The 111,724-nt window shown below is 39.9% G+C and overlaps 1 long non-coding RNA gene across 1 annotated transcript; it reads left to right on the top strand.

Annotated features, from left to right (window-relative positions):
* The first annotated feature begins 608 nt into the window (after window positions 1–608).
* LOC110203490 (uncharacterized) lies at window positions 609–66,266 on the top strand. Its single transcript, XR_002322977.2, has 4 exons — window positions 609–830; window positions 45,569–45,715; window positions 52,274–52,367; window positions 63,058–66,266. It is a non-coding gene; the product is annotated as an uncharacterized LOC110203490 (long non-coding RNA).
* Window positions 66,267–111,724: the final 45,458 nt, after the last annotated feature.

Raw genomic sequence — 111,724 nt, forward strand, 5'->3', positions numbered from 1 at the left:
GCAATCCTGTTGTTATGCCAAGCTGAGGACACAGCCTGTTTGTTAGGCCTTAGCTCTGGAAAACAGGGCATCTCCAAATTATTTTGACAGGTTTCTTGCTGTGTTCCAGGGTATCATCCCATACCACCTTCTCAAGGGAAGGCCCTTCTCCACTCAGAGAGCATTTGGGCTTTTACAACCCTCTTACAAAGAAACACACGTGTGAACACTAACAGAAAAGAAATAAAATGGGACTCTGTGTGTGTGCGCTGGCCTGCATCTGTGACCCTGTGACCATCTATGTGTATGTATGTGTGTGTGTGTGTGCGTGTGTGTGTGTGGTGTGTGTGAACAGGAAACCGAGCTTATATGTAGGTTTGACTCTGCTTGTGAGTGTCTGAACCCTGTGAGTATGGGAAGGTGTGTGAGAGACTGTCCCAGTGTGGGTGACTGTTGCACATCCCGCCCCCCCAACCCCCCCCATCAGTCCCAGCGTCCGTGAGCGCGCGCCCGTGTGACTGCGCCCTGGAGGACGCGTGTGCTCAGGAGAGAGAGCCTGGGCGGCAGTGTCAGAGAGGTGGGAGTCGGGGTGGAGGTGGGGGTGGGGAGGGGGGCGTGGAGGAGGCAAGGAGGGGCAGCCCAGCCTAGCGCAGCTCCTCCCTGCGCATTGCAGACAGCCTTTGTCTCCTCCCCTCTTCTCCCAGGCTCTCATCCTCGGGCCTCTGGACATCTGCCTGCGAAGGACCCAAGGACCGGCTCGCGTGATTCCCAGACGCCGGCTCCCGGCCCCTACTGCAGGAAGGGCCTCTAGCCTTTGCTCCCCGCCCTCCCCGGCTTCCAAGCCTCGACCAGTAAGTGGGGAAAGGAGGGAGGAAGGGAGGCAGGAGCGCGGCAGCCCGTACCTGCCCGAGGGCTCTTGGCCTCTTCTGGCCCCTGGGAGGAGGCACCCCTGGGCCAGGACCTAGGACCCGGGGAGGGGGGGCGGGCGGTCGCCCAGTTTTCTCCTTCCTGCGGAGGAGACGCGGGGGCTGGGGAAGGGGATCTCTTGGGGGGGTAGGGGCGGGGCTCGGCCCCTTCTCCTCTCCCGCCCTTCCCACGCCCGCTAGGGGGAGTGGGCACACATGCCCTGGGGGTTCTCTGGTGTTGGGTGAGCGCTTTCTTGGCTGGGAGCTGGACTTGGGTGCTCCATGCAGCCCCGAGGGAGGAGCTATGGAAGGAGGGGTGCGACCCCCCCAGGCTGAGGCTCGGCGTTCCCTCGCTTGAGGCCCGGGGTGGGGGCCAGGGGGTAGAAGGAGAGGGAGAGTGGGGGCGCACGCGCGCACGCGTGTGTGTGTGTGTGTGTGTGTGTGTGTGTGTGTGTGTGTGTGTGTGTGTATGTGTATGTGTGTGTGTTTATGCGCGCGCACAGGCGCTTGAGGGAGGAGCTGGGAGCTGAGCAGGACAGTCTGGACCGGTAGAGGAGAGAAGAGCTAGGTTGTAAGCTGCCAGCTATCGGCCACGACCCCCCACCGGCACCCCCACCCCTCCACCTGTCCCTATGCCATCCTCTCTCCAGGCCCTGCTGCAATTTGGTGCCTGAAATAATAGCGTCGAAAATTCAGAGAGGTCCAGTGGTCTCACCCTTCCTTTGTCAGATGAGACAGCTGAGGCCCAGAGCAGTCAAGGATGTGCCTCACAAGTGGTAGGCAGCAGAAGCAGACATTGGAACCCAGGTCTTGGGCCCCCTCGGTGTGTTGTTCCCTTTGTTGAGGTCTAAGAGGTTGAGACCCCTCAAAGACCAAAGTACAAGACGGGGTCGTCTGGAATGAATTCAGAAACACAAGCAATCTTTAAGTCAAGATGCAAAACATTTATTATTACTTTTTTCAGTGGGCAAAATTCTTAAGGAACTTGGAGAGACTGAGGATGGAGCTAGGGTTTATATGGAAAAGAGCATGGGAAAGGAATGCCAGGGACACTGATGAGGTAATCTAAAGTTCCAGGTGTCTTTGGGGGCTGTGGATGAGAAAGTGCAGGGTGTATACCGGTCAGGGAGGGAGATGACAGAGGTATGGATCTTGGGAGTCTGACAGGAGGGAGAGTCCTTGGGCTGGGCAAGGCACCCCTCTCCCTCTGTCTTGATAAGAGAATGTTCTGCAACAAGGGAAAGCTTTCTTACAAGATAGGAACTTACTAAGGAATTGGGAGGCTTCCAGACACATGATCTGAGGGCTGGGGCCTGAGCAGCCCAGCTCTGTGTAGCTGTACTAGGGAGAGAGATAAGGGTCATGCTGAGGCCCATGCATGAATAACTGCTAGGCACAGTGTCCTTGGGCTGGGGAGGAGTTGTCAGAGATAGTGTTTCTGAGACTAGGGAGAAATTGGGGTCCAAGTACAAGCACAAGCACCCAAGTACCCCATCATTCCCCCCCTTAAACAGATGGGACCTAAAATCTTTTGGGGTGAGGGATGAAGGTCATAGCTTCTGAAACTGCTTCCTGCTGAGGTTGGGCGTAGAGCTGTCCCTGCTGCCTGGGGTCCCTCTGTTCAAGGGGTTGGTTCTTTAGCTAGAGTCCTGAGCTTGGCCGATGCCAGGTCCAAGGGATGGTGAGCTGTGGTCCCTAGACAGAGGTTGGTACCCAGCCTGAGCAGTCATCTGGAAGTGGAGGATACTGAGCCTAGAGGAGACAAATCTGACAGGAAGATTAAGGCAGACAAGGGCCAAAAAGAAGTAAAAGGAATATAATCAGGAGTGGAACAAGAATAGGAGTTAATAAAGAGAGAAGCCAGGATCCCCAAGAAGAGGATGACCTTGGTGTACTAAAGGTTTCATGGATTTCTCGCATGCAATTAGCTTTTTCTAGTATACTTTCAGTAGGGAGCTCCACCTGTTGAGAATTGTTAACATACATACAGCAGGAAGTATTAGCCAGGGCACAGACCCCCTAGAAGCAAGTAGATAGTCCAAAGCTATTCGATTATCCAGGACCACATTTGCTAGGGAATCCAGAGATTGTTGAATGTCCTGGAGGCTATAAGCTGTATCATTTGCTAATTGGTGGATGGTTTCAGTCAGGTTTGAAAGAATGAACTCGTATTGCAAATGTCTGTACCAAGGCATGAGATACTCTGTTCCATTTTTAAGGTACCAGAGAACATTGTCCCAGAATCCACACTTCACTCTTGTTAGAGTGGAGGTACTGGGTGTAGTAATATTGAAAATAGCCACAGGAGGTGCCAAAAATCCAAGGGAACACACACCACAATCCTTATAAGGTGTTAAACACCGGGTGGCCACAACAGTAGTCCTGAGGTCCTGCCAAGTAGTGGCATTTCGCTTTACTTCTTCACCAGAGTCCTCACTACCTGGCCCACCCATCCCACAAAGGAAGGAGTATCCCGTAGGGGCACAGATGGGGCCTTTCTGTAAAAGGTTCTGAGCATAGGGAGAGCCTACCAGGAGAGTGGCAGGAGGGATGCGGTCATAGGTGCAAGTAGGGAGTGTTCCCTCAAAACAGGTGGTACAGCTTGCAGAGGTAAAATTCCAGGGACACCCATCACTGTAGACATCCTTACAGGTGGTACAAGTCAAAAGTCCAGCAGAGACATTTACAATCCCCCCCTTGACAGGAGTCTTTACCTGTACAGTGGCTGTAGAGCTTGTCCCCCAAGCAAGGGAATAATTCCCCGTTGAGAGACAGGGCATTGAGATAGAAAAATTTGCCCATAAAGGAGTGGCCAGTACAAAAGGGGTGGCAAAGACCTCTGAGGTGATTATATCAGGGAGGGGCGCTCTTGCAAAAACTGCCTCTGGTCGGAAATGAGGATTGCCCTGTGGGTGTGGGTGGCATACCCAGCAGTCTTGGGCTCCTCCTTTGCCTACTGAATTCCCCAGTTTAACTAAGGAGTTGTCATCCCACTTGTGAAAACCAGGGGAGCTTGAGGCATCAGTCAGAAGGAGGAAGAGAACTATTGCTATCATTGTTAGCACAGAGGAAATGGTTCCAGGCAGGGGAGAGAAAACAATTGCTTTGAAGGAAATAAAAGATAACTACAATAAGGCTAAAACATAGGAGGAGAAAAGCGCATATTACTTCACTTCTTTCCATCCACCTGTGTATTAGAAAGGACTGGGGTCCTTTGAAACAGCAGTTTAAGATCGTCTATGGGTTCACAGGAATACTCCGGAGACCCTGTGGGGGAAGCAAGAGGTGACACTGGTTTAATTCTAGAATTATGAGTCCAGCTAGGGAGACCTTCAAGTTTTACTGCAGTTGGGGTGGTAAGGATGACTCGACAGGGTCCCTTCCAAGTGACATCTAGCTGTTCTCCCTTCTGGGCCTTCCAGGACTTTAAGTATACCCAGTCTTCAGGTTGTACAGTAGCAGGACATTCTGCATCATCACCTGGAGGTTTAGGAAGGTACTTGTTAGCATATTCTGACAAAGCATTCCTGACTGCTCCTAACTGAGTTGCAAATTGAGTGACCAAATGTTGTTCTGGGTCTGTCAGGATGTCAGATGTCAGGAAAAGCCTCCCATACTGAAGGTCAAAGGGGCTCAGTTTAATGTTTTCCCAGGGTGTAATGTGGACTCTGAGCAGTCCAGTTGGGAGGTTTGTCACCCAATCCTCAGGAGTCTCCAGGCACAGCTTAGTTAGGACTCGCTTGAGGGTGTGATTCATTTTCTCCACTTTCCCTGAGGATTGTGGATGCCAGGCAGAATGAAGGTGATAGGTAATTTGAAGTGCCTCTGCCCCAGCCTGAGTTATTTGTGAAATGAAGGCCGGGCCATTGTCACTCTGTAGAGAGCTAGGCAGGCTAAACCAAGGAATAATTTCCTTTAATAAGCACTTTGATACCTCTTGAGCCTTTTCTGTTCTACAGGGAAAGGCTTCTACCCAGTTTGTAAAGGTGTCAGCAAAAACCAAAAGCAATTTGAATCCCCTGCATGGGGGCATATGTATAAAATCTATTTGCCAGTCTTCACCTGGATGGGTACCCCTCCTCTGAACAGGTTTTAAAAGAGGAGGTGGTCTGATTGCCCCCTCAGGATTCCCTGGGGCACAAGTTGGGTAGGCTTGGCAGACTTGCCGAATGGTCTCCCCCGGCTTGTGACCTGTGAAAATGAGCTTTATTAGGGACTGAAGGGCATTCCTCCCCAAATGTATGGCCTGGTATAAGCCAGACAGCAGTTTCCACTGGCTCTCCTCAGGGATAAGGAGTTGGCCTGTGGGTGTCTGAAACCACCCAGAGGAGGTGAGGGTCTGTTCTTGGGGACTATAGGAAGGATTATAGGAGTCACGGACCTGTGGGAGTAATGGTGCCATCATAGTTAGTTGGCGGGCAGCATCCTTTGCTGCCACATCTGCCAGGCTATTCTCCACAGCTTGATCTGTATCTCCTTTCTGATGGCCCCTGCAAAATACAACAGCCACCTCCTGTGGTTTCTGAACAGCCTGGAGAAGTTGTAAAATCTCCTGGGTGTGTTTAATGGGAGAATTCTTTGCTGTAAGGTACCCCTTTCTTTCCATATTGCCCCACAAGCATGTAAGACATGGAAGGCATATTTAGAATCAGTAAAAACATTTGTTCTTTTATTTTCCCCCAATTCTAGGGCCCTAGTGAGTGCTATTAGCTCTGCCTTCTGGGCAGAGGTCCCAGGGGGCAGAGGCTTAGCTTCTGTGGTACAGTGTAGGCTGACTACTGCATACCCTGCCCTCCTCACCCCTTGTTCTAAGAAACTGGAGCCATCAGTATACCATTCTTCATCTGGATTAGGAAGGGGACGTCTTTAAGATCAGGGTGACTGATTTTAGATTTGATCTGGGCCCTACCTCTGGGAATGAGTTTGCTCCTGAGGGAGTCAGTCACAAACATAGTTTGAAGAGTATTCACTTGCTTCCACACCTACCCCTTTGCTGGGGCCTGAAGAAACTCTCAGACACTGATGAGTCTTCACAGACCCTTTTCTTTCTGTCTTTCAGGCATGATTTGGATCCTAGAAAGCCTTTCTGGGAAGGATTAGGCCCAATATGGAAACCAACCACTTCGCTATTCTCTATCTCCTTGGCCAGGGGAAACCCACAGGCCAGGGAACTGGAGACAAAGTTAAGTGCGAGTGACTATGGGAAGGAGCATGTGGATGGTTGGTGGCCCTGCTACATGCAACTAGTTTCCTGGTTTTTTTTTTGCCTCCCCTCTTTCATTTCATTTGATTTCATTCACTTAGTCCTTGATTTACCTCAGGCTTCATGATCCTTAGAGCTGAAACTATAGGTTTTTTGAGAGGCTATCTCTTTATAAGGCCCTTATCAGATGAGCGGCCAAGGTTAATCAGGGAAATGGAGTCTAACATCTGAATAGGAGCCCTAGATTTCTGGCCCATAGCCAGTTCTCTGGACACTGCACTTCCAAAAAAATAATTAATTAATTAATTCTTAGTTTTCAGCATTCACTTCCACAAGATTTTGAGTTCCAAATTTTCTCCCCATCTTTTCCCTCCCCTCACCCCAAGATGCCATGCATTCTGAATATCCCTTCCCCCAATCTGCCCTCCCATCTATCACCCCACCCTCTTCTCTTATCCCCGTCCCCTTCTATTTTCCTGTAGGGCAGGATAGATTTCTATACCCCTTTGCCTGTATATCTTATTTTCCAGTTGCATGTAAAAACAATTTTTAACATTTGTTTTTAAAGCTTTGGGTTCCAAATTCTCTCCCTCCCTCCCCACCCACCCTCATTGAGAAGGCAAGCAATTCAAAATAGGTTACACATGTGCAGTCATGCAAAACACTTCCATAATAGTCATATTGTGAAAGACTAACTATATTTCCCTCTATCCTATCTCCCATTTATTCTGTTCTCTCCTTTGAACCTGTCTCTGTCCCCTGCTTCTGATTACCCACTCCCCCACTCTAACCTCCCTTCTATCATTCTCCCCTCTTATCCCCTTCCCCCTAATTTTCCTGTAGGGTAAGATAGATTTCCATGTGTGTATGTTATTCCCTCCTTAAACCAAATTAGATGACAGTATAGTTCACTCTTTCCCCCTCACCTCCCCGCTTTTTCTTGCCTCTTTTATGTGAGATAATTTACCCCATTCCATTCTACCTCTCCCTTTCTCCTTCTCCCAGTACATTCCTCTCTCACCTCTTAATTTTATTTTTTAGATATCATCCGTTCATATTCATTCACCCTGTGCCCTCTGTCTACATATATATATATATTCCCTCCAACTACCCTAATATTGAGAAAGGTCTCATGAGGTACAAATATCTTTCCATGCAGGAATGTGAACAGTTCAACTTTAATAAGTCCCTTATGATTTCTCTTTCCTGTTTACCTTTTCGTGCTTCTCTTGATTTGAAAGTCAAATTTTCTCTTCATCTCTGGTCTTTTCATCAAGAATGCTTGAAAGTTCTCCATTTCACTGAATATACATTTTTTTCCCCTGAAGGATTATACTCAGTTTTGCTGGGTAGATGATTCTTGATTTTAATCCTAGCTCCTCTGACCTCAGGAATATCATCTTTGAAGCCCTCTGATCCCTTAATGTAGAAGCTGCTAAAATCTTGTGTTATCCTGATTGTGTTTTCACAATACTTGAATTGTTTCTTTCTGGCACTTGTAATATTTTTTCTTTGACCTGGGAACTCTGGAATTTGGCCATAATATTCCTAGGAGTTTATCTTTTGGGATCTTTTTCAGGAGGTGATGGGTGGGTTCTTTCAATTTCTGTTTTACTCTCTGGTTCTAGAACATCAGGGCAGTTTTCCTTGACAATTCCTTGAAAGATGATGTCTAGGTCCTTTTTTTGATCTTGGCTTTCAGGTAGTCCAATAATTTTTAAATGATCTCTCCTTTATCTATTTTCCAGGTTAGTTGTTTTTCCAGTGAGATACTTCACATTCTCTTCCATTTTTTCATTCTTGTGGTTTTGTTTTATAATTTCTTGATTTCTCAAAGAGTCGTTAGCTTCCATTTGCTCCATTCTAATTTTTAAGGAAGTATTTTCTTCAGTGAGCTTTTGGACTTCCCTTTCCATTTGGCCAATTCTGCTTTTGAAGGCAATCTTCTCCCCATTGGCTTTTTGGACCTCTTTTGACATTTGGGTTAGGCTATTTTTTAAGGTGTTATTTTTTTGAGTCTCCTTTAGCAAGCTGTTGACTTGTTTTTCATGATTTTCTTTCATCACTCTCATTTCTCTTCCCAGTTTTTCCTTTACTTCTCTTACTTGATTTTCAAAATCCTTTTTGAGCTCTTCCATGGCCTGAGACCAATTCATATTTTTCTTGGAGGCTTTGGATATAGAAGCTTTGACTTTGTTGTCTTCTTCTGGTTGTATGTTTTGATCTTCTTTGTCACTAAAGTAAGATTCTATATTCTGAGTTTTTTTTTTTCCATTATCTGCTCATCTACCCAGCCAATTACTTGATTTTTTTTAACTCTTTGTCAAGTTAGGGCTCTGCTTGCAGTGTGGATGATGTACTGCCCCAGGCTTCAGGGCTTTTGTGTAGCTGTCTTCTAGGATCCTGTAAGTTTTCAGTTCTTTCAAGGTGGTATGATCAAAGGATAATGTTTGCTCCTTTCCTGGCCTGGGCTTTGGTCTATGAGTGACCACAAGCATTTTTTCTACCTTGGAACTTTGAGGAGGATTACCTCTTTACCATCACCACCAGCTCCATCACACCAGCTCTCCTTCTTGCCCCAGGGGTGCCTCCCAGGACTGTGAGCCACATTCAAGCACAGGTAAAGCAGGAGAATCCTGCCTCAGCATCAGCAAAGACATCCTTGCAGTCCTCCTCTGATCAGCTGCTCAATTTCCTTCACCCCCCCCGCCCCCGTCTGTGGGCCAAGAGATGCTAGAGTCGTGTTCCTGTGTCACCTAGGTCTGACAGACCTTTCCCACTGACCTTCTAAGTTGTCTTTGGTGTTTGTGGGTTAAAACCTCTGGAAACCACCACAGCTGCCAGTGATTCTGTCCTGAGGCCTGCTCTGGGTTAGCTGTGGCTCCATCTTTGCTTGCGTGCCCATGCTGAACTGTGCTCCTCTCCCAGCCTTGTGCAGTAGACCTTTCCTATCAACCGTCCAGGTTGTCTTGCATTGGAAATTTGTTTCACTCTGTGTTTTTGTGGGTTCTGTTGCTCTAGAATTTGTTTAGAGTCATGTTTTACAATTTGGAGGGGTTTGGGGGAGAGTTCAAGCAAGTCACTGGTTTTACTCCGCCATCTTGGCTGTGCCCTGGACATTACATTTATATCACAGGCATATTATTGTTTTTTTGCTTCTTCTTACCTTTTTATTTCCTTCAATGGAGACAGCATGAGCATTGCATGAGATATCATAGGCGAAGGTCATTTGTTAGGGCCACTGAGGCAGTGAGGTATTTCATCTCTTAGCCTGTGTATCTGTTATGGTTAGCATTATTTCCGCTCTTACTGTTACTAGGACAATTACTATGAAATTTCTGCAAAATCCTTCTTGGTGACAACTTCCACATTGCACTCAATACTGTTGCCTTTGAAAAGGAAGTTTCTATAATTCATTACTTTGAAGGAACTTATGGAGGTTGGGTGTGAGGGGGCAGCCATGGCATCCCTTAAAGTGTGCATCTTGATGGACTATTATCCTTATCCACTTCTCACTGAATTTTTAGTGTTTATGCAGAGTGATGATAATGACAATCAGTATGTTTATATATTATTTGTTCATTTGATTACCACAGTAAAACTGGTAGATAAGTACCTAAGGTACTTGCCGAAGACCAAACGAGTAGAGAATGACAGAGGTTTGCTAGGGACTACCATGTCTTCTGACCCCAGGGTCACACCTCTATCCACTGCATTTAGTTTGGCCACATATTTTTTTTTTGTAATGTGTTTTTTAAATACCTTAAACTACTATTTATTGAATGGAGGCACCATGAATAGAGATTGCATATGTCAAAGTATGTAAAAGGTCTGATCTAGTTTCCTGGACCATCCAGTCAGTCCATTACTGTCTCACTTTGCCTGAGTATCACTTGATGTTATCATTATTTCTGCCCTTGTTTTTTTGTAGGTCTATTATTCTGAAGATTTTTATCAGTCTCCCTCTAGTGGACTAATTTCGTATTGAAATTGCCGTTCTTGCTTTTGACAAGTAAGTTGAACTAATTCAGTAAAAACAAAACAAAACAAAACAAACAAACAAAAAAAACCAAACCAAAACTTTGGTAGTTTTGGTGTTGGGAGATAATCATCACATCCTTTGAGGAATACTTCTTGATGATTTGATTGAATTATTCAACTCCATAAGATTCTGATGAATTATTTGAAGTGTTGATGCAAATGATGATGATGATCATGATAAGAAATATAATAACATTAACAATAAAATTATTATTATCCTGATACTTTCTTCTGTACATATTTTATCTCATTTGACTATGACAGCAAAATTGGCAACTAGGCAAACCTGCCCAAGACCAAATGGGAAGTGTTAACCAAAAGTCATAACTACACAAGACATGGGTAGTAACTTGATTTATTACAACAGAAAGGCACAGATGATGAGATTCAGGGGTGCTGACATGTTTCAGGGGTGCTTGGACCCCCAAAATGTCAGGGTACAAGGCAGAGTTGCCTGGAGTGAATTCATATCCTCAAATAGCCCTCTAGTCAAGTGGCAAAGTTTATTGTGACACCAATAGAAGTGGGCAAGGGTTGTTAGGGAACCTGCAACCTGATAGGAGTGATATTAAAGCTTATATGGAAAAGGGAGAGTGAAAGGATGCCAACTATGCTAATTAGGTGATGCAGAGCAGGATTAAGGAGTGGTCAGCATATGCAAGTAGTCTGGGTGCTAGGCTGCTAGAATGTATGGGAAAACTCTGGGGGTTAACAGAGATGACTTTGTTGACAGGACAAGATAGAAGGGTTGCCAGAGCATGGTCCTTGGGCTGGCACCAGAGACAGGATCATTGGGTAGGCACCCTGAGATAGCTTCTATGTGGAGGAATTGTAGGGTCAATGCTATCTATGACAAGGAGAGAATTTTCTCATGGGGCGGGAAGGGATGGTTACCTAGATATGGTCTTAGGGCTTTTTGGGGTGTTGGTCCCACCACCCCATCATTCCCTCCTGAAACAAATGGGATCCAAAATCTTTTGGGGCAAGAGGCGAGGGTCTCGGCTTCTGAAACTGCTTCCTGCTGGCAGGAGCTGAACCTGCCTTGCTGGGTCCCGGGGAGGAGGTTGACTGGAACTGAGCATAAGCTGTTACATCCAGGGAGATGATGGGTAGATATGAGCTGGTACCTACTGTTCACTACTGACTGTAGGTGAATGGCCTGTAGTCTGGAAGACACAAATCTGACAGGCAAGTTCAATATCCAGAGTCCGAATATAAAGAGAGTTAAAAGTGATGTCAGAATGGGGGAAAACAAAGAAAGAAATCAAGAGCCTCACTAGAATAATTTCCATTTCACATACAGTATCATCTGATCATGTTACTTTCTCAAAAGTTTCCACTCTGATTCCAATTCCTTTAGATTAGATGCTATTGGGGAAGTAACAATACTTGCAGGTAGAAGTTTTTTATTCCTTGGTTATACAAATACATTTGCTTATAAAAGGCTGACTTTACTCCAATTATAATAAAAAGATTTGGGAAGATACTTAAGTGATTAATTCCAAAATGGTACATATCAGTAAGTTGCTTATAATAAAACATATTTGCAGCACAGGACACACAGTACAGACAGGTGTTATTTCCACATAAGCAATAAACTTGAATGAAATTGACTTTTCCATTAATGTACACTGAATTCTTTTTTCCAAACCAAAGATATTTCTGATTCAGTTTCAGTAATTAATAGAATAGTAGCCGGGTCCTTCAATCAGTTGTACCAATACCCAATTACTAAGTCGTTTAGGATATAGAAAAGAATATTATTTTAGGCTGAATAGCTCATATCTTAAACACAATTTATTATAGTAGCTCAGACATATCTTAGCTTTAGTCTGTGGGCCAGGGATTTAATCTTTTCACACGACTATGCAGGCAGGCAGATGCCAAGCCCAAGTACTAATTCACCCAGTTGTTTGGGATATGTAATGACCACACATTCAAGATGAAAACAGCAAGATCTCATGTACTTGCACTGTGCTTATATTTTTTTCTAATCTCTTGCTCTGATTGTAGAAATTTGCTATGAAAGGAAAAATCAGGGACATGAATTATACCAAATATGACAAGATAAAACATCCTCAGCTCTGTTTGAATTCAGATCCACCCATGCAGTATCAATTTCACTTCATAGCCAGACTAAAGAATAGCCAGATGGGAAACATTCCTTTTCAAAGGAACACAAAGGGGAAACTGAGCCAGGAGGATCCCACCTTAGGCAGAGGCTAAGGTTGTCCTCATGTTTTTTCCCAGATGCAGACCTCTACCTGTATCACATTCTCTCTGAGTAGCTTGTGGCATCTCTCTCAGATGGTGGATCATTGACTATTGATTATTGATGGATTATTATGATCCATCAGGCAACTATGCAGTCCCAAGAGGTTTTACCTCAAACAGCAAGTCTCACTAATCACAGCTTAGGGCTAGATACAGTTATTTTTATTCTTATGGAGTTGCAATAAGCAATAAAAATTTATGAGGACTCACATCTCGAATTTAAATTTGTCCTGGTGCAAAAGCCAGTTGTTAGAGATCACTTACATATGCTTGCAAATACTGAGCAAGCCAAGTTCATTGTTTAGGAACTCCATAACCCAAACAAGCTCTTTTCCATGGTTGGTTGATGACCTTGCCCACACAATTATCAGTTTTAGGTTTTAGCATTAAAACAATAACTTTTCAGTTCATACTTTAGTAACGTTTAAGTTTTGAAAAGTTACTTGACATAACTGATATAAAAGTTTACCAATTTGAAACAATATTATGTACTTGAAACTTGAAATAAAACCCATTACCAGTGAGGTGACTTCAATCTTGTTGAATGCATTTGCAAATTACTTTACACAGAAAATTGGGACCTCATCATTAACGTGTTGAAACTACAACTTTAGAAGAGTGGGCTTACCAAATGCAGAGGCTGGCTGGCTTCTTACCTCATACTGCCTTGATCCATCCCCCTCTGCTCTCTCCTCATGGCTGCAGATGCTGCTGAGGCTGAGGCTGCTTGAAGCTGCTGGGGGGGCAGACTAAACCTGGATGATACTTCCAGGCTTTCTGGGCGGGCTGCAGGGTCCCAGGGGCCTAGGGCCATTCCCGGTGGCCTGTCCCTCTGTAGCTTCTCTTCCTCCCTCCTCCTTTCTTTCACCAGGTGGGAGGGAGTGAATTCGAAGGTGGAGAGGGGTGCCCCTGATTCCGTACCATTCTCCAGCACTCTCTTCTCTCAGGAGAGAGGGGTTAACAGGGAAACATGAAGCTGTTTGCAAGTCCTGAAATAAGATGCTTTCTTGACCCAGGGGAAGAAAGTGGGGAAAAGTAGTGATCAGAATTGTGAGGTGTTTCAAAACTCCTTAATTATCAATCTTAAAACTTCCAGAATCTGCTAAGATGTTTTTAGCTGTTCTAACTTTTAGTGGTAGCCTCAGCCTGTTCATATCTGGGACCACAGGGAAAGAATCTGAAGATTTCTTTGAATTTGTACTCAAAGAGACTTCACTTCTACATCTACCCCTTTAAAACTCTAGGCATTGAACTTGCCAGACAGGAGAGTTGGGACCTTGGGAAAAAAGATCCAGTTGGTGCTTCATCCCTTCTCCTTGATACTGGAGAGCTCAAGGCTTCACTTTTAAGGTATCTCTTTTTAAGATCTTGGAGGCCAAATTTGTTCCCATATTGAAGGAGATTGCCTAGTGGGAATCTCAGTACACAAAAACTTTTCTTTGTATGTGAGGCAGGAAATGGTCAATCTGTCTCTCTTTGATCTGAGGAGGAAAGGTTCCCCTCTTTTTTTTTTCTATCTGTCTCTGTACATTCAAACCTTGGCCAGAGTTCAAATGGAGAAAGAGAGACAGAGAGAGAAGATTTTTACCAACAACATTTTTCTTTCCAAGAAAAGTCCAGGGGCAGCTAAAGCTCTGGCCTTGGAGTCAGGAGGACCTGAGTTCAAATCCAGCCTCAGACACTGAATGCTCACTAGTGTGACCCTGGGCAAGTCACTTAACCCCAATTGTCTCACTTAAAAAAAAAAAGTCCAGCTACAGCCTTTAAAAGTTCCTCTTGCTAGCTGGCTGCATTTTAAACCTTTAAACCTTATGGGGTATGAGATTACACACAGACATTCACTCACCCCACACAGAGACACAAACAGAACAGATACAGACAGGGTGATACAGATAATGATGGGGAAAGTCCAAAAGCTCAGAGAGGCTTGTCAGAAATCCCCTGTACCAATGAGACAATTTTCCTTGGTCCTCTAGATCATATTGAGGTCAGGCACAGTGTGTTCCTTTTTAAGGTCTTGCTTTTTTTAGTGTTGTACCTGGGGGCAAATCCCAGGGAAGTCCCACTTCCAGTGATCGAGGGACTAGGGGGGTCCGGGCTGAGGAGGTTCTGCCAGGCACGGGTGTGAGGACAGCTAAAGAGAAACTGGAAGAGAAGGCTTAGGAGGCCAGTGAACAGGAGATTGGCCCATTTCTTTGCTGGTAAGCATGTGAAAACCAAAAAGCACCGGTAGTTGCTCAATTCTCCAGTGTCCCAGAGAAATGAGAAAAGTAGGCATACGCTTCCAGATAGGACATCTCTTATGTTGTAGAAGGTGTGCTCAACTCTGAGACAGCCTCAAATCATCTGACTAGGCCACAGCCTGAGAGGTGTTAGGCTTGAAAGCACCTCCAAGCTTTCCTAGGTGCTTGAGAGCGACCCCCAACTGCAGAGTGAAAGGGACAGAGAGAGAGGAGGCTTATACCTTCTTATCTTGACTGAACAAGGGCTTGAGAGTCAGGCAGTTCCCCATACAGACAGAATTGTAGCAGTTATGCCTTATACCAAGAAACCTGTCTTACAGACAGAGCTTTGTATACTTATGGCATACAGCAAAAAAAGGGATATCTCATAGAGGGAGTGGGAATGGCATGGGAGCAGGAGAGGAGTAGTAGGAGAAAGGGAACAAGAGGGAGTAGGAGGACTTGGGAACATTGGACCATGGAGGGAGGATGTTCTGCTTATCAGAAACAGTCCCAGCTGCACAAATAGTTTATTAGTCTGGGTAGACTGGCCAAAACCAGGCTTGTAGCTGACTTAGCTTCAAGGGCACTGAAAGTTTAATAGAGTTCAGTTGCAAAACATCACTGTTATGTTAGTTTAAGGGGCTTCATCTCTGGAAAATAGGCCAACTCAAAAAAACAAGTTCAGGGGACCCTCCACAGAAGAAGCTGACAAAAGTTCTATTGTGACTGCCATGTCTTAACAAGCCTCTTTCCACTGCTTTTCTGTGCCCATACCTGGGTCTAGTTTGCATAATTCATTTCTTTTTTTTTTTTTGAGGCATTTGGGGTCAAGTGACTTGCCCAGGATCACACAGCTAGTAAGTGTCTGAAGCCAGATTTGAACTCAGGTCCTCCTGACTCCAGGGCTGGTGCTCTGTCCACTGTGCCACCTAGCTGCTCCTATAATTCATTTCTTAGAAAAAACCGTCTGGAGCTTCCATGTGCAGGAGTGGTCGGTGTGACCTCTGAGGAATACCTCCTGATGGCCTGATTGAAGAATTCTATTCCACCCTTCTGTCATGTATAATTCTAAGACTTGGTGCTAAATGATGATGATTATAACAATGATCATATATTTGTTTATACATTATTCTTTACATTTTTTATCTCATTTGAGCACCATAGCAAAATTGGCAGGTAGGTACCTAAGGGTAACTAAAGAGGTAGAGAATTGAGAAAGAAACAAAGAGATTGCGAATACCATTTTTTCTCATTCCAGTGTCAGGCCTTTATCCACTTTTTTTCATTTACTCATATTGTAGTCTTTTGGGGGTGGGTCATATTTTTAAAACATTCTTTCAATCTAGCATTTATCAGATTTAGGCAACATGAGCAGATACTACTTTTGACCAAGAATGTAACAGAGCTTGCCTAGTTTCCTAGGCCACTCAGAAAATCATTTGCAGTTACTCTTTGCCTCTGCATCACAGGATATTAATGTCATTTTTGTACTCATTTTTAATAAGACTATCACTCTGATTTTAGCAGTCTTCCTTTTGTCGATTTTATTTCATATTGTAATCATCATTGCTGTCTTTGACAAGTTTGCATAATTCATTAAAAAAAAAACTTAGGGAGTTTGTATTTGGAGAGACAGAATAGGTGAACCTTGAAGAATGTCTCATGATGGTTTGATTAAATTGTTCCACCCCTCATCTGTTATTTAAAATGTTCTAGTTTGTGATGATTTTGTTGATGATCTTTATAATAATAGTGATCAAAAATTTTTTCTTACTCACTATTCTGTAATATTTTAAATCATTTGGCCACTATAGAAAAACTAGCCTGTAGATACCTAAGTGTAACTGCCCAAGACCAAATAGATCAAGAGTGATAATGTTTTGATTAGGACCATTGTGTAAATATGGTTCAGGGCTTCCTTCAGTGAGTGATTACTTTCAGTCATGAATTTTTAATTTTCTTAAACTAGCATTTATTCAATAAAGGAAGCATCAGTGGAGATTGATGGTGGCATAGTCGTAGGCCTGGCCTAGTTTCCCCAGCCACCAGGGCAGTCTTTTGCTGCTTTTATTTCTTTTGTCCATCTGTCTATGTTAACGTTATTTCTGCACTTGTTTTTTGCAGTTCTATTACAGTGAAGATTTTAGCATTCTCCCTTCTGTCAATAAATTTCGTATTGCAATATCATTGTTATCCTTGACATGTAAGTTGGCTTAAATAATTTCTTCCAAAAAACTTATGGAGTTTGAGTGTGCAAAAGCAGTCAGTGAGACCCTTGAGGCCTCCTGATCATCCTATTAAGTTACTCTGTTTCTCCCCTTGCTGATCTGTTATTTGAAATAAAAGTACAAAATGATGAAAGTGTATTACCTGAAGATTTTAGCAGTCTCCCAACTGTGGACAAATTTCATATTTCAACAGTCAGTGTTACTTTAGAAAACCTTATTCTGTTCATTTTATAAGTAATTTATTGAGGTTGGGAGTGGGAGGCAGTGTGTCTCATGATGCTGGATTGAATTATTCTGCTGTACTCCTAACTGATCTATTAAGTGCCAACGCAAAAAAAATAATCATTATGATAATGATAAATATCCTTCTATATTATTCTGTACATTATTGTTCAGTCATTCAGTAATATCTGATTCTTCATGACAATGGGCCATACTATGCCAGGCCCTTCTATCCCCAAATCGGGGTCTTTTCCAGTGAGTCCCATCTTCTTATTATGTGGCCAGAGTATTTAAGCTTCACCTTCAGTATTTGACCTTCCAGTGAATAGCCTGAATTAATTTCTTTAAGTATTGACTGATTTCATCTCTTTTCTATCCAAAAGACTCTCAAAAGTCTTCTCCAGCACCACAATTTGAAAGCATCAATTCTGTGGTTCTCAGCTTTCCTTATAGTCCAGCTCTCACAGCCATACATTGCTACTGGAAAAACCATACCTTTGATCATATGGACCTTTGTCACAAAGTGATGTCTTTGCTTTTTAGTCTGCCATCTACATTTGCCATAGCTTTCCTTCTAAGGAGCAAGTGTTTTTTAATTTCGTGGCTGCAGTTGCTGTCTGCAGTGATCTTTGAGCCCAAGAATATTAAATCTAACATTACTCCCACTTCTTTTCTATTTACCAGGAAGTTAAGGGACCAATTGCCAAGATCTTTAGTTTTTTGATGTTAAGCTTCAAGCTTAACAAGTTTCCATACTCTCCTCTTTCACTCTCATCAAGAGACTTTTTAATTCCTCTTTACCCAGAGTGGTATTGTCTGCATACCTGAGATTGTTGATATTTCTCTTGGCAATCTTAATTCCAGTTTTTGATTCATCCAGCCTGGCATTTCACATGATGTACTCTGCATATAAGTTAAATAAGTAGATAGATAGATAGATAAATAAAATGACAATATTGTTGTACTCCTTTTACAATCTTAAACCAATCAGTTGTTCAGTGTTCGGTTCTAACTCTTGCTTCTTGGCCTGTACAGAGGTTCCTCAAGACACAGGTTAAGAATGAAAACGGTCTGACAGTGATTGTCCCATGTTCAGCACCCAGGGCCAAGTCTTGGTGTATGCATTTAGTTTGCTTGTTCATGTTGGACAAGAAAGAGAGATCCAGAGGTACAAAAACAAGTTGGGGGACTTTCTGTATAATTGAGTCACTTCTGCCAAGTTGGGCTTGGTCACTGTGACTAGAATAACAAGGGTAGAGGGCCTCTAGTTAAGTTCTTATGATTAAAGCAAGTGAGCTCACAATTTGCAGCTCACAGCTCTGGGGTGTAATATGCAGAACTTATAATCACTACCCCTATGGAATAATGTCAAACTGATTAATACTTACTGGAATAAAGTAGGGGTCCAAATGAATTATTTCTCACATTCCCTGTCCCCCCACCTTTGATCCATAGAAAGACTGGGGTCTTTCTTTGGATCATTGCAGTCTAAATACATGGAGGGCAGTCCTCTATGGGCGACCCAAAACCAGAAGGAGGAAGTCCCCTTACTGAGGTGCATAGGTGACATCAGAGAAGGGGGAAATGGGCATAACTTATAACATACAGATTATGTTCCATTTAATTAAACACTAACTCATAATATACTAAATATACAATAAATGTCTGAGTTGACTCTCTCACCAACCAAGAACCATGAGAGACAAGTACCTCCTAACAAAACATGTCATACAAGATATGAAAATTGGGGGACCATAGGACATTTGGTCAAGGGCAGCAACGCAAGGATTGTCTGCCCTACATACAAGTTCTGGAAATCTTTTGAGTTTGTGAAAACAATTGTGTCAATTTTGATAAACAGCCACCCTTTTATGGTAATGAGAGGCAACATTGGTTTTTTTTTTTAATATAAATTTATTTATTTTTAGTTTTCAACATTTACTTCCACAAGATTTTGAATTCCAAATTTTCACCCCATCTTGCCCCTCCCCCCACCCCAAGATGGCATGCATTCTGAATACCCCTTCTTCTAGTCTGCTGTCCCTTCTATCTCTCCCCCCCACCTTTTCTTATCCCCTTCCCCTTTTATTTTCATGTAGGGCGGGATAGATTTCTGTACCTCATTTCCTGTATTTCTTATTTCCCTGTTGCATGTGGAAACATTTCTTTTTAAACATGTGTTTTTAAAATTTTGGTTTCCAAATTTTCTCCCTTCCTCCCACCCCACCCACCCTCATTGAAAAGGCAAGCAACTCAATACAGGCCATACATGTGCAGTTATGCAAAACACTTCCATAGTAGACATGTTGTAAAAAAATAACTCTATTTCCCTCAATCCTATCCTGTCCCCCCCATTTATTCTCCTCTTTCTTTTGACTGTGTCCCTTCTCTGAAGTACTTCCTTCTGATTACCCCTTTCCTAGTGTGCCCTTCTCTGTCATCCCCCTGCTCTCTTGTCCCCTTCTCCCCCTATTTTCCTGTAGGGTAAGACAGATTTCCATACCCAATTGAGTGTGTATATTATTCCCTCCTTAAGCCAAATCCTATGAGAATAAAATTCCCTTATTTTCTCTCACCGTCCCCTGTTTCCCCTCCACTGTAAGAACCTTTTCTTGTCTGTTTTGTGTGAGATAATGTACCCCATTCTACCTCTCCCTTTCTCCTTCTCCTAGTATAATCCTCTCTCATCCCTTAATTTTATTCTCCAGATATCACCCCTTCATCTTCAACTCACCCTGTGCCATCTATCTATCTATCTATCTATCTATCTATCTATCTATCTATCTATCTGTCTGTCTGTCTGTCTGTCTGTCTGTCTGTCTATCTATATATCTATCTATCTATCTATCCATACACAATTTTTTCCCCTCCCACTACCCTAATACTGACAAAGGTCTCATGAGTTATAAATATCATCTTTCCATGCAGGAATGTAAACAGTTCAGCCTTAATAAGTCTCTTATGATTTCTCTTTCCTGTTTACCTCTTCATGTTCTGCTTGAGTCTTGTATTTGAAAGTCAAATTTTCTATTCAGCTTTGGTCTTTTCATCAGGAATGCTTGAAAGTCCTTTATTTCACTGAATAACCATTTTTTCCCCTGAAGGATTATACTCAGTTTTGCTGGGTAGGTGATTCTTGGTTGTAATCCTATCTCCTTTGCCCTCCAGAATATTATATTCCATGCCCTGCGGTCCCTTAATGTAGAAACTGCTAAATCTTGTGTTATCCTGATTGTGTTTCCACCATACTTGAATTGTTTCTTTCTGTCTGCTTGCAATATTTTCTCCTTGACCTGGGAACTCTGGAATTTGGCTACAATATTCCTAGGACTTTTCCTTTGGGGATCTCTTTCAGGGGGAGATTGGTGGATTCTTTCAATTTCTATTTTGCCCTCTGGTTCTAAAATATCAGGGCAGTTTTCCTTGATAATTTCTTGAAAGATGATGTCTAGGCTCTTTTTTTGATCATGGCTTTCAGATAGTCTAATACTTTTTAAATTCTCTCTCCTGGATCTGTTTTGCAGGTCAGTTGTTTTTCCAATGAGATATTTCACATTGTTTTCTAATTTTTCATTCTTTTGGAGTTGTTCTACTACTGTGTCTTGATTTCTCATAAAGTCACTATCTTCCAATTGCTCTATTCTAATTTTTAAGGAAGTATTTTCTTCACTAAGCTTTTGGACTTCCTTTTCCATTTGGCTAATTTTTCTTTTTAGGGCATTCTTCTCCTCATTGGCTTTTTGGACCTCTTTTGCCATTTGGGTTAAGCTATTTTTTAAGGTGTTATTTTCTTCAGTATTTTTTTGGGTCTCCTTTAGCAAGCTGTTGACTTGTTTTTCATGATTTTCTTGCATCACTTTCATTTCTCTTCCCAGTTTTTCCTCTGCTTCTCAAAATCCCTTTTGAGCTCTTCCAAGGCCTGGAATGGATTCATGTTTTTCTTGGAGGCTTTGGATGTGGGAGCTTTGATTTTGTTGTCTTCTACTGGTTGTATGTTTTTTTTTTTTAAGGCAATTGGGGTTAAGTGACTTGCCCAGGGTCACACAGCTAGTAAGTGTCAAGTATTTGGTCTAAGGCCGGATTTTGAGCTCAGGTCCTCCTGACTTCAGGGCCAGTGCTCTATCCACTGTGCTACCTAGCTGCCCCTTTGTTGTATGTTTTGATCTTTTTTGTCACCAAAGTAAGATAATATAGTCTGACTCTTTTTGAGAGGTTTGTTCATGATCTTGGCCAACTCCTTGAGTTTTAAACTCTTTGTTAAGGTAAGAGTCTGCTTCCAATGTGGAGAATGTACTGTCCCGAGCTTCGGCGGTTTGTACAGCTGTATTCAGAGGTACTTGTAGGGACCTGTAAATTTTCAGTTCTTCCAAGGTGGTATGATAAGGGTCGAGGTGTTTCCTATTTTCCTGGCTTGTGCTCTGGTCTTTGAGTGACTGGCCACAAGCACTCTTTTCTCTCTTGGAACTGTGAGGAGGGTTTGCTCTGTACAGCCACTACAAGCTCCACCACACAAGTGCTCCTCCTCACCCCAGGACTGCCACCCAGAACTGTGACCCAGATCCAAGCACGGGCAAAGCAAGAGATTCCTCCCTCAGCACCAGCAAAGAGATCCCTTCAGTCCCTCTCTGATCAGCCACTTGATTCCCCCTCAGTCTGTGGGCTGGAAGCTCCAGACGCAGCCACCACCCCAGCGCTGCGCTCTGCACTCTGGAACTGGCTCTGACGTAGCTCCTCTCTCACTGCAAAAACAGACTTTTCCCACTGACCTTCTAAGTTGTCTTTGGCGTTCGTGGATTGAGGAGTCTGGAAACTGCCACAGCTGCCTGCAATTCATTCCTCTGAGACCTGTTCCAGGTTGGCTGTTGCCTGGGTTCCCATGCCAAACTGAGCTCCTCTCCCTGCCTGTCTTGGGCTGGAAATTTGTTTTACTCTGTCTTTTTGTGGGTTCTGCTGCTTTAGAATTTGTTTAGAGCCGTTTTTTTTTTAAATGGATATTTGGAGGGGTTTGGGGGAGAGCTCAAGCGAGTCACTGTTTTCAAGCCATCATCTTGGCTCCGCCCCTGAGAGGCAACATTCTTTCAGCCAATGCAAAAAGATTTAGATGGCTTTAGCATAGGGTGTGGAGGAAAATAAGAAACTAATTGAGTTCCACGAACAAAGGAATTATCAGTCATTGCTGTTGGTGGTAGAGCAAAAGCCAAAGTAGGAGACAGAAAAGGAGGATTTGAGGTTCCAGTCACTGCAGGCTCAGGAACAGGTGGATTAGGAATCATTTGTGGTAGGGATGATGATGATGAAGGTGTTGTGCTTACTTGTCCCATCTCATACAGTTGTCCAATTTCTGAAGTTCTGATCTCTGATGCAAATCCTGTGGTCCTCTGGAGATCTCTTGGGAATACTAGAATGAGTGGGGCTTCAGAACAGCTTCTAGTGGATTTGCTTGTCCAGTTCAGGTCACCTGTAGAGATTCCCTTCTACGTTAAAAGTCTCTGACCAAATAGATCTTAATACAATTGTAGTTTGCTATAACAGTGACCAGGTCAGGTAGTGAGACTTAGCTCAAACCTTAATATCACTAATATGAGCATTACTAGACCAGAATTTATATTTTTAGGTTGGCAAATTCAAATAACTTAAAAATTAGAAAATTCTGAACTCAAATTTCATATTTGACATATATAATTACCTAATATTATTATAACTATTTGTTAAAATTAACTGAAAAATTATCACTCTAGCTATTTTCTTTTAGCTGCTCATCCTTCCCCAGGGAGGATGAGATTTTTCTAGTGAATTATTAACAGAATACTTTTTTTTTTTTTACCATGATGACCCCTGACATGCAAGTAAATTCATTTAAAAGTTGCCAAAATAATTGCAGTTGTCAGGAAAAGTTCTGGAATGGAATGCATAAATACATTGAACAGTCAATTTCAAGACAGTACAGATTGAGTAAATTGTTTATAATAAAACATGTTTGCCTTTCAGGACATACTTAACATTCAGTTGGTAATAAACCCAAATAAAATTGGTTTTCTCCATTTTGGTAACACAAGATAGTGTAACATTCTTTTTTTCAAACTGAACCTTAAGATGTTTGTTTTAGGCTTAATAATTAATAAGACAACAGTGTGGTCCCTCCCATAAACTGTACCATCCATACCCAGTTATCATCACACTAATTTTAGGAAGGACTAAAAGTTTAAGCTAAATAGCTCAAATCATGTACTCATATCTTATTATAATGCTTCAGATGTGCTCTAGTATTAACCTATGAAATGAGGATTTAATATTGTATTTATGCTGATAACCTGCAATGATTATAGAAATTTGCCACAGAAAGAAAATAGGGACATTATACAGTAAGGGAAAAATGCTTCCCTAACTTCATGTCAATTCCAGGCTAGAGTTATATAGATGGGCAATTTTATTGAGCCAGACTTAAAAGGCGGAATATTTTCCATTTAAGAGAAAATATCATACAGGGTAAATCAAGGCAGGAGAAGCCTACCTCAGTCCATGACAAGAGTCATTCTTCCAGCCTTCCCCATGGGGACTCCACCTGTAATTCATTCAAGTCAACCCTACAGGGTTACTGGCATCATGGATCATTGGCCTACTAGGATTCCTTGATGATCATACCTGAAATTAGACTCAGAATAATATTAATTACAGTCCCATGATGTCTAACAGCAAGTTTCAGTAATCATAGCTTCATAGCTTTGGGTGGATTTAGTTATTAAGGATCACATATCCTTGATGTAGATGAAAAAAAGTTCAAGGTATTTAATTTTATATTTCTAAAACGAGCCATGTTCTCAGGTTAGCTTTGAAGGGATGTCTTCCTTCTAGATCTAGTTCATAACATAAACTCAATGTAAAATAGAGCTATAAGAATCATCATTATATTAAGAACTCATAATTCACCTGAAACTTCAGAGAATTTCAATTGTTGCATCGTGAGGGTCTAAATTGGAAAATGAGTCTTTCTCTTAACATTCTAAGATAGATATTTCAAACTTTCTTATATGTAAAATTCACTGTGACATCTCCCACTAATCATATTATCATAATGAAAGAATGTTATAGGATGATTTCTTGTAAACTAAATAAACCACTTTAATTTAAAGCTTTAATTTCTTCATCTGAAAATTGCCTGTTCATATCCTTTGACCATTTATCAATTGGGGAATGACTTATATTGTTATAAATTTGATTCACTTCTATATATATCATAGAAATGAGGCCTGTATCGGAAACATTGGCAGTAAAAATTGTTTCCCCAGCTTTCTGCTTCCTGTTGGTTGCATTGGTTTTGCTTATGCAAAAACTTTTTTAACTTAATGTAATCAAAGTTATACATTTTGCATTTCATAATGTTCACTATCTCTTATTTGGACATAAATTCTTCCGTTCTCCATAGATCTGATAGGTAAACAATTCTTTGCTCTCCTGTTTTGCTTATGGTATCACCTTTTATGTCCACATCATGTACTCATTTGGACCTTATCTTTGTTTAGCATGTGAGATGTTAGTCTATGTCTAGTTTCAGCCACACTATTTTCCAGTTTTCCCAGCAGTTTTTGTCAGATAATGAATTCTTACCCCAAAGGCTGGAGTCTTTGGGTTTTTCAAAGAGATTACTATAGTCATTAACTATGTCTTGTGTACCTAACTTATTCCGCTGATCCACCACTCTATTTCTTAGCCAGTACCAAATAGTTTTGGTGATTACTGCTTTATAATACAGTTTTATATCTGGTATGGGTAGGCCATCTTCTCTTGCATTTCTTTTGGTTAATTCCATTGATATACTTGAACTTTTGTTCTTCCAGATGAATTTTGTTGTGATTTTTTCTAGCTCTGTAAAATAATTTTTTGTTAGTTTGATTGGTATAGCACTGAATAAGTAAATTAATTCAAGTAGAACTGTCATTTTTATTATGTTAGCTCTGTCAACCCATGAGCAATTGATATTTTTCCAATTATTTGTATCTGACTTTATTTGTGTGAAAAGTGTTTTGTAATTATGTTCATACAATTCCTGGGTTTGTCTTGGCAGATAGCCTCCTAAGTACTTTATATTCTATACAGTTATTTTAAATGGAATTTCTCTTTCTATCTCTTTCTGATGGGCTTTGTTGGTAATATGCAGAAATGTCAATAATTTATGTAAGTTTATTTTATATCCTACAACTTTGCTGAAGTTGTTAATTGTTTCAAGTAGTTTTTTAGTTGATTCTCTAGGATTCTGTCAGTATACCATCATATCATCTGCAAAGAATGATAGCTTTTTTTCCTCATTGCCTATTCTAATTCCTTCAATTTCTTTTTCTTCTCCTATTGTTAAAGCTAACATTTCTAGTGCAATATTGAATGTTGGTGTTGATAATGGGCATTCTTGTTTCACTCCTGATCTTATTGGAAATACATTTAGCTTATCCCCATTATAGACAATGCTTGCTCATGGTTTTAGATAGATAACTGCTTATCATTTTAAGGAAAACTCCTTTTATTCCTATGCTCTCTAGTGTTTTTAATAGGAATGGGTATTGTATTTTGTCAAAAGCTTTCTTCTGCATCATTGAGATAATCATATGATTTCTGTTAGTTTTGTTATTGACATAGTCAATTATGCTGATAGTTTTCTTAATGTTGAACCAGCCCTACATTCCTGGTATAAATCCAACCTGGTCATAGTGTATTATCCTTGTGATAAATTGATGTAAATTGATGGCTTGTTCAATTTCCTTTTCTAAAATGGGGTTAAGCATTTTATTTCCTCTTCTAGTAATCTGGGCAATTTATATTTTTGTAAATATTCATCCCTTTCACTTAGATTGTCAGATTTATTGGCATACAGTTGGGAAAAATAGCTCTTAATGGTGGCTTTAATTTTCCATTCGTTGGTGGAAAATTCACCTTTTTCATTTTTTATTTTCTTCTTTCTTTTTTCTAGTCAAATTAACCAAAGGTTTGTGTATTTTATTCATTTTTGCATAAAACCAGCTCTTAGGTTTTTTTTTTTATTAGTTGAATAGTTTCTTTAGTTTCAATTTTATGAATCTGTCTGTTGATTTTCAGAATTTCTAATTTGGTATTTAATTGGAAATTTTGAATTTATTCTTTAGCTTTTTTAGTTCCATGCCCAATTTATTGATCTCCTCTTTCTCTATTTTATTCACGTAAGCATTTAGAGATATAAAATTTCCCCTAAGAACTGTTTTGGCTGCATCCCATAAGTTTTGGTATGTTGTCTCATTATTGTCATTCTCTCTGATGAAATTAATTATTGTTTCTATGATTTGTTGTTTGACCCACTCATTGTTTAGGATTGGATTATTTGGTTTCCAATTAGCTTTTAGTCTGTCTTTCCATGGCCCTTTATTACACATTAGCTTTATTACATCATGGTCTGAAAAAAGATACCTTTAATATTTCTGCCCTTCTGCATTTGACTGTGAGGTTTTTATGCCCTAAATACCTGGTCAGTTTTGGGTCGATGCCATGTATTGCTGAGAAAACGGTGTATTCCTTTCTATCCCCATTCAGTTTTCTCCAGAGTTCAACAATATCTAACTTTTCTAAAATTCTATTTACCTCATTAACTTCTTTCTTGCTTATTTTGTGATTAGATTTATCTAGTTATGAGAGGGGAGGTTGAAGTCTTCCACTAGTATAATTTTGCTGTCTATTTCTTCCTGTAACTTACTTAACTTCTCCAAGAATTTGGATGCTATACCACTTGCTGCATATATGTTTAATACTGATATTGCCTCATTGACTATGGTACCTTTTAACAAGATGTAGTTTCCTTTCTTATCTCTTTTAATTAAATCTATTTTTGCTTTTTCTTTATCTGAGATCAGGATTGCTGCTCCTGCTATTTTTTAACTTCAGCTGAAGTACAATATATTCTTTAAAATTTTTTCCACTTAATAGTATTTTATTTTTTTCCAATTACATGTAAAGATAGCTTTTTCACTTTTATAAGATTTTGAATCCAAAATTTTTTCTCCCTCCCTTGCCTCCCCCCTCCCCAAGAGAGTATGCAATCTGATATAGACTATACATGTACAATCATATTAAATATATTTCTGCATTAGTCATGTTGTGAAAGAAGAATCAGAACAAAACTGAAAAACCACAAGAAAAAAATGAAAAAAGGAGAAAATAATATGCTTCAATCTGCATTGAGAATCCATAGTTCTTTCTCTGGATGTGGATGGCATTTCCATCAGTTGTCTTAGATCATTGTATTGCAGAGAAGAACAAAGTTTATTGGTCATCGCACAATGTTGCTGTTACTGTGTACAATGTTCTCCTGTTTCTGCTCACTTCATTCAGCATCAGTTCATGTAAGTCTTTCCAGGTTTTTCTGAAATCTGCTGGCTCATCATTTCTTATAGCACCATAGTATTCTGTTGCACTCACATACCACAACTTGTTCAGCCATTCCCCAATTGATGGTATCCCCTCAATTTCCAATTCTTTGCCACCACAAAAATACCTGCTATAAATATTTTTGTATATGTGGGTCCTTTTCCCATTTTTTATGATCTCTTTGGGATACAGACCTAGTAGCGGCATTTCTGGTTCAAAGGGTATGCACATTTTTATAGCCCTTTGAGTATGATTCCAAAATGCTCTCCATAATGAAGCATAATATATTCTTCTCCAGCCTTTTGCCTTTACTATGTGTGTATCTCTCTGCTTCAAATCTGTTTCTTATAGACAATATATTGTAAGATTCTGTTTTTTAATCCACCCTGGTATCCACTTCCTTTTTATGGGAGAGTTCATCCCATTCACATTCATAGTTATGATTACTGTGTATTTCTGTCCATCCTCTTTCTCCTCCTTCTAACTGCCTTAATAGAAATGCCATTCTGAGGAGTCACAAGTATTATTGTAAATGAACAGTTTTTGTTTGACTGATTCTTGATGTCCTATAGAGTCATTAGCTTCCATTTGCCCAATTTTAATTTCTAAGAAATTATTTTCTTCTGTTAGCTTTTGTACTTCCTTTTGCATTTGGCAGGTTCTACTTTTTAAGGAGTTGTTCTTTTCAGTGGCTTTTTTTCCATTCAGCCAGTCATACATTTTTTTAATATAAATTTATTTATTTTTAGTTTTCAACATTTACTTCCACAAGATTTTGAGTTCTAAATATTCTCCCCCCATCTTGTCCCTCCCCCCACCCCAAGATGGCATGCATTCTGAATACACCTTCCCTTAGTCTGCCCTCTCTTCTTTTTTGTTTTGTTTTGTTTTGTTTGTTTCTTTTCTTTTTTTTTGGTTGGTCAGTGGGGTTAAGTGACTTGCCCAGGGTCATACAGCTAGTAAGTGTTATGTGTCTGAGGCTGGATTTGAACTTAGGTCCTCCTGTGCTCTATCCACTGCACCACCTAGCGGCCCCTCTGCCCTCTCTTCTATCTCTACCCCCACTTCTCTTTCCCTTTCCCCTTCCCCTTCTGTTTTCCTGTGGGGCAGGATAGACTTCTATACCTCATTTCCGGTATTTCTTATTTCCCAGTTGCATGTGAAAACATTTTTTAAAAAAAAAACATGTGTTTTTAAAACTTTGGGTTCCAAATTTTCTCCTTTCCTCCCTCTCCATCCACCCTCATTGAAAAGGCAAGCAACTCAATATAGGTTATATGTGTACAGTTATGCAAAACACTTCCATAGTAGACATGTTGTCGAAAACTAACTCTATTTCCCTTAATCCTATCCTGCCCCCCCCATTTACTCTATTCTTTCTTTTGACCCTGTCCCTCCTCCTCAGAATTTACTTCTCATTACCCCCTTTCCCAATCTGCCTTCCTCTCTATCATCCCTCTGCTCTCTTGTCCCCTTCTCCCCCTATTTTCCTGTAGGGTAAGGCAGATTTCCATACCCAATTGAATGTGTATGTTATTCTCTCCTTAAGCCAAATCCTATGAGAATAAGATTCACTCATTCCCTCTCACCTTCCCCCATTTCCCCTCCATTGTAAGAATCTTTTCTTTTCTGTTTTTTTTTTGTGAGATAATTTACCCCATTCTATCTCTCCCTTTCTTCTTCTCCAAGTATAATCCTCCCTCATCCCTTAATTTTATTCTCTGGATATGACCCCTTAAATTTCAACTCACCTTGTGCCCTCTGTCTATCTATCTATCTATCTATCTATCTATCTATCTATCTATATATACACACATATAATTTTTTCCCTCCAACTACCCTAATACTGAGAAAGGTCTCATGAATTACAAATATCATCTTTCCATGCAGGAATGTAAACAGTTCAGCCTTAATAAGTCTCTTATGATTTCTCTTTCCTGTTTACCTCTTCATGTTCCACTTGAGTCTTGTATTTGAAAATCAAATTTTCTATTCAGCTTTGGTCTTTTCATCAGGAATGCTTGAAAATCCTTTATTTCACTGAATGACCATTTTTTCCCCTAAAGGATTATACTCACTTTTGCTGGATAGGTGATTCTTGGTTGTAATCCTATCTCCTTTGCCCTCCAGAATATTATATTCCATGCCCTGCAGTCCCTTAATGTAGAAACTGCTAAATCTTGTGTTATCCTGATTGTGTTTCCACCATACTTGAATTGTTTCTTTCTGTCTGCTTGCAATATTTTCTCCTTGGCCTGGGAACTCTGGAATTTGGCTATAATATTCCTAGGAGTTTTTCTTTGGGGATCTCTTTCAGGGGGTGAATGGTGGATTTTTTGAATTTCTATTTTGCCCTCTGGCTCTAAAATATCAGGGCAGTTTTCCTTGATAATTTTTTGAAAGGTGATGTCTAGGCCCTTTTTTTGATCATGGCTTTCAGATAGTCCAATACTTTTTAAATTCTCTCTCCTGTATCTATTTTCCAGGTCAGTTGTTTTTCCAATGAGATATTTCATATTCTCTTATATTTTTTCATTCTTTCAGATTAGTGTTATAGTGCCTTGATTTCTCATATTGTCACTAGTTCTATTCTAATTTTTAAGGAAGTATTTTCTTCAGTAATCTTTTGGACTTCCTTTTCCATTTGGCCAATTTTGCTTTTTAGGATATTCTTGTCCTCATTGGCTTTTTGGAATTCTTTTGCCATTTGGATTAGGCTATTTTTTAAGGTGTTATTTTCTTCAGTATTTTTTTGGGTCTACTTTAGCATCACTCTCAGTTTTTCCTCTACTTCTCTTACTCACTTCTCAAAATCCTTTTTGAGCTCTTCCATGGCCTAGAACCAATTCATATTTTTCTTGGAGGCTTTGAGTATAGGAGCTTTGGCTTCATTGTCTTCTTCTGGTTCTGTGTTTTGATCTTCTTTGTCACCAAAGTAAGATGATATAGTCTGACTCTTTTTGTGCTGCTTGCTCATGATCCCAGCCAATCACTTGAGTTATAAACTCTGTGTTAAGGTAGGAGTCTGTTTACTGTGTGGAGAATGTACTGTCCCAAGCTTTAGGGGTTTTGTGCAGATGTTTTCAGAGATACCTCTAGGGACCTGCAAATTTTCAGTTCTTCAGATCAAGGGCAAGGTGTTTACTCCTCTCCTGGTCTGTGCTCTGGTCTATGAGTGACCACAAGCACTTTTTTCTGTCTTGGAAATGTGAGGAGGATTTACTCTCTATCACCACTACAAGCTCCACCGCACCAGCTCTCCTCCTCGCCCAAGGACCACCACCCAGAACTGTGACTCATATCCAAGCACAGGCAAAGCAAGAGAGTCCTGTACCAGCAGAGAGAACTGTGCAATCCTCATCTATCAGCCACTTGATTCCCCCTCACTCTGTGGGTCAGAAGCTCAGGAGGCAGCCGCTGACCCGGGGCAAAGCTTGGGGAATCTGGCTGGGACCCTGTGCCTCTCTCTCACCACAGAAACAGACCCTTCCCACTGACCTTCTAAGTTGTCTTTGGCATTCGTGGGTTGAGAGTTCTGGAAACTGCCATAGCTGCCCGCGATTTAGCCCTCTGAGGCCTGCTCCAGGTTCGCTGAGGCCTGCCTTGCCTGCACACCCACGTGGAACTGCACTCTGCTCCAGTCCAGCACGATATACCTTTCTGATCAACCATCCAGGTTGTCTTGGGCTGGAAATTTGTTTCACTTTGTCTTTTTCTGGGTTTTGCTCCTTTAGAATTTGTTTAGAGTCATTTTTTATAGGTATTTGGGGGGTTTGGGGGAGAGCTCAAGCAAGTCACTGCCTTTACTCCACCATCTTGGCTCCCATCAAGGTTCTTTTTTGCTTCTTGCTCATTTTTTTTCCCTATTTAGTGACTTTTAAAGTTGAGCACTGCTCTAGGGTGTACAAAGCACACTGTCCCAAGCTTCTCGTATGGGAGGCCAGGGGCCTGGTCCTTGGCTTTGTGCTTTTGGGGCCTCAGGTGCTGGCATCTTGCTCACTGCACTGGGGTGGCCTGGCCTAGTCCCACTTGTTGTTGCCTGATTTCTGGTGCTGGCAATTTGCCCTCTGTTCTGGGGCTGGAAGTCTAACAGCTGGCCTGCTTGTGCTGCTGGTCTCTAGAGCCAGTACTGAGGGGCCTCAGTTGCTGATCTGTGCTGGGGCTAAGAGCCTCCCTCTGGCTTTCCTAGATACCATCTGCACTGGGCTGTGTTCCCCTTTTACCCAAGTGAGACAGACCTTTTCTGAAGTCCTTTTAAGTTATCTTAAGCTGGAAAATTATTTCATTCCTTCTTTTTGTGGGTTTTCTTGCTCCAGGATCCATTTAGAAACTTGATTTAATGTTTTCAAGGGAAGCTTGGAAGAGCTCAGGCAACTTCCTGGTTTCTCTCTACCATCTTGGCTCTGCCCCTCCATTAAGTTACTTTGATGAATGAATTAATCAGACTTACTAATTTAAGGCAACAGATACAATATAAAATTTGTCCAAAAGTGGGAGACTGTTGAAATCTTCAGAGAAATAGTACTATTAAAATTAAGTATAGAAATAATGTTAACATCAAGGAATTTACAAAGAAAGAGAACCAGCAAATGGAAGCCTGTGTGTCTGGAAAAACTGATCCAGACCTCTTATATACTTTGTTACTTGCAATATCTGTTCATACTTACTCCTCCTGAAATGCTCGATTGAAGGAATTAAAAACACATGACCATTAAAAAAACCCCAAGTTATGGTCAGACTAAAGGTAGTGGACAGATGCCAGATACTGGGGTTATAACGCATGGGGCGGGGGGTCTCACTCTCAACTCTTTTACTGTCTATATATTCAGTCTTGGGTGAGTACCATTTGGTAACTAACTACCAGTCTGTGATGGTCAACTAAGATGTAATATGAAGAGAATTATTTATATGGGAGATTGTTATTATCAGCATCACCATCATCATACTTATCATCATCATCATCATAATTATCAATAATAGCATCATCATTATCATCATCATTAGTATTTTGCATGAAGACTTTAAAATGTTAGATCAGTCAGGAGTGGAGCAGAATAACTTAATCAAGCCATCAGGAGGCACATTTTCAGGTTTGGCCTTACTTCCTCCCCATGTCCAACCACTGTAAGCTCCTACAAAAAAATAAATTACTCAAATATACTTTTCTAATGAATGCAATATGAAATTTGTCCATAAGAGAGAGATTGCTCAAATTGTCAGAGAAATAGTGCTATTAAAAATAAGGGCAAAAATAATGTTAACATCAAGGGGTTCACCAAAGAGAGAAAGAGGAAGATAGAGAGGGGGAGAAAGAAGGAGAGGGAAATGGAGAAAGGTGGTAATTGACAGCAGTGATAGCCAGGAAAACTGGCTTGAGCCTGGTATATACATTGCCACTTGTGATCTCTATTTATGCTTCCTAGATTTTATAAATGCCAGCTTGAAGGAAGAAAAACATATGGCTAAAGAAAATAGAACTAGGGGCAGAGCCAAGATGGTGGAGTGAAAGCAGTGACTTGCGTGAGCTCTCCCCCAAGTACCTCCAAATACTCATAAAAAATGGCTCTAAACAAATTCTGAAGCAGCAGAACCCACAAAAAGACAGATTGAAAAAATTTCCAGCCCAAGACAACCTGGATGATCGATCAGAAAGGTGTATTGCGCAGGGCTGGGAGTGGAGCACAGCGTGGCGTAGGCACACAGGCCACAGCAAACCTGGAGCAGGCCTCAGAGGACTGAGTCGCAGGCAACTGTGGAGGTTTCCAGACTCCTCAATCCAGGAATGCCAAAGACAACTTAGAAGGTCAGTGGGAAAAGTCTGTTTCTGCGGTGCTGAGACAGGAAGGTGGGGTCTTGGCTCCACTCCCGAAGAGCATGGCCCTGGGAGGTGCAGCTGCTTCCCGAGCTTCCAGCCCACAGACTGAGGGGGAATCCAGTGGCTGATCAGAGAGGGATTGCAGGGATCTCTTTGCCAGTGCTGAGGCAGGAATCTCTTGCTTTGCCCGTGTTTGGATCTGGGTCACAGTTCTGGGAGGCAGTGCTGGGGTGAGGAGGAGCGCTGGCATGGTGGAGCTTGTAGTGGCTGTGGAGAGGAATCCCTCCTCACAGTTACAGGACAGAAAGGAGTACTTGTGGTCACAGGCCGGGAAAGGAGTAAACACCTCGACCCTTATCATACCACTCTGGAAGAACTGAAAATTTACAGGTCCCTACAAGTATCTCTGAAAACAGCTACACAAACCCCTGAAGCTTGGGACAGTACATTGTCCACATTGGAAGCAGACTCTTATCTTAACAAAGAGTTTAAAACTAAAGTAGTAGGCCTTGATCATGAGCAAGCAGCACAAAAAGAGTCAGACTATATTATCTTACTTTGGTGAAAAAGATCAAAATATACAACCAGAAGACAACAAAGTCAAAGCTCCTACATCCAGAGCCTCCAAGAAAAATATGAATCAGTCCCAGGCCTTGGAAGAGCTCAAAAAGGATTTTGAGAAGCAAGTAAGGGAAGTAGAGGAAAAACTGGAAAGAGAAATGAGAGTGATGCAAGAAAATCATGAAAAACAAGTCAACAGCTTGCTAAAGGAGATCCAAAAAAATACTGAAGAAAATAACACCTTAAAAAATAGCCTAACCCAAATGGCAAAAGAGGTCCAAAAAGCCAATGAGGAGAAAAATGCCCTAAAGAGAAAAACTGGCCAAATGGAAAAGGAAGTCCAAAAGCTTAGTGAAGAAAATATTTCCTTAAAAATTAGAATAGAGCAATTGGAAGATAGTGACTTTATGAGAAATCACGACACAGTAGAACAAATCCAAAAGAATGAAAAATTAGAAAACAATGTGAAATATCTTATTGGAAAAACAACTGACCTGCAAAATAGATCCAGGAGACAGAATTTAAAAATTATTGGACTATCTGAAAGCCATGATAAAAAAAAAAGCCTAGGCGTCATCTTTCAAGAAATTATCAAGGAAAACTGCCCTGGTATATTAGAACCGGAGGGCAAAATAGAAATTGAAAGAATCCACAGATCTCCTCCTGAAAGAGATCCCCACAGGAAAACTCCTAGGAATATTATAGCCAAATTCCAGAGTTCCCAGGTCAAGGAGAAAATATTACAAGCTGCCAGAAGGAAACAATTCAAGTATGGTGGAAACACAATCAGGATAATACAAGATTTAGCAACTTCTACATTAAAGGACCGCAGGGCATGGAATATAATATTCTGGAGGGCAAAGGAGATAGGATTACAACCAAGAATCACCTACCCAGCAAAACTGAGTATAATCCTTCAGGGGAAAAAATGGTCATTCAGTGAAATAGAGGACTTTCAAGCATTCCTGATGAAAAGACCAGAGCTGAATAGAAAATCTGACTTTCAAATACAAGACTCAAGTGGAACATGAAGAGGTAAACAGGAAAGAGAAGTCATAAAAGACTTATTAAGATTGAACTGTTTACCTTCCTGCATGGAAAGATGATATTTGTAACTCATGAGACCTTTCTCAGTATTAGGGTAGTTGGAGGGAAAAAATTATATGTATGTATATAGATAGATAGATAGATAGATAGATAGATAGATAGATAGAGGGCACAGGGTGAGTTGAAGATTAAGGGGTCTTATCTGGAGAGTAAAATTAAGGTATGAGGGAGGATTATACTTGGAGAAGAAGAAAGGGAGAGATAGAATGGGGTAAATTATGTGACAAAAAAACAGAAAAGAAAAGTTCTCACATGGAGGGGAAATGGGGAAGGTGAGAGGGAATGAGTGAATCTTATTCTCATAGGATTTGGCTTAAGGAGGGAATAACATACACATTCAATTGGGTATGGAAATCTGTCTTACCCTACAGGAAAATTGTGGGGGAGAAGGGGACAAGAGAGCAGGGGGATGATAGAGAGGAGGGCAGATTGGCAAAGGGGGTAGTCAGAAGTAAATACTTTTGAGGAGGGACAGGGTGAAAAGAAAGAGTAGAATAAATGGGAGGGCAGGATAGGATTAAGGGAAATAGAGTTAGTTTTTCACAACATGTCTGCTATGGAAGTGTTTTGCATAACTGCACATGTACAACTTATATGGAGTTGCTTGCCTGTTCAATGATGGTGGGTGGGGAGGGAGGAAGGGAGAAAATTTGAAACCTAAAGTTTTAAAAACATATGTTTAAAATTTTTTTTTCCCCATGCTACTGGGAAATAAGAAATATAGGAAATGGGGTACAGAAGTCTATCCTGCCCTGCAGGAAAATAGAAGGGGAAGGGGATAAGAGAAGGAGGGGGGAAGAGATAGAAGAGAAGACAGACTAGGGGAAGGGATATTCAGAATGCATGCCATCTTGGGGTGGGGGGAGGGGTGAGATGGGGTGAAAATTTGGAACTCAAAACCCTTGTGGAAGTAACTGTTGAAAACTAAAAATAAATAAATTTATATTAAAAAAAATAGAACTAGTTGTGGGCAAACTAAATGCAACAGATAGAAAAGTGGCACTGGATTCAAAGCATAAGGCTGTCCCACCCAGAATTTTGTCACTCTTGGTTTGGATGAGTATCTTTACTCCCTGCTCCTCAGTGAGACTAGCCTCCTGGCTGTTCAACCAAGAAGACATTCCACCTTTCAGTTGTGGCCATTTTTCTTGTTGTCCCCTGTACCTACAACACTCTTTCCCTCCTCTTCTCTGACTATTGACCTCCTTGGCTTCCTTTAAATCCCAACTAAAATCCCAATTTCTATAGGAAGCCTTCCTTATCCCACTTAATTCCATCACCTTCCCTCTGTTAATTTTTTCTTATTTATCCTGTGTATAGTTTACTTTGTACATATTTGTTTGTATGTTGTCTTCCCCATTAGATTGTAAGCTCATTGAGGGCAGGAACTGACTTGCTTTTTTTTTTTTGCCTCTTTTGACTCTTGCCAATGCTTAACACAATGCCAATGTAGGAACTTAACAAATGTTTATTAATTGGTTAGATAGCTACCAGCAAGTATTGCTGTGGTTAAAAAATGAGATAAAATATCTACAGAAAGATATATAAGGTCAGTTATTTTGTAATTTCATTATCATTGTCATCATCATCAAAATTTTGCCCAAATATTGAAATTAGAGATCAGTGAAGGTTAGTAGGTCATAATAACTTATTCAGAACATCAAGAGGCAAACCTTCGTGATATCCCTCACCACCTGCCCATAGCAAGCCTCCATAAGTTCCTTCAAAAATGAAATATACAAGCTTACTTTTCAGTGGTAACAATGACTGCTGTAATATGTCATTTGCCCGCAGGAGAGGGACTGAAATCTTCAGAGCAATCGTTCTATTAAAAATAAGTGCAGACATAACGTTAACAATAAGTGATGCACATGAAAAGAGAAGCAGGAAATGATTATTGGAGTAGCCAAGGAAAATGACCCAGGCTTGTTAAATACTTTGCCACTTCCAACCTCTGATCATGCTGCCTCCGTTCCATTAAATGTTAGCTTGTGGGAACTAAAAACACATGTGCAAGAAGAAAAACGAAGGTGTGAGCAGAGTAAATTCAGGGAACAGAGGCTTGGCACTGGAGTCAGGAGATATGATAATCTGGCCTTCACAATGGGTGTCAGGAGGGCTGGGAGGAGGGAGAGAATTTGGAGCACAAGATTTAAAAAAATGTTTAAAAAAAACATGTGGCAATCCCAATCACACTTGGCTCTTGAGTAGATACCCTTAGGTATATAAAACCTGCCAGCTTTGCTGTATTAGTCAAATGAGAAAAAAATATATACAGAGTAATGTATAAGCATATTTATCATCACCACCACCATCATTATCTTTGGCAGAAGCACTTAAAATAATAGATCATTGAGTGGTAGAACAGAATAACTTAATCGGACCATCAGGAGGAGCTCTTCAATATTTTAATAACCACAAAAGAGGAAATATCAAAAATTAGAGGGGAAATCAACAAATTGGAAACAACAGAATTGATAACTAAAAGCTGATTCTTTGAAAAGACTAATAAATTTGATAAAACCTTAGCTAATTTAATTAAAAAGAAGAGAGCAGAAAATCAGATCGATAAAATAGCAAATGAACAAGGTGAATTTTTCACATAGATAAAGATAGATCTAAATAATTGGAGAAATATTAATTACTCACGGGTCAGCTAAACCCATATAATGATAGTTCTACTGAAATAAATTTAGTTGTTCATTGATGTACCAATCAAATTACCATAGAATTATTTTATAGAGCTAGGAAAAATAACAAAATGCATTTGGAAGAATTAAAAATTAATAATGTAAAGGGAATCAATAAAAAAATTAAGAAATGCAGTCTAGCAGTACGATATTTCAAACTATACTACAAAGCAGCAATTTTCAATACAATCTGCTCCTAGATAAGAAATAAAGTGGTTGATCAGTGGAACAGATAAGGTACACAATATACAAGAAGAAAATGACAATAGTAATCTAGGATTTGATAAACCCAGAAAACCAAACTTTGGGGGCAAAAACTCATTATTTGACAAAAAAGACAACTGCTGGGAAAACTGGAAAGCAAGTCTGGAAGAAACTAGACATATCTCACACCATATTCCAAGATAAGGTCAAAATGGGCACATGATCTAGACATAATGATGTTATAAGCATGGGAAAAAAAGATTTATCATATCTATGGATAAGGTAAGAGTTTGTGACCAAACAAGTGATAGAAAGGAATATAGGACATAAAATAGATAATTGTGATTACATTAAATTTTTTTTAGGAAAAAAACCCAAAAAACCCAACCAACCAAACTCCAGTGTAGTCAAAAGTAGAAGGAAAGCAAGAAACTGGAGGAAAAATGTTTACAGCAAATCGATAAATGTCTGATTCTCAAATATAAAGTGAACTGAGTCAAACTTATGAAAGTAAGAACCATTCCCCAATTAATAAATGGTCAGAGGATGTGAATAGGCAGTTTTCAGAAGAAGTAATCAAAGCTCTCGTTAGTCATATGAAAAATTCTTTAAATCACTCATAATTAGAGAAATGTGAACTAAAACAACTTTGAAGTACCACTTCATGGGGCAGCTAGGTGGCGCAGTGGATAGAGCACCAGCCCTGAAGTCAGGAGGACCTGAGTTCAAATCCAGCCCCAGACCAAACACTTAACAGTTACTGGCTGTGTGACCCTGGGCAAGTCACTTAACCCCAATTGCCTAAAAATTTTAAAAACATATAAATAAATGAAGTGCCATTTCACACCTATCAGATTGACTAACGTGATAGAAAAAGAAAATGACAAATGCTGGAGGGGATGTGGAAAATAAGTACACTAAGGGCAGTGTTGGTGGAGTTGTGAACTGGTCCAACCATTCTGGAGAACAATCTGAAATTTTGGGGCATATGCCTTTTGTCCTCAAACCATGAATATACTTTGACATAGTGTTGTTTGGGAGACCAAACCTCAAAATCTGAAATAGCTTTTAGAAAGAAATTTATTAGGTCATTTGATAGAGAAAGAGAGTTGGAAAGGAGTGATTTCTTAAGTCTTTGTCAGCTTACATTATATAGAGTTCAGACAAGGATGTAAGGACATTTGCCTCACATAGGCAATAGGTAATCCCCGAGAGATGAGCATTTTGAGATGGAGATCAACAGATAAGTCAATTTATTTTGGGCAATTCAAAACATGAGCTTTGGGCAGACCCAAAATAAGACCTGAGGGGACCCAAAATAAGCACTGGGTGGGATCTAAGCATTTCTTACAACTATCTAGGTTCCCTGGAGTGCCTCTGAGGTCAGCCTGACCTCTACAGTAAGCTTTTTGGATTAGATAATTTTTAGTCACATAAAGCTAGGTTCAAACAATATTAATAAATTATAAAAGTCCGCACCCAGCAATACTGCTGCTAGGTCTGTATCCCAAATAGAACAAAGAAAAAGGAGAAGGACCCATATTTACAAAAGTATATAGCTCTTTTTGTGTTGGCAAAGAATTGGAAATTGAGGGGATACCCATCATTTATGGAATGGCTGAACAAGTAGTGATATATTATTGTGATGGAGTATTATTGTGGTCTAAGAAATGAAAAAGGGGATGGTTTTAGGAAAACCTGGGAAGGCTTATTTGAACTGGTGCAAAGTGAAGTGAGCAGAACCAAGAGACCATTGTATGTAGTGATAGCAATATTGTAATGATAACAAACTGAAAGACTTTCATCAATACAATGATCTATGACAATTCCAAAGGACTCATGATGAAAAGAGGCAGCTGGGTGGCACAGTGGCTAGAGTGCTGGGCCAGGAGTCAGGAAGACTCATCTCCCTGAGTTCAAATTTGACCTCAAACACTTGTTAGCTGTGTGATCCTGGACAGTTCACTTAATGTTATTTGCCTCAGTTTCCTCAGCTATAAAATGAGCTGGAGAAGAAAATGACAATCCATTTCAGTATCTTTGCCAAGAAAACCCCTCATGGAGTCATGAAGAATTGGACATGACTGAAGATGACAGAACAAAAACAGCATGATGAAAAATGCTATCAATCTCCAGAGAGAGAACTGATGAGCTCTGTGCTGACTGAAGTATGTTTTGTCAGCATCTTTATTTTTCTTGCTTTGTTCTTTGCAAGATTGATAATACAGATATATGTTTTGCATGACTTCACATGTATAATGGGTATCAATGTTCATCTACTCAATAGGTAGGGGAGGTGCTGGAGGGAAAGAAAGAATTTTGGGATTTAAATTTTTTTAAAATTAATGTAAAGAGAAGAAAATTAAAATGGAATTGAAGAAATAAAGGAGAATTAAAAAAAAAAAAGAAAAAAGGTATGGGGAAACTAAATGCAATGGAGAGACCTCTGGCACTGGGGTTAGAGTATATGCCTCCCTCAATGATACCTTTGTTATATGCTACCTTTTATATCTTTGAGTACTTAGTACCAATTCTTCTGTGGTGGTCAAATGAGATATTTAAAGAATAATGTATAAGGACGTTTATTGTCATTGTGACCATTCTTTGGGAAACACACTTAAAATAATAGATTGGTGAAGAATATAACAGGAGGCATGCCTCAACATCTTCCCTGATTGACTCCCTAAAACCAAGTTCTAGAGGTTTTCATTTAAAAATTAATTATGAAAATGTACTTGTCAAAGGTAATAATTATGATTGCAATATGACCTTGGTTTACAAGAGGGAGACAGTTAGATCATCAGAGTAAAAACCAACTAAAAATAAGGGTAGAAAAAAATGATAACTTCCAAGTTAAGCAGAGACAAAGAGAAGCAGCAATTGATTACCTGAGTGGCCCAGACCTGTTACATAGTTTATCACATGAAATCTCTCTTCATGCTGCCTCCATTACTGCCTTGAGGGAATGAGAAACACACGACCAAAACCAAAAAAGGATAAAATCTGGGCAAATTCAATACAGTAAACAATGGTCTTGTACTCAGAGCATAAGACTTGGAAGGCCCAATCAGACCTTTTTCATGCTCTACTTGTTTGGCCTTGGCAAATACCATTAAGTGTTTACCTACAACTTTTGTTGTAGTCGTCAGTTAAAATGAAATATGTACAGAATGATAAGGGAAGATATTTATCATCATCATCATCACCCTCCTTGTCACTATCAGGATTATTTTGTCTTTTTGTCATTCAGTTGTTTCAGTCGTGTCTGACTCTTTGTGACCCCATTTGAAGTTTTCTTGGCAAAGATACTGGAGTGGTTGGTCATTTCCTTTTCCAGTTCATTTTACAGATAAGCAACTGAGGCAAACAGTTAAGTGACTTGCCCAGGGTCACTCAGCTAGTAAGGGTCTGAGGCCAGATGTGAACTCAAGAAGATGTGTCTTTCTGACTCCAGGCCCAGGACTCTATCCACTTTGCCACCTACCTGCCATGTGGCAGCCATAATAGCTGCCACCTATTATTTTGTATTAGCACTTAAAATAATAGAATAGTCAGGAGTGGAGCAGAATAACTTAATCCAGCATCATTATGCACAAAGCTAGGTCGGCCCTAATTATATCCCACACACAAAATCTATAAAAGTTACATTAAAAATGAATCAAACAAAATAACTTTACTGAAGTAACACTGACTGTTGCAATACTAAATCTGCCCACAATTGGGACACTGATAAAATCTTCAGAGAAATGGTGATATTAAAAATGAGGGCAGAAATAAGATTAATCTCAATGGAGTCATAAAGTGAAGTGGCAAATGACTATTTGGATGGTCAGGATAACTGAGCCTAGCCTGTGACATAGTTTACTATTTGGACCTCTCTTCACACTGCCCCCATTCCATAAAAGCTAACTTGATAGAATTACAAACACATGACAATTTTTTTTAAAGATCCTGGAAGGGGCAAATTAAATCCATGGGAAGAGGTTTAGCATTAGGTTCAGAAGATGTGGTGGTCCCAGTCACTCTTTATTTGGTCCCTAAGGTACCCTTAGGTACCTACATGCCAGTTTTGCTATAGTGGTAAAATGATACAAAATATGTATAAAATGACATATAAGAGAATTGATGATTCTTATTCCTCTTATTTTATACCAATACTTCAACGAATAGATCAGTGAGAAGAGTAAATTAACTTAATAGGGGGATCAGGAAGACTTCTTGAGGGTCCCCCAATTGCTTCTGCACACCCAAGTTTCATAAGCTTGTCAGGCAAAAATGATATTCACAAAATGAAATTTGCCTATGAGAGAGACTACTAAATAGGCCTACAGAAAGTACAAAAGAAGTAATATTAACATTGAGGGGTCCAAAAAGAAATAAAAGCAACAAATGACTGCCTGGGTAGCCAGGGAAATTAGGCCACTTACTTTGGCACTACTCATCTCCATTTGTGCTGTCTCCATTCCATTAATGCTAGTTTGAGATTAAAATTAAAAACACACACCTAAAAAGTAGGCCAACATATAGGCAAACTAAATGCAATGGGAGCCCTGGCAATGGGGTTAGAGCACATGGCTGCCTCAATGAGACCTTTTCCTCACACTACCTATTTGATTTTTTGGGCAAGTATCTTAGAGTACTTACCTGCCAGTTCTTCTGTGGTGGTCAAATGAGATAAAATATATAAAGAATAATTTATAAATGCATTTAATGTTATGATCATCATTTGGTAGAAACACTTAAAATAATAGGTGAGCAGTATGATGGAAGAACTTAATTGTTTCATCAGAAGACATGCCTCAATATTTTCTCTAATAAGCTCCCTACAATGAAATATCATTAAGGTTTTTTTTTTGAGACATTCGAGTTAAGTTGACTTGTCCAGGGTCACACAGCTAGTGAGTATCATGTGTCTGAGGCCAGATTTGAACTCTGGTCCTCCTGACTCCAGGGTGGGTGCTCTATCCACGGTGCCACCCAGGTGCTCCCAAGTGTTTTTAATGAATTAGTCAAACTTATTTTTGAGCGAGGCCATGGAAACTGACCCAGACTGTTTCATGCTTTGCTACTTGCAATCTTTTGCTGTTCTGCATCTAATCCATCCCTCACACACTTCAATTAGTTATTTAAAAAAATAATCAGAGGAACCTACTTTTCTAAAGTAATACTAACTATTGCAATATGAAATTTGCCCACCAGAAAACTGAGATTTGAATGATATAATTTGTAATTGTAATTCCAGATTTGATTTGATTGAGCTTGTTCTAAAACTAAATTATAACATGGTCTCATTTAAAGTGTGATATATTCTCTTATTTGGATAATTGTGAGGTCTTACCCTCTATAGGTAGATCATACCTTAATGCAAAATATACCTGATATATGGTATTAAGATGAACTTCATGAATAAGAATTAAAAGTGCAATTATACTATACTGGTCTTTGCAATTAGTATAGAATGCCAATTTGATAGGTGGATGAAGTAATTTTCTATGTAAGATGATTCAGAATACAATAACATGGAATTTTGGTGGATGTGTTCAAAAATAAAAGTTAGCTATGAGTCTTGCCTAGAATCAAACAGTAATTTTTTTTTTAATGATGAATCCTATTGTTGCAATGAGTTCCTGTCATAGGATGCAAGTATGGAAAACCTAAATGTTTTAAATTTTCCTATTCTGAGTTTGTGGTCATTATTTGTTTCAACTTCCTAACCTAAGTGATTGAGAAAAGAAATCCTTACATTAACTAAGGCTGGGCTGCCTTTCCTCTGTCTCTCTCCCCCCCCCCCGCCCCTGCACACCCGGCCTATCCCCAGGCACACAGAGACTACAAGGACACACAGACCATTTTACACCCATTCTTCTCTGCTTTTACAGGAGTACAGCAGTCTTTCACACACTCACACATTCTCCAGTGGGTGAAGCAGTCACTGAGTCCAAGCTACACATACCCTCAGTTTCTTGTTCATTCACACACGTGGACAATCAAAATAATAAACACACAAATACACGGTCACACATTCATAGATGCAGACACATATACATAAAGTCCCAATTTATTCTTTTCTGTTAGTACTCATAGATGCATTTAAAAGGGCTAAACTGGGAAAACCCCAAATGTCTTCTTGTTTTGGGATATAAGAACCTGAAGGGCCATCATTTGACAGAGGGGGAAACTGAAGCCCATCCACAAAGGAGAAGTAATTTGTACAAGGTCTCAAAGTGACTAAGAAGGAGCCTGGTAGTTCACTGGATAATGAATACTGAGCATGAGGTCAGGAAAACCTGAGGTCAAATCTGGCCACAGACATTTAGCAGCTGCATATACAAATGAAAATACAAAAGATTTAGACATGTTCATTGGCAAGGAAATGAAATGAGTAATCTATAACTCCTATTTTCCTCCACTGGGAGGCTGACATAGAAAATGTTAAAAACTTTAAAAGCTGCCACTGTTGAGTAATCATTTCACCTTTTCTCTTCTGCATTGTATGGGCATCTCCCTCTAGGTCTGTGTCCTCAGGCATGTCAGTAGGACATGGATCATTTCTCCTGTAGTTCATCTTTTCCTTTTGGGATAAGACCTTGAAATGCAAGAATCTTAAGGGCCCTCGGAGGTCATGTAGTGTAACCCTGTCATTTGACAGAAGAGGAAACTGAAGCACAGCCCCGCAGGTGGTCATAGCCAACCAAACAGAGCAGGCTTGAGACAGGAGAGTCAGAACACAAACAGAAGTTTCATTAATTTCAGAGTGAGGAAAATGAGGTATGCATACAGAAATCCATCCTCCTAAGAAGGAGGGCTTAACATTCTGGACTAAAGGCAGGTCATATATACACCCTGGGCTGGACCATGACATAATCATTTTAGACTCTGTGGGAGCAGTATTGTGTCAAGTCTTGGGGTCATGCCCACCCTGCTGGGCACAGAACCAGAGGGGGAGCAGGAATGCAGTACCTGTCAGTGATGGTGAACATGTGATAGATGGCGGCCCTGTGAAATAGGGGGAGCTAAAGCCCTCAGTGAACACCTGGTGCAGGTCCAAGCAATCCTGTTGTTATGCCAAGCTGAGGACACAGCCTGTTTGTTAGGCCTTAGCTCTGGAAAACAGGGCATCTCCAAATTATTTTGACAGGTTTCTTGCTGTGTTCCAGGGTATCATCCCATACCACCTTCTCAAGGGAAGGCCCTTCTCCACTCAGAGAGCATTTGGGCTTTTACAACCCTCTTACAAAGAAACACACGTGTGAACACTAACAGAAAAGAAATAAAATGGGACTCTGTGTGTGTGCGCTGGCCTGCATCTGTGACCCTGTGACCATCTATGTGTATGTATGTGTGTGTGTGTGTGCGTGTGTGTGTGTGGTGTGTGTGAACAGGAAACCGAGCTTATATGTAGGTTTGACTCTGCTTGTGAGTGTCTGAACCCTGTGAGTATGGGAAGGTGTGTGAGAGACTGTCCCAGTGTGGGTGACTGTTGCACATCCCCGCCCCCCCAACCCCCCCCATCAGTCCCAGCGTCCGTGAGCGCGCGCCCGTGTGACTGCGCCCTGGAGGACGCGTGTGCTCAGGAGAGAGAGCCTGGGCGGCAGTGTCAGAGAGGTGGGAGTCGGGTGGAGGTGGGGGTGGGGAGGGGGGCGTGGAGGAGGCAAGGAGGGGCAGCCCAGCCTAGCGCAGCTCCTCCCTGCGCATTGCAGACAGCCTTTGTCTCCTCCCCTCTTCTCCCAGGCTCTCATCCTCGGGCCTCTGGACATCTGCCTGCGAAGGACCCAAGGACCGGCTCGCGTGATTCCCAGACGCCGGCTCCCGGCCCCTACTGCAGGAAGGGCCTCTAGCCTTTGCTCCCCGCCCTCCCCGGCTTCCAAGCCTCGACCAGTAAGTGGGGAAAGGAGGGAGGAAGGGAGGCAGGAGCGCGGCAGCCCGTACCTGCCCGAGGGCTCTTGGCCTCTTCTGGCCCCTGGGAGGAGGCACCCCTGGGCCAGGACCTAGGACCCGGGGAGGGGGGGCGGGCGGTCGCCCAGTTTTCTCCTTCCTGCGGAGGAGACGCGGGGGCTGGGGAAGGGGATCTCTTGGGGGGGGTAGGGGCGGGGCTCGGCCCCTTCTCCTCTCCCGCCCTTCCCACGCCCGCTAGGGGGAGTGGGCACACATGCCCTGGGGGTTCTCTGGTGTTGGGTGAGCGCTTTCTTGGCTGGGAGCTGGACTTGGGTGCTCCATGCAGCCCCGAGGGAGGAGCTATGGAAGGAGGGGTGCGACCCCCCCAGGCTGAGGCTCACCTCGGCCCGGGCGTTCCCTCGCTTGAGGCCCGGGGTGGGGGCCAGGGGGTAGAAGGAGAGGGAGAGTGGGGGCGCGCGCGCGCACGTGTGTGTGTGTGTGTGTGTGTGTGTGTGTGTGTGTGTGTGTGTGTATGCGCGCGCACAGGCGCTTGAGGGAGGAGCTGGGAGCTGAGCAGGACAGTCTGGACCGGTAGAGGAGAGAAGAGCCAGGTTGTAAGCTGCCAGCTATTGGCCACGACCCCCCACCGGCACCCCCACCCCTCCACCCGTCCCTATGCCATCCTCTCTCCAGGCCCTGCTGCAATTTGGTGCCTGAAATAATAGCGTCGAAAATTCAGAGAGGTCCAGTGGTCTCACCCTTCCTTTGTCAGATAAGACAACTGAGGCTCAGAGAAGTCAAGGATGTGCCTCACAAGTGGTAGGCAGCAGAAGCAGACATTGGAACCCAGGTCTTGGGCCCCCTCCGTGTGTTGTTCCCTTCAGGTGGGGAGCCAGGAAGGATGTGATATCCAGGACCTCGGACTCCCAAGTCCGGTGTCTTTCCCACTATAGCACACATGCCTCTCTACTGATATCTTCCATGTCCAGAGAGTGCTTCCAATACACATGGACTGGGCTGGACACAACATGGATATGGGAGGAAGCTCCCTCCAGCAATGAAGATCAGTACCTGCTCTTAGAGAGTGCCCAGGAGCATTGAGAGGGTGAGTGACTTGCCCAGGGTGACACAGATAAGAGATGTCAAAGGCAGGACTTGTTCCTGGGTTTCCTCACTCTCAAGATTGGCTCTCTATCCATAGGCCTCCCTCCAGAGATAGGACTTTCTCATAGCACCCCTGTAAGTTAGGTTCTGCAAGTATTATATCACCTCCATTTTCTAAGAAGGCATGAAGGCCCAGAGAAGTGGGCAATGAGAATGATGGAAAACCTGAGACAAGAACCTAGATCTTGATTCCAAGCTTCCCTTGTTCACACCCTGCCTCTCTCTTCTAAAGAGCTCTTTGTTCAGGGGCCATTTGGGCCATCAGACCATTAGAGATGGAAGAGTCATTAAAGCTCACCTAGAGAGTATCCCCATGATTAGAGGCATGGCTGAACAAGTTATGGTATATGAATGTGATGGAATACCATTGTGCTGTAAGAAATGATGAAGGGAGTGGTTCCACAAAAAGTGGAGAAACTTATATGAATTAACACAAAGGGCAGTGAGCAGAACCAGGAAAACAGTGTGCTCAGTAACAGCAAGAATGTAAGGATAATCAGCTGTGAAAGACTTAGCTTCTCAGATCAATACAATGATGCATGACAATTCCAAAAGACTCTGATTGAAAAATGCTGCCCAGCTCCAGATAAAGGTCTCTGAGTACAGAATGAAATACTTTTTATTTTTTTTTCCTTTCTTGCTTTTTGTTTATTTTTGTTCCCTTTTTTTGCATGACTTCATATGTATAATGGGTAATATGGGTTTTATAATTGTCCAGTCTGTAAGAAGAAACACTGAGGCAGAGCTCTGAGCCAATGGCACTTTATTAAAGGGTCATGGTCCCTTCTAATGAAGTGGACTTCAAATCTTCCTGATGATTTGAGATGCCCCCTTCTTCCAGGGCCTTATTTTTATGAGGCTGGGTACAAGATTGGATACTTGAACACCTAGAGGGGCTACACAAAATACAGAATTCCATTCATTGATAGACCTTACTTTGAGGGCCAAACAATGATATATCAGCAAAAAAAAATGGCATGTCACAAGCAGGGTCTTGGGGTGGGTAAATCATGGGGTATGTCCACTGACTAAGGGGTCGTAAGATGGTCACCTGCTCATGGTGGAGAAGAGAAAGTGGTCCCCAGGTACAAAAATAAGTTAGTGGACTTTCCATGTAATTGAATTAACTTCACCTTGCTGAGCTTGGTCACCATAACAAGTGAAAACAAGGGTGGAGGGCCTCTAGTTAGCTTAAGTGTCTTCTGTGTGAGTGCCAGGCACTACTAAATGCTGGGGCACAAATATGAAAAAAGAAAGTAGGTTCTTCCTTCAAGGACCTTAAAGTCTGATGAAAGCTGATAACACATAAAAGGAAATTGAAAAGGAGGGGAAGGGTAGGAAGACTCTGGGGCACGGTCAGCAAAGTCCCAAAGTAGTGCAGCCAGGTGAAAAAGTAGATGTCAGATCTGAGCTCCCTCCTTAAATGGAAGATTTGCAATTCCTGGATAATGGGGTGAGACTGGCATTTCCTGCCTCCACTGGCCCTAGGGAGGAAAGTGATCTGTAATGGCCAGTGTATGCTTTACTGGTATTGTCAGTTTCTTTGAAGTAGATAATGCACTTTAGACTGGATCCCATGTTACTCACCTAGAGTGATTGTGTCCTCACTGGTTTCCCTCATGAAAGGAACACATTTGGGAGCCTGAGACCTGGATTCTAATCCCTAGTTCTGCTGCCTACTACATCTGGGACCTACTACATCTAGGCTCATTACTTGATCTCTCAGCATCTTCATTTTACAAAGGAGGAAACTGAGACTCAGGAATATGAAGTGATTTTGCCAATGTCACATGAGTGGTAAATATTTGGGAGTGGGATTTGATTCTAGGACATCCTGACTGGCCCAAGGTAACACATACTAAGTGTCAGGGCTGGGACCCTCTAGATCCTATTTGGCTGTCCTCTTATCCACCCCATCCCTAACCCATTCTTTCCCCCCTCCCTTTCCTTTGTGCCCTCATGAATCCTTGTTCTAGCATGAACAAACTGTCTGTCACACGAGACTTGTCTCCTCCCTCCAAATCACTTGGTATATGACTTTTATTTACTTATTTGTATACATGCTGTTTCTTTTAAATAGGAAGGAAGCTGTTTGAGGCTAACAACTATTTTGATTTGTCTTGATATGTGGTGTGAGGTGTTAGTCTATACCCAGTTTCTACCAAACTGCTTTCTACTTTCCCCAGCAATTTTTGTCAAATTGTGAGTTCTTGCCCCCAAAGCTAGCATCTTTGGGTTTAGCAAACACTAGATTACTGTGGTCATTTGCTACTACTGTGTGTTGTGCACCTAATCTATTCCACTGATCCTCCAGTCTCTTTCTTAGCCAGTACCAGATTGTTTTCAGGATCACTGCTTTGTAGTATAATTTGAAATGTGGTACTGCTAGGCCACCTTCCTTCAGTTTTTTTTTTCATTGATTCTCTTGATATTCTTGACCTTTTGTTCTTCCAGATTATTTTTTTCTAACTCTATAAAGTAATTCTTGGGTCATTTGATTGGTGTGGCCCTGAATAAGTAAATTAATTTCAGTAGAATTGTCATTTTTATTGTATTGGCTTGGCCTACCCATGAGCAATTAATATTTCTCCAGTTTAGATCTGTCTTTATTTGTGTGAAAAGTGTTTTGAAGTTGTGTTCATAAAATTCTTGGATTTGTCTTACCATATAGACTCCCACGTATTTTATGTTGTCTGTGGTTAGTTTAAATGCCATTTCTCTTTCTGTCTCTTCCTCCTGGCTTTTGTTGGTAGTGTATGGAAATGCTGATAATTTATGTGGATTTATTTTATATCTTACAACTTTGCTAAAATTATTTCAACTAGTTTTTTAGTTGATCCTATAGGGTTTACTAAGTAGGCTATTATATCATCTGCAAAGAGTGATAGCTTGGTTTCTTTGTTGCCTTTTTTCATTCTTTCAATTTATTTTTCTTGTCTTCTTGCTACAGCTAAGCATTTCTAGTACGCTATTGAATAATGGTGGTGATAATGGACATCCTTGCTTCACCTCTGATCTTATTGGGAAGGCTTTTAGTTTATCCCTATTACAGATAATGTTTGCTCTTGGGTTTAGATTGATATTACTTATGATTTGAAGAAAGGTTCCATTTATTCTTATGCTTTCTAGTGTTTTTTTAATAGGAATGGTGGTTGTATTTTGTCAAAAACTTTTTTTGCATCTATTGAGATAATCATGATTTTTGTTGGGTTTGTTATTGAAATGGTCAATTATGCTGATACTTTTCCTAATATCGAACTAGACTTGCTACATTTCTGGTCTAAGTCCCACCTGGTCTTAGTGTATGATCTATGTGATATATGTCTGTCATTTCCTTACTAATACTTTATTTGAAAATTTTTTGCATCCATATTCATTAGGGAAATTGGTCTCCAATTTTATTTCTCTGTTTTTTCTCTCCCCATTTAAGCTATCAAAACTATATTTGTGTCATAAAACGAATTTGATAGGACTCTTTCTTTACCTATTTTTTTTTCAAATAGTTTATATGGGATTGGGCTTGATTGTCCCTTAAATGTTTGGTAGAATTCACTTTCAAATGCATCTGGTCCTGTGGATTTTTTTTTTTAAGGGAGCTCACTGATGTTTTAAAAAATGTGTTGGTTTTCCATATTTTCCTGGTTCTCCAGTTTTTTTTTAATCTCTTATTTCTTCATTTTCACAATAAAAGTGTTTAATGATTTACAAAATAGCAGAATTTGGATGCTATGTCATTTGGTACATGTATGTTTAGTATTGATACTGAAAGCTAACATTGTCTCTGGTAGCTTTTTGCCAAGATGTGGTTTCCCTACTTATCTCTATTAATTGGTTCTATTTTTACTTTTGCTGTCTCTGAGATCATGATTGCTACCTCTATTTTTTCTTTTTTTCACTTCAGCTGAATCATAATGTAGTCTGCACCAGTCCCTTATTTTAAATCTGTGTGTGTCTTTCTGTTTCAAGTGTGTTTGTTGTAAACAACATTTTGTTGCGATTTGGTTTTCCAATCCATTCTGCTATCTGTTTCTTTTTTTGTGGGTGAGTTCATCCCATTCACATTCACAGTTATGATTCTTAACTCTGCATTTCCCTCCATCTTTTTCTTCTGCTTCTCCTTCTCGCTCATTTTTTACCATGTCCCTCCTCAGAAGTCTGTTTTGCTTCTGACCATTCCCTTTTATACTCAACTGGGTGTGTATATAGATTTTTCCTCTTTGAACCAAGTCAGGTGAGAGTGAAGTTCAAGCATTACCTGCCTCCCCACTTCCCCCTTCCCCATAAAAGCTCTTCCTTACATGCCTCTTTTATGTGAAATAATTTTCACCATTCTTCCTCTCTCCTCCCCCTTTCTCACCTATCCACTTTGCTTTTTTTAGATCATCCCAACATCATTGTGTCACTCCTGTGCCCTCTGTCTGTATGGATTCCTTCTAACTGCTCTAATAACAATAAAGTTCTTAGGAGTTACATGCATCATCTTCTTATATAGATAAGAACATAAATGGCTTAATCTTACCAAGTCCCTTATGAGTTCTCTTTCATGTTTACCTTTGTATGCTTCTCTTGACTCTTGTATTTGAAAGTCAGATTTTCTGTTCATCTCTGGTCTTTTCTTCAGGAATGTTTGAAAGCCCTCTATTTCATTAAATATCCATTTTTTGCCCTGAAGAATTCTACTCAGTTTTGTTGAGTAGGTAATTTTTTGTTATAATCTTAGCTCCTTTGCCTTCTAGAATATCATCTTCTAGGCCTACCACTCTTTTAACATTGTAGCTGCTGAGTCTTTTGTGATCCTGACTGAGGCTCCATGATATTGGAGTGATTTCTTTATGGCCCATTGAAGTCATTTTCTTTTTGATTTGGGAGCTTTGGAATTTTGCTATAATATTCCTGAGAGTTTTCATTTTGGGATCTCTTTTAGTACATGATCACTAGAGTCTTTGAATTTCTATTTCACTGTCTGGTTCTAGGATATTGGGACAGTTTTCCTTTATTTTCTTGAAATTTTCTTTGATATTGTGTCACCCTGAGTTTTAGTTGACTCTATTGCTCTAGAATTTGACTCAGGGGCATTATTTTGAAGTTGATGGGAATGTTAGGAGAGTTCAGCCTGTATCCTGCCATCTTGGTTCTGCCCCCAGAACTTCTCAGGACTCCTTTTTCACCTCCTCCTGACAGACGCACACATTGTTCATGTATTATTGGAATTCAATGTTCTTTAAATGTCAAAATTTGCTTGAAAATTCACCTCATCCTTGGGTGTTTTTCCTGTGGCAGTTTACAGGTTTTTCAGTTTCTGTTTCTAAGATATTTACATATTATATTTCCTCTTCTGTTAATCTGAGCAATTTATGTTTTTTTTTAAATATTTCTCCATTTCTGTTTGATTTTCAGTTCTGTTGGAATAGAGTTGAGCAAAATAACACCGAACAGTTGTTTTTATTCTTCTTCATCGATTGTGAATTCACCTTTTAAATTTCTGGTACTGGTAAGTTGTTTTTCTTCTTTCTTAAAAATCAAATTAGCTAATGCCTTAAGTTTCAAATTTTTTAACCTCTCCTTTAATTTTCAGGATTCTTTTTTGGTGTTGAATTGGGAGATTTTAATTTGTTGGTTTTGTGATTGTATTTTACTTATATGCCAGATTCTTTGCTCTACTTTTTATTTTATTGGTGTAACCAATATAAATTTTCACCTAAGTACTTTTATGAGTATATCTCACTAACTTTGATATATTCTGTCATGGTTGTCATTGCCTTTAATGAAGTTATTAATTGCTTCTATCGTTTCTTCTTTGACCCACCCATTCTTATATTTAGGCTATTTACGTTCCAATTAATTTTTAATCTTTGCTTCACAGGCCATTTTCATCGTGTTATGGTCAATAAAAAAAGCATTTAATGGCTTTTCCGCATTTTAGTCAGTCACAAAACATTTTGAAGTGTTTAACTATGTGCCAGTTACTGTGCTGAGCACTAGAGATATAAAAATAAATAAAAAATAGATCCTTCTCTCAAGGACCTCACAATCTAATGAGGGAGAAAAAAGCAAACAAATCTGTTGAAACAAGGTCTATGTGGGATATATAAGAAATAATTAAGAGAGGAAAGAGAGGTTGAGAAAGGCTTCCTGTAGAAGAGGGAATGCTAATTGTTTGTGAGGTTATAAAAGCCAAGTGTAAAGCCCTAATACATGGACAACTCCTGGGAAAATGCCATGCACAGTTGAGAAAAAGGTATATTCCTTGCTAGTCCCATTTAAAATTCCTCAGAGGTCTATTATATCTAAATTTTAAAATGTTTCAGTCATCTCCTCAGCTTTTTTCCTGCTTATTTTCCAGTTCAATTTGTCTTGGTTTGAGAAGGGTAAATGAGATTCTCCCCCTATTATTGTTTTCCTGTCTAGTACCTCCTATAACTCATTTAACTTTTCATTTAACAATTTAGGTACTATTCCTTTGGGTTGCATATATATTCCGTGTTTATATTAAGTCGTTTGTTTTGCTTGTTCATTCTTTGAGCCTACTTCTTCACTTTAGACTTTATGTGAGTGCTGGGCTCTGCATACTTCTGGGGTTATATTGGGCCTAACTTCCCATTCTCTTATCTCCTTCTTCTGCTTTTGCAGCTCAGAGTGGAGCCTGCAAGCCTTTAGTGCTCCTAAAGTGGTGTGATCCATGTAGAGTTGTGTTCACTGCCTTCCTGGTATGAGCTCTTCAAGTTCCTAATCTAGCTAGGCTTGGGTCTCTTCACTTGTGGCCGGTTGGGAGTTTCAGCAGACTGCTGCTGGACTCAGTCCCTGTTAGCTCTCTGGGAGACTCTGCATGTTCAGAGTGACTGAACTGCTGGCTCCCATTTGGTCTTTGACTCCTGCCCTGATTCTTCCTCTGCAGGCAGACAGAGCAGTGACAGCGGTTAAAACTGAGTCACCACTCTGCTCCTGCGATCAGAGCTGCCCTACTGCTTTTCAAGAAGTTCACCACACAGCTAGAGCCCAAGGTCATAACCACTCCTTGCTATCCTGGGCCTGTGACCCAGAGCCAAGTAGTGGGTAAAAGAGCTTCCAGATGGCACTCATTCCTATTTAACCCAGCACTGGTCCAGGGATCCCCTGGGATCTCTTTCTGTCTTAGTGTTTTGTGCCTTGTTACCCTTCTTCAGACCTCTTCCCATCCCTGGGCACTAGGAAGTTCCATGCCTTAGGTCTTCCTGTCCAGATCCCAACTCCAGTGTCTGCAGACCTCTCTGTTTATCTTCCTAAGCGGCTTTGAGCTAGGAAAGTGACTCGCTATGATTTTTTCTTGGCTTTCAAGATGAAATTTGGTCGGGTATACATTTTCTAGATTGTTGTAGATTGGGTGGGCTGAGAGAGCTAGGCAAAAATCTTTCCTCTCACTCCACTATTTTGACTCTGCCTACCACCACTTAGTTTATTTGACTTCTGCTTTTACCTTGTCTCCTTTTGTACTTTTAGAAAGAAATCCCTTCATATTCTCCCAGTTGTGCTTTTGTTGCTGTTGGTAACCCCATAGTTGTCTTTTTCTTTTAATCCCCTGCCCTGGTTATTTCATTATCTACTCCTTTCTCAGTTGCTTTATTTGTGTGCCTTTCTCATATTTCTGTTGTCTGGAGTGTTTCACAAGTAAATGATTTGTCTGGTTCTGATTTTCTTTATAGGAATGTTTCGAATGTCTCTTTTTTATTGAGCATACATTTTTCCCCCATTAAATAGTTAAGCTCAGGTTTGAAGGGCACGTCACATTGGATTGCATGTGGAGTTCCTTTGCTCTTTGAAATGCATTATTATATTCCTTCCTATGGTTTCTGATTAGTGTAGAATATTTTCATGCTATTCAAATTTCATTTCCTTTATATATTGGAGGTTTTTTCCATGGTCACTTGCAGAATTCCTTGTTTGTCATTAATTGTTCAGTTAAATCACTCTGTGTTTTGGAGTTTATAGTTTACTTTTTTTTTTTCCTTTTCTGGAGGTGATCTGTGGATTCTTTCAATTGGCATGTTTTCTGTGTTTAGAATTTCTGCATAGGTTCCATGTATTCTTTCTTGCATGGTCAGAGTTTCTGACTTGTGTGCGTCTGGGATAGTTATATTCCTTAAATTATATTCCTTAATAAAACACATCATGTTGTCATGATCAGTACGTTTTGCTTGTATGGAGATTGTGTTTTCTTTTAACATTATTGCTGTTTGCTTCTCTTTTTCCAGATTGTCCTTCACTTCCTCATATTTGCATTCCCAATCAGCTGTTCTCTGTTGTCATTCTTTGACCAGACTTGTGGCTGTGGAGTTAAGTTTCTCTATTTTGTTGATTATTTCTGTCTTATGCCATCTGAGCTGAGACTTACACCTCTCACTTTTCTGGTCAACAAAATGAGGAAAACCACACGTACACTTTCTCCCTCCCAGGCTTGTCATGCACATTTGCCAATGCTCCGTTGATGGAAAGATGTGAGCTGGTTTCATCGTCATTTTTCCTTGCTCCTCACCTTTGCTGCCATCTTCTGCCTCATGTATGGAAGACAGGATGGTACAAAAAAGCCCTGTCTCTGAGAAGTTCTGTGAAACCTTGCATGTCTTTCTTAGTTTTCAGCTTTGATGGGTCCTAAAATCTTGTTTAATTAGCCTCTTTTCAAAGCATTCTCTGTTCCAGCTCAGCAGGAAATCATAGGTCCCTTTTCTTTACAGGTTAAGGGGACCAGAAGCAGTCAGAATAACTTTGCATGCTTTGAATCAGAGATCAGGACCATTCCATTACATGTCATCCTGCCTTTCTAAACCAATAGTCTGGAGAATTCAAGATGAAACACTGTACATACAATATGAAATGAGCCATACATTGTTGGGCATGGTCAATGTAGTAATTAGATTTATGTGAGTAGGCAAATTAGGTGTGAAGGCTTGCTGGGTTTTTTTTGGCTTGTTTTAAATGCTCAGTTGAAGGTGGTGTCAGTGGGGGAACACATTTGTGAGTGTTTGTAAATGAATAAAAATCGGAATCATTTTATTTTTAAAAATTATATCTAAAAATTGCATGGAGAAGGAAGTGGATGAATAACAGACAGAAGTGGAGGAGAAGGCTACTGGGGATACAGGTCATCATTTTGCATGGGGCAAGAAGGGCACTATAACTTTGAAGTGAATAGTATCATAAGCAATTAGAACCTTAGGTGTCTGGCTGATGTATGGAAGGAGCTATCTACTTGCACAGAATTTGTCCTTTGCCCCAAACTACCTTTTGGATGTTCTCTTGGACACACTGAGTTATTCCATTTCTGCCCTCCCCCTCCCCCCAACTTCCTTCTGCTACCTACTACCTGCTCAACCAGCCTGTCTGCACTGGGAATTTCTCTTCTGTCTAAGCACTACTTACTTACTTATTCATTCAATCATTCATTTATAATCTAAACACTCTTTTGCTCAGGAGTATTGTCTCCAAATTCAGTGAATTTTGTACCATTCTGTTTGAGGAGGGCTGGTTCTAAAGGAGTGGAGAGGACAGAAGGAACAAAGACAGGGAGGGAGGGGCCAAAGCTACCTTATCACCAATTGCTTTGACTTTCAAAGTCTTTATGAAGCCCCTGAGGAGCTTCACCACATTGCTAAATAAAACTACCCCTTCTTCCAGTCTTGTCCTTGGGGTTGCAAGCAGTAGAGTCAAAGCTTTATACGACACCCCTTTCCCTCTCCCCACCCCCCTCCACCCTGCTCCTTTACCCTGAGCAGTTTTCTCCTCTGAACAGTGTAGTAGGTGTCGGAAGAGTGAGACTTCTTATCAGAAAGCCTATCTATCTTTCTATTAGAAAGCAAAACAATCAAGTTTGCAAAGTCTAGGAAGGAATATTTGCAAAGCAAACTAAATGTGAAATAGGCTTCCTGGGCCATATATGGAAAGGACACTTTTCTGATTGTTTGAATGCTGAACCACACTGAGGTAGCTTCTTCTAAAAGACTTCCATCTTTCCTTAAAGAATGCTAGGTTGGATCAAGTGACAGGTTTTGGAAGGGCCTACTCTAGCCCCAAGGATACTGCCTCCAGGTGGCCCCAGTGCTATGAACCACCTCCACCTCCCATCATCAGTTGTTAGTAGTGCTTTCTGCTCTCCAATCCACTTCTACTTATTCCCTATACATCCTCTCTGTACCTATGAATTTTTAGTGTTGTCTTCTCTACTTGGAAAGAAACTACTGGGGGGAAGGGATTCTTTTGGCATTTCTTGGTGTAAGAGTATAGATTGATTGACTCAATTAAAGCAACCCATCCCAATCAGAGTCAATGATAAGATTCTGAGCCTGATACATTATTCATTTGACAACATCTATGGACTATTCACTAGCTTTGACCAAAGTCTAGATACCACGTTCAGGTCTGCCTGTTTAGATTAGCTAAAGGACTTAGTCACACCCTGGGTAGGGGTGGGTGAGGGTCCTGTAGAGTGGAGAAGCCATTCCAGCTAGACCCCTAAGGAAGAATGGAAGGAGAGAAGAGGAGCTGATCTCTAGGCCCATCCCTGGCCTTGGTTTGTGTCTCTTGCTGCTACTACTGCTGCTGCTGCCGCCCTCCTCCTGTAGGACTAGAGAGAACTTAGAAGAGTCTGGGGGATTGACACTACTAATTCAGCATCTGAGTAGCATCCTCAGCATGGCCGATTCCTGTGTCTTCATCTTGAGCCAAGGACAGACTGAATGTGTTGAGCAAAGCAGATTCAGGATCCTCCATAGGAATGCTTCAGGCACTCACTAAGTCAGTCAGTCTCTGCTTAGCTCTGGGGGATATGTGGAAAAGCCAAAGCTCATGGTACCTACCCTCAAGAAATTCAGTTGGGCTAGAAGACGCAGCAGCCAAGCAACCACGTTCATACATCACACATGCATGTGTAGGGTAAATGAAAAGCAACTCCAGGAGAAAGGCAACATCAGAAGGAAGGCCTCAAGAGTGGAGATGGGGTTAGGGGAGGGTAAGTGAGAAAGACCTCTCTTGCAGGATGTATGATTAGCGCTAAATCTTGAATGAAGGAAGCCAAGGAAGCAAAAAGGTCAAGGCAAAGAAGGAGAGTGTTCTAGACATGTTGGGCAGCCAGAGGAAATTCATGGTGTACCTTTCAGCAAAGATCAAGAAGTCAGTGTGTCTCAATCTTAGAGACAGTGGAATGGAATAAAGTCTAAGGAGACTGGAAAGGAAGAAAGGCAGCAGGCTGTGAAGAGCTTCCCAGCCAAAAAGAACATCTTCCATATGATTCTGGAGGTAAGAGGGCATTCAGAGGAGCTTATTCAGGAGGCAAAAGATTAGTCAGATACTGTGCTTTGAGAGGCTGAGTTTGGCACCTTCGTGGAGGATAGAGTGGAATGGAGAGACACTTGAGGCTGGGAGATCCATCAACAGGCCATGGTGCAGTGGGCCAAGCATAAGCCTGGGAGCCATTGGGAACTCCAGGGTGACAGCTCTGAGATGAGATGGAGAGAATAGGATGAGTTGGAGAGTTGTGATGAAGCAAGGCAGGAAAACACTGGATCCCAGAGTGTCTATATGGGCTAGTGAGGAGCTGAGGATGGCACCGAAGTTCCTCATGAATGCATCTTGACTGTCAGTCTCAGTGGCAACTAACTGCATGTGGGAAAGCCCAGGAAGCCAGGCACTGAAAGGGCCATGACTGAAGGGAAACCTGTTCACTGGACCTGCAGCAAGCATTCAAGCCTCCTAGGCAGGAGATTGGCCCAGGACAATAAGAAGACTGCAGTGCAGTATTCCAGCCATGCCCAAGCTTTTACTTTTTTTTTTTTTTGGTGTCATGGATCATCCCTAGAGTTCTTTTGAAGCTTATGGGTCTACTTCTCATGATATTTTGAAATGCATGAGATAAAACACATAGGATGGACAAAAGAAGGCAATTCCATTTCAAGAATAATGTAAATTAATTTATTTTTCCTTTCCAAAATAAAATGTTATTGATGTTTTCTGTTTTTTATGTCATCATACTGATCCCAAGTGTTCTGTCCCAGAGATCCATCCCATATAATACCTGGCATTTTTTAAAGAGAAAAAAAATAGCACCACTGATAGATGCATTGAAAAAATCCAAAAACTTGTGCAATGTATAACACTTGTGGACTTCTCACCTCCACAAAGGGGTAGGTTGGGGTTGTCTTCTCATATCTTTTCATTTGAGTCAGTTTGTTTAGTCACTCCCCAGTCAATGGGTATCTACTTTGTTTCTAGTTCTTAGGTATCACAAAAAATGCTGCTTTAAATTTTTTAAAGTTTATGAAGTTTTTCTTCTTATCAGTTCTTTTCTTGGAGCACAAGCCCAGTAATGATGTTTCTAGTTCAAAGACATTGACATCTTAGTCACTTCATTTGCATAATGCCAAATTGCTTTCCAAAGTAGTTGTAGCATTTCATAGTTCCATAAACAATGCATTAGTGTGCCGGATATCCTTCCACACCCTCCAACATTGACTATTTCCATTTTTTTGTCATCTTTGACAATTTGCAGGGTGTGAGGTGAAACTTCAGGATTGTTTTGATTTGCATTTCTCTTCTTAGTGACTTGAGGCATTTTTCTCCCCATGCAATGGTAGTGGTGAATACTTTCCAATTCTTCTTGTAAGAACTTTTTCAAATCCTTTGATTACATCTATTAGGATTTAGTCATATTTGTATATGTTTACTAGTATATACACACACACACACACACACACATATATATATATATACACACAGACATATATATTCACACATATACATTTATGTATATGTATATATACATCTATATCTATATGTATCTTGAATATCAAACCCTTACCAGAGAAGTTTTATACAAATATTTTTTCCCATTCCATCATTTCCTTTCTTATGTCCTTTCTAGGTACATTAATATTGGCTATGCTGAAGCTTTGCAGTTTCCTATACTCAAGTGAATTAATTATCAGGAATCATTCCAGTAATCAATTTATCTTTTGTAATTACCTCTATCTCACACCACAGGCATGTGATTTGCATGATGTTGATGTATAATAGGTTTATTAGTGCCATCTTAAAACAGATTTGTGAATGCATATCTTAATTTTTTGTTTTTGTTTTTGTTTTTTGCGAGGCAGTTGGGGTTAAGTGACTTCCCCAGAGCCACACAGCTAGTAAGTATCGTGTCTGAGGCCAGATGTGAACTCAGGTCATCCTGAATCCAGGGCCAGTGCTCCATCCACTGTGCCACCTAGCTGCCCTTTTATCTTAAAATTTTTGAGTTTCATTTCTAATATGTTAAATATCCATTGATTTAACCTACATTTAAAAATTTTCCTTGTGTCCTCAGTAATTTTTAAAATTGTAAAGAGGTTTTGGACCACATCTCCTCAGGCTCCTTGAGCCACCAAGTCTGGAAAGCACCCTACAGACAATTGGAATTCCAGAATAACGTCTACATCTCACCACTACCACCACCACCGCCACCACCACCACCACCACCACCACTACCACCACCACCACCTCTGCTCCAATCCCCAGGCTGAACCTTTCAGGCTTCAGCCAGGTGCTGACAATGCCCAGGAGAGGACCCTAAGAAGGAAAATATTCTGACCTTCCTCCGTGTTGGTCAAACTGAAAGGAAGGAGCATCAGGGGAGCCCATGGGCAAGCGGGGAACCATGCTGAACCTAAGTTTCCAGGACAGCTCTCTATCCTCTGTTCAACAACTAGCAGATGCCCAATGTGGAGGATGTTGTTCAGTTGTTTTTCAGTCATGTCCAATTCTTTGTGGCCCCATTTGGAGTTTTCCTGGTAAAGACACTGGAGTAGCTTACCATTTCCTTCTCCCAGCTCGTTTTGGAGATGAGGAAACCAAAGCAAGCAGGGTTAAGTGACTTGCCCAGGGTTACACAGAGAGTATGTATCTGAGGCCAGATTTGAACTCATGTCCTCCTCACTCCAGGCCTGGCACTCTATCCACTGCAGTGCCACCTAACTGCCCAATATGGAGCATACACAACCATTCATCATCACAGGATCAATAATATCATTGTCATAGACGCACCTGTGTCACTCTCACATCTTTATGATCTTTGCCACATTTTCAACACTGTCACCACTGTCTCATCTGCACAATGAGGAACATTTATATCACCACCATTATTTCATCACCATGAATACCACGTTTATATCCCCACTAATGACACTGGCACTTCCCTAGCAAAATCACTTTCAGATCTCTGCAAACACCATTGATGAAGCCCCACCACCATGACTTGAACATCCCCGTCATCACTGTAACATCACTGCAATCACTGTCACGATATCAACAATGTCACAGTCATATACAAACCACTATGACCATCCCTTTTGAATTACTATGATCATGTTCATGTACCTGCCTCCATCACTTTTACATCTCTGCCATCATTATCACATTTTCACCATCAGCACTCTCATATCACCACCACCACATTCACATTCTCATTACCATAACTTTCAAATCCTTGACTTCCTAATCTCACTCTTCACACATACCCAATCAGTTGCCTGGTCTTGTTACTTCTACCATCACAATATCTCTCCTACAAATCCTCTTCTCTCCACTCGCACAGTCACCACCCTGGTTCAGTCATGTCTTCTTGCGGGGACTATTTCAATAGCTTTTTAATTGGTCTTCTTGCTTCAAATCTTTTCCTACACCAGTCCATCTTCCATTCAGCTGCCAAAATGATTTTCACAAAGTGTAGATCTGACCACATCAATCCCCTACCCAACAAATTCTGGTGTCTGCCCATTATCTCCAAGATTATATATAAAATACGCTGTTTGCCATTTAAAGTTCTTCAGAACCTGGTCCATTCCTTCCTTTCCAGTCCTGCTGTACTTTGCTCCTCTCTGAAAACTACTTGCTATTCCTCACTCATGACACCACTTGGTTCCTTTATGCTGGGTGTCCTCCTGAAATTCCTGAAATGCTCTCCCTCCTCACCTCTGCTCTTTAGCTTCCATCACTTGCTTCAGGATTGAACTGATAACCATCTTCTGCAGGAATCCTTTCCTGGCACCCCTTAACTCTTTCCCATCCACTTGAGGTCTCTCTTCTACATCTGCCTTCCTTCTGTTCTCTAAGTATTGATTGTGATAAGCCAAAGTTTCTGGCTTAATCCTCTTAATGCCATTTACTTAAGATGAGCACATCACGTAACATGCTAGAGTCTATAAAATCAAGCTTGAGATATTAGCTACAGCTCTGGTGTTAACAGGCTGGTTTTCCACTTTACCTGATATAAGTCTTCTCCTGCTGACATTGGTTCTTTGATGTGGATACTCTTACTTCCCCTATTGTGCTTTGAAATTCCATTGTAGCCATCCTGCTTATGTGGCCAAAACCTATATAATGTAGCTTAAAACTAATGCTTGGGGCTAACTGACTGATTGCCAAATGTTCCACATGGGTCGTTCTCTGAGTGTAATAAACTGCAGTTTTCTCCTGTATTTACATTGCTGATAGGTCATTGGCAGTAGTTCCTAGACAATGTCCTCCTGGAGAGTTTTGTCACAATATCTCATATACCTCTCTGTTAAATGTTGCTTCTGCCATTGTAAGTCGTAAGGGAAATTGTGAGCACTCTGTGTACCCGGAACATTCTGTGTTTCTTCCTTCAAAAGAGATAATTGTTCCAAAAGGTGGGAGGTCAGCAATGATCTTTGAAGCAATTACTGTTTTTAATACATAGTTAAATCCTCAGATGTGAGTTTGGGAAGGGAAGCCATCATAAAAGTGAAACCCCCTCCATCCATACATCATTGCTGTGTAGATGGGAGATCCATGCCAAAGCTACTCCAGAATTCATCGGTTTGCCAAATTTGACTTTGTAGGCTAATAGGATTTGGCAGCCAGAAGAGTTTGTTCTGCATCTTTCACCATGGTGGGGGAAGTACCACTGGCAGAGAGGAGTTACTTTTATTTTCTAGATGCCTTCTTCCCTGTCCTTCTGGGACTCTGGTAGGATTCCTGTGCACAGGTTATCCTCCATCCCTGGGATGCATTCCATCCTCACCACTGTTTATCACAATTCTTAGTTTCCTCAGAGGACATCTCCTCCATGAGGCCTTTCCTTGTGTCCCCAGGCATTAGAGAAGGGCATCCTCCTCTCAAGTTAACTTGAATTTTCTTTGTATTTTGTACCTCACCAGCCTTAGGTAAGAAGAGGAGCAAGAACTTCCTCTGATCACTTGCCTTCCATTTCCTGCTGTGCGTGCCCCCCTGAAGGAAGGCTGGTGGCTCTGCTTCAGTGCAAGACATCTTACACCTCCTACTGACAGACTGACTCCTGCTGGTGAGAGATTCTCTGTGGAGAGCCTCTGGTGTGAAGAGGAGCAGCATTCCCTTCGACCTCAGCCCTTCCATCTCCTGCTGCACCTGTCCCTTGAGGGAAGAGGAAAGTCAGCAGGGAGTGGGACTTCGAACTCCTGCTGCATCACCTTCTGACTCATCTCCAGCCTTCTGACAGAAGAGAAGCAGTGAAATGGGGCCTCCCATCTGACCATCTGACTGTGTGCCTTCCATTTTCTGCTGTACTTGTCTTTTGCCTGATCTTCAGCCTCCTCTGGGAAGAGGAGTGGTGCCTTCCCTTCAATAATGAACATTCCCACAACTGGTCACACTTTACAGATCCCAGTGATTCTGAACCCCTATAGGTCATCATCCAAACCCCATTCTCCATCCCCCACCACCCGATTCCTTATTTCCATCCCCCTCAACCCTCCCACCCCAAAGTCCCAGCCAAATGCTGCCCCTTCCACTGTGTCCTCTGGAATGCCTGTTCCATAGGCAACAAACTTCCCTTCATTCTAAATCCTCTTCCCCTCCCACTCCATCCATCTTCTAGCTATCACTGAAACCTGGCTGCCCTCTGATGACACAGCATCCCTGGCCACACTTTCAAGTACTGGCTGTACTTTCACTCATTATCCGTGGCTTACTGGTCGAGGCAGAGGAGTTGGAATGCCCCACTGCCACTTCCAGGTTCTCCCTTCCTCCATCTCTCAGCAGCCTCTCCTTTGAGGGTCATGCAGTTGGTCCCTTCCACCTAATCACAATCCTGGTAGCTGTTGTCTACATACCTCCAGGCAACCTCCCTTCCTTGTTCGATGAATTCAGTTATGTCTCACAGTTTTTCTTGCCTCGCCAACTCCTGTTTTCATACTGGTGGACTTCAATGTACCTATTGACTTTTACTCAAAACAGCCTAACCACTCATTCCCCTGACTTACTCCTGCACCTTTTAGCCACCCACAAAGGTGGTCATACCCTTGTCACCCACAAATGTTCAAGAAGTCTGAAATCCCCTTTTTTGACCATAATATATTAGTTTTTTACATCCCTCTTTCCTTATCACACCCTACTTTTCATCCATTCCTATCCCTTAACTCCGCCATTCTTTCCAATCCCATCTCTACTGCACTAGCCATTCTTTTTTCTTCTCTAACCTGACATCTTTGTTAACCAATTCACCTCTACACTGCCCTCTTCAATCACTGGCCCCCCCAAAGTATCCCTGCTTATGCCCATTCAAGCTTCACTTTTGAGTGACTCCCACCATTTACCACTTTCTGACTTTACAGGTACACGCACGCGCGCACACACACACACACACACACACACACACACACACACACACACATACACTGGTGAACAAAGGTAGAAACAATCACAGTCGCTCTGAGTCTGCTATAAATTTATGTTACCCAGTTTTTTGATGATATCCCGTGTACAGAATCAAAATGGACAGGGCATTAAGAGCACCATCTTGTGGCTGACTCAGATATTATACTCTTCTTGTGGCATTGTGTGTCCAAAACATAGTATTAGACTTGGACTCATTTAAAACCTAGATTTACTGGATTGCAACCCATGTGGCACCTAACTCACATTTAACCAATGTGAAGGATGGCAGAATGGAGCAGAAAAGAATGATGGGTTGAAGTAAGTTGTGAACTCCTTCTGTGTCAATATAAATTCAGACTAAATCATCCTCATTAAAATTGCCCATTACAGTCTTACCCCTATGAAAGGTCATCTGACATAGGATTAAGACTTAATAGCAGTGGAGATAGTGTTGAGCGGATTTCAGCCCACAATGTACCTGTTGCCCATCTACAAAAGTAAATATTGAAGGAAATAAATACAGGGAAGAGAAATGATCATTTTAATAGCATTTCTTAAGTTGGCATTAAAATTAGAAAATAAATAACACAAGTTTGACTTGTGGTAACATTTTACTAGCGTTAAATTGGGTATGCAGGCGATTGCTTGTCCAGGAGGGTGAGGGCTTATCAAAACCATTAATGCTGGAGTATTCAAAATCAGATAGTAGGTGAGGCTTACAGCAGTGCTCTAATCATTGTACTCAGTAGTCAAGCTAGGATTCAGATCTGGTGCTTCTGACTCCAATTACAGTGATCTTACCACTGGACCATGTTCTCCATCTTCCTCCATCTGTGGCAATCCATTCTGAACCAATCCATCTCTCTCTCTCTCTCTCTCACTCTCCCCCCGTCTCCCTCCCCCCCGCCCTCCTTTTTTCCTCCCTCCCCTCTCCTTTCAGTCACTACCAATCTTTTCCAATGTATGGTCTACATGTGCTGTCTCAAATTCCCTTTCTACCTACCCATTCCTTAGGTTAGTAAGTGGGTCCGCAGGCTCATAGTCAAAGATTTATGTCTGGAGTGGACCTCAGAACCCATCTAGTTCAATCCCCTTATTTGACAGAGGCTAAAGGAGATGAAGTGATTTGTATGAGATGATGCAGTTTGCAAGTGCCTGAAGCAGGATTTGACACCAGGTCTTCCTGCCTCAAAGATCAGGGGTGTAGCCATGAGATCATACTTTCTCTTATCCCCTCATCTTATTTGGTTACTCTTATCTCTAAGTTCTAAGACAAGTGTAATGGATCGATTTATTTTTGAAATTATAAAAGAAAACTTATTTTCCCCAAATACAGTGTTCCTTGTGGTAAACATTGAATAGATAATTGTTGATCTGACTTAAGTTCTTTTGCTTCCTGCCTACTACATGATAGTCTATCCTGAATGAGTGAATTTCTTTACCCTTTCTTTGCTTTTTGTTGAATTGAGTGATTTGAAAGGATTTTTCCATGATAGCTTACTCTATGACAGATATCAACTGATTGATTAAATAAGAGTCATCATTTCTACACCAAAGATGATGGAAAAGTTCTGTAGGTATTTTGTCGCATAAACAACAGTGTTTATGCCCCGCTGAACCTATGTATGAGAAGTCATAGTTTAACTTAAAAGGAGATCTTGGAATATACTGGGAAGGGGGGAGGGAATGTTCCTTTTGAGGATTAGAAATGATCATTAAAATAATATGAATATGGTATGGGTGATGCCTTTTGACTTGCACGTAAATTGGATTTAAGGGTTAAGGGAGGCAGAGTTGCTTGAAGTCATCAGCCTCACTGTCTTCCAGAGTAATTGGAGCCCAATGGCAAGACAAAAGTCAAGATGACTGGCTATGGCTCTGGATGCAGTGGATGACCTTGGCATCTTTGATGCTTGGCAAAGCTCTAAAGTGCTCCACAGTGCTTACTTCCATGGGCTCATGGCCCATTGAAACAAAATGTTCCTATCTACCTATTCCGCCAGGGAAGTTTGCATATGGTTGAGGTAGATACCCCTCTAACTCACTGATGGGTTTGTGGCCCTTTGGTTACCCTCAGCCTGGGTTAACCCATCCGCTGAGATGGTTTTGCCAGGCTGTGGCCACTGCACATGCTACAGCTTCTTGGAGTCACAAATGAGAGCTGGGTGGCAGGTATATACCAAAGGTGGATGAGCAGCCCTGAAAAGGGCTTGGCAAGCCATCATATCAGAAGTACTAATCCTCCTTGAATACCATATAGACTCCAATGAATATAAGAGAACATTGTGAATATGAGAACATTAAACAGTGAAAGTTTAGTTATACTTGATTCATTTAGCAATTAGCAATCTTACAGCAATCCTTTTGGATACAATACTGATATGCAATACATTCAATGGTGTCAACCCCAAGTTCTTAGGAAAAATTGTCTCTGCTAGAGCCTGATGCAAATATATCATCTTCTCACTCAACCCTACACATCTGAGGACAGGCATAGGCAGGCAGGCAGTTGTCAATAAGCATTTACTAATCCCTTACTCTGTGACAGGCAATGGACTAAGCACTGAGGATGCTTAGCACAAGAAAGGCAAAAGACACCTGTTTTTGAAGAGCTCATAATCTCAGGGTAGAGACAAGCAAACACAAACAAGGTACATAAAGGATCAATTGGACATAATCGACAGAAGGAAGGCACTAGAGTTAAGAGGGACAGGGAGAGGTTTCCTGTAGAAGGTGGGATTTTAGCTGGGGAGTCAGAAATGAGGAAAGAGAACATTTTAGGCAATGGGGGCAGTGAGAGAAAATACCCAGAGTCATGAGATGAAGTGTCTAGTTTGTTGAACAACAAGGAGACCAGTGTCACTGGATTTGCATGGGGTGGGGCTGGGATAAGGTAAGAAGGCTAGAAATGGAAGGGAGGGGCTTTGAATGCTAAACAGGATTTTGTATTTGATCCTGAAGTTTATGGAGCAAGAGTGTGATACAGAGGTATTGCATACAGAAATTAGCATATCAAGTAACATCATAAAAGAGCAAAAGGACAGACTGCCCATAGACCCTGTATCTGGGCTATGATCATTTCGCCAAAAACCTCATTCTACATACAGCTGCTGTGCAGAATGTTCAAACACTGGACCTGAGGATAGCAGGGACATTGCCTTGGACTTCTGATGTTTTGGGTGCAGGGAGTGCTCATGGGAAACAACTCCCTCTAAGTTTTCATCTTCTATAATTGCCAAGAGCACTGAGACATTAAGTGGCTTTTCTAGGCATCAGAAGGACTTGAACCCACATTTTTGTGATCTGGAGGCTGGTGCTTTATTTACTACACCATGCCCCTTCTCCTGCCTGGAACATAGTAGGCACTTGACAAATAGTTTTAATATTTTTACTTAATTTAAGTAGAAAAATGAGACAGTCCCTGGTGCCTGTAGAAATTCGTTAAGAATATTTTTAAACTCTTAGAGAGACAGGAGACACAACCCTACCTCAGTGAGTACTAAAGAGTAAAGGGAAGAGAACAGATGCTGATCTAAGTTGGAAGTCCGACATGCAAGAGAGATGTATTAATAACATATACGAGTAATATACCCCTAAGGATGCATAAATTGTACCAAACCAAAAAGACCTACATTCAGAGAGCTATTATTCTATATGTGTGACTCTAAGTGAGATAAATCCTTGAGGCAAATGTGAACTGAGCCTGAGACAGAACACCCTTGGTGGAGTGGGGTTATTGGTGATCCCATTCTCCGATCTGGGGCTGCCTCTCATACCACTTAGAGGTGGGGTACCACATGCTTAGCATGGTCATGCTCCGTGTAAAGACCCATCCCTCCACTTACGTACAAAAGGAAGGGAAGAAGCCAATCAAGGAAATGACTGAGGGTTTTTTATTTGTCTTGTTTTTGTTTTTTAACTCTATGGCATCTTAATTCAGTGTATCCAAAACTGGACTCCTTATGTCTCCTCCACAATATACCGCTCTTCTGAACTTTCCCATTACTGTCAAGGACACTCCTTCACACACAAAACTTCATATACAAAAATACTTCCCACTTACATGCTTTTGCAAAGCTATCCCCCTATGCCTGGAATATGTTCCATCCTCACCCCTGCCTCTGAGAATTCCTAGTTTCCTCAGTACCACCTCTTACATAAAGCTTTTTTTTTTCTGATTCCATGCCCTCGCTCTTCCCCCTCCCCCTGCCCCATTTAGATTTCTCCTCTCCCTCCCACCATTATCTTGCATTTTATATTTTGTCTATATTTATACTTGGATTTGCTGTGTCCACCAATAAGATATAAGCTCCTGGAAGACAGGGGTTGTTTCATTTTTTTGTCTTTGTAGCCCCAGCACCTGGGACAGGGCCTGACACATATTAGGAGCTTAATAAATACTTTTTTATCCATTAATTGACATTGAAAAACATAGTATGGTATTGTGTTGACATCTAGCAGCTATACTGGATATTGTAGTTTACTGAAATGTTTAGGCTAATATTATATTTTAGTAATATGCTTTTGTGTTCTCCCTTCTCTCCCCACTCCAGAATCACAGAATCTTAGAGCTAGAAAGCATTTTCAAGGCCACTATTCCAACCTAAATGTGAATGCCTTCTGTAGTATCTCCTAACAAGTGGTTAAATTGCTTCAATCAATCAATGAACATTTATGAAGTGCCTACTATGTTCCAGGCACTGTGATAGCACTAGAGATACAAAAAGAGGCAAGAGATAGTCTCTGCCCTCAAGGAGCTTACAATCAAATGGGGGAGACAACATGCAAAGAAATACACACAAAACAAGTTATATGTAGGACAATTAATTAAAAGACGGGAGGCACTAGACTCAGGAGGGGTTGGGGAAGGCTTCTTGTAGAAAGTGGGATTTTAGTTGGAACCTAAAAGAAGCCAGGAGGTCAGTAGTTGGAGTGGAGGAGGGAGAGTGGTCCCGGCATGGAGGACAGCCAGAGAGAATGCCCAGAGCAGAGAGATTGAGGGTCTTGTTTGTGGAAAAGCAAGGAGGCTAGTGTCACTGGACTGAAGAGTGAAATGGAGTAAGATGTAAGAAGACTAGAAAGGTAAGAGGAGGCTACATTATGAAGGGCTTTGAATGCTAAACAGCATTTTGTATTTGATCCAGAGGTGACAGGGAACCACTGAAGTTTACTGAATAGGAGGATGATGTTATTGGATCTGCACTTTAGGAAAATCACTTTGGTGGCTTAGTGGATGATGGATTGGAGTAGGGAGAGACTTAAGGCAGAGAGACCCCCAAACAGCTACTGCAACAGTCCAGGTGTGAGGTGATGATGACCTGCACTGGGGGGGGGTATCAGAGGACAAAGTGGGTATATTTGAGAGATGCTGCAGAGGTGAGATGGACAGGCCTTGGCAAGAGTCAGGGTATGGGGGTGGGGGTAAGAGAGTGAGGAGTCCAGGATGACTCCTAGTTTGTGAGCCTGGAGGATGGTGTTGCCCTCTACAGTAATGGAGAAGGTAAGAGGTTGGGGAAGGGTTTAGGGGGAAAGATAATGAATTCTGTTTGTTTGTACTAAGTTTAAGATGTCTACTATATATCTAGTTCAAGATGTCCGAAATTGGAGATGTGAGATTAGAAGTCAGCAAAGAGATTGGGGCAGGATAGGTAGATCTGAGAATCATCCAAAACAAACAAACAAACAAAACCAAAACAAACAAACAAAAAAAAAAGATTTGAGAATCATCCGCATAAAGATTGTAATTAAATCCATGGGAGCTGATGAGATGTCCAAGTGAAGTAATATAAAGGGAGAAGAGAAGGAGGCCCAGGACAGATACCTACAGTGGGAGGGTGTGACTTGGTGGAAGGTCCAGCAAAGAGACTGAGAAGGAACAGTCAGATAGGTAGGAGAACTAGATGGAAGTGTTGTTCCAAAAACCTGGAGAGAAGAGAACATAAATGAGGAGAAGGTGATAAACAGTGTCAAAGGCTGTAGAGAAGTCAAGGAGAATGAGGAGTGAGAAAAGATCATTGGATTTGGCAACTAAGAGCAGTTTTGGTGGAACAATGGGGTCAGAAGCCAGATTGTAAGAGTTTAAGAAGAGAATAAGAGGAGAGAAAGTGGAGACACCTATTGTAGATGGCCTTTTCAAGGAGTTTAGCTACAAAGGACAAAAGAAATACAGGATGACAGCAGGAATGGAAGAATCAAATGAAGGTTTTTGGGTTTTTTTTTTCAGGACAAGGGAGACTTGGGCATGTTTATAAGCAGCAGGGAATGAATTGATATAGAGACTGAAAATAAGTGAAAGAGTGGGGATGACAGAAGAGGCAATCTGCTGGAGGATACTGGATGGGGCCACTTGAACAAGTAGAGGGGTTAGCCTTAGTAAGGAGTAAGGCCATCTATTCAAGTGAAATGAAAGATGACAGAGTGGCAGACGGCACCTATATGATGTGAAATGAGGAAGAGGGAGAAGAGGAAGCTCATGGTGAATGGCCTCATTTTTTTTTTTTGGTAAAATGTGAGGCAAGATTCTCAGCTGAGAGGAGCCATGGGAAGTTCAAGGAGGGATGAAAAGGTTTGGAAGAACTGCTGGGGAGAATGGAAGAGTGCATTGATAAGGGAGGTACAGTAGGATTGCCTAGCAGCAGTGAGGGCCCAATTGAAGTTGTGTAACATAAATTTGTAGTGGACCCACTCGGAGAACAGTTGTGTGATTTTCTCCACCATCATTCAACAGCATTCAGGCTCAAAGGCAACAAATGGTGGGAATGATCCAAGGCTCGGGCTTGGCTGGGCAAAGACCTCTAATGCCAGGTGACCCATTACCTCCCAAGACAGTCCATTCTACTTTGGGACAGGTTCAAGAATAAAGATGTCATTCTGCACATTGAGACAGAATCTGCCTCTGCAACTTTCACCCTTTGTTCCTAGTTCTTTTCACTAGGGCCAAGTTTAATATTTCCTCTTGACATTCCTAATAATACTGGAAGACTCCTCTATTGTCCCCACCTTAGTCTTCTCCAGGCTAAACATCCCTGATTACTTCAAAAGTTTCTCCTGTGACATAAACTCAAGACCCTTCCCCATTCTGCCTGCCCTCCTCTAGACATTCTACAGCTTATCAATGATTTTAACTTAACTGTAGTACTCAGAACAAGATTCCAAATTCCCCATCTGATATACCAATCCCTTCCATAATATTCCAAATAATTGGTCATGTAGCCTCTATCTGAATGCCAAAAGTGATGAGTAATTCCCCAAGCCAACACACTCGATTTTCAAACAACTTCATGATTAAAAATTTCTTATTTAAATTGAGATAAAATTTTACCACCCCATTGCTTCTAATTTTGCCTGCTGAGAATGAGCAGAACAATTCTAATTCATATTGAAAGGGTATCCCCAAAATCTTAGCAAAGGTTTAAGCTTTAATAATTTATATCTATTAAATAATCAGTTAAATAAATAATTAAATAAAAGCAATCAATTAATTGTTTAAAACTGAACTAAGTTGGGATACCCTGTGTGTGTCTTAGCCCTCCAGAAACCCTGCTTCCTACTTCTGGGAGCTCTCTAGTTCACGTTACTGTTTTCCTATAAGATAGACCTGGTCAGTTGCAGATTTGCACATCTGCCTTCTAAACACCAGGAGTAACTTTCCCACACATTACTTTTCTAATTATTCTGACAGAAACTAGGCTGAGACCAATATCTAACACAAATAGTCATTTTCATATTCTGCTCTACAATTTTGTCAGTAATCAAAGTCAAGTTCATTGGCTTATAGATTAGAGATGCTATTCTCTTCCATTTTTTGAAAATCAAGACTTTTGTTCTTTTCCTGTCCTGTGTTCTCTTTGATTTTTAAGATATCACTGACAGTAACTTAGCCATCACACTTGCCAATTCTTTTATTACCAAAGGGTAAAGTTTGGTCCAGAGAATAACTGACCCCTGTGGACCCTGGTAGCTTCAATAGCATAGCTGTTCTTCCTTCCCTAGCATCCCCCAACTCTGACAGCAGCTCAGACATCGTTCTTGCCAGTGTTTTCAGTATTGAAGGATCTGGTTCACCTGGGCCAGGTGACTTGAATTCATCAAGGATAAGTGGTGTTCTCTTACCATTTTCTCACTTAGGAAATTTGCAAATCCTTATGAAACATTTCTCATCTGTACTTCCCTGTCTAAATGTCACTTTTCTTGGTTGAGAAAACAGAAGAATGCTAACAGTCAAAGAGTAACCTCTCCATCTTCCATATATTTTCCCATTTGTCCTGAGCTGAGCTCTTGGCTTTTCTTTTTACTTTTTCTTTCTTTCTTTGGCCCATAACAGAACCAAGAAGCCTTTTCTTTTTTAACAAATCCTTAACTTTCCTCACCAGTCTTAGCTCATCCTGATCTTTAGGGGGCCTGCCACTGTGCTTTGGTATTTATGGGACAGTGTTAGGAAGAGGACAGAGGACTGGACTTGAAGTAAGGCTAGAGTATATTTGAATGCCACCTAGGATGCTTCCTAACTGTGTGATCATAGCCCAGTCCCTTAACCTCTCTGGGCTTCAGTTTCACTTATAAGATGAAGCTACTAATACCAGTAGTAGCTATCTTTGTGGGTTTTGTGAGGTAATGAACAGAGAACAATTTTTAAACCTTAAAGGGCAATATGCATGCCAGCTACCCTCCTCCCTCTCTCCCTTCCAAGGTTGCCATTTATTGATTGATTGATAGCTTTTTGGTGAGGCAATGGGTATTAAGTGAGTTGCCCGTGGTCACACAGCTAGTAAGTATTAAGTGTCTGAGGACAGATTTGAACTCAGATCCTCCTGACTCCAAGGCTGGAGCTCTATCTACTGCGCCACCTAGCTGCCCCAAGGTTGCTGTTTATGCTTGTAAACCCTCCAGTGTTAGATGTGTACTATTTTGATCATCATTATTCCCTGCTCCCCATCTTTGTTGCCATCCTCTGTCTCCCACATGGAAGGCAATGTGGTGCAAAAAAACCCTATTTATGAGAAGTCCTGTGAGAACTTGCTTGTCTCTCTGAATTTTTAGTTTTGGACAGGTACTAAAATCTTGTCTAATTAGTGTCTTTTCAAAGCATTCTCAGTTACAGCTCAGCAGGAAATCATAGGTTCCTGTTTTTCATAGGTTAAGGGGACCAGAAGCAGTCAGAACAAGTTTGCATGCTCCAAATCAAGGATCAGGACCCTATCATTAGACATTATCATGCCTTTCTAGAAGGAGATTCCGTAGCATCTTCCATGTATGCTAGCATCAGGCAGACAATGCTACACTGGCTCTTTGGAGGGGGCACCCATTGGCCAAAACTACACTAAGGTGATAACAATTGATTAAAACATATTTCCAAACCAGAAGCATGCTCTCCCACAAGTACATACAAAGTCCAGGGAAGGTGGACTCAATCTTAGAGAGTACATGCGGCAAAAGGATATCTCACAAGCTTCTGGTTGCTGTAATTTTTCTGTTTTGTAGGTACCCCTTGAAGTTTACTTTCGAAAGGGTGTAGCTTTCTGCTAGGATCTTTGTAGATACTTTAAAATAATTTTAGAGCAGAAGCTTGTTATTCATTTTTAAGGTCCAAATTCTCTCCTTTCTCCTTCTCTCCTCCCCCACCTAATGAGAAGGCAAGAAAAGCAAAATCTATTTAAAAATATGTATAGTCATGCAAAAACGAATTTCTGCATTAGCCACGTCCCCCTCCCCCCCAAAAAAAGAGCAAGAGAAAGAAAGAGAAAAAATGTGCTTAAATCTACACTCTGAGTTCATCCATCCATCCATCCATTCTCTATCTGGAGATGGATAGCATGTTTTATCATGAGTCTTTGTGAATTGTGGTGTGTTGTTGTGTTGATAAGAGATCCTAAGTCTTTCACAGTTGATTATTTTCACAATGTTGCTGTTACTGTGTAGATTGTTCTCCTGATTCTACTTACTTCACAGTTCATACAGGTCTTTCCAGGTTTTTCTGAAACCATTCATTCCCTTCATCATTTCTTATAGCACAACAATATTTCATCACAATCATATACCACAGTTTGTTCAGATTGATGAGCATTTCCTCAGTGACCACAAGGAGATCCTATAAATAGTTTTATATGTAAAGGTTATTTTCTTCTTTCTTTTATCTCCTTAAGATATAATCCCAGTAACAGTATTGCTGGGTCAAAGGGTATGCACAGATTAATATCCTTAAATTTTTTTTGTTACATTTTAAGTTCCAAATTGTATCCCTCCCTCTTTCCCCACTCTGCAACAGAGAAGGCCAGCAGCACAGTATTCCATCATATTCATATACCACAACTTGTTTAATATTCCCCAATTGATGATCATCCCCTCAATTTCTATATTTTTACCACCATAAAAAGCTGCAATAAATATTTTAGAACTGATAGGTCCTTTCCCTTTTTCCCTGATCACTTTTAGAAACAGAACTAATAGCGGTATTGTTGGGTCAAAGGGTATACATAGTTTTATAACTCTTTGGGAATAATTCCAGATTGCTCTGTAAAATGGGCATTTATTGGTCAAATTGGTCAATTGGGAAATGGCTCATATACTTATACATTTGACAAATTTCTCTATATATTTGACATATGAGGCCTTTACCCAAGAAACTCTATTAAAAAAAAAAACTTCCCCTAGTTTTCTCCTTTCTGTCTAATCTTGGCTACATTGGTTTTGTTTGTACAAAACCTTTTTAATTTAATGTAATCAAAATTATCCATTTTATATCTCACAATGCTCTCTGTCTCTTGTTTATTCATAGTTTTTTCTCCTATCCATAAGTCTGATAGGTAATATGTTCCATCTTCTTCTAATTTTCTTAGGCTATTTCCTTTTATATCTAGGTCATGCATCCATTTTGACCTTTTACTTGACAAATGGTCTAAGATATTGATCTATACTCCAACTTCTGCCAGACTGCTTTCCAGTTTTCCCAACAGTTTTTACCAAATAGTGAATTCTTCTCGCAAAAGTTTAAATCCTTACATTTGTCAAACACAAAGTTTCTATAATCATTTACTGCTGTGTGTCATATATCTACTCTGTTCCTTTGATCCACCTTTCTATCTCTTGGCCAGTGCCAGATAGTTTTGATAATTACTGCCTTGTAATATAGTTTAAGACCTGGTACTGCTAAGCAACCTTCCTTTACATTTTTTCTCATTAATTCCTTTGATATTCTTGACCTTTTGTTCTTCCAAATGAATTTGTTGTTATTTTTTCCAACTCAATAAAATAATTGCTTTTGTGATTTAATTGGAATGACATTGAATAATTAAATAGGTAGATAATTAGGTAGAATTGTCATTTTTATTATATTGGCTCTGTACACCCATGAATAATTAATACTTCTCCAATTATTTAAATATGACTTTATTTGTATAAAAAGTATTTTATAATTATGTTCATGTAGTTCCTGGGTTTGTCTTGGCAGGTATACTTCCAGGTATTTTATGCTGTCTACAGTTATCTTAAATGGGGTATCTCTTGCTATCTCTTCTTGCAGGGTTTTGTTGGTGATATATAGAAATGCTAATGATTTATGTGGCTTTATTTTATATCCTGCTACTTTGCTAAAATAATTAATTGTTTCAACTAACTTTTTAGTTGAATCTCTCAGATTTCCCAAGTATAGCATATATCATCTGCAAAAAGGGATAGCTTTATTACTTCACTGCCCATTCTGATTCCTCTAGTTTTTTTTCTTTCCTTATTGCTATTGCTAGCATTTCTAACACAATTTTTAATAATATTGGTAATAATGGGCGTCCTTGTTTCACTCCTGATATTACTGGAAAGGTTTCTAGCTTATCCGCACAATGCTTGCTGATGGTTTTAGGCAGCTTCTTCTTATCATTTTAAGGAAGAATCCATTTATACTAATGCTTTCAAGTGTTTTTAATAGGAATGAGTATCAAATTTTGTCAAAAGCTTTTCCTGCATCTATAGAAATAATCATATAATTTTTGTTATTGATATAATAAATTATATTAATAGTTTTCCTTATGTTAAACCATCCCTGCATTCCTAGTATAAATTCCACTTGGTCACAATGTACAATCTTTCTAATATATTATTGTAGTCTCCCAGATAGTATTTTATTTAGGATATTTGCATCCATATTCATTAGTGAAATTGGTCTATAATTTTGTTAATAGCCTTTTGAGTACCATTCCAAATTACTTTCTTTTTTATTTTTTTTAATTTTTTTTTGATTTTTAACATGTGTTTCTAAAACTTTGTGTTCCAAATTTTCTCCCTTTCTCCCTCCCCACCCACCCTCATTGAAAAGGCAAGCATCTTGATACAGGTTATAGAGGTGAAGTCATGCAAAACACTTCCATAGTAGTCATGTGAAAAACTAAGCGTATTTCTCTTCATCCTATACAACTCCCCATTTATTCTATTCTCTCTTTTGACCCTGTCCCTCCTCAGAAGTGTTTGCTTTTGTTGATCCCCTCCCCCAATCTACCCTCCCCTCTATCAACCCCCTGCTCTTTTATCCCCTTCCCCCCTTATTTTCCTGTAGGGTAAGATAGATTTCCATACTCCAATGTGTATGTTATTCCCTCCTTCAGCCAAATCCCATGAGAATAAGATTCACTCATTCCCTCTCACCTTCCCCCATTTCCCCTCCACTGCCTTTTCTTGTCTGTTTCATGTGAGATAATTTACCCCATTCTACTTCTCCCTTTCTCCTTCTCCCAGTATAATCCTGTCTCACCCTTTAATTTTATTTTCCAGATATCACCCCTTCATCTTCAACTCATCCTGTGACCTCTATCTGTCTATCTATACATACATAAAATTGTTTCCCTCCTACTACCCTAATACTGACAAAGGACTCATGAGTTACAAATATTGTCTTTCCCTGCAGGAATGTAAACAGTTCAAACTTAATAAGTCTCTTATGATTTCTCTTTCCTGTTTACCTTTTCCATGTTTCACTTGAGTCTTGTATTTGAAAGCCAAATTTTATATTCAGCTCTGGTCTTTTCCTCAGCAATACTTGAAAGTCCCCTATTTCACTGAATGACCATTTCTTTACCCTGAAGGATTATACTCACTTTTGCTGGGTAGGTGATTCTTGGTTGTAATCCTATCTCCTTTGCCCTCCGGAATATCATACTCCATGCCCTCTGGACCCTTAATGTAGAAGCTGCTAACTCTTGTGTCATCCTGATTGTGTTTCCACAACACTTGAATTGTTTCTTTCTGGCAGTTTGTAATATTTTCTTCTGGACCTGAGAATTCTGGAATTTGGCTATAATATTCCTAGGAGTTTTCCTTTGGGGATCTCTTTCAGGAGGTGAATGGTGGATTCTTTCAATTTCTATTTTGCCCTCTGGTTCTAAAATGTCAGGGCAGTTTTCCTTGATAATTTCTTGAAAGATGATGTCCAGGCTCTTTTTTTGATCATGGCTTTCAGATAGTCCAATAATTTTTAAATTATGTCTCCTGGATCTATTTTACAGGAGAGTTGTTTTCCGATGAGATATTTCACATTCTCTTCTATTTTTTCATTCTTTTGGATTAGTTTTACAGTGCCTTGATTTCTCATAAAGTAACTAGCTTCCAACTGCTCCATTCTAATTTTTAATGAAGTATTTTCATCAGTAAACTTTTGGACTTCCTTTTCCATTTGGCCAATTTTGCTTTTTAGGGCATTCTTCTCCTCATTGGCTTTTTGGACCTCTTTTGCCATTTGGGTTAGGCTATTTTTTAAGGTGTTATTTTCTTCAGTGTTTTTTAGGGTCTCCTTTAGCATAACTCTCAGTTTTTCCTCTACTTCTCTTACTTGCTTCTCAAAATCTTTTTTTAGCTCTTCCATGGCCTGGGACCAATTCATATTTTTCTTGGAAGCTTTGAATGTAGGAGCTTTGGCTTTGTTGTCTTCTTCTGGTTGTATGTTTTGATCTTCTTTGTCACCAAAGTAAGATAAAAAGCCTGACTTCTTTTGTGCTGCTTGCTCATGATCCCAGCCAATTTGAGTTATAAATTCTTTATTAAAGTAGGAGTCTGTTTCCAGTGTGGAGAATGTACTATCCCAAGCTTCAGGGGTTTTGTGCAGCTGTTATCAGAGATACTTCTAGGGACCTGTAAATTTTCAGTTCTTCCAAGGTGGTATGATAAGGGGCGAGTTGTTTACTCCTTTCCTGGCCTGTGCTCTGGTCTATGAGTGACCACAAGCACTCTTTTCTGTCTTGGAACTGTGAGGAGAGTTTTCTCTTTACAGCCACTACAAGCTCCACCATGGCAGCACTTCTCCTTGCCCCAGGACTGCCACCCAGAGCTATGACCCAGATCCAAGCATGGGCAAAGCAGGAGAATCTTGCACCAGCAGAGAGATCCTTGCAATCTCCCTCTGATCAGCTACTTGCTTGTCCCTCAGTCTGTGGGCTGGAAGCGCAGGAGGCAGCCACCACCCCGGGGCCAAGCTTGGGGAATGGGGCTGGAACCCCACTGTTCTTCTCTCTCAGCACTGCAGAAACAGACTTTTCCCACTGACCTTCTAAGTTGTCTTTGACGTTTGTGGGTTGAGAAGTCTGGAAACCACCACTGCCCGTGATTCAGTCCTCCAAGGCCTGCTCCAGGTTCACTGTGGCCTGTATGCCCATGCTGAACTGTGTTCCTCTCCCAGCCCAGTGCGATATGCCTTTCTGATCAACCATCCAGGTTGTCTTGGCCTGGAAATTTGTTTCACTCTGTGTTTTTGTGGGTTCTGCTGCTTTAGAATTTCTTTAGAGCCATTTTTAATAGATATTTGGAGGGGTTTGGGGGAGAGCTCAAGCAAGTCACTGCTTTTACTCTGCCATCCAAATTATTTTAAAAAATGGTGGGGCTAGTTAATGGCTCCACCAATACTACATTACCTTTTTCCCTACATCTCCTCCAGAATTTGTGATTTTTCTTTTCTGTCATCTTAGGCCACATGATGTTGTGAAGTGGTACCTCAGAGTTGTTTTTATTTGCATTTCTCCAATTATTAGTGATTTAGAGTATTTTAAATATGAGTATAGATTGATAGCTTGGATTTCTTCCTCTGAAAATTGCTTATTCATATGCATTGACCATTGATGAATGGCTTAGATTTTGGTAAGTATGTCTCATTCAGCTCCTTTTATATTTTAGACATGAGGCCTTTGTCAGGAAGACTTGCTACAAAGACCCTCCATTTTCCTGCTTTCCTTCTGTTTTTAGGTAGTTTGATTTTGTTTAGGGGAAAAAAACCCTTTTTATTTTATGTAATTAAAATTATCCATCTTACTCTTGTGAACCTCTTTATCTCTTGTTTGCTCATGAACTCTTCCCCTATCCATAGACCTGACAGGTAATTTCTTCTGCCCTTCACTAATTTGCTTGTGCTATCAACTTTTATGTCTAAATCATGTACCCACTGTGAATTTATCTTAGTATGTGGTGTGACATCTGTACCTGGTTTCTGCAAGGCTAATTTCCAGTTTTCCCAATAGTTTTTCTCAAGTAGTGATTCCTTTCCCTAATAGCTGGGATCTTTGGGTTTATCAAAGACTATTTACTTGTGTATATTGTGTACCTAATGTGTACCAATGGTTAACCTCACTATTTCTTACCCACTATCAAGTTGTTTTGATGATTACAGCTTCATGGTATAGTCTGAGATCTGGTATTGCTAGGCTACCTTCTTTGGTATTTGTTTTTCATTGATTACCTTAATGCTTTTGACATCTTGTTCTTCCAGGTGAATTTTTTAATGATGTTTTTTGTAGCTCTGTCTAGTCATTCTTTGGTAGTTTGGTTGGTATGGCTCTGAATTAATTAATTTAGACAGTATTATTATTTTTATTATGTTGGCTCAGTCTACCCACAAGCAGTTAATATTTCTCTCATTGTTTAAATCTGTCTTAATTTGTGTGAAGTGGTTTATAATTGTGTTCATGTAGCTCCTATGTGTATCTTGGAAGATAGACTCTCAAATATTTTATCTTGTCTGCAGTTATTTTAACTAGAATTTCTCTTTCTATCTCTCTGTGCTAGATTTTGTTGGCAATATACCAAAATGCCAATGACTTGTATGAGTTTATTTTATATATTGCAACTTTGCTGAAGTTGTTCATTGTTTCAATTTTTTTTTTAGTTGACCCTCTAGGGTTATTTAGGTATTGCATCTTCTGCAAAGAGTGATAATTTTGTTTTCTCTTATTCCATGCTTATTCCTTCTGTTTCTTTTTTTGTCTTATATATTAATTTTGAATTGATAGAACAGAATATTAAATAGCAATAGTGATAATGGATATTCTTGATTCACCCCTGATCTTATTGAAAAGGCTTCTAGCTTAGCCCCTTACAGATTGTTTTTTGTTTTAGATCTGATTTTTATTGCTTTTGTTGTTGATACGGTCAATTATGCTTATAATTTTACTAATACTGAAGCAGACCTGTATTCTTGGTATAGATCTCACCTGGTCATAGTGTATGATTTTTGTGACATAGTGCCAGAGTCTCCTTGCTAGCATTTTATTTATTTTATTTTATTTTATTTTATTTTATTTTATTTTATTTTATTTTATTTTACTTTATTTGTTCATTCATTCATTCATTCATTTATTCATTCATTCATTTATTTGCCTACTTATCTATTTATTTATTTATATGTGTATGTATGTATGTATATATATATATATATATATTTATATATATATATATATATATATTTATTTGTTCATCTATTTATTTTTTTTTTTGAGGCAACTGGGGTTAAGTGACTTGTCCAGGGTCACACAGGTAGTAAGTGTCAAGTGTCTGAGGCCAGATTTGAACTCAGGTCTTCCTGACTGCAGGGTCAGTGCTCTATCCACTGTGGCATCTAGCTGCCCCGTAGCATTTTATTTAAACTTTTTGCAACAATATTCATTAGGGAAATTGATCTATAGTTTTCTTTCTCTATTTTGACTCTCCCTCATTTAGGTATCAAGACCATATTTGTGTTATAAAAGGAATTTGGCAGGACTCCTTTCCCTCTTTTTTCACACAGTTTATGTAGTGTTGGAATTCATTGTTCTTTAAATAGTTGGTAGAATTTGCATTATTTTTTGTTTGTTTCATTTTGTTCTTCCTCCCTGTGGGAGTTCATTTTTGGCTCCTTCAGTTTCCATTTCTCAGATAGGGTTATTTGAGTTATGTTATTTTTTTTTTGTGCTGTTAAATAGCCCTATTTTTTTGTAAATATGCATCAATTTAATTTAGATTGTCAGTTTTATTGATATTTAGTTGAGCAAAATGACTCCTAATAATTGCTTTTATTTCTTCTTCATTGGTTTTGAATTCATCTTTTTTCCTTTTTTGGTACCGGTAATTTGGTTTTCTTCTTTAAAAGAAAAATAAAATAAACTAATGTCTTATCTATTCCATTTTTTTTAGTAGCTCCTAATTTTATTTATTAGCTTAGTGATTTTTGTTTTACTTTCAGTTTTGTTAACCTATCTTTTGATTTTCGGGGTTTCTATTTTGTTTAGTTAGAAGTTTTTAATTGGTTCATTTTCTACTTTTTTTAGTTGTTTGACCAATTCAGTAATCTACTCTTTTTCTCTTTTACTGACATAAGGATTTAGACATATACATTTTCTCCAGTACTTTTCTGATTGCATCCCATTGTCTCATTGTTGTCATTATCTGTAATGAAATTATTAATTGTTTCTATGACATTTTTCTTTGGCCCATTCTTTTTATAAGGATTAGGTTATTTAGTTTCCAATTTTTTTTCAGAATAAGTGTCAACTTGATTTTTTTCCCAATTTATTTCTTAACCTAATTAATTTTTTGCATTTAATTTTATGTCAGTTTTTTTCTAAATTACATGTTAACAAAAATTTTAACTTTTTTTTTAAATGTTGAGTTCCAAATTCTCTCACTCCCCCTTCCTTAAGAAGGCAGATGATTTGATATCGATTATGCATGTGCAGCCAGTCATACAAAACTTTTTATATTAGCCAAAAGAATATGCAGACCAAAAGACCAAAAATGCTAAAAAAAAAAAAGTTTTTTTTAAAAGTATGCTTCAATTTGCATTCAGAATCCGATGCTACAATGGCATATTGAATGTAATTTTTTATCTTATTATGATCAGGAAAGGCTGAATTTAATATTTCTGCCTTTCTTCATTTGTTTGTGAGGTTTTGATACAATAATACATTCAATTTTTGTGAAGATGCCACACACAACTGACAATAGGTATATTTGATATTCTCCAGAGATCTATCAAATCTAACTTTTCTAAAATTCTATTCATATCCTTAAATTCTTTCTTGTTTATTTTTATGCTTAGATTTATCTAGGCTGATAAGTTGTAAATTAAGGTGCTTCACTACTGTAGTTTTGCTATCTATTACTCCTGTAGTTTATTTAACTATTCCTTTAGGAATTTGGATGCTATGCCATTTAGCTTACATATTTTTAGCATTGATATTAACTTATTGTCTATGGTACTTTTTAGCAAAATGTAGTTTCCTTGTTTATCACTTTTCATTGGATATGTTTTTGCTTTTGCTTTTTTTGAGATCATGATTAATACCCCTGCCTTTTTAACTTCAGCTGAATCATAATAGAATTTGCCTCTGCCCCTTATTTTAAGTCTGTGTGTATCTTTCTGTTTCAAGTGTATTTCTTGTGAATAATGTATTGAGGATTCTGGTTTCTAATTAATTCTGCTATGTTCTTTTCTTTTATGAGTGAGTTCATCAAATTCATATTCACATTCAGTCATGACTACTACATATTTCCCTAGATTCTGTTCTCTTATACTTACCCTCTTTTTTACCTTGTCCTCTCATAAAAAGTCTCTTTTGCCTTTGGTGCCTGGCTCATTTAATCTTTTTGTTCAGTTGTTTCAGTCATATTCAACTCTTTGTGACCTCATTTGGGGTTTTCTTGCCAAAGATACTAGAGTGATTTGCCATTTCCTTCTCTAGCTCATTTTACACAGAAGGAAATGAGGCAAAAAGGGTTAAGTGACTTGCCCAGGGTAACACAGCTAGTAAGTGTAAGTAAGATTTGAAGTCAGGAAGAGGAATCTTCCAGACTTCAGGCCTGGTACTTTATCCACTGAGCCACCCAGCTGCCCTTCACTTAACCGACCCTCCTTTTTTTCCCCCTCCCCTTTCTCTTGATCCCTTTCCCTCCTATTTCCCTATTGGGTAAGATGAATTTTGGAGCCAACTCTGTGTGTGTGTGTGTGTGTGTGTGTGTGTGTGTGTGTGTGTGTGTGCATGCATGTGTGTATTTATTCCTTGAACCTGGTCAGATGAGAATGAAGTTCAAGTGTTATTTAGTCCTTCCCACTTTCCCCTCCATTGTATAAAATCTTCTTTGTGTGTCCCCCTTTTCCTTTCCCTTCCCTCCCTCCCCCAGCGTGTTTCTCTTCTACACCCTTTCATTCTGTTTTTAAGATCATCTAAACCTAGGCTCTCTGCCTAATTGTTGTCATTCATTCATTCAGTTGTGTCTGACTCTTCATGACCTCATGACCTTCTATCCTCCATTATCTCTGTAGTCTGTGCAAACTCATGTCTGTTGCTTTTGTGACATTTTAACAGCATCATCTTTTAGAATTTTAAATAGTTCAGCTGAAATTCCATCACCTCCACTAGCCCTATGGTTAGTAATGCCTCCTAAGGCCCACTGGACCTCATTCTCCAGGATGTCTGGCTCTAGATCAGTAACCACACCATTGTGATTATCAGTGATATTAAGATCTTTCTTTTATAGTTCTTCTGTGTATTCTTTTTATTTTTAAAAATATTTTACTCTTATTCGTTCTTTGTAAAACAGTCCCCTGGGTACTGAAAATGAAATCTATTTCTTTTTTTCAACATTCATTGTTATAAGATTTTGAATTCCAAATTTTTCTCCTTCCCTCCCCTTCCCCCTCCCCAAGACCACAAGCAATCTGATATAGGTTATACATGTACAATCATGTTAAACATATTTCCATATTAGTCATGTTGTGAAAGAAGAATCACAACAAAAGAAAAAAAACACAAGAAAGAAAAACAACCAAAAAAAAAAATGAAAATAGTATGCCTCGATCTGCATTCATACTCCATAGTTCTTTCCCTGGATGTGGATAGCATTTTTCATCATGAGTCTTTTGGAGTGGTCTTGGATAACTGTATTGCTGAGGAAAGCTAAGTCTGTCATAGTTGATCATAGCACAGTGCTGCTGTTACTGTGTATGATATTCTCCTGGTTCTGCTCACTTGACTCAACATCAGTTGATGTAAGTCTTTCCAGGTTTTTTCTGAAATCATCCTGCTTGTTATTTCTTATAGCACAATAGTATTCCATGAAAATTATATACCATAACTTGTTCAGCCATTTCCCAATTGATGGGCATCCCTTCAATTTCCAATTCTTGGCCACCACAAAAAGAGCTGCTACAAATATTTTTGTATATTTAGGTCCTTTCCCCTTTTTTATGATATCTTTGGGAAACAGACTTAGTAGTGGTATTGCTGGATCAAAAGGTATGCACAGTTGTATAGCCTTTGGGCATAGTTCCAGACTGCTCTCCAGAATGTTTGGATCAGTTCACAACTCCACCAACAATACATTAGTGTTCCAATTTTCCCACATCTTCTTCAACATTTATCATTTTCCTTTTCTGTCATATTAGCCAACCTGATAGGTATGAGGTGGTATCTCAAAGTTATTTTAACTTACATTTCTCTAATCAATAGTTATTTTGAGCATTTTTTCATGTGACTATAGATGGCTTTAATTTCTTCATCTGGAAACTGCCTGTTCATATCCTTTGACCATTTATCAATTGGGGAATGACTTGTAGTCTTATGAATTTGACTTAATTCTCTATATATTTTAGAAATGAGGCCCTTATCAGAGACACTGGTTGTAAAAATTCTTGCCTAGTTTTCTGCTTCTCTCTTAATCTTGGTTGCATTGGCTTTGTTTGTGCAAAAACTTCAATTTAATGTAATCAAAATTATCCATTTTGCATTTCATAATGTTATCTATCTCTTGTTTGGTCATAAATTTTTCTGTTCTCCATAAATCTGACAGGTAAACTATTCCTTTCTCTCCCAGTTGCTTATAGTAGCAACCTTTATATCCAAATCGTGTACTCATGTTGACTTTATTTTGGTATACAATATAAGATTTTGCTCTATATCTAGTTTCTGACATACTCTTTTCCAGTTTTACCCGCAGTTTTTGTCAAATAGTGAGTTCTTATCCCATAATCTGGGGTCTTTTTTTTTTTATCAAACAGTAGATTACTATAGTCATTGACTACTGTGTCTTGTGTACCTAACCTATTCCACTGATCCATCACTCCATTTCTTAACTAGTACCAAATAGTTTTGATGATTACCACTTCATAATATAGTTTTAGATCTGGTATGGCTTCTTTTGTGCATTCTTGCTGCCTCTTCTTAATCTTTTCTATTTCTTCTAAGTCCCTACCATTTTTGTCTTTTATCATGCCTATTTTTGCATGAAACTTTCCCTTGATATCTTCAATTTTCTCTAATCTCTTATATTTCCCATTCTATTGTTTTCTTTTATTTCTTTGCATTGCTAATTGAAGAAAACCCTCTCATCTGTCCTTGCTATTCTGTAGAATTTTGCATTCAGCTGAGTATATCTTTCCCTTTCTCCTTTCCCCTTCACTCTCCTTTCCACAGCTATTTGCAGTCTCATCAGACAGCCATTTTGCTTTCTTGCTCTTCTTTTTCTTTGGAATGTTTCTGTTGCTGCCTTCTATGCAATATTGCAGACTTCTTTTCACAGTTCTTCAGGCACTCTATCATATCTAATCCCTTAAATCTATTCATCACCTGCACTTCATATTCACAATGGATGGTCATACCCATGTCGTCTCATGGTTTTCCCTACTTTTTTCAATTTAAGTCTGAATTTTGCAATAAGAAGCTCATGATCTGAACCACAGTCAGTTCCAGGTCTTGTTTTGACTGACTGTATAGACCTTCTCCACCTTTGTCTGTAAAGTACATAATCAATCTGATTTCAATGTTGACCATCTGGTGATGTTCATGTGTAGAATTGCCCTTTGGGGTTGTTGAAAAAGAGTGTCTATTATGACAAAACTCAGCCTCTGCCCTGCTTTATTTTGTGCTCCAAGGCCAAAATTGCCTATTATCTTTTGATTTCCTACTTTAGCATTCTAATCCCCTATGATAAATGTGGTCATTTTGGGTTGTTATTTCTAGAAAATGTTGTGGGTCTATGTAGTACTGATCAATTTTGACCTCTTCATCATCAGTGGCTGGAGCATAGACTCATATTACTGTGATGTTGAGCAGTTTGCCCTAAATTTCAACAGATATCATTTGGTCATTTTTGATATTATACCCCAGTACTGTTTTTTCACCCTTTTTATTGGCTATGAGGGCTACAACATTTCTTCTAAGGGATTTGTGCCCACAGAAGTATATGTAATGATCACTTGAATTACATTCACATCTTCCTATCCATTTAAGTTTACTAATACCAAAGATGTCACTGTTTAAACTTTCCATCTCCAGTTTGATCACATCCAGTTTACCTTGGTTGATAGGTCTTACATTCCAGGTTCCTATGTAATATTGATCTTTGCAGCATTCCTGTCATCACCAGACACATCGACAGCTGACTTTCCTTTCAGTTTTGGCCCAGCTGTTTCATTCTTTCTGGAGCTACTTGCAGTCATCCTCCACTCTTCCCCAGTAATATATTGGACATCTTCTTACCTGAGGGGCTCATCTTCTGATTTCACATCTTTTATCATTTTAATACTCTTCATGTGGTTTTCTTGGCAAAGATACTGGCATGGTTTGCCATTCCCTTCTCCAGTGGAACATTTTTTAATCTGAACTCTCCACTATAACCTGTCTATCTTGGGTGTATGGCATTCCTCGTGGTTTCATTAATCTATACAAACTCTTCTGCCATGACAAGGCAGTGGTCCAGGAGGGGTCTGCCTAATTATACTCCCTCTAAAATCCCTAGAGATGATAAAGTTCTGAGGGATTATAAGGATCTTCTCTCCATATAAGAATGCAAACAGTTTAGCCTTGTTTAGTTCCTCTTGATTTCTTATTTATATTTATGGTTTTTTTTTTGTTTTTTCTTGAGTCCTGAGTTTGAATGTCAAATTTTCTGTTAAGCTGTGGTCTTTTAAACAGAAATGCTTAAAGATCTTTTATTTCATTAAATATTCATTTTCCTCAGTATGATTACATTCAATTTTTCTGGGTAGGTTATTCTTGGCTACAATCCTAGATCCCTTGCCTTCTGAAGTATCATATTCCAAGCCATTCCCTCCTTTGCATGATTGCTGCTAAATCTTATGTGATCCTGATTATGTATTCTCAGTATTGACTTTTTCTTTTGAGCTGCTTGAAATATATTTTTTTTCCTTCGCCTGAAAGTTCTAGATTTTGGCTATAACGTTCCTGAGAGTTTTCATTTTGGAGCTTCTTTCAGGAGGTGACTGATAGATTTTTTTCAATTTCTACTTTGCCTTCTGGTTCTAAGGTATCTGGGAAGTTTCCTTTATAATTTCTTGAAAAATCGTGTCTAGGCTTAATCAATTTTCCAGGTCAATTATTTTTCCTATGAAACATTTCACATTTGTTTTCATTTTTTTTTCAATCTTTTGCCTGAATTTTCTTATTTCTTGATGTCTCATGGAGCCATTAGCTATCATTTTGCCAATTCAGATTTTAAGGAGTTGTTTTCTTCAGTAAAGTTTTGTACAGGTTTTTAAATCACTTTTACAAAGCTGTGAACTCCCTTTTCATAACTATCCTACATAACTCTTATTTCTTTCCCTACTTTCTTCTACTCTTCTTATTGGGTTTTAAAAATAATTATCAAACTCTTTCTGTCTTTCTTCAACCCTTCTGAGAGTTCTTGTTGGGTTTCTGTCCAATCTTCATTTTTCTTTGAGGCTTTGCTTGTAGAGGTTTAAGGGTCATTGCCTTTTTTATACGTTTCTGTAATAACTATTCAAAGCCAGAGATTAGATGGACAGAGACACTTAAAAATATGTTTTATATCTTGAGAGTAGGTATTATTTCTTTCATTGTATTATATTAATGTTGCTAGTGCCTAGAACAGTGCTTGCAGCATACAAGGTGATTAATAAATGTGTGTTGATTGATTGATTTGGTTTGGACTGGAAGGTATAGCTTTGGTTTTTGGAATGCATAGCTCCAGTTGTTAGAACCAAGTGGTTCTAACTTATCCTAAGAATGACTAACTTTCTGGCCACTGTATAGCAATGTTGCTACACTCAAAAGAAGGCTATCAAACTCCCTTGCTGAAGATTCTATAACTCCAATTCTGGAACTGGTGTTCCATCAATCATCCACTTTAAGGAATGATTATGCTAATACAGAACCTAAAGATATTAATGATCTAAGTAACAGCCCTCATTTCTCCAGGTTTTTGGCTTTTCTTTACTTTCGTTGCTGTGAGAAAAAGCTTATTATTGCCCTTTTTGGTATCATAGATCTCTGGGGAGTTCTGTTGAGGCCAAGGGTTCCCTTCACAGAATAATGTTGTGAAATACATCAAGTAAAATACACAGGATTAAGAAAGGTAAACAATTCAATTATGAGAAAGATGTAAGTTATTTTCCCAGCCAAATTCCAGGATCCTCTAGATCCAGGGGATCTCACATGCCCTCCTCCAAAAATGACCAGGCAATTTAGAAAGAGAATGTCTAGGCTAACTCTCTAGCCAAGTCTTCTCTTTTTCACATGCTCAGGGAGAAGAATGACTTCTCTCACATCTTCATCAGCTTCTTTTAGCCAGTGGTGAAGACCTTGTTCTGTTGGAAAAGCAGACCTAGTTTTGCTCAAGGTGATCTTTACCTGGCTCCCATTCTTGGCATAAGCCACATGGCCAAAGCGAGATAGGGAGGGGAAATGATTTCCTTCTCCTCAGTACAATTGCAAGATGAACTAAAGCTTACCTACTACTTCTACAGCAGACTGCCAATTGATTGTAGAGAAACTTTTTTGGGCTAAGGCCTTTGATTCTGAGTTCTTGCAGGCCACTGGGTAGGAACTTAGCCTTTAGGGAGTTTGAATAAAAAAGACAGGGGACCAATGCCAGGAAGCTCTCTTCTGTCCAAAAGCAGATCATCTGCAAGTCCAGAGGAAAAAACCTGTGCCTGCAGGTAGTGTCTTCTGGCTCCGGGACAAAAAGACAACAATGGGCATGAAACCCTGTGGCTAGTCACACAATGGGGAGGACCATTCTGGAGGGATGTGACAAAGGCTCTGCTGTCACTGAGAGATGTCTTCTTCCCTAAGCTTTGGAGCAGCTACTTGTCCTTGTTCTTTATGGTCCCTCACCTGCCAGTCAGTCAGTCAATGAGAGACCAAACATTTAAATAAGCTCTTAAATATTTCCTGACACAAGTAAGGAATGTTGTGAGATGTACACACTGGTACCCAAAATGCCTGTAATAGATGATATACACATGGTTACCCCTGAAGATTCTAGTATTCTCCACTGACCACACAGTGACATTTCCTAAGCTCCAACACATATAAGTCTTCACAAACCACAAAGGAGTTTCCAAATAAATTATGAAGGCCCAGCATATCCTGTCCTGAAAGAATGGGACAAGGGCCTTGGGCAGGCATACCTTCCCTTCTTTGGCTAGAATTCTAGATGGCCAATTATCTTCAGATTCGTTAGGTTATACAATGGATGTTCTAGGCTCATCTACATTCCACTTGCTCATTTTTTTCCTTTGCCCAAGTTCCCAGCCATCAAGCATACTCTGGCCTTGGACCCACATAATCCCAGCACATGAGAGAGAAAAAGTACTGGCCTGGGCTGGTGATTATTTTCACAGCTGGGATATCTTTGGAACCTACCAAAGGCCTCTGACACCTCAATGGTCTCTGCATGTTGGCTTTCAAGCCTCTCAAGCTCTCCCTTCTGTTCCTCTTTCTTCATTCCTCACATAGTACCCGCCTACCCATGACAAGGGGTACAGGCCCTCACTCCCTTTGGCCTTAGCCTACTAAATGGCCTCCAGGGATCTAGTCCCATCCACTCAAGGCCCTGGATGAAGCCTACATTGATGGATTCATTTTTCTCAAGCACAACTCTGATCGGTGATTTCTCTGTTCAAAAGCCTTCAATGGTCTACCATCGTCTAGGCTAAAGTTCACACTCTTTCACCTAATCTTCTAGGCCTTCCACATTCTATCTCTGGCATACCTTTTCTGTCTTGTGTCTCATAACTCCCTCCTGTTCATGTAGTCCTTGCACTAGACTGCTGGTCTTTTCCTGACAGCAGCCTGCCCTTTCTGCTTGTAATGCCCTCTGCCTTTCTTCTCCAGCGAGGCCCTGCTCAGTTGTCAGATCTTCTATGGTATCTTCCCTTAGCCTCCTCCCCTCAAATGATCCCCTTCCTCTTACCTCTCAGTGTTTTTGTTCATTCCCTCCCCCTATGTATGGCTTATAGGAGTGTGATGGGGCAATCAAGTGAGTGTTCCCTACCTCCTCCATTTGTGGCACCCTTTTTGTCATGTATTCTGCCTGATATAACCCTAATCCTAATTCCTACTCTGTCATTGAAGGGATTGGTTGTTGGGAATGGCTCAACATTCCCAACAGGAGCAGGTGACCATTACTTAAAATTTCCCTATCTTAATTAGAAACTACTTCTTTTTACTCCTTCCATTGTCCTGAAAATGTGGCTGGGGACTCCCTCTCTCTAGGATTTTCTGTAATGGATAGGTGCCTTCCTCTTCCCCTCTCTACCCCATGGCAGAAATGGCAACATTTTGCCTGTGGCCAGATGAGCTGGTGCTAGTCCAGGTGAATCTAAGTCTTGTGACTGCTCTTGGCTACTCTTTCTGTTACGTTTCTTTACCAGATCATAGGTGATTGGACAGCAATCCTGAGATGTATGCTTCTAGTAGCAGAGTCAACATGATGAGTTTTAGGGGTCAATACCTCCTAGGGCCTTCAGTTAGAGCTGTCTGCACCATGGGTTGTGCCCCTATTAGCTACCATAGCCCTTCTTGAAGGAAAAAGATGACCAATAGGAAGAGGATCTCATGCCTGGCCCAACATGCCAGAACACATGGACCTGTATGGAAGTGTTCATACAATGCAGAACAGAGATAAAGGTGAACTATCTATACAAGAGTAGCAGTTAAGTGCTTCAGGTTTTATGTATATATTTTACATATCAGCCTCCCAGGAGAGGAGAATAGGAGTTATGGGTTACTCTTTCTAGTTTAAGTCATGTCGGTGAACACTTTTGTATTTTTGGCATTGGCTAGATTGGCTAAAAAGCCAGTATATTAGTGTTGGCTTTTTATTTTAAGTATTCCTTGTGAGTGGAGGAAATAGCCATTCTTTACTTGGTCTATGTTGTATATTGGATTGTATCCAATACTCTTTTGAGGAGACCTTAGACATCAGATATCTAGGTGGCACAGTGGATAGAACACCAGGCCTAGAGTCAGGAAGACTCATCTTCCTGAGTTCAAATCCAGACTCAGACATTTACTAGCTGAGTAATGCTGGGCAAGTAACTTAATCCTATTTGCCTCAGTTCTCATATGTCAAATGAGCTGGAGAAGGAAATGGCAAACCATGCCAGTATCTTTGCCAAGAAAAAGCCAAATGGGGTCACAAAGAGGCAGACATGACTGAAAAATGGCTGAACTGAACTGAAGTAGACATTGTCCAAGACTGATCTCTCAGGGATTCTCCTAGGTCTAGGAATGTAAAGAGCCAGAGAGGATAGGAAATAGAAGCCAACCCCGCATTTGAGGGTCCAGGCCTATCTGTATGTGATTCCAGAAGTAGGGATTCCTTTAGTGAGAGGGGGCAAGTGCATCAGCTGCTTTGGGCTCAACAACCCTATTATGTTATTGCATGTGACCCTCTGTCATACTAGACTTTAGATTCCTTAAGGACAGGGAGAAAATATATATTTTTTTAATTTAAATTCAATTGTATTTTATTTTTAGGTCCAAATTCTCTCCCTCCCACTTCCCCTATTTCCATGCCCCAACTCCTTGAAAAGGAAAGAAAAACAAAATCCATTGCAAATATGTAGTCATGCAAAACAAATTCCTTCTCTGGCCTTGAGGAGAAGAAGAAGAAGAAGGAGAAGGAGAAGGAGAAGGAGGAGGAGAAGAAGGAGAAGGAGAAGGAGAAGAAGAAGGAGGAGGAGAAGAAGGAGAAGGGAAAGGAGGAAGAGGAGGAGGAGGAAGAAGAAGAAGAAGAAGAAGAAGAAGAAGAAGAAGAAGAGGAAGAAAAGGAGAAAGAAATATAATAACAGCAAATATAGCACAAAATGGAGTCAGTTATGTTTTCCTCATAATCCACTTTTGACAAAGTCATCTTCTGATATGTGAACTCCCCTTATCTTTCCTTGGAACCACCATCCTATGATTCTCACTCTCCCTCAGTCCCCATATTGTCAGTTTCTAAGTCTTACAACTCTCTCCAATTCATCCTCCACTCAGTTGACAAAGGTATATTCCTAAAGCAGAGGTTCCATAATATCATCCCCCAGATCAGGAGACTCCAGTGGCTCCCTTATATGTCTAGGAGAGGGATTCACATAACCCAGAGTCCATGAATGTGTTTTAAAAAAAAAAACATTCAATAACTATATTTCAAAATAATTTTTCATTTGTAGTCCTGTTTACTTTATTTTATGCATTCTAAAACATTATTCTGAGAAGAGGTTCACACACACACACACACACACACACACACAACCAAAGGAGCCCATGACAAGAAAGTTTAAGAATCCTTGTACATTTAAATCAACTTGTTGTCTTAAGACAACCTATATCTATAGATGTATACACATACATACATACATAGATATATGTATGTATATGTATAATTCTTCATGTACTCAACAGTACAGCCAAACTGACCTTCTTGTTGCTCTTCACACCTAACACTTCATTTACCATGTATGTACCTTTGCGCAGGTTATTCCCCATCCCTGAAATGTATTCCAGGCTCACCTCAGTTAATCTTCAGCTCAGAATTCCTAATTTCCTTCAAAGGTCAGCTCATATGAAACCTCCTACCTGTGGTCTTTCTTGATCTCCTTAGCTGTTAGAGAGAAATGCCCCCACTCAATTAACTTATGTTTTCTTAATATATTTTGCATATTGATATATAAATGCACATTATCTCTAGCAATTGGATGTATGCTCCTTGAAAGCAAAGACTGTTTCATGTTTGTATCCCCAGAACATAGCATAAAACCTGGAATGCAATAGGAGTTTAATAAACGCTTTTTGATCAATTAACTGTGATTTTAAAACATAGCATCTATTGTGTCCAGAATGAGAACTTGATGACCCACTTTTCATGAGCCATCATGTGTCCAAACCAAAGTACTATACTTTATCTAATTTTGGAACCTTGATTTACTGAATTGTAATGATATAACACTTAACCTACATTTAACCAATAAGAAGGGAGGTATAAGGAAGCCAAAAAGGAATGATGGATTTATAAAGCGAAGTAAATTATGAATTCCTTCAATGTCAATAGGAATTCAGATATTAAATTCTTAGCCATGTAAAAGGCTATCTGACACAAGATTAGACTCAATAGCAGTAGAGAGAGTATGAAAGCTGATTTCAGCTTCCAGTGTATCCATTGCTCATCTACAAAAGCAAGTCTTGGGGAAAATAAATACAGTAGAAACAACTGATCAATTTAACAGTGATTCTTAATTTTGAAGGAAAATATAAAATAAATATTACAAGTTTGATTAAGACTTTTATCAGTGTTAAATTAGGTCTGCAGGTGAGTGCTGCAGGTGCCCAATGCTTATAAAAATATTAACCTTGGAGTGTTCTGAATTCTTTGGCTTCCTGTCTATTACATGATACTCTATCCTGAATAAATGAATTCCTTTACCCTCACTTTGCTTTTTGTTGAAATGAGAGATTTGAAAGGATTTCCATGACAGCTTACTCAATGACACATATAATCAGGTTAAATAAAGGCCATCATTTCTGCACCAAAGATGATGGACAGAAAGGTTCTGTAAGTATCCTGTCATGTAAACAATTTATAAATAATGTTTATGCCCTGTTGAACCTATTAATGAAAAGTCATGGTTTAAGAGATGGTCTTGGAATACACTGGGGAAGTGGGAGAGCTTGCTCATTTTGAGGGTCAGAAAAGGTATACAAATAAAACAATATGATAATAATAGAACATTAAACAGTAAAAGTTTATCATTGGTTCAATTAGCATCTTACAGATGGTTCCTCTCTTCTCTTGGCTACAATATCTGTATCTAATGATACTCAGGGGGACTACTGTGACATGGCAGCATATCACTGATATTCTTGGAAAAAATTCTGTCTGCCAGAGTTTAGCACAAATGTACTTCTTCCTTCTGACCCAGCCCCACATATCTGAGGTTGGGCCTAGACATTAGGGTACCAAGTAATATAAAAGAGCAAGATGACAGACTGTTTATAAAACCTGGGTCCAGGATAATCATTTCCCAGGAAAAAAATATTCATATGACTCCTGTGCTGTGTAAACAGAATAAGGAAGAACAGGGGTCAAAATACCATTGAGTGTCAGTTTCCCAGTTTCAAAACCCCACAAAATCATTGATAGTGAATCCACTATGCTTAGAAAAGGGCTGATAGAGGGCAGCTAGGTGGCACAGTGGATACAGCACTGGTTCTAGAGTCAGGAGGACCTGAGTTCAAATCTGGCCTCAGACCAAACACTTGACACTTACTAACTATGTGACCCTGAGCAAGTCACTTAATCCCAATTGCCTTAAAAAACAAAAACTTAAAAAAAAAAAACAACAGAAAAGGGTTGATGTAAATTTCACCACAGTGTTATTTTCTAATGTTAATTCTTTGGATAGAGACACCTTGATGGAGGGTCACTGTCCAAAGAAAATTTCACAGTGGCTGTAGGGTCGAAGATCCAAATATTTTAGAATATGCATGAGTCAGAGAAGAAACAAAATCACTGAGCCATTTGTATCCATGAAGGTGCTGGGACAATGAGGAAAGATGTTGTTAGATTCAAAACATTTATGGAAATGCTGAGTAGATTATGGACAAAGTCTGAGTTTGATGTTTCTTGTTTATTAGTTTGTATATCAGTTCACTTTTGAAGAAAATGCCACTTGGTGAGCACCTACTGACTGCTCAGCCTAGTGCTAGGCTCTGGGGAGAGGTGGGGAGGATGCAGAAGAAGGTGAACAGCTCTCCCAGACCTGTGGTGACTGAACGGGGCTCCTAGAACCAGGTGGACTTGCTCTCTTCTTCTTTCATTTTCCCTCGCCTTTGTGTCAGTGAAGACTACTTCACTGAATTAGAAAGTGCTTTTTAAAAATGATACTTAATATGATGACATAAATTGGTAGAGCTCAGAAAGTATAAGCAGAGACTGGCAAGGGGTCATTGTGGTACTATGATTTCGTAGGCAGTAGATTTGGAGTCAGAGGTTGTGGCTTAAAATCCTACCTCTGTCACTTACTGCCTATGATATACCTCACCCCCCCAAAGTTACTTAACTTCTCTTGGCTTGAGTTTCCTCCTCTTCAGAATGAGGCCCTTGGCGACCAAGTAAGCAACAAGATAGGAGACTAGAAGGTTAAAAAAAACACACCAAAAACCCTAAGAACTTACACTCACTGACCTTGAGCCCTCTCAGTACCATTCTCCAATCTCCCTTACTATGAGTAGTAGGGCTGCACTAGAAAACTCAAAGACACATTATAACCTAACCCTGTATTGTGGTCCCACCATCCCTCTTTCCAGTGCTGTGGAGACCCCATATGAAAGCTCCAGAAGTTTGCTCAGGCCTTGATAGCCAGCTTGGCTACAACCCCTCAGGAGTGAAAACCTGCCAGATTCTATAACCCAGAAACACCAGTGCTGCAAAGTTCAGAACTGGCAGTGCTGGGAAAAACAGTGCTGGGACAAAGAACTGAGGAACAGTAAAGTCAGCAAGACAGGACACCATGCATGGCAGGGGGTGGGGGTGGGGGAGCTGTGCAGCATTCCACAAAGTCTGAGGAAAAGAGCACAGCATCCAGCTTGGTCCATTTCTGACCCTATGTGAATTGAAAAGGAGATTGAGATGATTTGAGATCCAGCTCCCAATCCACAATCAAAGAGGAGGGAGTCAGGCAGTAGGTGATAAGGAAAATAAGGGGAAAGGCAGGAGACTAAAAGCAATAAAGATTTCAGGGAGAAGAAAATTCAAAGACCTTAAATATAATGATAAATCAGCAAGAAAAACAGTAACAATAGAAGGAAATATAACCTTTAGATCTAGTAAATGAGTTCAGCCATACTTGCTTCCATCCTTGCTTGTCCTATCTCCCTAACAAATTCTTCTAGGTGCCAGGGAGTCTGCTAACTCAGGTCTATAACCAAGGTCTGCAATATGCTGATGAGTCCCATAAAATAATTAACATTCCTTAATGGTCAGAAAGAGGCAGTCACTAGCCTCACCTGAGTATACTGGCTTGTTTTCTTTAAAATAACCAGTCATGTTGTCCCCACAACCACAATGCTGTCTACCCTGTAACTAATCATGTTGTCTTCCCCATCTTCCCAACTCTGTATGCCCCAAAACTATGTAAAGGCTAGCCAACTAATAAATTGATCATACTCTGACCATTGTCTCTCAGTTTACCTTAATTTTCAAATGTAACAATGTTCAATAAAAAGAGTTTGAATTTTTTTAGAAACAAATAAGAACTGAAGAGATCATTTGCCTCTTCAACACCCTACACAACAATAATGTAAAAGGAATGAATAAATGCAGAAGGCAAGAATAATAACAGCAACAGAGTAACAGCAGAGAGACAAGTAAGAGACTTCTTTCTAAAAGTATACAAGGAGACATGCATGAAGGCCAAAATCTGGTAGAGTTAACAGTAAAGAAGTGGACAGGAGGCATTATGGACCAATCTTGTGACACAAGCAATGCTTCTTTTGGGGGACTACATTACATTGTGGAAGGGTACATAAAGGATTGTGGAAGCAGAAAAGGGGGATAGAGAGGAATGAGTGATGTAGCAGGGTCAAACTATAGATGGATAGATAGACACATAGATAGATAGATACACAGATGGATAGATAAACATACACACAGATGAATAGATAGAAGCAGAGTAAGATGGATGGATATACAGATACATAAATGGAGAGATAGACACATAGATGGATAGACAGATAGGTAAACATAGATGAATATACCTAGATGGATGGATAAACAGAAGATACATACATTGATAGATCTATAGATACATACATTGAAAGATCAACAGATAGCTTCTAGATATGACATCCATGTCATTTAATATAATTCATGACTCAGCCAGAAATTATGTTAAATAGTCTGTGTGTATTATTCTCTTTCACATAGTCTAAGATCCAGACATATTTGATAGAAAAATAATTAATGATAGGTAGATAGATAGACAGACAGACAGAATATAGAATTAGGGCATTTATTGAGTGCTAAATAGGTGCCAGGTGCTATAGTAAGTGCTGATTACAAAATACAAGCAAGTAAACCAATCCCCACCCTAAGAGAGGTGAGGAAAAAAACATGACTCAGAGATCTTGAAAGAAGGAAGGGAAGGAATGGTTTATAGCTGGGGTCTAAGAAGGGAATTGAAGGCTTGGTTCCAGGCAATTTAAAGATTCTAAGCTCAGCTATTAGAGCATGTCTTTCAGGTTGTGGCCATAGGTGAAGCTATCCCAGATAGTAAGAGGGAAGTTCAAAAAAGGGATGAGTTTCAGGGGAACGTTGACAAATTCTCTTCTGAACATGTGCATATGCTGAGTTCAAGATGTCCATTTTAAAATAGCAGGCAGCCATATCTCCCTTCCTCAACTTCTTCCCTTCTCTAAGAAAGTGGAGGAGTGGTTCCTAGATTGTAGTATGCCTCTGTTGAGCAAATATTGTGGTGGTGCCCTCCTAACCATAGTATGAGTGGGGGACCCAGTTCTGTATGGGAGTATGAGCACCTCACAAGAAGCTGGCCTTGTCCAGGCTCACTTTCCATTTGCCCAAATGGCTTATTTCAGTTAGGCCTAGTGGCATGTATAGACTACTACTAGTATTACTACTGATGTGATGATGATAATTTTAATTATACTATTAACTCACCTTTATATGGCATTTTAGGGTTTGAAAAGCACTTTACATATGTTAATTCATTTGATCGTTACCTCCCAGTGATGTAGGGGCTATACCACCATCTTACTGATGAAGAAACTGAGGCACATAGAGATTAAGTGATTTGCTGATGTTCATGCAGCTAGAGGGTGCCTGAGGCTCAGGCCTTTCTGACTCCTGTACCCTATCTACTGTGCAGCCTAGCTACTTACTATTTCTGGAAACTTGAATGTACCCAGCAGGTGATTATTCATACATCTCTCTTGCATGTAAGTGTTCCAAATTAGATAAGCATCTGCTCTTCCCTCTACTCCATCCCATGCTGTGCTCCAGTCCTCAAGGAAACAGAGTTGTGTCTCTCCTGTCTCACTAAAGATATTCAAAGCTTTCTTCAAGTCTTGATGCACACCAGCATCAAGATGACACATCCAAAGATTTGGTGGCCATCAGATTTTCTTTTTAATTTGACACAGATCATATGTGACAAATGTGACATACATGACAGTGGTGTGTGTGTGTGTGGGGTCCTTACAGGAAAGAAAATGTCCTAAATGAACATTGGCTACTTTGGCTACAGCTGGGGGCTTCAGACTTCCCTCTCTCCTTTCTCTTACTCTTCATCAATTCTCCCCTGGTCTATTACAATAGCCTCCTAGTTGGTCTCCCTGCTTCAAGTTCTTCCCCTCTCCAATCCATCTTCCACATAGCTACCAAAGGGACATTCCTCCTTCATGGTTCTAATGATGTGAATTCCATGGTCAATAAACTCCAGTGGGTGACTAGTAATTCAGCACCAAATTCCAACTTCCCTGTCATTCAATACCTTTCATAACCTGGCCACCACCTACATATTTAGTCTTATCATGGATTAGGCCCCTTCACATATGTTGCAAGTGAAAATTCCAAAAAACAGAGTTCCAGGTAATAAAATTAATTTATGAAATAGACTGGCAAAAGAAAATCGAAGAAGAAGAAGAAGAAGAAGAAGAAGAAGAAGAAGAAGAAGAGAAGAAGAAGAAAGAAGAAGAAGAAGAAGAAGAAATAGATTGGCCAATAATCAGTAAATTAATGGTCAATGATTCTCTTGGTAATCAAAGACCAGAAGAGGAAACTCTGAAACACCTTAAATCAGGTGTGTTCTTTTTGACAGGAAACTTCCCTGACAAGTGAAACTCAAACCTAATTGGTAGACATTTAATGAGAGGGTGGGTTAGAAGTTCTCAGCCCCTAGCAATCATATCATCATGGGGGGTAGGGGAGGCAGCTGAGAATGTGGCCTGGCCATGAGGTATGAGCCCCCTTCAATTAAGTTCTCTCTGTTTTTCCCTAAACTATAATGAAAGGGATCAAAGGCAGGAGCTCTTCCCCCCATGTCAGGACCAAACCCAAACTGGATGCCAAAGGCAGAAGTCAGATTCTGAATTGGATGGGCCCTGCCCCAGTCTAGTTAATGAGCAGGTGGCTTGGGGGCCAGGAGTTATCATGTCACTTGGTCATGGTCTTTTTCAGGAGTTGAGTCTAGATCAAACATAGGAGGAAAAAAGATGGATCATAGATTAATAATTAGTTATTGATGTAACAGTACAATCTTAATTTTGCAAAGGTCCAGAAACATTTGGCTTGCTACTATTCCTCAGGCATGAAAAATGATTTCTCATCTACAAACCTTTATAACAGCTATTGCCCCTGCTTAGAAAGCAGTCCATCCTCACTCACTTCTTCCTGTTAGAATCAAAAGTTTCCCTCAAGGGGACACAGTCAAGGTGATGGAGAAAAGGAAGGGACTTTCCTAAGTTATCTCAAAGTCCCCTCCAAACAACCTTAAATAATGCCAAAAAAATGAATTCTGGAGTGACAGAACCCACAAAAGGATGGGGTAAAACATTTTTCCAGCCTAAGACAACTTAGAAAGTCAGCAGGAGATCTAGAGGGGAAGAGCCAAGATGGTGGAGAGAAGCCAGGATATTGCTTAAGCTGTCCCCAGCTTCCCTTGGAAACAATGTTAAATCAAGCCTCTAAATGGATCCTGGAGTGATAGAACCCACAAAAAGACAGAGTGATGGATAGAGCACTGGCCCTGGAGTCAGGAGGACCTGAGTTCAAATCCAGCCTCAGACACATACTTCCTAGCTGTGTGACTCTGGGCAAGTCACTTAACCCCAATTGCCTCACAAAAAAAAAAAAGAAAGAAAGAAAGAAAGAAAGAAAGAAAGAAAGAAAGAAAGAAAGAAAGAAAGAAAGAAAGAAAGAAAGAAAGAAAGAAAGAAAGAAAGAAAAAGAAAGAAAAGAAACAAGACAGAGTGAAACAATTTTCCTGCTTGAAATAACTTAGAAAGACTTCAGGAAAGGTCTACCTCACTTGGATAAAGTGAGAGCACAGACTAGAACAGATGGTGTTCAGACAAGCCAGCAGGAGGCACAGCACAGATGAGTAACCAAGGCCCCTCGATCCTGGCTCAGCAGGCCAGGAGTGAGGCCTCAAGCCCCAGCACAGAAGGCAAATTGCAAGCCCTGGAACCCTGGCACAAAAGACAGAACTAGGCCAGGCCACCCGCAGCACAGTGGGCAAGCTGCAAGTACCTGAGGCCCCTGTGTGGAAAGTCAGTGACCAGGGCCCTGGCCCGTAGCATAAGAAGTTTGGGATAGTGCCCCCTGCGCTCTAAGAGCAGAACTCAACTTTAAAAGTCATGAAATAGGATAAAAATGAGTAAGAAACAGAAAAGAGTCCTAACCATAGAGAGCTACAACAGGGACAGGGAAGATCAAAACACAAACTTAGAAGAGAAGGAGAATTATGGAAAAAGAGTCAACAGTTTTGAAAAGGAAGCAAAAAACTGACTGAAGGAAACAACTTCTTTAAAAGTAGAATTGGCCAAATGGAAATGGAGGTACAAAAGCTAGCCATAGAAAACATTAAAAATTAGAATTGGGCAAGTGGAAGCTAATGACTCTATTAGGCATCAAGAATAGGTCAAACAAAATCAAAAGAATGAAAAAATAGAAGAAAACATAAAATACCTCATTGAAAAAACAGCTTACCTGGAAAATAGATCCAGGAGAGATAATTTAAGAATAATTTAAGAATTTTTGGACTACTTGAAGGCCATGATCAAAAGTCTGGACAGCATCTTTCAAGAAATTATCAAGGGAAACTGCCCCGAGGTCCTAGAACCAGAGGGCAAAACAGTCATTGAAAGAATCCACTGATCACCTCCTGAAAGAGATCTCAAAATGAAAACTCCGAGGAGTATTGTAGCCAAATTAAAAAATTATCAGGTCAAGCAAAAAATATGGCAAGCAGCCAGAAAGAAACAATTCAAATATCAAGGAGCCACAGTCAAGATTACACAGGACTTAAGAGCTTCTAAACTGAAGGATATGAGAGCTTGGCATATGATATTCTGGAAGGCCAAGGAACTTGGATTACCCAGCCAAATTGAGCATAATTTTTCAGGGGAAAAGATAGATATTCAATGAAATAGGAGACTTTCAAACTTTTCTGATGAAAAGACAAGGGCTGAACAGAAAATTAGATCTTCAAATAAGAGACTCAAGAGAAAAAGATAAACAGGAAAGAAAAAAAAAACATGATATTCAATAAGATTTAAACTGTTTTCCCTGCAAGAGAAGGTGATACTTGTAATTCTTGAGAATGGCATTAGGGTAGTTAGAAGAAGTATACATAGGGAGAGAGTATAGGTATGAGCTGACTTTGACGTGACTGCATAAAAAAATTAAGAGAGTGAAAAAAGGATTTGTACTGGGAGAAGAGGAAAGGGAGAGGCAGAATAGGGTAAATTACATCAAAAGGGGGGGGGTCTGAGAGGAGGGAGAGCAGATTGAGGGAGGTGGTGATCAGAAGCAAAACTCTGGTGAGGAGGGACAGGGTGAAAGGAGAGAAATGTATAAACAGGCAGAAAAATGGAATGGAAGGAAATACACAGTTAGTAATCATAACTGTGAATGTAAATGGGATGAACTCTCCCAAAAAATGTAAGTGGATAGGAGAGTGGAATAAAGACCAGAATCCTAAAATGTTGTTTACAAGAAACACCTTTGAAGCAGAAAGGTACACATGGAGTAAAGGCAAAAGATTAGAGCAGAATACATTATGCTTCAGCTGAAGTTAAAAAAAGAAAGCAGGGGTAGCAATTCTGATCTCAGACTAAGCAAAAGCAAAAAGTAGATCTAATTAAAAGAGATAAGGAAAGAAACTACATCTTGCTAAAAGGTACCATAGGCAATGAAATTACTAAACATATATGCACTAAGTGGTATAGCATCCAAATTCTTAGAGAAGTTAAGTGAGTTACAGCAAAAAATAGACAGCAAAACTACACTGGTGGGGGACCTCAACATCCCCCTTTTTGAACTAGATAAATCTAACCACAAAATAAACAAGAAAGAAATTAAGGAAGTGAACAGAATTTTAGAAAATTTAGATATGATAGACCTCTGGAGAAAACTGAATGGGAATAGACAGGAATATACCTTTTTTTCAGAGGCACATGGCACCTACACAAAAATTGACCATGTATTAGGGCATAAAAACCTCACAATCCAATGCTGAAAGGCAGAAATATTAAATGCATCCATTTCAGATCATGATGTAATAAAAATTATGTGTAATAAAGTGCCATGTATCTATAGGTTAAAAACTTATTGGAAAATAATAATCTAATCCTAAAGAAAGAGTAAGCCAAACAGCAATTATAGAAACAAGCAATAATTTCATCAAAGAGAATAAGAATAAAAAGACAATGTGCCAAAATTTATGGGATGCAGCCAAAGCAGTTCTTAGGGGAAATTTTATATCACTAAATGCTTACATGAATAAAATAGAGAAAGAGAAGATCAATAAATTGGGCATGCGAGCTACAAAAGGAACAAATTTAAAATCCTCATTTAAATACCAAATTAGAAATTCTGAAAATTAAAGGAGAGATGAATAAAATTAAAAGTAAGAAAATTTCTGAAGTAATAAATAAAACTAAGAGCTGGTTTTATGAAAAAAATAATAAAATAGATAAACCTTCGATTAATTTGATTAAAAAAAAGAAAAGAAAACCAAATTACTAGTATCAGAAATGAAAAGGATGAATATCACCAATGAAAAGGAAATTAAAGCAATAATTAGGGGAAATTTTACCCAACTGTATGCCAATAAATCAGACAATTTGAGTGAAATGGATGAATATTTACAAAAATGTAAACTGTCCAAATTCACAGAAGAGGAAATAAAATATTTAAATTATGCCATTTCAAAAAAAGAAATTGAACAAGCCGTCAATGAACTGCCTAAGAAAAAAATCTCCAGGGCCTTATGGATTACAAGTGAACTCTACTAAACTTTTAAAGAAAAATTAATTCCAATTCTATATAACCTATTTGGAAAAATAGATGAAGGAGTCATACCAAATTTATTTTATGACACAAATATGGTACTGTTACCTAAACCACTAAGAGTTAAAACAGAGAAAGAAAATTATAGACCAATTTCCCTAATGAATATAGATGCAAAAATTTTAAACAAAATATTAGCAAAGAGATTACAGCAACTTATCACCAGGATAATACACTATGATGAGTTTGGATTTATACCAGAAATGCAGGACTGGTTTGATATTAGGAAAGCCAATAGCATAACTGACCATATCAATAACAAAACTAACAGAAATTACATGATTATCTGCACAGATGCAGAAAATGCTTTTAACAAAATACAGAAACCATTCCTAATAAAAACATTAGAGAACACAATTTTCCTTAAAAATGGAGTTTTCCTTAAAATGATAAGCAGTATCTACCTAAAATTATCAACAAGCATAATATATAATGGGGATAAGCTAGATGCACTCTCAATAAGATTAGGGGTGAAACAAGGATGCCCATTATCACCACTGTTATTCAATATAGTGCTAGAAATGTTAGCCTATAGCAATAAGAGAAGAAAAAGAAATGGAAGGAATTTGAATAGGCAATGAAGAAACAAAGCTATCACTCTTTGAAAATGATATGATGGTATACTTAGAGAATTCTAGAGAAGCAACTAAAAAGTATTTGAAACAATTAGCAACTTTAGTAAAGTTGCAGGATATAAGATAAACACATGTATATGTTTTATACACACACACACACACACATATATGTGTATGTGTGTATAAACTATAAAATAATTGTAGACATATAAAATATTTGGGACTCTACCTACCAAGACAAACCTAGGAATTATATGAATACAATTACAAAACACTTTTTCACAGAAATAAAGACAGATCTAAACAATTGGAAAAATATCAATTGCTCATGGGTAGGCTGAGCTAATATAATAAGAATGATAATTCTACCTAAATTAATTTACATATTTAGTGTCATATCAATCAAACTATGAAAAATTATTTTATAGAGCTAGAAAAAACAACAACAAAATTCATCTGGAAGAACAAAAGGTAAAGAATATTAAGGGAATTAATGAAAAAAATGCAAAAGAAGATAGCCTACCTGTACCACATCTAAAACTATATTATAAAGTGGCAGACATCAAACTATTTGGCACTGGCTAAGAAACAGAGTGGTGGATCAGGGGAATAGGTCAGATACACAAGACACAGCAGTCAACAACTATAGTAATCTAATGTTTGATAGACCGAACGACTCCAGCTTCTGGGATAAGAACTCACTATTTAATAAAAACTGCTGGGAAACTGAAAAATAGCATGTAAGAAACTAGACATAAACCAATATCTTACACTGTATACTAAAATGAGGTAAAAATGGCTACATGATTAGATATAAGGGTGATACCACAAGCAAATTAGGAGAGTGAGGAATAGTTTCTATGGAGAAGGGAAGAATTCATGACCAAACAAGAGATCCAGAGAATTACAAAACGTAAAATAGATAATTTTGATTATGTTAAATTAAAAAGCTTTTGCACAAACAAAACCAACGCAACCAGCAGAAAGCTAGGAAATAATTTTTACTACCAGTGTTTCTGAAAAAAGCCTCATTTCTAAAATATATAGAGAACCGAGTCAAATTTATAAGAATACAAGTCATTATCCAATTGACAAATGGTCAAAGGACATGAACAGGAAATTTTCAGAGGAAGAAATTAAAGCTGTCTATAATTATATGAAAAAGTGCTCTAAATTAGTATTGATTAAAGAAATGCAAATTAAAACAACTCTGAGGTATCACCACACACCTATCAGATTGGCTACTATGACAGAAATAGAAAATGATACATGTAGAAGATGTGGGAAAATTGGAACACCAATGCATTGTTGGTGGAGTTGTGAACTGATCCAACCATTCTGGAGAGCAATTTGGAACTATGCCCAATGGGAACCAAGCTGTGTGTATCCTTTGATCCAGCAATACCAATACTAGGTTTGTATTCCAAAGAGATTGTAAAGAAGGGGAAAGAACCCACATGTACAGATATGCTTATAGCAGCTCTTTTCATGAGGAAAAAGAATTAGAAATTGGGGGATACCCATCATTTGGAGAATGGCTGAACAAGTTGTGGTATATGAATTTAATGGAATACTATTATGCTATGAGAAATGATGAGCACCTAGATTCCAGAAAAACCTGTAAAGATTTACATGAACTGATGCTGAGTGAAGTGAGCAGAACCAGAATAACATTGTCTACAGCAACAGCAACATTGTACAATGATTAACTGCGATAGATTTAGTTCCTCTCAGCAATACAATGATCCCAGACAATTCCAAAAGACTCACGTTGGAAAATGCTATCCACATACAGAGAAAGAACTATGGAGTCTGAATGCAGATCAAAGCATACTAGTTTCTCTCTCTTTTTTTCTTTCTCATGTTTTTTTTTTCCTTTTGTTCTGATTCTTCTTTCATAACATGACTAATGTGGAAATATATTGAACATGATTGTACATATATAACCTATATCAGATATATCCCCAGCCTCCTACACTATAGATGTTGAGGGACTTCCCATTTGGTGAGGTCTAGGTCTCTCCTTCTCTTAGGTGAGCTTGCTGTCAATGGGAGAGCTCCTTCACTGTACTGTCTAGTGTATATTCTCCTATACATATTTCCTGATTTCTTTGTTACTATGATTGGGACAAATGAGCATCTTTGCTACATGTTGTGCATGTTCATTGTGGAAAAAGTATTGGGTGGGAAAGGGGGCCAAGCCATGGTTATCAAAATTTGATGTCCTTTTTGCTTTTAGTAATGAAACAGAAATTACATGCTAGATTGGCTATTATCGGGGGCTGGAACCAAGATGATGGAGTAAAAGCAGTGACTTGTTTGAGCTCTCCCCAAACTCCTCCAAATATCTGCATTAAATGACTCTAAACAAATTCAAGAACAGCAGAACACACAAAAAGACAGAGTGAAACAAAATTCCAGCCCAGCAACACCTAGGAAAAGGTCTATTGCACCAGACTGGTAGAAGAGCGCAGTTCAGCATGGGCAGTGCAGGCAAAAATGGGCCACAGTGAAACTGGAGCAGGCCTCAGGGGACTGAATCTTGAAAAGTTATGGTGATTTCCAGACTTCTCAACCCACAAACGCCAAAGACAACTTAGAAGGTCAGCGGGAAAGGTCTATTGGACTTGGTAAGAGAGGAGTGAAATCCAACCCTGACCCTAGGGCAACCCCAGGGCAGTGGCCACAGTAGCAGCAGCTACTTACAGAGCTCTTGGCCTATAAACAGTGGGAGGATCTGGTGGCTGATCAGAGGGTGATTGCAGGGATCTCTTTGCTAGTGCTGAGGCAGGATTCTCTTGCTTTGCCCTTACTTGGATCTGGATTGCAGTTCTGGGTGGCAGTGCTGGGGTGAGGAGGAGGGCAGGCATGGTGGAACTTGTGGTGGTGGTGAAGAGAGAATCCTCCTCACAGTTCCAAGGTAGAAAAGAGTGCTTGTGGTCACTCATACACCAGAGTACTAGCCAGGAAAGAAGTAAACACCTCTCCTTTGACCATACTACCTTGGAAGAACTGAAAATTTATGGGTCCCTAGAAGTATCTCTGCAAACAGCTGCACAAAACCCCCAAAGCTTGGGACAGTACACCCACCACACTGCAAATAGAGCCGTTCCTTAAAAAAGAGTTTAAAAGTCAAATAATTGGCTGGGAACATGAACAAATAGTGGAAAAAAACTCAGACTATAGAATCTTAATTTGGTGACAAAGAACATCAAAATATACAACCAGGAAAAGACAACAAAGTCAAATTTGCTACATCCAAGCCTCCAAGAAAAATATGAATTAGTCTCAGGCCATTGAAGAGCTCAAAAAGGATTTTGAAAAGCAAGGAAGAGAAGCAGAGGAAAAATTGGGAAGAGAAATGAGAGTGATGCAAGAAAATCATGAAAAATGAGTCAACAGCTTGCTAAAGGAGACTCCAAAAATATACTGAAAAAAATAACACCTTAAAAATAGACTAACCCAAGGGCAGCTAGGTGGTACAGCAAATAGAGAACCTGGAGTCAGAAGGACCTGAGTTCAAATTTGACCTCAGACTCTTGACACTTACTAGCTGTGTGACCCTGGGCAAGTCATTTAATCCCAACTGCCACACACACACACACACACACACACACACACACACACACACACACTAGTCCAAATGGCAAAAGAAGTCAAAAAAGCCTATGAGGAAAAGACTGCCTTAAAAAGCAGAGGGGAAAACCAAGATGGCGGGGTAAAAGCAGTGACTTGCTTGAGTTCTCCCCAGAACCCCTCCAAATACCAGTAAAAAATGACTTTAAATAAATTCTAGAGCAGCAGAACCAAGAAAAGGACAGACTGAAACAAATTTCCATCCCAAGATAACCTGGATGGTTGATGAGAAAGGTGCATTGTGCCATGCTGGGAGAAGAGGGCAGTTCAGCTTGGGCCATGCCTACAAAGACAGGGCCCAGCAAACCTAGAGCAGTACTCAGCGGACCGAATCAAGGGGAGCTGTGGTGGCTTCCAGATTTCACAACCCACAAATGCCAAAGACAACTTAGAAAATCAGTAGGAGAGGTCTGTCAGACCTCGGTGAGAAGAGCGTGGTCCAGTCCTGGCCCTATCACACCCCCAGAGTGGCGACCAGAGCAAGAAGCACCTGCTTCTGGAGCTCTTGGCCCACAGATGGTGGGGGTATCAAGCAGCTGATCAGAGGGAGATTACAGAGATCTCTCTGCTGGTGCTGAGGCAGGATTCTCTTGCTTTGCCCATGCTTGGATCTGGGTTGCAGTCCTGGGTGGCCATTTCCAGGAGAGGTGCTCTGGCATGGAGGAACTTGTGGTGGTGGTGAAGAAGAAATCCTCCTCACAGTTCCAAGGTAGAAAAGAATGCTTGTGATCACTCATAGACCAGAGCAAAGGCCAAGAAAGGAGTAAACACCTCTCCTTGCAAATTTACAGGTTCCTAGAAGTACCTCTGAAAATAGCTGCCAAAACCCCCTGAAGCTTGGGACAGTACACCCACCACGCTGGAAGCAGATCCCTACCTTAACAAAAAATTTAAAAGTCAAGTAAGTGACTGGGAACTTGATCACACAACATTAAAAACAAACAAACAAACAAACAGAAAACCAAAACACCTCAGAATACATAATCTTACTTTGGTGACAAAGAAGATCAAAACATACAATCAGAAGAAGACAACAAAGTTAAAGCTCCTACATCCAAAGCCTCCAAGGAAAATATGTATTGGTCTCAGGCCATGGAAGAGCTCAAAAAGGATTTTGAAAAGCAAGGAAGAGGAGTAGAGGAAAGACTGGAAAGAGAAATGAGATTAGATGCAAGAAAATCGTGAAAAACTAGTAAACAGCTTGCTAAAGGAGACCCTCCAAAAAATACTGAAGAAAATAACACCTTAAAAAATAGCCTAACCCAAATGTCAAAAGAGGTCCAAAAAGCCAATGAGGAAAAGAATGCCTTCAAAAGCAGAATTGGCCAGATGCAAAAGGAAATTCAAAAGCTCACTGGAGAAAATAATTCCTTAAAAATTAGAATGGAGTAAATGGAAGTTAATGACTCTTTGAGAAATCAAGAAATTATAAAACAAAACCAAAAGAATGAAAAATAGAAGACAATGTGAAATATCTCATTGGAAAAACAACTAACTTGAAAAATAGATCCAGGAGACATAATTTAAAAATTATTGGACTACCTGAAAGCCATGATGAAAAAAAAAAAAAGAACCTAGTTATCATCTTTCAAGAAATTATCAAGGAAAACTGCCCTGATGTTCTAGAACCAGAGAGTAAATAGAAATGGAAAGAATTTACACATCACCTCTTGAAAGAGATCCCAAAAGGAAAACTCCTAGGAATATTATAGCCAAATTCCAGAGTTCCCAGGGCAAGGAGGAAATATTGTAAGCAGCCAGAAAGAAACAATTCAAGTATTTAGCAGCTTCCACATTAAAGGATCCTCTGGAGGGCTTGGAATATGATATTCTGAAGGTCAAAGTAGCTAGAATTACAGCCAAAAATCACCTACCCAGGAAAACTGAGTGTAACGAATGAGGGGGGAAATGGGCATTCAATGAAATATAGGACTTCCAAGTATTTTTGCTGAAAAGACCAGGGCTCAATAAAAAAAGTATGACTTTCAAATACAAGATTAAAGAGAAGCATAAAAAGATAAACAGGAAAGAGAAACCATAAGAGACTTATTAAAGTTGAACTGTTTACATTCTTATGTGGAAAGATATTTGTAATCCATGAGACCTTTCTTAGTATTAGAGAAACTGGAGGGAATACATATATATATATAATAAGATAAGGTAAGGTAAGGTAAGATAGATTTCCATGCCCAATTGAGTGTGTATGTTACTCCCTCCTTAAGCCAAATCCAATGAAAGTAAGATTCATTCATTCTCTCTCAGCTGTCCCCTCTTCCCCTCCACTGTAAAAGCTTTTTCTTCTCTATTTTATGTGAGATAACTTACCCCATTCTATCTCTCCCTTTCTCCTTCTCCCAGTACATCCTTCTCTCACCTCTTAATTTTATTTTTTAGATATCATCCCTTCATATTCAATTTGCCCTATGCGCTCTCTCTCTCTCTCTCTCTCTCTCTCTCTCTCTCTCTCTCTCTCTCTCTCTCTCTCTCTCTCCATATATATATATATGCATGTATATATTCCCTTATAATGATAAAGGTCTCATGAGTTACAAATATCATCTTTCCATGTAGGAATGTAAACAATTCAACTTTAATAAGTCCCTTATTATTTCTCTTTCCTGTTTACCTTTTCATGCCTCTCTTAAGTCTTGTATTTGAAAGTCAATTTTTGGTAGAGCCAAGATGGCGGAGTGAAAGCAGTGGCTCGGTTGAGCTGTCCCCCAAACCCCTCCAAATACCTGTTAAAAAATGGCTCTAAACAAATCCTAGAGAAGCAGAACCCACAAAAAGAAAGAGTGAGCAAATTTCCAGCCCAAGACCACCTGGATGGTTGATTGGAAAGATCTCTTGCCCCAAGCTGGGAGAGGAACCCAGTTCAGCTTGGGTGCACAGGCAAAGACCAGGCCTCCGTGAACCTGGAGCAGGCCTCAGAGGACTGAATCACGGGCAACTGTGGTGGTTTCCAGACTTCTTAACCCACAAACGCCAAAGACAACTTAGAAGGTCAGTAGGAAAAGTCTATGACTGCAGTGAGAGAAAAGTATGGTCCCAGCCCCAGCCCTGGTTGCAGTCCTGGGGCAGTGGCTGTTTCTGGAGCTCTCAGCCCACTGACTGAGGGGGAATCAAGTGGCTATTCAGAGGGGGATTGCAGGGATCTTTTGCTGGTGCTAAGGCAGAATTCTCTTTCTTTGCTTGTGCTTGTACCTGGGTCACAGATCTGGGTGTCAATCCTGGGGTGAGGAGGAGTGCTGGCGTGGTGGAGCTCGTAGTGGTAGTGGAAAGGGAATCCTCCTCTCAGTTCCAAGGCAGAAAAGAGTGCTTGTGGGTACTTATAGACCAGAGCAAAGGCAAGGAGAGGAGTAAACACCACGTT

The sequence above is a fragment of the Phascolarctos cinereus genome, unplaced genomic scaffold, assembly GCF_003287225.1.
Source record: "Phascolarctos cinereus isolate Bilbo 61053 unplaced genomic scaffold, phaCin_HiC Scaffold_8;HRSCAF=390, whole genome shotgun sequence".
Taxonomy (NCBI): domain Eukaryota; kingdom Metazoa; phylum Chordata; class Mammalia; order Diprotodontia; family Phascolarctidae; genus Phascolarctos; species Phascolarctos cinereus.